Below are 144,179 nucleotides of genomic sequence, written 5' to 3'. Positions count from 1 at the left end.
GGCCAAGTGAGTTTTTTTGGTGCGGGAGCTTGGATTGATATATACATTTAAAAAGAGTAAAGAGCGAAGGTTTCACCACCGATTGATTTTGACTCCTAGAATCCAATCTTCTTTAATTGAAAGGCGTTTAATTGAGCCCTTTAAATTTGTGGATATATAAGTTGATAGGCCTCCTTTTGCATGACCATGGGGGCTATCCCTGAGGGCTGTGTTCCAGAATTCAATAAACCCAATGATGGGGTGGCCATCAGTTGCCCAGGTTTCCTGAAGGGCTATTGTTGTATGCTCACATAGGAAAGAGAGAGTTTCTTGACTCTCGATTTTGTGGTGAAGCCCACTGATGTTCCAGGAACATGATATGAATTTGTCATGACCTTGATGATCATTTTGGAGAATCTGTTGGCCACATTCGCACGTGCAAAGGCTTATTTATTGTGCCCACAAGCCCTGCCGCTGGGGTTCATTCTGAACTTTTGTTCGACAAAATCGCGGGGAGCCACCACCATCCTTGGCTGGGATCAGTGTCAGGAACCTCTGTTAGTGGTGTTTTACAAAGTTCTTGGGGTCCTGATGCGTTTTTTAGGATCGAGTATGGTCTTGCAATGATGGCCGATCTAATGCTCACGACTTGTTGAAGTGGTGGAGATTGGGGTAGCAGGGTAGTGGGGTAGCCGGGCGTGGTGTATGGGTAAACTCTGATGCCCCAGCTTCGCAGGATGGTCCTATAGTCCATAAAGGCACCCACCCAGCTGGCCGACTTAAAGGACACCAAGGTTGCCTCAGATGGTTGGCTGCCTCTGGGGGGAAGAAACTCTATGGATTCGATGTGCTTTGAGGCCAAGCCTTCAAGCCCCGGGATGGCCACCGCTAATTTTAATATATTTGATCTGTTAAGAATGTCTTGGCGGCCCTTAGATTTATATTCTGGGACTAGTAGGAGCTGATGATGGGGCGAGTCGTTTTCGTTCGTTTGATCAATCTTATGTGATTCGTTTGGTGGCTGGCCTGCATCCAATTCTTGCTTCTGTTGCGACTGCCGATATACGGCCTTCGGCGAATGTTGTGTAGGATTGGACCAATTTACATGTTTATTATAAATTGTTTTTTTAAAGGTCATTCTGGGTGTGACATTGGCCGCTCCGAGTGGGACTAAATCCAATACTAGATTAGTTTTTGCTTGATTTGTCGTGGGCTTCGTTGGTTTTACCTTGTTGATTTCGTTGGTTTCCGTCCCTGAAATTTCCGTAGCTGTACTAGGCTCGTCTGTTACTGGTTCCATGGCCGATTCACCCATATCTGGGGCGTTTGTCTTGCCATGTAGGGTGTCAGAGCCTGGTGTTTCTTCTTGAGGGTTCATTAAAGGTGATAAAGCATTCATCTCACCTAGAGACTTGTTGTTCGCCGGTTTTTCAAAAAGGGGGAAGAGCTTCCGGTGAACCGTGTTAAAGCTGGCCCTAATTTTATTTCTGTTTTTGCGTTGGCGTTTACGTTCTCTCTTGCTGCACGGTGGGGGTTGGGCTTGGGGTTCTTCCAGTATGGGCCCAATAAGGGGCGCTGACCCAGCCCTCGGCCCTAAGACTGAATGATTAACTCTAACTGGGCGTTCACTTGTAGCCCCGCCATTTTCTGTCATGAGTTTAGATTGTGCAGCACTCATCGGCAAGGTTTGTGTTTGCCCGCCAGTCGCCTCCCCATTGCATTGAATTGAGCAGGGAGCTGTTCCGTCAGAAGACTCCGTTTCTTCATTGGTCATGAGCCATGTGTTGGCAGGATAGTGAGGCGAAGCGGACTGGTTTTGTTGTTGCAAGCCGGGTTTTGTAAATGGGGAGCCTCCCTTCACACACTTAACTTCCTTTATTATATCTGATCAATCAATCAATCAATCAGGTCATTTATATAGCGCACTACTCACCCGTAGGGTCTCAAGGCGCTGGATTGGGGGGGGGGTGCCGTTACTGCTCGAACAGCCAGGTCTTGAGCTTCTTCCTGAAGGAGAGGTGGTCTTGGGTCAGGCGCAGGTCGGTTGGGAGTGAGTTCCAGGTCTTGGCGGCCAGGTAGGAGAAGGACCTTCCTCCTGTTGTCGCTCTTCGGATGCGGGGGACGGCGGCCAGGGCGTGGCTGGTTGATCTGAGGAGGCGCTTGGGGGTGTAGAAGTTGATCCAGTTGTTGAGGTAGCTCGGGCCTTGGTCGTGTAGGGCTTTGTGTGCGTGGGTGAGGAGACGGAAGGTGATTCTCCTGTTGACCGGGAGCCAGTGCAGATCTCTCAGGTGTCCGGAGATGTGGCTGCGTCGGGGGATGTCGAGGATGAGTCTGGCCGAGGCGTTCTGGATCCGCTGGAGTCTCTTCTGGAGCTTGGCGGTGGTTCCGGCGTAGAGGGCGTTGCCGTAGTCCAGTCGGCTGGTGACGACTGCCTGGGTCACCGTCTTCCTCGTCTCGGTGGGGATCCACCGGAAGATCTTGCGTAGCATGCGCAGGATGTTGAAGCAAGACGAGGAGACGGCGTTGACTTGTCTGGTCATGGAGAGGGAGGAGTCCAGGATGAAGCCCAGGTTGCGTGCGTGGTCCGTCGGTTTGGGTGCGGTGCCCAGGGCGGGGGGCCACCAGGAGTCGTCCCAGGCGGAGGGCGAGGAGCCCAGGATGAGGACCTCCGTCTTGTCCGAGTTCAGTTTCAGGCGGCTGGTCGTCATCCATTCGGCTACCTCTCTCATCCCTTCGTGCAGGTTGGCTCTGGCGGTGGCGGGGTCGTTGGTCAGGGAGAGGATCAGCTGGGTGTCGTCGGCGTAGGAGATTATGTTGAGGTTGTGTTGGCGTGCGATGGCCACGAGGGGGCTCATGTAGACGTTGAAGAGGGTGGGGCTCAGTGAGGATCCTTGAGGGACGCCGCAGATGACTTTGGTGGCCTCTGACTTGTACGGTGGTAGGCGGACTCTCTGTGTTCTTCCGTCGAGGAAGGACTGGATCCATTCCAGTGCCTTGTCCTGGATTCCGATGTTGCCGAGGCGCTGTACTAGGGTGCTGTGGCAGACAGTGTCGAAAGCCGCGGAGAGGTCCAGGAGGATGAGGGCCGCTGTTTCTCCGTTGTCCATCAGAGTTCGTATGTCATCGGTGGCAGCGATGAGGGCGGTCTCGGTGCTGTGGTTCGCTCGGAAGCCAGACTGTGAGGGGTCGAGGGATCCGTTCGTCTCGAGGAAGGCGGCCAGCTGTTTGTTGACGGTCTTCTCGATGACTTTGGCCGGGAACGGGAGGAGCGAGATGGGACGGTAGTTCTTGAGGTCGGTGGGGTCTGCTGTGGGTTTCTTGAGAAGAGCGCTGAGTTCGGCGTGCTTCCAGCTCTCAGGGAAGGTGGCGGTGTCGAAGGAGGTGTTGATGATGTCCCGCAGGTGGGGTGCGATGACAGCGTCGGCCTTGTTGAAGACGTGGTGAGGGCAGGGGTCAGTCGGAGATCCGGAATGGATGGAGTTCATTGTGCGGATGGTGTCTTCGGTGCTGATCGGAGTCCAGGTGCGGAGGGTGGTGGTGGGTGGCGTTGTTGCGGTTGTGGCTTGCGTTGGTTGGTTGCTGAAGCTGTTGTGTATGTCCGCGATCTTGTTGTGGAAGTAGGATGCGAGGGAGTTGCAGAGGTCTTGCGACGGGGTGATGTCATTGTTTCCGGCGTTGGGGTTGGAGAGCTCTTTCACGATGTTGAAGAGTTCCTTGCAGTTGTGTGCGTTGTTGTCCAGCCGGTCCTTGTATGTATTTTTCTTGGTGGCGCGGATCAGTTGGTGGTGTTTCCGGGTGGCGAGCTTGAGGGTGGTCATGTTGTCCGTCGTTGGTTCCCTTCTCCAGACATTCTCGAGGGCTCGACAGTTCTTCTTGGAGCTCTTGAGTTCGTCGGTGAACCATGGTGTTTTTCTGCTGCAGGGTCTGCTGGGCGGGGTTCTCAGAGGGGCGAGTTCGTCCGCGCTGTTGTTGATCCACTTCGTGAGGTTGTCGGCGGCCTGGCTGGGGTTCGCTGAGCTGGCGGGGGGGTGCTGGCTCAAGGAAGCGGTGAGCTGGTCGGCTGTGATCTTGTTCCAGCTTCTTCGGGCAACCTGTTGCTGGTGGTGGTGGATCGTCGTTCTTTTGAAGCTGAAGTGGACGCAGCTGTGGTCCGTCCAGTGGAGTCCGGTGGCGCGGCTGAAGGTGACGTCTTTGCTGGATGAGAAGACGGCGTCGAGTGTGTGTCCGGCGAGGTGGGTGGGGGTGGTCACCAGTTGCTTGAGTCCGAGGTTGGCGAGGTTGTCGAGCAGGCTGATGGTGTTGCGGTCGCTGTTGTTCTCCAGGTGGAAGTTGAGGTCCCCCAGGAGGATGTAGTCGGCGGAGGGGAGGGCATGCGGGCTGACGAAGTCGGCGATGTCCTCGCTGAATCGTGTGCGTGGACCCGGGGGTCGGTAGATCAGGGTGCCTCTGAGGGTGGTCTTCGGGTTGGTGTGGATCTGGAAGTGCAGGTGTTCAGCGGAGGTTAGGGTGTCGTCGGTGTTGGTCGTGATGCGGATGGTGTCTCTGTGGATGATGGCAATGCCTCCTCCCGTCAGGTTGGCGGTGCGGTCCCTCCGGATGATCTTGTAGCCCTCCGGGATGGCGATGGCGATGTCTGGGGCTGAGGAGGCGTTCATCCAGGTCTCGGTGAGGAAGGCAACGTCAGGGGCGGTGGTGTCGAGGAGGTTCCAGAGTTCTACGGCGTGTCTGTGGACGGAGCGGGTGTTGAGCAGGATGCGCTTGAGGTGGTTGCTGCTGATGTTCGGCTTGGTGAGTGCTGGTGCAGGGTGAGTCCGGATGCAGGTGAATTTGCAGGCGTGGCAGCTGAAGGGTCCGTGGGTGTGCTTCGGGGCGGCTCGATGACATCCTGGGATGCGGCCGGTGTTGAGTGCGATGAGATCGGCGGCGTTGTAGGTTCGTCGGGTCGGCTTCCGTCGGTGGGGGCCAGGGGTCCTGGCCCTGGGCGCGGTCCAGGCGCGGACGGGTGCAGACGGGCTTACCTTTGGCGCGCCTTCGGCGCACAATCGGCGCGCCCGCTGCGCGTCAACGCTGCGCGTTCGCACGGTCGCCATTTAAGGCGAAGTGCGCGGGTGGGCGGAGCAGCTGGGAGGCGGGAGCGGGGAGGGAACAGAATGAAAAAAGGGGCGGGGTCGGCGGTGGTGGCGGGAAGCGGGGGGCGGCGAGGAAGGCGGGAAACACGGGGGAGAGCGGGCAGCGACTACGAAGGAGACAAGCACAAATGATGGTCAAAACAACACTTAATACGGGCAAAAACAGCGAGGGAAAAACAAGCACAAATGATGGTCAAAACAACACTTAATACGGGCAAAAACAGCGAGGGAAAAACAAGCACAAATGATGGTCAAAACAACACTTAATACGGGCAAGAACGGCGAGGGAAAAACAAGCACAAATGTTGGTCAAAACAGAGCAGAGCAACGACGGCAGGCAGCGAGGCAGAGGGTACAGCAGGGGGGCACACGCAGCAGCTGGTGGCCGTGCGGTGCGGGGGTGTCCCACAAGCAGTTCAGGAAGCGAGGAAAGAGAGTCGATGATTGGGGAGCAACAGCAAACAGATTGTATTAGCTTTGTGGACGCTTGGGCCCCTATGATTAGGTTATTCAACTTATCGAGTTTGCTGTCAATCCCTGATGTAAATAGGGCTAGAGTATTTAAAAGGTCGACCTGAATCTCTAGCTTTTCTGAGTGGTAGTTTAGAGCAGTGACTGTGTGTTCAAATGTCTGAAGAAGTTGTGGCCAGACACTGCTCCCTGTGTGCTCCATTTTATGAAGATTTTTGGTGGGTATTGGATTGGGAGAATTTTGGGTGTTTTTAAAGAAGAACGATAAGTCCGCTAGAAGCTGCTCGCTGGGGTCGGAGGTTTTTGGCTGTTTTTGAGGTGATATCTTAGTTGCAACAGATGCGGCGTGTGGGGCAAAGTCGGGGCTTTGGGCAATTGACTGCTCCTTTGGAGTAATTGTATTTTGGAGTGGGTCGAGTAATTGACTGCTGTTTGTGCCAGCGATGATGTTTTGACCGTGAATTTGAGCATAAGTCAATTGGCCAAAAGAGGTTTTTGAAGGATCCATTGGCGTCCCCGGGCTATGTTGGATTAGGTGATGTTTAATTTCAGGCAGCTGTATTAAGTCCAGAGATGGTCTTGGCTGTATCAAATCAAGAGGTGATCTTGGCTCGGGCTTAGGGCCCGCCAGCTGAGGTTGTAGTTGGCCGGCTACTTCTGTAGCCACTGTAGAGGGAGAAGGCGGCTGACACAATGGTAATTGGGCTTGTTGATTAAGTTCAAGCTTTTGATTATGAATTGCGTCACCCGAGTAGTCCTTGGGCTGATTCCTAGTTATTCCTCCAAAGATGAAGACTCCTGGAGGTTGGGCCGAATTTTCAAGTTCAGGCACCCATGGTTGGGAGGGTAGCGGACACCAAGAGGAAGCACTTGATTCAGCTGAATCAACCGGCTCTCCAGACCTCATTAGCCCCAGGGGCAGGGGCTGTTGCTGAGGTGACAAGATAATCATTGGTGGGTCTTTTTTAAAGTAGTTGAGCAGACTCGAGGATTTTAGGGCTTTTGATTTTACCGTGGTGCTAACTTTGTATATGTCTCTGCTGGAGATCTGCAAAGGTTTTGCCATTTTTTCTGGAGAAGTTTTGGGCGAGTTTTGACTGCCTTGATGGAGCTCCACTTCTGGGTCAGTTTGTTTGGATCTCCGCCGCTTGGGAACTGCTGCGTTCTTCCTTACTTTCCCTGACCTCATAGTTCCAGCTACTGAGGAAGGGACTGGTTCTGCGTAGGACTCCCAGTGCGGGGAGCTGCCAGATGAGGCAGAGTTTTTTTTTATTATCCTACCTTCAAAGAGAAATCGGGGGATAATCTGTGGTTTAAACAGTGACTGCGGGATTAGCTAGCTAGCTAGCTAGCTGACTGGCTGGGTAGCGGGATGGCTGACTGTCTGCCCAGCTTTCAGTCTAAATGGTGAGCTGGCTGCGTCCCCTCCACAGGAGTGCTGGGCTTCAGAATTTCTGCGGCGTAGCGTATCACGGCTTCACGGCTTCACCACCCGGGAGCCACACCGCAGAGGCACCCCCCACTCCGCTAAACCCGCCCGCCCAGACCACGGACCCGCGGCAGCCCTCACGCACCGGTCCCCACACGCCCTTTCGGGGGGTCGGCTAATGGCCGCGTCGCTGTGTTGGTTGCAGCTCGACGACCAAGGTGACTCACCCGATGGACTATGGGGGCAGTGGGGCTGGCCGCCTGCGGAGCCCGGGTCAAGGCAGCACTAGGAAAGAGAGCGGAGGGAGCAGCCCCAGAGCTGGGAGGACTAACCAGTCGACCAGGTAGGTGCGCGAGGTCGGCGAAGGGGGTGAAGAGGAGGGGCCTGAGCAGGCCCTGGTGGGCCAGAGCAAGCTAGAGCAGCCCTCAGCATGCGCAGGTGAGGTGAGGTGATCGGGGAGCGGTGCAAGTACTCACACGTGCGGCCAACAACAAATGGCAAGCAGTTTGGGGGGGATAGTGATAGGGAGGGAAAGCCCCCCGCAGCAACAACGGCAAAAAGCCGAACTCTGCAGGGACTCTCAGCCACACCTTACACCCCAGCACAGAGTCAGATCGACTCGACAAACTGCTCGACCTCAGCCTGTGCTGACTTACCAGATGATGGTCGCTCTGCACCGTCTCCACCGGCCTCTGCACTCAACACTTCAAGCACCCGAGCCGATAAGCCGATGAACCTCGGGCAGAGCTGGACAGGGCAAAGCGCAGCCCTTATCACCGCTACCTCGGCCTTCAGCTCTCCGGGGTGCCTGGCTTTGACGCCGGCTCTCAGCCCTCTCAGCCCCGGTTCCTGCTCACGGCTCACTTCCTCACCACTCGCTGCCTCCCCGCCTTGCCACGCCTCCCTGACGACACCACGCACAGTCTCCGTTTAGTGGGGCGCGGCCAAGGGTTGATAATATGGCCCTCTCTCGTTTCAGAAATAAAGCTAACACTACAGTTTTACGAGTGCAGTGTACCTGGTACATTTTACTTGTTATAGTGCCGCGTTCAAGTGGTGTCTATATGGAAGTGCCTACTGCGTTACTGACGCCCGTTATGCCAAATTATTTCTAATGCATTCCTATTAAGGATTTGTTGATCTAGGCCTCTGTGCTTACCGTTGTGTAAACTTTGTGCCAAACACATTAGGAAGTGGAGTTGACAACTTAAGATGAGCAGATCTTCTAGACGTCCAAGCGGACAGCAGTGTCTAAGTTTAAGAGAAGAAGAGAAATGATGTCGCAGAGAGTGAGAGAGACAGAAAACAACATTAAAACTGTGCCGCAGAGTCTGGAGTTGAGATTTTTTGTTGAACCAGACGTAGATTTACTAGCTCTTTGCATCATTTTACCCATGTTAAAAGTGACTCAAAAGTGGTGTAATAAAGTTGATGATCTGTTCGTCAGACTGTTGTAACCTATCTGTTGTCACTGCTCAGAGGTAATTATACATTTTATCGAGAAGCTGCTGTACACTACGCACTCTGGGCCATAATATCAAGCTTGGGCGACAACAATTATTGCCACTTTATCGGCAGGAAAGTGTCGCTAAAGTGGCGATAATGGGTTTGATAATATGCTTGATGGAATTCCAGTCGAAGCTCATGTCAGATGTCCTTCACATCTAACATGAGCTTCGATTGGAATTCCATAGTGTATATTATCAAACCCATTATTGCCACTTTCCTGACGATAAAGTGGCGATAATTCTGTTGCCAAGGTTTGATAATATGGCCCTCTCTCGTTTCATAAATAAAAGTTACACTACAGTTTTACGAGTGCAGTGTACCTAGTAAATTTTACTTGTTATAGTGCCACGTTCAAGTGGTGTCTATATGGATGTGTCTAGCGCGTTACTGACGCCCGTTATGGCGACTTATTTGTAATGCATTCCTCTGAAGGATTTGTAGATCTAGGCTGCTGTGCTTACGTTGTATAAAGAGTTCACCACTCGACTTGAAGTCTGCTTCTATTCGTCATAGTTCATTCAATAAGTTGCAGAGAATTCCATTGCTGTTGCTCGATACTCCGTAGTTGCTTCTGAACGATGTTTGGTGAAGGAAACAAAAGGACATTTTGATTAGTCATTGAAACTGAGCTCCAGCAAAGAAAGGAAGATCAATAAGTTAATAAAGGCCTGGGAGGGCCTCGTGACGCAGAAAAAAAAATACTATCATGGACGCACAATTAATAATATTAGATGCCTAAGCACGTGGCGTAGTACAGAAATACGACACAGAAATGCATACACGCACAATTATTAAGATTAGAGGCGTATAGGACCTCGTGACTTATAAAGAAATATTTCAATTATGTATGTACAATTTAAAACTATTGAGGGGTAGGAAAGCCATATGAAGGATAAAAAAATAGTATTATGCATATACAATTTACAGTGGAGGCTGATGTTGTGACGTCTTCTCTTACCTTTGTTTCTGTCGTCTTTTGTCATGTCTTGAAAGGCTGTGGTTTCGCTGAGTCTGGGGTGTTTTCGACAGTCTGTCTGTCATCGCAGCAGAGGCAGGCAAAAGAGAGCGTGCTAACGTCAGTGCCCGCATTATATGGGAACCGCGGGGGCTGACTAAACCAAGCCCAGGGACGTCATTGGTAGCGTTTTCGCGGTCTTTAAGAATGATGGCCCTGGCGGACATCACATTGGCTAATAGTTTGTACTGCTTATCATACTCAGCGTCTACCCGCGCATGCGGTACGAGTATGCTTTGACGTTATCCATCGCATTAACGCTTCAGTGTGACATCATGTACGGCGTTCTGTACGCGAAAGGGGGCAATGTTTCTACTTAGTTTAAACATTTATTCATGTATTTAATGTAGAAACTAAGGACAGACAATTCGGATAACTATGATTTTTTTAAATACTTTGATAATACTATATTTCTTTTAAAAATAATTATATAAATCGTGGTAGAAGATCATGAGTACTCATATTTTAAGAGCTGCGCAAGCGCATCATAAGCGTACGCAAAGCCATGTGACTTTAAAAGTAGAGATTTGATTGTTTCGTAACTTTTCCTTTTGCGAGTGTTGAAAGTTCTGTCTCATTATAATTATTCGACTTTGACTTTTCAAGAAGAAGCATTTGTTGTGAGAATCTTCTCAAATAGAAGGAAGATCACCATAATAAGAGTAATGGAGTCATCTTCCAGCAGTTCTTCAGAGGGAGATTTTGTTCGTGAAGATCCTCCAAAGAAGAGGAAAGAAGCTCTAATTTGGAAGTTTTTACTTTTCCAGAAGGTCAAAAAAAGGTTAATGCTCCAAAAGTAACCTGTAAAATTTGCCAAACAACTCTTTCAAGGGGTGATCCATGTAAAAAATACTCATTTGGCACAGCAAATATGGTGCGACACGTGAAGAACTTGCACCCCAAGAACTTTGCACGAGCTGAAAGACGGAGGTTGCACGAGACCCCACTTGCTGCTATACCAAGAGCATCAACTGCGGCAGCATTTTCAGCAAGCAGTCCACACCCACATATTGATTCTGACTTTGCTAAAGTTAAATTTCTTTGCATTTATTGCGATAAACTTTTGTGTTAAGGGGAGCAAGCTATCGACCTGATAAAACGCAGGATACAGGATCATTGCTGTCCTCGACATTAGTTGTTCTTTTTTTCATTCTTTTGTTCCGCTTGGAATTTGTTGAGAAAACAGAAAAAAAATACAAAACAAAAAAAACTGTTCTTTTTAGAACTACCTTCAATGGTCAAAGAAATCACTATGTTTCTATGTTAGTGTGTAAAAGTTTGTCAGAATGAATGTGTAGTTCATAAATGAATGAATGAATATATTACTAGTGCATGGAGAATGTGAAAGTGCAGAACTATGAGGAAGTGCTACAGCATAAATCTAAAAGGTTTTTACCTATATTATACTGTAGTATGTGCGAAGCAGTTGAATGTAACATATGTGCATGAATATGTTTGAAGTCTATGCTTCAATTTGCGCTGCTGGTGAAACTGACTGGGTGAATTTGTATGTGTTAGGGGTGGATTTACAATCCCCTTGTGATTCTTTCACACAGCTGTTGCGTCACTTTTGTGACACAGTGGTGGTGCAGAAGATGTGCCATGGTGTGTGCTATTAACAATGTGACGCATCTGGAGGGTGCATTACATTGTAAAGCCGTGCGCCAGAAGAGGCTTTCCTGTGCAGAAGGGGGTGCAGCAACGCCTCCTAAAAGTGACTGAGTGAAATGTACAACATTTCATTCAGTCACTTTTGAGCTTATGCTGCGTCAAAACCTTGCACATGCTTGAAGCAGGTGTAAGGATTGATACAGCTTTGTGAGCATAGGGCCCCAGAGCATTGCTGGAGTTGTATTATACTTGCAACCGAAGTCAAGCAATAATTAATCCAAAAATGACTTTGCAATTTAGTTTTGTTCTTATTTTATAATAAGAATATGAAATATAATTTAAAAAATGTAATACAAATAAATATTTATGTTAAAAATATAAGAAATTAGTGTAAAATGAAAGACATAATAATTGATACATTTATAACTTATCATTTACAAAACCTTTGAAATTAACTGAAAAAACCATAGGTTTCACACATGGTATAGTTAGGAATTAGCATTTAAAAAACAATGCAAATTCATTGAAAAAACCCTAGTTTTCACACATTATAGTTAGCTGAACATTTCTCTCATACAAAACCTTTGAAATTCCTCCGTTATAGTTAGCTAACTATATCTTGCGCGCCCTCAATGCACTGCTGATGACGTCACATATAACATCACTCATGACATGGTCAGTGACATCACTCATGACATCACTCATGACATCTCAAATGACATCACTGATTACATCACTGATGATATCATCCTTGTGAAAGAATGGCAGACCTCTTTTTGGTGTAATATAACCTTTGATACACACCTTCAGAAAGAGAAAGTAAAAATAAAAAAAAATGGAGATAACAATACCACTTACCAACAACCTATTCATTAATTCTGCCATCTACATACCCATACACTCATTCACCAACAGTTCTATATAGTCACTCATCATATGTACTTATAAATATTGTTACACACCGACACTCATCCATACAGTTACTCACACACATACACATGGAAATAAACTATCAAACATCCATTTGTTTTTATATACAGCTATACACACACCACTACACTTACTTTTACAAAAACGTACACATACTTAATCTCTCAAACAATCAGTGATAGAAACACATACTTATTTATACAGGAACTTTTTGAATCTGTCACATATCCTTACTTATATATAGTGATAGACACACATGATTAAAACATATGTACTTACTTATAAAGACACTATTGAGACAGTCATTCACTCACTAGCACACCCCTACACACATTCATCCACCCGTGCAGTCCTGCACACATGCTGTCTTCAAAACACATACAAACACATACAAACAGTGAGTCAGTCATTCATGCATCTGTGCCCTAAGTAATACCCGCCACCAAACACATACAAACAGTGAGTCAGTCATTCATGCATCTGTGCCCTAAGTAATACCCGCCACCAAACCATACAGCCATCTGGTACTCAAAAAAACAACTAATAACCCATATAGACCTTCGTGTAGCTACTCACCAGCCACTTATACACAAAGTGAGACACTGATACAGATATTTACATATTTAAACATTACTCGCTAATACATGTATTCATTAAGATACACTTAATAAGTCAGGTATACAATGAAATTTACAAAGAAAACATCCATTTAGACACTTATTTACCCATTTATTCTTCCATCGACCTTTAGATATACATATATAAAAATATGTATTTTTCAGAAAGACACACATTCGGTGGATGATGTCATCAGTGATGTCATGTGAGATGTCATCAGTGATGTCACTGACCATGTCATGAGTGATGTTATATGTGACGTCATCAGCAGTGCATTGCGGGCGCCCAGGTTATAGTTAGCTGAGCTATCTATAATGGAGGAATTTCAAAGGTTTTGTATGAGAGAAATGTTCAGCTATCTATAACGTGTGAAAACTAGGGTTTTTCCAATGAATATATATATATATATTACCTATTGGCGGTCGCCAGTAGGTATATATAGTTAGGATTTTTTCTCTATGGGTTTTTTGAAAATTCTATGTCTAATAACTTTGGCGTTTGTGGACGGAATTGGCTGAAATCTTCAGGAAAATGGCACATTTTGTTTCTGAGCAGCCCCTGGAAATTTGGGGGGGGTTCGTCAAGGGGGGGCCGAGAAAAAAGGGGGGTCCCAAAACGTGTTTTTAACATTGAGTTTTCCATAGGGCGGTTGGCCTCACTTTTAGGCCGAACGGCTGAATGGATTTCCACGAAACTTGGCAAAATTGTAGGGACTGGTAGCCCGATGTGCCTTTGCTAGGTCTCAATATATGTGCTTCAGTGGATTTTGAGAAATTAACGTTCAAAAAAAGATATATATCTGTAACAGCGGACCAGGCAGCGCTCCGGTTCACGGACTTTACGCGTTACGGAGCTTTGTGAAGCGAAGCTGATTGGTTCTCCGCCGTCTGTAAACATTCCAAACAGTCCGTAGCGGACGCCATCTTGTCTCTCGGTAGGATCGAGAGACAAGAGGAGGCCAAAGCGAAGGGGCAAATGACCATAAGGGGGCATAGTAGATCCTCCCTGACCCTCTAGGTTTGATGTGGAGGTTTTAAAAGGGCCCCGCGGGGCAAAAAAAAAAAAAATAATAATAATCGAACGGCTGAATGGATTTGCACGAAACTTGGCAAAATTGTAGGGACTGGTAGCCCGATGTGCCTTTGCTAGGTCTCAATATATGTGCTTCAGTGGATTTTGAGAAATTAACGTTCAAAAATAGATATATATCTGTAACAGCGCTCCGCTTCGCGTACTTTTCGCGTTACGGAGCTTTGCGAAGCTGATTGGTTCTCCGGCGTCTGTAAACATTGCAAACAGTCCGTAGCGGCCGCCATCTTGTCTCTCGGTAGGATCGAGAGACAAGAGGAGGCCAAAGCGAAGGGGCAAATGACCATAAGGGGGCATAGTAGATCCTCCTTGACCTCTTAGGTTTGATGTGGAGGTTTTAAAAGGGCCCCGCGGGGCAAAAAAAATAATAATAATAATAATCGAACGGCTGAATGGATTTGCACGAAACTTGGCAAAATTGTAGGGACTGGTAGCTCGATGTGCCTTTGCTAGGTCTCAATATATGTGCTTCAGTGGATTTTGAGAAATTAACGTTCAAAAAAAGATATATATCTGTAACAGCGCTCCGCTTCGCGGAGATAAAATTATCTCTGTATTACCTAGCTGTTGCTAACACCAGTTAGCGACCGCTAGTAGGAGATAGCGACCATCTTGGGCCCCACTTTGCATGTGAGTGATATTTATCACTAATGACATGCAAAGTGGGCATGCCAAGATGTTAGCGACTGGAAACAGTCGCTAACATCGCTATCTCCTATTACCAACTTTTGGAAATATTCGCGATAAGCGCGAATATCTCCAAAAGCTACCACCTGCCCTGAGCAGTTCTTAGCCATGTTATCCAATGGGAGGTGGATAACATGGCTAAGAGCATTAGCTCGGTAATGCATGAATATCGCTGAGTTTTCAGCGATATTAATGCATTGCGGTCGTTTTTTATCGTATTTGCGATAAACCTTGATAATAGCAAGGTTTATCTGCGATAATTTCTGACGATGCTTAGCGGTAAAAAATTCGTTACTAAGCATCGTTAGGGATAAATATCGCTTAACTTTGGTAATATGCCCCAACGTCTGTTAACGTTCGATTCGAAAGAAATCAGGAAGTGTTGAAAAACATTGTCTGCGCCATCTTGCCTTTTTTCAAATGCCACACTTTTGTCGTGCACGGCAGTCATTTTAGATGCCTTGACCAGACCCACTCTCTGCACGCTGTCGATCCTTAGCATGGCTCCCCACCCTCGCAAGCATCTCCCCCAGGCAGTGGTCACCCCCGCTCTCTGTCTTATGCATGGGTAATAAACCTCCCCCCATCTGCGCTGCTCTTCCCTGAGAATCACACCCTGTGCCCGCCCGACACCTCCCTTTCGCCCTATTCACTACCGCACCCTCTGACACTTCTTTTCCTCTGTGTCCGATTGTCCAGGCCGGTCCTAGGCTATCAGCTAGCCCTGCAGATGTAGTTTATGGCCCCAGCTGTAAAGAATCACCCCTCTTCAAAGGAGTTATAGTAGATCAAGGCCCACACTCGATGAGATCCGTCACAGCAGATGCGTTCCTATTATCTGAAAACCATCCTGTATTGTGATTGGGGAGGGGACCGAGCCTGAAGCGGAAGATTCCAGGGATGACTCTTTGTACATCAAAGTTTTTACAATTATGTGTCACATTAAAAATATATAGCTCTCCAACAAAGTACTAAGATTATAAAACTTTAATAACTTATAAATATATACAACAAAACAAAAACAGTAATAACATATAAACATTTTTAGGGAAAAACAACGAAGTAGCGGTCGGCTGTGCGAATAGTCCCAACGCAGCACAACGTCCAGATTTCTGGACGGCACCCAGGTGATGTTGCCTGGGTGCCGTACTGATTTCGGCATCCGGCGTGGGGCGTCGCGGGGGGTGGGTCATCAGTAGCAAACTGTTGTGCGAATAGTTCCAAGGCAGCAGAACGATGGCACCAAGGTGATGTCCAGTAAGTTGCCGCACTGGTTTTGGTATCCTACAATGCTGCTCCGAATAACGGCGTGGGGCGCCCCGGGGGGGGGGAGGCGGCGTGAACGGGCCTCTCCAGGTGGAGTCTCGTCTGTTGTAGTGGAGTGCCCCTTTACCGTTTCAGTTGCTATTCCGTCCGCTTTTGGTCCACTGTGTCAAAAGCCGCAATTCAGCTGAGTTGCGCCCACTCTTGCGGTGCAGCGATAGGCGGATGACACAGGACTCTCAAAATGGCGGCAGGCTGTTTCCTTTTTGGGCCTGGTCCACTGAAATGGCCCTGGGACACCTTGGAAATCGGACGCTTGTCTGCTAGGTCTTGGACCCCATTCTCGAAAGCGTCCCCTCCGCCTTGAGGATTCATCAAAAGTTTTGGGGGCCCCCGACTCCTGCAGGCTTCTGGTGGGGAGCGGCTGCCATGATTGCTCGCGGAATGACCACGACGGAGCCACGAGATGGTGGTGCTTTCATGGTGACTCCAGCTTCAGTCTGAAACATCCAGAAACAAGGTGGGGCTTTCATCGTTTAGGAAAAAAAAAAGTTTTCATCCAATGAAAAGTGTTATTTTTAGGTCATATGATCAAGCCTTCCATCATTAGGAAACCAAAAGTAAAATGAACCAATGAAAAGTTTTATAAACAAGTCACATGACCTGTTATGCGGCATAGGGTATAAAATGCGGAGAAAATACGTTGGCACGTGAGGCGGCGTCAGTAGCGGACCGATGTGCGAATAGGCCGAAGGCAACACAACGCGCCAAGATCCGGATGGCACCGAGGTGGTGTCCAGCAAGTTGCAGCACTGGTGTGGCCATCCTACAATGCTGAAAGTCGGCGTGGGGCGCCCCGTTGGCCTGTGAGTTCGCATCAGTAGCGGACCGATGTGCGAATAGGCCGAAGGCAGCACAACGCGCCAAGATCCGGATGGCACCGAGGTGGTGTCTAGTAAGTTGCCGCACTGGTGTGGCCATCCTACAATGTTGAAAGTCGGCGTGGGGCGCCCCGTTGACCTGTGAGATGGCGTCAGTAGCGGACCGATGTGCGAATGGGGCCAAAGGCAGCGCAACAATATTTTCTGAATAGAAGACACCACAAGGCGCTGAGATGCCAAGATCCGGATGGCACCGAGGTGGTGTCTAGCAAGTTGTGGCACTGGTGTGGCCATCCTACAATGGTAAAAGTCGGCGTGGGGCGCCCTGTTGGCCTGTGAGATGGTGTCAGTAGCGGACCGATGTGCGAATGGGGCAAAGGCAGCGCAACAATATTTTCTGACTAGAAGACACCACAAGGCGCTGAGATGCCAAGATCCGGATGGCACCGAGGTGATGTCTAGCAAGTTGCTGTACTGGTGTGGCCATCCTACAATGCTGAAACTCGGCATTGCCCCATTAGCCTGTGAGATGGCGTCAGTAGCGGACCGATGTGCGAATGGGGCCAAAGGCAGCGCAACAATATTTTCTGAAGAGAAGACACCACAAGGCGCTGAGATTCGGTTACCACCGAGGTGATGTCTAGCAAGTTGCCGCACTGGTGTGGCCATCCTACAATACTGCTCCGAATAACGGCGTGGGGCGCCCGAAGGGGGGGGGGGAGGCGGCGTGAACGGGCCTTCCTAGGTGGAGGCTCGTCTGCTGTAGTGGGGCGCCCCTTTACCGTTTCAGTTGCCATTCAGCTGAGTTTCGGCTGCTCTTGATGCTACAGCGACAGGCGGCTGCAACAGGACTCTCAAAATGGCGGCCTGTTCTTTGGATTTGGGCCTGGTCCACTAAAATGGCCCTGGGACACCTTAGAACTCGGACGCTCGATTTTTTTTTCCTTTCCTGTACATGCAAAAAAAGGTAAATGCCCGGTACGTTACACGCTTCATCTGCCACGATGTACTCTCCAGAGGAACCGAAAAAAAATATAGTTATGGTAACTATACCATGCATCGTCATATGGAGAGGTGGCACCAATTAATTATAGTGCTGCATAAAAGAGAGATTTGGAGGAGAACCCCCGACCTGCCAGTACATTCATCAAAGAAGTGGCACTGACAGCATCAGAGGCAAGGGAAACGGTCCCAAATATTTAGAAGAACTTTGGAAAGATTAAAATGACATGTTTAGATTGTGGCAAATTAATTTCATGTGGACAGATGAGTGTTACTCTAATAAATACAGCATATGAACATCATCATAGTCGATGGTTGCTAGAGACATTTTGACTATATCCTGGACCTGCCCGTCCTCGCCCAAAATGGCGCCGGAATAAATGGGACTCGTAACTCCTTGTTGTGTACTGGTTGCAGAACCTTGAAATCACGAGATACGTATGCAGTTTTGAAGCACATGGCGGGCGGGGACGAGAATTGATTGAATATTTCGACATCCCTATTGATATTAAGTTCTGATGTGTTATTGATTACTTTACTATTGAAAGTTCGAATTAACGTCACCCATGGTACTTGCCCGCAAATGTATATCTAGATAATTTTATTGTAACTGGCCCTGTCGTATTTTAATTATAAAATGTACGTCCACCAATTCTGCAACTGTTAGACACCTTAGTTCTTGCAACCTAATGGCCCGCCCGTTACGTTCCTCTACAGTGTAAATGTCTACTCATCATATACGATTACAGTTTGCTCCGTGGCCGGCCCACGTGGTTATAGGCTCGTATTTGTATAATGAAATTTTCACAATAAAGGTTTTTAAAAGAAAACATGGTAGTAGTATATACATTGGTAAAGTTTTTAATAATAGTCACTGTTTTAGAATCATTAAAAGGCAAGTGAAATAAAGCAGACCAATTACATGAAGGGTAAAAGGTATAATACGCAGGAACGCAGTAAAGATAAATGGTCAAGGGCTGTTGTGTTTTCTACTCCTGCAACATAAAGTGATCGATAAGAATCTCATATTCAGGCGTATCGGCGACTAAGACAGCAGGTCGACCCTCTTTTGCTCAACGGCTCCGTCATGGGACGAAGAAACGCTCTTTTTCTCGAAAAAAGAATATATTTTACTTGCAGGACAGTTGTAAATTTTTCGGGAAAGTACATTAGCCTGGAACATTATAACATATATTTAAGAAAAAATAATGTTCGGAAGTAATAAAAAGCGTAATTTTTAGGTCATATGACCAAGCCTTTCATCATTAGAATAAGAAAAGTAAAATGAACCAATGAAAAGTTTTATTAACAAGTCACATGACTTGTTATGCTTACGTTACGCGCTGCGCGTCGCGCCCCGGAGGACTTCCGGATGCGCTAACGCGGCGCGTCATATGACGCATTACGCGACAACGCAGGTCCAGAATATAGTCAAAATGTCTCCACCAACCAGCGGTCGGAACACAACCCCTTTCAGCAGGCTAAATAGTTCTGTTAAATGACAACAGAAGGGACAGGCAACAAGAACCATCAGTCAAAGAGGGGAGGGCTAGTTCTTCTCTACCGGGTTACATTGGGGCGCTACCGGAACTGATCGAATTGGTAGTCTACAGTGTTTCTGGATGTTTCAGACTGAAGCTGGGGTTAGCATGAGAGCACCACCATTTCGTAGCTCCGTCGTGGCCATTCCGCAACCAATCATGGCAGCCGCTCTTTATCGTTATTTTGGGCGGGGTGGGTGGCGGAGCCGAGCTGTTTTGCAGCCATCATTGTGTGGAGTTCAGTTCATCTCACTAGTTTCGTATTTGTCATGAGGGGTTGTTCCTAATGTTTCTATTTTAGCGAGGTCAAAAAGAGATCCCATTAGTGGCCTACTGATTTTGCTCGATTCCTTTTGTTTTTACACGATTTTTCGTTATCTGCAAAGACTAAACAGAGTATTGCGACTCTGTGTTTGTTTGTAAATAGAGAATGAACCAAAGAGAACCAATTCTAAAACAGTAAATGCTTGGATAACAATCAATCAAATGGAGAGAGAAGCAGGCACGACGTATTACAACGGGGGCAGAGGCCTGCGTTAACTACCTTTCACTATCTGCAAAGAGAGAGTACTCCTAATAGAAATGAGGGGGGGGCAGCATTCAAAGCAGATCAGTGTGCATAAACACGAAAATGTTTTTACTTACCACGTACTTGACATTCGACAGCTTATGATATTTGCTATTAAAAAACCATTGAAATTCACTGAAAAAACCATAGGTTATAGACCATATATAGTTAGGAATTAGCATTTACAAAACCTTGAAAATTCACTGAAAAAACCATAGGTTATAGACCATATATCGTTAGGAATTAGCATTTACAAAACCTTATTTTACTCACACAAAACCATTGAAATTCCATATATAGTTAGTTGCACTAACTATATATCGCGCACCCGCAATCCACTGCTGATGATGTCACATATTACATCATTCATGACATGGTCAGTGACATCACTGATGACATCACTGATGACATCTCAAATGACATCACTGATGACATCACTGATGACATCTCATTTGACATCAATGACCACATCACTGATGATATCATTCATGTGACAATACAATGCATCTCCTCACATTTTAATATAACCTCTGTTTCACCCAGTGTTAAATACAGAGTATAATTTTTTAAACCATTGACACACCAATACTAGTTACTACATACGCACTCACTGATTCCTACGTCTACACACACCTTCACTCATTCACCCATACAATCATTCATACATACAATCACTCATCTTTACAACACTATCATATGCACTCATACACCTATACAGATACTCACAGTCTGCCACTCATCCATGGAGTTACTCACTCACCTAGTCAGTCATGTAAAGAATCAATGACACTTCCATTTTCTTGTCTATACAGTTAAACATAGAGCACCTTACATTTTCAAACATATACTAACACATACTTACCTTCTTATACAATCATTGATACAAGTACACATTGATCTGCACAGAGTCACACACCTCCCAGCCAGCCACACACACACTCAGTCTCCCATACAAATACTTGGGCAATCAATCAATAACCCATATAGTTACTCATACAGCTACTGATCAACACATGCAGCAGTTTACAGAACAACAGACATAATGATGCACAAATTAAGACAGTTTAGTCACTAACCCATGCACTCAGTGAGACACATTTAATCACTCACTCATACAGTTAGTCATGCACCTACTAAATCCTTCATCTAGACACTTACACATCCACTCAATCTTCAATATGTAAGACATATTTAAACTTTACAGAAACAAAAAATCACTGGATGTTGTTATCAGTCATGTCATCAGTGATGTCATTTGAGATGTCATCAGTGATGTCATCAGTGATGTCACTGACCATGTCATGAATGATGTAATATGTGACATCATCAGCAGTGGATTGCGGGTGCGCGATTTATAGTTAGTGCAACTAACTATATATGGAATTTCAATGGTTTTGTGTGAGTAAAATAAGGTTTTGTAAATGCTAATTCCTAACGATATATGGTCTATAACCTATGGTTTTTTCAGTGAATTTTCAAGGTTTTGTAAATGCTAATTCCTAACTATATATGGTCTATAACCTATGGTTTTTTCAGTGAATATATATATATATATATATATATATATATATATATATATATATATATATATATATATACCACACAAATCCAGCTCCCACAAAAACTTCATGGCAGAAGGCACGGACTCGAGGTGTTAAAATTCAGCATAGATTTATTGATAATGGTTGCCCTCAATCCCAGAGGTAAAAGATACACGTTTCGGCTTTCAGGAAGCCTTCATCAGTCTCTCTCTATATATATATATATGTTTATAGATTGGAGTTGCATTTTTATTGTGGTTTTGTCTTACTTATTTAATGTATTGTAGTATTTAAAAGCTTTACACATGCCTCCTAATGTAAGCCTGACTGCGTGTTGCTAGATGTCAACGGTTGAGCAAGGGCCTCCATGCCAACCCTCCTGATTCAGGCGTGAGACTAATGATTGCAAGGCTTGTCTCCCGCTTCCAGATTTCTGTCTGCAAAAACCAGATTCTTTAACAGGTTTCTACACAGGGAATGGTCTTATGTGGCTTGGCGTATGCACTGCCAGTAATCTGCTCCTGCAGGCCAGTGCACAACATTTTTGTCACACACTATTTGCCTGCCATAGCTTTCTCTGTGCTCCTGACAGGCAAAGAAAAAAACGGGTATTTTCATTTTGCCCTAGTACATGACAATAGATCATATTCAGGCCTAAAATGAAGTCAATGGGAGATATAAAATCTCCTAATTATTTTTTAAAACTCTCACACTTTACTCTTCTAAAATGTTGGCATGTATGTAAGGAATTAATTTATTGAGACTCTAACTGAACTTTTATTGTGTGTGTAGCCTTATTACTAGTGGTATGTCACTACTTATCTCTACTGATACTCAATATTTCAACATTTGGTGTACAGTAATGAGGATACATACTTGTACTTAAACTACACCATACAATAATTAAGTTAAGTTCTTTAAAAATCCTCTAAAATGCCTAAAAAAAAAACAGCTTTTTGATCCATATTTTTGATTTTTCTAAATTTGTTCTAAATCTGATTGATAGTTGGTGTGACCCAAAACTTAGGGACACCATGGAGCTAGATCTGGCAAACCTACCCAAACTCACAGCTGAATAAATTATGGGGTTGTGTAATGCTAGGGAGTTACCGGCTACTAGAACCATGAAGAAGGCAGAATTAAAACAGTCCCTAGGAGCCTGGGCCACGGCCAAGCTAGTTGAGCTCACCTCTGACACAGGGAGATGGCTAGCTGTAGAAGGGAGGAGGATAGCCCTAGCTGAGAAGAGGTGGGAGAGACAAGAGAGAAAAAATGGTATCAGCAACAGTGAAGGTGACAATTATGAGATATCCAGGGGTGGTGGGTTAGATCAAAGGCTCCCCAAGGAAACAGTACCCAAATACCAGAAGGGGAATGACATAGATAAATGTCTAGCAGCATCTGAAAGGACCATTAAGATGAAGAGGGTCCACTTTAGATACTGGGGTTCACTCCAGTTGGACGTGATTCCAGTAGCTGGGAGGAATAGGTTCCTGAACCTAGAGGGGGAAGAGTCTGAATCCTAACCACACATTAGGAAATTCTAAGCGAGGAAATATGGTCTCACCCCAGAAAAGTACAGGGTGAAGTTCAGGGACACCCAGAAGTTAAGCACACAGTCCTAGGTGGACTTTGTGGACATCTCATTGAAGACACTAAAGGGCAAAATTAAGGGTAACCCTGTTACTACATATAAGGGCTGTACAATTTCGTTTTTGAAAAAACACGTCCTAATTCATTGTGTACAGGAAAAGTTATGCCTATACCTAGTACAGTCTAAGCTGACTAGCTCTAGAGATCTGGTGAAGTTAGCTGATTAGTGGTTAAAGACCAGGGTTTCCAATCTTTCTTTAAACGTCCTAGTGAGGTCGTCTCATAAGTTTGAGTTTACTGCTCCCCACTGTGGCAAAACCTACTTCTCTAGACACTCTTTTTTTGTTTATCAATATATGACCGGGGATTAAGAGTCTCACATGACTCTCCCTATCTCTCTTCTTGTTGAACCAGGGTTTCCAATTGCCACCAGGGAGGTCCCCCACAGCAAGGAGTACAAAGGCAAAAAAACATAAGGAGTCCTCAAAAGAGCCATAGAAACCTGAGCAGGTGGTCAAGTCAATCCAAATTAAAGGGGAGGGGGTCTCAGGAAAAGCCGAGTCGGTCCTTCAAAGGTGGAGAAGTGTTATTACTGTAATCAGCCAGCGCACAAGAAAGGAGATGCTGTCTGCAGCAAGAAGCAACCCAATGGTGGCCAGTCCCAGGGGATTGCTAGTGTAGGTGTGGGAGTGCAGATGGTCCTAGAGATGGGTCGGGGATTGACAGAGGCAACCTTAGTGTCCCTGGGTTAAGTGGATATTGCAAAACTGGCCGCCTTACCTCCAAGCATGGATAAGTACAGACTGAGGCCTACCATCAATGGAATTTAGCTTGAAGCTCTGAGAGACACAGGAGCTAATGTGACTATGGTCATGGACACCCTGGTGTCTAAAGAGCAGATCCAACCTTGTGAGTTTTACCAGGTGGCCTATGCAGACAGCAGAATCAAACTCCATCCAATGGCTATGGTGGATTTGGAATTGGGAGGTGTGACAGGCCATGTGAAGGTAGTTGTGTCTCCTGCACTTCCAGTACAGTGTTTTACTGGGAAATGATCATAAAGCATTTGAGTGGTCGGGGGGGATGTTCCATATGAGAATATTGGAGCTTCTTGTGTGGGTATGCACCAGGTCACGGAATATCCAGAAGGATAACAATGGACACTTGGACTGTGGAACAATGGGCCAAGCATGCAAGTACAAGGGTATGGGATCCAGTTAGCCAGCATCTGACCCTGAGGTGGAGGATCTGACCTCTGAGGAAGAGATTCCATCCCTGGTAGATCTGTAAGACTTGGCAAAACTGACAGGAGCCGGTGGACCCTCCATAGAGGAGTTTTGTGAGGGACAGAGAGACAGTTCTACCCTTGAGAACTTGAGGTGACAGTCTCAAAGGAAGTGGCAGGGGATGCCAGTCAATTTCACAGAGTCTACTGGGTGGATGGACTGCTCTATACTGAGGCCAGAAACCTCAAGGAAGAGGTCACTAGGAGGTTGGTGGTGCCCCAGATGTACAGAGTTCATCCTGAGCTTAAGTCATGATATACCCTTGGCAAGTCACTTGGGAAATAACAAGACTTGGAAGCTGTTGGTGCCCCATTTCTACTGGCCCCTTATGTCTGAGAAGGTAAAGGAATTCTGTAGCTCCTCTGTTTCCTGTCAGCTCAGTTGCAAGACAAAGGCTCCCTTGATATCACTGCCAGGATAGACAACAGCCAGAGGTTGGGGCTCCCTTTGAGAAGGTGGAGGTGGCCATTGTTGATCCTCTAGAACCAGCAACAGCATCAGAGAACAAGTATATGTTGGTGGTAGAGGACCATGCCACCAGATACCCTTGGTGTGTTCACCAGAGAGAGTTTCCCTAAGGAGGTGGTTTCAGATAGAGGTACAAACTTGATGTCCAGCTATCTAAAGGCAATGTGGGAGGTACATGGTGTTCTTACAAGCTCACCACTCCATATCATCTCCACACTAATGGTATGGTGGAAAGGTTCAATACGACCCTGAAGGGCTTGATCAATGTATTCTCTGACAAACTCAGGAGGAGATGGGATGTTCTCTTCCCATGCCTAGCATTTGCCTGTAGGGAGGTCCCACAGAAAGGGGTTGACTTTAGCCCCTGTGAGTTGCTGTTTGGGCACCCTTTAATAGGGCAATTCTGCCTACTGAGAGAGTCTTTGGAAAAACCTCTCAAGAAAGAATTTCCATGAAGCTATAAAAGAATTTGGCATTCCGCCTCATTCCTCCATATAGCCACAGAACTACTCCAAGAATTGCAGTAATCTAATAATGTAGATCAGGTGGTGCTTTATCCAATAATTAAAGTCCAGTGCTAGTCTAAAGTAATACCTTTCTCTGACGCTAGATTTAGCTTCCGCTGCGGCTCTAGATTTAGCTTCCTGCTGCGGCTCTCCACCTCTTTTGCAATCTCGTGGGATCATGCCAGATGTTTAAGGGTGGTGGGTCCTTCGGAATCTCAGACCAGGCATTACTTAAAGACCGATATTAAAATGAGTCCCTATCAGGCCCTATATTCATGTTCTTAACTTTAACAATGATCAACTTCTAAACAATGACTGTAAAAATCATTAAGATAATTCATGGAGGCAATGTAGTTCATGGTTCCATTTCACATTTTACTTAATCTTGCATTCCCATCGAGCATATAAAGTTCCCTAATTGGGAGCTCTGGCGTTGGGGATGGCGACAGTGTGACTTTGAGATAGTGCGCACATTCACTTTGAGCGCATCCCTGTATGTGGGCACACCATAGGTTCTTAAACAAAGTCTCTTGTGAAAATTTGATATGTAATGTTCATTTTATTCATAACAGTAAGTATCTTGATTAGATATTTGCATTCATATCCAATGTTATCCTTTTTTTGTCCCAAAGGTGGATTTTCTTTACATTCGAGTGCACTTTTAGATTCATTTTAACACACTCCAATGCATTTCGGGCATCTTGGCCCTTTATCCAGGAGCACTACAAACATGAATAAAGAAGATATCCCATATCACTTATACTTTCATAATTTGCAAACAAATGTTTATATGCATTGGTTAGATGGTAACGTATCTGTGTGCTTCATGCAAATGGTGAATTTTTCAAAACGATATGCGGTGTACAAAAAAGTGGACGCAAAAAAGTGAAGCCGACGTGGCACATGTGACTCGATTTCATGAAAGGAGTGTGGGTCGTAATACTTACAGGCACTCGGTTACAGCGAGCACTCGAGTCCTAAGGTGTAAATATCCACGGCATGATTAGGACAAAATAGTTGAAACTGACGATCGAGTTAGCTTGATAAACAAGCTTTTAGGCATGGTTCTACTTACTTGAGGGACGCGACGCGTTTCTTCGCGAGTGTTTACTAAAGTTGCCAGCCGTGTCAGTAAGGGTCTGTGCAGACGCTGTTAGTTCGGCGTTCACGGAAGTTTGAGTTTGTATCACGTGATGCTAGTCACGTGGGGGTCTGAATGGAGACCCGTACAGAAAACATAAAAAACGGGCTATCACAACTGGACGCCATGATGTGTGTGGACGTGTAACCGAGTGTTGATGTTATGTAACAAAGAATTATTACATGAATGTGAATGTGCACACATTACATTTCGAATCAATATATAAACAGTAAGCAGTAAAGGCACAATGAGCCAGTATACCATATGAATGGCTAAATGAAGAAACTAAATTTAGCCGGATCATTGAGCCCATAGGGCTTCATTGCCTGGAGTCGATATATCCAGGCTGTTTCTCGTTGAAGTAGAGTTATATTATTATCTCTTCCTTCACGTTTCTCAATAATTTCTAGAACCAAATATTTAAGTTGCGCAATGTTATGTTTTTCTTCCTGAAAATGTACTGCAATGTTAGATTTCATATTTCTGGTACGTATGTTTGATTTGTGTTCTTTGAGACGTACTTTTATTTTCCTTTCCGTTTTCCCAACGTAAATTTTCCCGCAGGGGCATTTGAGCAGGTATATTAGGTTTGAAGAATCACATGTGGCATTCACGTGCAGTTTAATTGTCTGGCCTTTCATAGGATGTGAGATGGAATTGCCTTTGATGACGTTATTCCAAATGTTGCAGTTTATGCATGGGACCGTTCCTTTTGTGTTTTCATGGGTAATGGTTTCTTTGCATAGGATCTCCTTGATGTTATTACTTCGTGTATACGCAAAGATCGGAGGTTGGCTGAAAATGTTATTGAATTCAGTTTCAGATGAAAGGATTGCCCAATGACGCATAATGATTTTCCTATATGTAGAACTGACTGTAGAAAATTTAGATACAACGAGCATCCTTGTGTCTTTTAGTTTCATTGATCTTTTCAGAGCTTGCTCTCTAGTGATCGTTGACACTCTATTCTCAGCTTTTTGTATTACTTCATTTGGGTATCCTCTTTCTGCAAATCTGTTGCCCATCTCTTTGATGCGTTTTTTACTCAATTCTGTATTAGAAGTGATTCGTTTAGCTCTTAACATCTGAGAATATGGCAGGTGATTTTTTAAAGCACCCTGATGAAAACTTGTAAAGTGCAATGTGTTGTTGTGATCAGTTTTTTTCCTGAAGATATCAGTTTCAAACCCTGTTGGTGTTTTCGAGATGGAAACATACAAAAATGTGATTGTGTCATCAATTGTTGACCATGTTAATTCAATCCTGTCGTCTTTAGTGTTAAGTTCAGTGAGTGATGTGATCAGATTTTCTTTGGTGTCCTTCCAGATGAAAAACAAGTCATCTATGTATCTTACATACATTTTCAAGTTGTTAGACCAGGTAGCATTACTGTAAATATGTGTGTCCTCAAACTCTTTCATATACAGGTTAGCATACGTGGGTGCTGCGCAGTTGCCCAACTTAACACTAAAGACGACAGGATTGAATTAACATGGTCAATAAATGATGACACAATCACATTTTTGGATGTTTCCATCTCGAAAACACCAACAGGGTTTGAAACTGATATCTCCAGGAAAAAAACTGATCGCAACAACACATTGCACTTTACAAGTTTTCATCACGGTGCTTTAAAAAATCACCTGCCATATTCTCAGATGTTAAGAGCTAAACAAATCACTTCTAATACAGAATTGAGTAAAATACGGATCAAAGAGATGGGCAACAGATTTGCAGAAAGAGGATACCCAAATGAAGTCATACAAAAAGCTGAGAATAGAGTGTCAATGATCACTAGAGAGCAAGCTCTGAAAAGATCAATGAAACCAAAAGACACAAGTATGGTCGTAAATTTTCTACAGTCAGTTCTACATATAGGAAAATCATTATGCGTCATTGGGCAATCCTTTCATCTGAAACTGAATTCAATAACATTTTCAGCCAACCTCCGATCTTTGCGAATGAACACAAATCAAACATACGTACCAGAAATATGAAATCTAACATTGCAGTACATTTTCAGGAAGAAAAACATAACATTGCGCAACTTAAATATTTGGTTCTAGAAATTATTGAGAAACGTGAAGGAAGAGATAATAATAGAACTCTACTTCAACGAGAAACAGCCTGGATATATCGACTCCAGGCAATGAAGCCCTATGGGCTCAATGATCGGACTGAATTTAGTTGCTTCATTTAGCCATACATATGGTATACTGACTCATTGTGCATTTACTGCTTACTGTTTATATATTGATTCGAAATGTAATGTGTGCATATTCACATTCATGTAATAATTTTTTGTTACATAACATCAACACTCGGTTACACGTCCACACACATCATGGCGTCCAGTTGTGATAGCCCGTTTTTTATGTTTTCAGTACGGGTCTCCATTCAGACCCCCACGTGACTAGCATTACGTGATACAAACTCAAACTTGCGTGAACGCCGAACTAACAGCGTCTGCACAGACCCTTACAGACACGGCTGGCAACTTTAGTAAACACTCGCGATGAAACGCGTCGCATCCCTCAAGTAAGTAGAACCATGCCTAAAAGCTTGTTTATCAAGCTAACTCGATCGTCAGTTTCAACTATTTTGTCCTAATCATGCTGTTGATATTTACACCTAAGGACTCGAGTGCTCGCTGCGACCGAGTGCCTGTAAGTATTACGACCCACACTCCTTTCACGAAATCGAGTCACATGTGCCACGTCGGCCTCACTTTTTTGCGTCCACTTTTTTGTACACCGCATATCGTTTTAAAAAATTCACCATTTGCATGAAGCACACAGATACGTTACCACCTAACCAGTGCATATAAACATTTGTTTGCAAATTATGAAAGTATAAGTGATATGGGATATCTTGTTTATTTATGTTTTTAGTGCTCCTGGATAAAGGGCCAAGATGCCGAAAATGCATTGGAGCGTGTTAAAATGAATCTAAAAGTGCACTCGAACGTAAAGATAAACCACCTTTTGGACAAAAAAAGGATAAAATTGGATATGAATGCAAATATCTAATCAAGATACTTACTGTTATGAATAAAATGAACATTACATATCAAATTTTCACAAGAGTCTTGGTTTAAGAACCTATGGTGTGCCCACATACAGGGATGCGCTCACAGTGAATGTGCGCACTATCTCAAAGTTTACTAAGGACGCAGTAGGACGGCTTCGTCACCTGTTGGAGCACCTGACCCACATTTTGAACATTTGAACTTAAAAACAACACAATAAACACACATCGTTTGAAAATTTTAGGCTGTGCACCTTACCCACATCACCAGACAGTGTGACTTTCTCATAGTGACTGTCAGTGGGTCATCATAAACGTGTTTAGACTACATACTTATCTAGTCATTGGCCTGTCTGAAGATCTCACTGCGCAATGGTCATTGTGATTTTATTCATGTGTGAGTGAGCTATTTTGAAATAATGACAGGAGAAAAGTCAAATAAACTTCAGAGCTTACAAGTGAGTAGGTTTGTTGTGTGTGTAAGGATGGTGAAGCGAACAAGATGCAAAGAATTTCCTGCAAGAGAGAGTAAAATCTGGGTGCAGAAGAGGGAAGAGATGAGCTGTGAGATTTCAAAATGAAGATTTTTTTAATATGCCGGAAAAAAGGGTATATGTTTGTAACACCGAGACTGTAGAGGAAAGTGGTAGGCACGCGAGAATGGAAGTGACTGAGAGACTCCAAGGACTACTACCTCACGTTTTCAGAATTAAAACATTTTAAATTCTGATTATTAACAACAAAATCAGTGATATTTATAACAAACATTGGAAATCCAATAGCATTGACTTGTTTTAGATGCATGTCTGTAACTGTGTGATATTTCTGGATGCAATAAGAGGAAGGCATCAAAATACTGCTTGGGTGTTACTCTATGGGAAGCAAAGGATTTTAGCTTACATGTTCATGTCACATTCTTAATTATATATGCAACGCCTGTTGGAAAGGATTTCCAATTACTCTTTTTAAGCCACGGCCTTTTCAGAGATGTCCACCCTCTTTTATCATCTGGCATAAAGCCCTGGGTTATGCAATATGTGGCATGCTCTTTGAGCAGGCACCAACTATCCATTAGCTTTTAAATCTGATATGTTGTAAAATGTGACAATCTGGATGCAGTTATTATTTATTCCCTACTGCTTTCAGCACTTGCACCCAGTGAGTAATTGAGGCTTTGTTTGTGGCATACATTAACAATTGTAGAATCACGACAGATTTGTGTCAATCCTTTTTATTATGATTGTTTATTTGAAGAGAGATGCATGATTATGAACTCTCAGACTTGTTGTTTGTCTCTAGGAGTTCTGAAAAATACTATATGAAGTTCATAAAGTTGCAGTACTGCTTTGAACTTGAGATTTTCATACTAGGAAATGCACATTATAAAACTTATAATTTCTAGTGCAATATAGCATCCTTTAGACAGCTGGTTCTATATTTTGTAATTGAATGAGTACAGATAATAAGGAACATATTCATTGTTGTTTCAGGAAGGAGACAGCCAGGAAATACTCAGAAGCTAGATGGTGTAAATATCTTCTTGGAGAAAGTAATTTATTTCCCATGCACAGACAAAAGACAAGAAGATATCCAACGGATGCCTCTAATGTCAGATTAGCTGCAACTGTCAGGTAAAATGCAAAGACGACAAGGTGATGGATGGAATGCTTGAATTAATCTCAGCCACTGGCCATCGCTTGGGTCTGCATCCAAATCTATTGTTTTTTGCCCACCATGCCACTTCAGTTAGGACCCAGCCATATGCTCCTTGAGCCAGTGCAGGTCCTTCCTGAACCGGAACGCAAGCAACCAAAGACTGGTTTCAACCTTGTTATGGGTATCTTCAGCCAGGTATAGATTGAATATAGTGGCACCCACATCTGGGCATACCCAGTGAACTTAGGGTAGCAAATGCAAAAACAACAAAGTGATGGATGGAATGCTTGAATTAATCTCAGCCACTGGCAATCACTCAGCCCGCATCCCAATCCATCCATCAATCATCAGGGTGATGGGATGGGACATCCACAAAGTGGTTGTGAGGGGTCACTGCATCGCCAGGGTTTCAGGGTATGGCAGATGCTGAGAGGGAACTGAGACAGCTCAAATTGAAGCTGTCAGTATGGGCTGCAGATTCTGACCAGCTGCGCCGGTTAAGGGAGGATCATTGGGATCAGGAAGCACAGCTAGGGTAATTGGATTACAAGCAATGCCTAGACCACCTCCACTGTGAAGGAGACAGCTGCTGGCATGGCTGTGTTGCAAGGATTGTGTTCTAGAACAGGACTATGATTGGAACTATAGAATGTTAGTATGTACGGACTTTGTCACCTTACCACCTCAGTATCTATGAGTACGAGTAAACTAGCTGTACTGCCTCACTTGCTCTCGTTGACACACCAGAACAAAACATTCTCGATCCTCTCAGGGATTGTGGTAACAGGACATACCCTTTCACTCTCTCACTCGCACTTCCACAATAAAATAACCAAGAGACATGAAGGAATTTTAGAATATTTATTTAAAATATTGTGCTCTGAAATGCAGTATACGTGCCACAATTAGAAAACAAATGCATACCAAAAATATTGTTAGCTTGATTAATAATCCATAGACTATAAAAAGCACTGCCATTTTATAGGGTAGAGGAAACTAAACACCCCTCCCTTGCTACTGAAGATAAATGATTATATAACAAAGATCTCTGGGATTTCTGGCAGATCTAAAACTTGCATGTTTTTGGCTCATGTGCCGCTCATCTATATGATAGCAAGAATGGGCTCAAAAATGTCAGCTGCATCTATTATAATGTTGGAAAAAAACCATTAGGTTTTTAAAAATAACCACCAACATAGGTGGTGGAAATCTTCATTATTGGGTTCCCATCTACGGTGCCGAGGGCAGCCTAGGTGTGCTTCAATGCCTGACTACAGCTGAGCAGGATCTTTTGTTAGTGACAATATGTGAAAAAAGTAGATTCAAACTGCCTTCAGGAAACCCCTCCTAGCTGGGAAAATTTTAATAATGGGAACCTGGGGCAGGATTAAAAATGAGATACGGTTTTTAGTTAGATATGATTGTTCTCATACATCCTATGAAGGGTCTACATGTTTCAGCCAATTAGAGTGGATTTTAAAGGCTTTCTTCAGAACCGACAGTGGAAAGGCCAAAGGAAACTGGGCCTTTGGTCATATGAAAGCACACATGCTAAGGTGTGCTAAAAAGTGGAGAATATTATCTCTGTTTCCAATGTAAAACAGTAACATACAGTTTACACCCAACAAGCAGTACCTGTAAGAAAAGAGTGCAACACACTAATCGATAGTCATCACTATACAGTAGTTTTTTTTAATTCAGTATACAGTATAGTGCATCCATGTCAAAATTACCTTAGGTGCTGTGCATGCGTGAAGACCCATCATGTCTCTAGTGTTGGACTATTAGTCAGTGTTTTTGGGATAGTACAGCGAAAGCTCCACAATTATCAATCAGTGCAAATGCACTTCAATCATTCATTTGCATACAAGCATTTCTTGTAGTGCATGCATTGGGAAAATGTGTGTGGAAACTCATAGCTGGTGCTGACACTCAGAAATCTCCATTGCATGCATTCTGAGGTCAACATTCCATTCAGAGACCATGACCTCTTTTTCCAAATGTCGTCAGTATGCAGTTACTTGATTAATTGTGGAAAAAGAACCTTTCACAGGCAGAGATTTATAGTGAGTGAGTTATCTGAGTTGTCCATGATGTGCCATATCAACTTTAGAGTGTTCCCCTGGCTCAAAGAAAAGAATATAATGTGTGCTAGTGGTACCCCAGTGCTTCAGGACCTTCCCACTGGGTCTAGCTCACAACATGCCTTTGGCAGGATATTTGCGGCAGGACAAGACCTGTGACAGGCTTGTCACCCATGTCTTTTTGCCCCAATACAGAGGCAGTCATTTGGACATTGCTGGTCTTGCCAAACTTGCCAGGCAAGTGGTAAGAGTGGGAAGAAGTGTAAGGTTCTACAGAGGGCAGGCCTCCCGGTCAAGGCCAATAAGTGCAAGATCGGTCAGGACTCTGTGGTGTTCTTGGGATACAAAGTAGGAAGTGGGCAGGTGGCACCCCTACAGCCCAAGATTGATACTATTCTGGCTTTGGAGCCCCCAAGACCCAGACCCAGGTCAGTAGGTCTTTGTTTTCCGTTTCCCATTATCAGCAGTGAGGGTGATATCCAAGAAGGTGATGGTATTCCTGTCCATACAGTGTGTAAATCTCAGGTTCTTGTAACAATTGTTGATCAACTCAAGTAATTTGAACAGGGTATCGTCCCTTACCTTAGTACCATATACTAGGGACTTACTAGGGTACACATCATGCCCAATCAAGGTCCTTGTCCAACAAACAGAGGGACCAAAATCACCTTGACAAAACAATAAGAACCTCCCTAAAATGAGCATGTAACCAAAGGAGAGACGCCATGCTGGAAGAACTTCCAAGAGCAGAGACAGCTATACCTCTCACTTGTGTCACAACCTACAGGACTATCCCTCTGACCAAAGTAACCAACAAACACTGACAAGTTCTGCTAACGTGTAAACTTAAATGAGAGAAAACTCTCTTTTCATTCAATAAAGCAAGAAGCATAAAAGACTGACTGGTATCCACTCGCCCCAAAAAACATCTTGAACACCCCACCAATATGTTACTCAATGCATGGGGCCTGCCAAATCTGACAGGATATTATCCCTGGAGTAACTGCAACATATGTGTAGGAGGCTGGTTTGGTATATGGTGCACACGTATTCAAGTGTAGCACCCTGCACCAACCCAGATGACCCTTACGGTGTTTTTAGTGGTTTAGACAACCTTAGAAAGCTCACTAAGTGGTAGCTGTGGAAAGCAGCCTTCAGGCCTAGTCCAGGAGAAGTGTAAGGCAGCTTGTTTCACCAGCATCTAATCTTATAGTGCAGATTAAGAGAAAAAGAATCACACAGTTTACTTATAAACATAGTTATTTATTACAGACACTCACTAACCCAATGCAATATCTCCAGGATATACATAATACTGTGATCATATGACAGGTAAGTAGCATGAAAATAGAGTGGGCTCCAGGGGGAGACCAAACCATATACAAAAATAGTGGAATGTGACCAATGCATCGAGAGTGGACCCGTAAGACTTAGAAGTGCTGGGGGACCATGGAACCACCCTAGGTAAGGACCCAGGAACCCCATGGAGGCCGTGTGCAAAGTGAATACACAATTGTGTACTCAGGGTAAGTCAATGGGGAAGTCGCGGTTACAGTTCTTAGGAAAAAGGACCTTTCCTAGAGGATTTGAAAGATACCCCATGGAAGATGAATGGTTTCAGAGTCACCCTAACCGTGTATACTCAGGAGATCAGGTTACCTGCCACAGGGACATTGGAAATGGAAATGGAAATGGATGTGAATTTATAGAGCGCAAATTGCTGCCCGGAGGCGTCCAAGCACTAGAAAATAACAAGGCAACCTCTAAGAGAGACTAGCTAAGAATTAGTAAGGAAGATTGAAAAGGAATGTCTTTAACTGCTTGCGGAATGAAGAGAAATTAGGGTTGGCTCTAAGCTGTAGGGGGAGGGTATTCCAGGTCTTGGATGCATTGTAGGCGAACGTCCTGCCGCCCGACCTGGTCTTTCTTATTCTTGGGGGTGTAGCCATAAAGGACTGGCTAGAGCGGAGGTTTCTACTGGGGTGGTAATGGGTGACTAAGTCACGAGTAATCATGGGACCTGTGTCCCAAAAGGCCTGATGGGAAATGCACATGGCCTTGAAGAGGATTCTCTGGCGCACAGGCAACCAATGAAGGCTGACCAGACCGGCCCTCACTGATTGTCTGCGAGGAAGCTCGAGCAATGAGCGAGCCGCGCAATTCTGACTGTCTGGAGTCTGTGCAAGGTGTAGTCTGGAGCGCCGAGGTATAGCACGTTGTTAAAATCTAGGCGAGACTGAATTAGACCCTGTATGGACACCTGCCTGGCTTCCATGGGTAAAAGAGGAAGGATTTTCTTTAACATCCTAAGGAGGCCAAAACAGGTGGCTGAGAGCTTTGTGGCTTGAGTATTGAAGGAGAGGGATCTATCCAGCCATACCCCAAGGCTCTTGATGTTGTCCTTTGGCGCTAGAGTGGGGCCTAGACACGGGGGCCACAGAGAGTTAAGAAAGCAGGGTTCGGAAGGGCCCAGGAGCATCAGCTCCGTTTTGTCTCCATTCAGTTTGAGAGATGATGAGGACATCCAACTCTTTACTTCCTGTAGGCACTCTCTAAGTCCGCCTGACGCAGGCGTGCTGGCCTCCTACGCCAGTGAGACCACCAGCTGCGTGTCGTCCGCGTAAGAAATAATCTTAACCCCAAAAGGGCGGACGATCTCAGCCAGTGGCCTCATATAGATGTTGAAAAGTGTGGGGCTTAAAGAGGAACCCTGGGGGACTCCGCACATTAGTGGTCTACTGGTGGACACAGACTCACCATCGAAAACTCGAAAGGATCTGTCCTCCAGGAAGGATTTGAGCCAGAGCCAAGCTTTATCCTTGATTCCGGCACTAGACAGACGGTACAGCAAGGTGTCATGGCTGACCGTGTCAAATGCCGCGCTGAGGTCAAGGAGGATCACTGCCACTGATCCTCCTTGATCCAGGATTTTTCTGGATTCCTCAGTGACCATAAGGAGGGCGGCTTCGGTCCCGTGTTTGGGTCTGAAGGTCTGGGTGGGGTCTAACAATTGGTGGTCTTCTAGAAATTTTACCAGATGGAAATTGATGTGTCTTTCCAGGATTTTGCTCACCCACGGGAGCAGTGAGATGGGCCGGTAGTTGCTGAAATCTGACGGGTCCAGATTGGGTTTCTTTAACAGTGATCGGACCATGGCCCGTTTCCAGACAGGAGGGACAGAGCCGGAGATGATAGAGGCGTTCAAGACATCCCTAATAGTTGGCAGTGTAAACTGGGATGCTGACATTATAATGTCTGGCGGGGCTGGATCGTCAGGGGAGCCAGATTTTACCTACCGAGCTACGGAATCAAGGGTTGCAAGATCCATGGGAGGGAAGTGAGTCAGAGTAGGTTGAGGCTGAAGGGGGGGGGGGTTGGTATAATTTTATTGGTCCGAGCTAAGGAGGTGGAGCCGTTGGGGGGGAAAGCTGAGTATATTTTATTGATTTTTTGATGAAAAAATTCAGCTACGTTGCTGCAGTGAATTGTGGATTTTGTATCGTGCAGGCTGGGTGGGGGTTTTGTTAGTTTTTTCACAATTTGAAAAATTTCTTTAGGTTTTGATCTGGCTAGGAGGATTCTGTTGGAAAAATATGTAGCCTGGGCAGCTTTGACTTCTGTTTTGTATTCACTTATTGACTCTCGGTAACTAATTTTATTTCCTGGAGAGTAATCTAAACGCCAACGTCTTTCGATTTTTCTGCATAGGCGTTTCTTATCCCTGAGAGCCTCCGTGTACCAGGGGGCAGTTTTGTGGGAGCGTTTCAGCGTGATTTTATTTTTAGGGAGGATGTTTTCAAGGGTTTGTGTGATCCAGTCAACATAGGCCTGGTTGGCTAGACCTGGATCCTCATTATAGCGGGGTTGGTTGCTGGCGAGCTTGATAGACCAGTCGTCGACTGAGAGGCGAGACCAGGCTCAAGTGACTCTAGTGGTGGATTCAGTCGGCGGGGGCTTGAGTGTGGTCCAGGTGAAGGGCACCAGTAGGTGGTCTGTCCAAGGGAGCGGAATTGGCGGACAAGCTACAAGGTCTGCACAGTTGCTGAACACCGGGTCCAGCAAGTGGCCCTTGACGTGAGTAGGGGTTTTGACGTGTTGGGTGAGTTGCAGAGCAGCTAAGTCATCTACCAACGTGGTGACTATATGGTCCAATACTGAATCAAAATGAAGGGTCGAGAACACCTAGCAGCGTGAAATTAGACGTAGTGCTGACGCGTTCCGCCACAATCGATGGAAGAAGATTGTGGAATTGCTTAGGGGGGCCTGGGGGGTGGTAAATGAGTATTCCTGAAAAGCAGTTATTAGGGGACAGTTCGATACTGAAGGCGAGGCTCTCACAGTCGGGGATGGTTTCAGGAGTTGCTCTGCAATGAAACTGTTCTTTATAAATAATAGCTAGGGCTCCTCCTCTCCCCTTAGGTCGGTCCTGCCGAGAGATTTGGAAGCCAGGGGGAAGGGCGGTGACTAGAGCAGGGTCGGAATCTGTGCTGAGCCATGTTTCCGTCAGGAATACTATGTCCGGCGAGCATTCCTCTATTAGTAGGGCAATTTCTGCACTGTGTTTCGGCAGGGATCGGCAATTTAACATAATCATGCGGTAATCGTGGGTTAATTCAGCGGCAGGCTTCGGTTTGAGGGATGATTTGCATTTTGGGCAGGATTGTGGTAAGTTTTCAGCGGGGTAGAGATGCCGTGGGCAGTTTGAAACAGGGGGCCTAAGGCTGTGAAGGATTTCAGCGCTGTAATGTCTGGGCTCTCGTGATTGAGATACAGGGGGTATAGCCCTAGGCCCGGACTCGGCGCGGACGAGCGCAGACGAGCTTGCCTTAAGCGCGCCTTTGGCGCGCAATCGTCACGCCCGCTGCGCTCGTCCGCTGCGCTTCCAGTAAATACACATGTTTATAGGGCAGGGGTAGTGGCAGGGGGCGTGGCCTCAAAGTGGGCGTGTCCCTATGCTCGGCGTGGGGAATGGCGGCTGAAAATGTACCAAGTATTCTCCCTCTCCAGCGCTAGTTCCGCTGTGAAGGGGTGCCTGCACACAGTGAATTCGGTGTCAGGAAGCTAGGTGAGTAAGTTTAAAAACAGTTCTGATACAAGTAAAAACGAGCAAATTAACAGTTATGCCTACTCCCGGCTGAGCCTCAGGAGGTTCCGAAATTATCGGCAGCGCTTGTGATTCAGCGCGCTTTGTACTAGTGGCAGGGGGCGTGGCCTCAAAGTGGGCGTGTCCCTATGCTCGGCGTGGGGAATGGCGGCTGAAAATGTACCAAGTATTCTCCCTCTCCAGCGCTAGTTCCGCTGTGAAGGGGTGCCTGCACACAGTGAATTCGGTGTCAGGAAGCTAGGTAAGTAAGTTTAAAAACAGTTCTGACACAAGTAAAAACGAGCAAATTAACAGTTATGCCTACTCCCGGCTGAGCCTCAGGAGGTTCCGAAATTATCTGCAGCGCTTGTGATTCAGCGCGCTTTGTACTAGTGGCAGGGGGCGTGGCCTCAAAGTGGGCGTGTCCCTATGCTCGGCGTGGGGAATGGCGGCTGAAAATGTACCAAGTATTCTCCCTCTCCAGCGCTAGTTCCGCTGTGAAGGGGTGCCTGCACACAGTGAATTCGGTGTCAGGAAGCTAGGTGAGTAAGTTTAAACACAGTTCTGACACAAGTAAAAACGAGCAAATTAACAGTTATGCCTACTCCCGGCTGAGCCTCAGGAGGTTCCGAAATTATCTGCAGCGCTTGTGATTCAGCGCGCTTTGTACTAGTGGCAGGGGGCGTGGCCTCAAAGTGGGCGTGTCCCTATGCTCGGCGTGGGGAATGGCGGCTGAAAATGTACCAAGTATTCTCCCTCTCCAGCGCTAGTTCCGCTGTGAAGGGGTGCCTGCACACAGTGAATTCGGTGTCAGGAAGCTAGTTGAGTACGTTTAAAAACAGTTCTGACACAAGTAAAAACGAGCAAATTAACAGTTATGCCTACTCCCGGCTGAGCCTCAGGAGGTTCCGAAATTGGGGCATAGGTATGAAGTGAAACTGGAAACCGCTGCAGACCCCAATAGAAGACTTCAAGCAAGATGTTGCTGGCGAAGAAGCTGGAAGAGTCCGGTGGAATCCAAGGCTGGATTCAATAGGAGTAGTACCTGCAAGCAGAGGGGACAGAGTTTATGTTGCTCAGGAGTGACCAGGAGGCACGGCAGTCGAGTGCCCACCAATGTCGACTGTTGCAGGAGAGTTGGCGGTGCCATTGTCTCTGCAGCTACGTGAACCAGGTGACGTCGAGGACAACCAGGAAAAGTGTACGGGCTGTCCCACGTCAGATGTTGATATCTAGGGGGTTGATATCCGGCACCGGCACCAACAAGCTTTGGCAACGGCTACACGTGGAAGAAGACAAAAAGGTGCAGTGTCGGGACCAGCTAGGTCCAAGAGACTCACCACGTTCAAGCAAGTCAGGGTATGCCTGAGCAAGCAAGGGAGCCTACTGGAATCATAGAAGACCCTCAACAGGGCCCGAAAGATCTCTGAAGAAGAGAGTCGCCCAGCATTAGGGACAGCCAGCCAACGCAGTGCACAGGGACTCGCTTCCGGTGTTGTCGTTAAGGGATCCTGACCTCAGACTCGGTCTAAAGACAACGCAGGCCTGGAAGAAGTTGGAGAACCACCTCCTGTGTTGTCAGACCTATTGGAGTCTGTAGGAGCACAGGATCAGCACATCAGTAGCTAGATTGCGGTGCCTGCGGATGCAGGGAAGTGACTCCTTCACTCCAAGGGAGATTCCTTTGTGTGTTTGGATGTCCTGATGGGACCTGTATGGAGCACAGACACGAATGGTGCAGTGGGCTTGCAGAACGAAGAGATCAGGAGCAGACAGCGTCTTCCCAGTGGCATTATCGGTTCCCAAAGTGAAGTGCAATGCGGTCAGTCCATCACGGTCAGTACGGCTCAGCCAGAATGTCAAGATGGTTGAAGAGGATGCAGAGTGACATCTGAATCAAATCCCACAACAAATCTAGGGACCCATCCTCAGGTAAGCCCTTAACTACCCTAAGGAAAGGGTTGAAATGATTCAGAGGTCCCTTTCAGAGGAGTATACTCCCATGTCCTTTATCCAGTTTTGGGCCAGAGAGGGAGCCACTGGTTTTAGCTGGAGTATGCAAGGAGGGCACCAAATGTGCCACTCAAGCAGTCGGAGTGGCGCTGCCAAGCACCCCACCCTGTCCCAATACACTAAAACCTTTTTGGGATTTGGTCACACCTCCTTGTGACAGAATACCTAGTGTTTTGGCTTCCCCTGCTCAAGTTTGGCTCAGCAGCAAGAGGGCAGAATCGTGTCTCACGTTAGCAGCAGCTCTAGCTTGCTGTCCAGTTCTGGAGGACTGGTACCGGGAGCACTGGGAGCCTCCCTAAGGACATTTACAGAGCATGGATTCATACCTCCCACACCGTTTATAGTGTGGGTTTATGATTCCAACATGTTTGATATCAAACATGACACGGTTCATTACAGCCAGTTTCGAGATGGTCATCACCTAATGATGCATGGCTACTATAGAGATCGTAATAGCTGATGCACTGACAACCCAGGAGAATGGACTCTGAAAGTTGCAGGGGTGTCCTGCTCATGCAGATGCACCCTCACACTAAGAAATGTGCACCCTGCCTTTACGACTGAAGGCCTACTATAGGAGTAACGTAGAGGTTTTAAGTGCAGTGATGTCAGATATAAGGCAACATTAATCTTTCGTGAGAGGTGCAAGCACCAATTCACACAGGCTGAAATGGCAGGCCTGTAGTCAGAGTTTGGAGGGTCCCTTATGGGTGGCATAATACATGCTGCAGTCCATGGGGGTCCCCAGGTGTACCTAAGCCCTAGGTACCTTAGTACCATATACTAGGGACTTACTAGGGTACACCAGCAGCCAATTAGCAATGTACAAAGGTATTCACCATATCCAATTTAGGTAGGAAGCACAGTGACTGGGGCCCTCATTAGCAGGATCCCAGTTGACACCAGCAAGAAGTTTGGGTAACCAGGGCCGGCCTGGGAACACAAACCAGTCCTGACATATCAGCTGGACTGGCACTGGGGACGAGGACAATGCTAATGAGAAGCACTGCTGCTGCTTTTGTTAGATGGGGCCAACATTGCAGCACTGCTGCAAAACCGGGCCCCTGCAACAAAAGCGCCCCCCTCCACTCCAAAAGCGGCACCCCACCCTTCCAGCCCACCGGGAAAATACCCTGTGCCCGCTATGGCCAATCACACTAAGACTCTGAATTTGGAACCAGGAAAAACCTGGGGGCAGATTTACAAACCCCTTGCGACACATTTACGCTGCTGTTGCGTCACTTCTGTGAAGCAGCAGCGGCGTAAATTATGCGCCCTGTTGCGCTGTATTTACAACGTGACGCATCTAGGGAAATGCGTCACGTTGTACACCCCTGCGGCACATAAAACCTGCATCAGGTTTCATGTGGGCTTTCCAGCGCAGGGTGGGCGTTCCCTCGCAGATACGCCTTGTAAAAATGATGCAGTGGTATCTACAAGATTTCACTGAGTCACTTTTACGGCCATGCTGAGTCAAAACCCTGTGCCTGCTTGAAGCAGGCGTAAGGATTGACGTAGCATGGTAGGCATAGGGCACCCCGAGTCTTGCTGGAGCCAATTTCCGCTGAGATGCGACAGGCATCTGCCCGTCCGTGCGGCACATCAGTCGTGGCGCAAGGGTGGTTTTGCGGGTCGCAAGTTTCCTTGCGCATCCCTGATGATTTGCAGGGATGTGCCAGGAAAAGTAAATCTGCCCCAAAGTACCTAAGAAAACATACCAACTGCAAATCAATCAGTATCATTTATATGATCACTGGTCCTTGTGATCTACAATACCATGACAAGTAGAAAGATCAAGGTGAGACTCTGCGAACACGGCAGTAACATAATATGTACTCAAAACACCACAATAATGACCAACCACTTCTTATAAGCAGGACACACAAATTATCCAAAATGGGTGGTCTTTGGGCAAATGAAACAAAATCTAGAGAAGCGACAGCGTCTACTTTTAAAAAAAGAACAAAAATGGATTTGTCGTTTGTCCACACACAAAAAGGGATCAATTGACAATATTCAATGGAATGCTCTTAATAGTGGTTGCTTGGCCCAATCACTCAGTTGCCACAGCCAAATGCTATACCAAAGGGGATGATGGACGGAGCGTTTGAGCAAATCAAACACTCACCCCCAGTCAACTGATCTGGGTTTAATCCACCACCATTCTTTAGCTCACTACACCACCCCAGTTTTGACATGGCCATATGCAAATCAGTCTGACCCTGTGCCTCATGGGAACAGTCCAGCCTGAACTGCCAAGCCATGGGACCCACGTCTGGACCTACCCTGCCAACTTAGGGCGAACAAAGCGATACCAAAGGGGATGATGGACGGAGCGTTTGAGCGAATCAAACACTCACCCCCAGTCAACTGATCTGGGTTTAATCCATCACCATTCTTTAGCTCACTCCACCACCCCAGTTCAGACATGGCCATATGCAAATCAGTCTGACCCTGTGCCTCATGGGAACAGTCCAGCCCTAACTGCCATATGTCACACTTGAGATTAAATATCCTGAAAATGGCTATATCCCTGTGTCCAAATCATGAGACAATACATAGTAAGGATTAAATGACAATATTCGATGGAATGCTCTGAATAATGAATGATGGGCCTAATCACATATTTGCCACAGCCATATGTCACACTTGACATTAAATATCCTGAAAAATGGCTATGCTCCCATGTTCCAACCAGGAGAGAATACAGAGTATTGATATCACTAATAGGTCCCACATTCTGATATAGCAAAAATCTTCATAACATTATGTTTTCTGCCTGTCATGAATAAATTGATCTGTCGGTATAACCCTGTACATATGAACTCGTGACATGGTCAGGTAATGACTACACCACATATGCCGTCCCTCAATACTTTCAGAAAACATTATCTCATCTAATTAACACGTAAAATCAGATTGAAGGTGAACCTCTCTATGAAGAATCATTCGCACTGGAAGGATTAACAAAACTGGAGGCCGGCACTGTGACGACCTTGCGCTTACTTGCACACGCGCCGATGGCACCGGGCTTGGCTTGCTACAATCATTTAGACAGAAGACGCAAACACTGGAACATCTCCTGTCTCATGTCAGGGCCGCAATAGGTATCTGACACTGGCGGTGGGAACGGGGGAGCACTGTTTAGCCTATAATCCACTGGAGGAGATTTATCTTACCCAGAAAGCTTTCTTATATCCCCTCTCTAGAGTGTGACCACGTGCACCGAGCCCGACTGGGATACATGTCACTTGAGTTTAAAGTAACTTAAGTAAGCCATCCATTGTTTTACTAAACAATTATTTTCTTTTCATTCTGAGCCGGGGGAATACTCTAAAGTTTTTTTGTTTTTTTTTTAACTGTATTTACCAATTTTAGTTATAACACCTCACCAATTGCAGCTTCAATCCAATACAGACCGTTCTTGTTATATTACAGTTGCACTTAACTATTTGAACCCATGACAATCAGAGTTTTATGGACATACTTTCATCGCCAAATCCCAATGCAGAAAACATGCACAACCTATATGATAACATCTAAATGTCAAACACCTAAGTCATTGTTGCAGAAGTCAGCCAATACCTGCAGGTTCTTGCTCATTGTTGGATCGTGGATTGGGTTGTGAAGGTGTGGTAGTTGTGAATCATTTAAAAGGGCCCCAAATATCCTGCGGAAGGGATGCACTGGGTAGCGTGGTAGCGTATAAGTCATAGATGAGGTTGCAATATGCCAGACTGTTTCACCAGTCTTTGCATTGCGGCACTGCTCTCTGCCCCCATTTTAGTGCAATCTCCCTTTATGCCAACAATAACCCTAAGGCCGTAAATTTTCGGACTGATTTGGGGATGTTACTCACGCACCCCAACAGGGCTACGGCAGGTGTAGGGTCTATGTCGAATCCAATCATGTCCCCCAGTGTTTGAAAAATGTCAGACCAAAACCTGCCAATCTTGTGACAATTCCGAGCTAAATGTGCAAAATCCGCAGGTGGAGCCTTACATTTGGAGCAGCAATGCGGTCTATCGGGGTCTAGTTTGTGTGACATCTCTCCTGTAATCAAAACTCTATGTAAGAATTTGAAGTGTAGAAGCTTATGGCGGTTGTTCAATGAAACCTCCTTAGTCTGTAAACAACATGCATTCCACTCGTCATCGGTTATTGGATGACCTAGATCTGCCTCCCAAGCGGCCTGTACCTTGGCGTCCTGGACTGGAATTATCTCCACACAAGCCTTGTGTAACTTTGAGACAAGGTGGAACCCCGTGCTGCTATCTATAAACGTGGACAGAGGGATGAGAGGATCCAGTTCAATGGGAAATCCAGGAACCTTAGCTCGTAACGCCGCTCGCAAACGGGTAAGTACAAATTTGTCCATAAAGGACGCCCCCTGAAACTTGTCCCCGCCTGTGACAGAGAAGGCCTGATCTTCTGTATAGAGGTCCCCTATTTTGGTTACGCCACACCGAGTAAGAGTGCGCTGCACTATTCTTTCCCCAGTTATTGGTATCCAGGGCGGATTCGGAAGTGGTAAACTCGGGGAATACATAATCGGCGATCCCAGCACCCTGACCAGTTTCTGCCAGGCCCAGCTCGTAGTGGAGACTGTTTGGATATCCAGAGGGTCGCGTGGGAAGCCCAACGGCAACACAGTACTCAATTTGTCCGGCAGGACGTCTGCCTCAGGTCTTAAATAGTAGATTCTAGCATTGGGATGAAAACAGGAGTCAGCATAGCTGCACTGTGCGATTAAATAATATAACTGAAAATTAGGAACTCCTAGGTCCCCTCCATGATATGGGAGGGTCATGACCTCCCAGTGGACCCATAGGCGTTTTCCCCCCAAGTCAGCCAAATAAGGTGGGTTTGTAAGGTCTTGAAGAAGCGGTTAGTAAGCGGAATAGGAATATTGTTAAACAGGTACAAGAATTTGGGCAGAACGATCATCGTTATCAGAGCAAAACGACCCGCAATCAAGAGTGGCAGCCTCAGCCACCTGTCCACTTGTTGTCCCAAATTATGTATTGCTGTGCTATAGTTTAATAATAAAATGTCTGTGGAAATTATATGTACGTGTATCCCCAGGTACTTGACGGGGTCAGTACACCAGGTCAATGGATATTCGCAGTCCCATCTAGTCATGCCCGTAGCAAGGGGAAAGATCACAGATTTATTCCAATTCATACCCAGCCCAGAGATTTATTTATTTTATTTATTTTTTCAACTTGTAAGGTGCAACAGCTACCCAAAAAGGGTTTCCCGGCGCCGAGACACAGCACAAAAGATGGCGTGGGTTTGCAGGGTTGTTCAGTTATTGCTCGAACAACCAGGTTTTGATGTTCTTTCTGAACCTAGCGTGGTTTTCCTCCTTACGAATGTAAAAAGGGAGTGCATTCCAAAGGGTTGCACCTAGATGAGCAAAGGATCTGCCTCCCATTCTTGCAAGTTTGAACCCGGGCACGCAGTAATTGGCCGCTGATTGTGACCTTAGGCTGCATTTGGGAGTGTAGGGATGGGCTAATGCAAGTAGGTATCTGGGATGCAGTACCCACTTTTATTTTGAACATATAGTTCAGGGCTTTAAATCGGATTCGGTTTTCTACCCTGAGCCAATGCAGTTCGCGTCGGTAGTTCGAGACCCTGGTGTTTTTGGGAATTCTACACAGCAGCCTGACAGCTGAGTTCTGTACAAGCGGCAGCCGCCGAACTACGGCTTTGTTAGAGCCTAGGTACAGGATGTTACCGTAGTCAAGCCGGGATGTGATGAGGGCACTGACTACGGTTTTTTGGGTGGAGATGGGCAACATCCAGAGGATTTTTCTCAACCACTTTATAATGGTAAAACACAGGCCTACAACTTTGTTGGCCTGTTGTTTCATGGAGAGGGAGCTGTCCACGATGACCCCCAGATTGCGTACTTGGGTGGCCGGAGTTGGAATTTTTCCCAACTGGGAAGGCCAGTGGGAGGAGTTCTACAATTCGTGTTGTTTCCCCAGAAGGAGAATCTCTGTTTTATCACCATTGAGTTTCAGCTGGTTTCTAGTCATCCACCTGAAGATGTTACTCAGACATGAGTCCCTTGCTCATTGCACCATCAGGATTCAAGCAAGCCGGGCCGAAGACGGCTGTAATGCCAGAAACCGGTCCCCGGAAGCTTGTTTCCTTCCCAGTGTAAGAATTGGCTTTTGTAGTTTGGTTTGCCCTGTTCCCATCATGCACTGGGACAGGAACAGACTAATTTGCATACAGCCAGGTTCTGAAACTGGGATGGTGCAATGAGCTAAAAAACGGTGTTGGATCTAGCCCTGATCTCTTGACTGGGTGAGAGTATTCTGCTTAATTCAGAGACTCTGTCCCTCACCACCCCTTGTTGTAAATAATTTTGTCCACCCTAAGTGTGGAAGGGTATACTCAGACATGAGTCCCTTGCTCATTGCACCATCAGGATTCAAGCAAGCCGGGCCGAAGATGGCTGTAATGCCAGAAACCGGTCCCCGGAAGCTTGTTTCCTTCCCAGTGTAAGAATTGGCTTTTGTAGTTCGGTTTGCCCTGTTCCCATCATGCACTGGGACAGGAACAGACTAATTTGCATACAGCCAGGTTCTGAAACTGGGATGGTGCAATGAGCTAAAAAACGGTGTTGGATCTAGCCCTGATCTCTTGACTGGGTGAGAGTATTCTGCTTAATTCAGAGACTCTGTCCCTCACCACCGCTTGTTGTAAGTAATGAAGATGTTATTGAGACCCTGTTTGAGGAGAGACGGGGATGAAGGACTAGATTCAGACAGGGAGAAGATGATCTGAGAGTCATCGGCGTAGGTCATGAGGGTGAGTCCTGATTTGTCTGCGAGATCGGCCAGTGGTCTGAGGTAGAGATTAAAAAACAGAGGGCTCAGAATGGATCCCTGGGGCACTCCATGTGGGGCATTAAATGTTTCGGAGCATGCTGCGGAGGATGTAATTTGGAACGTCCGTTGTGTCAAAAAGGACCTGATCCAATCAAGACCCATGCCACAGATTCCATTTTTTCTCAACGTGGATATGAGTTTTTCATGTGATGTGGTGTCAAAGGCCGCGCTCAAGTCTAAGAGAATGAGCGCGACCGTTTGACCATCATCAAGGAGTTTCAGGATGATTTCCGTAACTCCCAGTAGAGCAGTTTCTGTGGAGAAACCTGCACGGAATCCAGATTGGGACGGATGAAGGAGGGAATTGTCTTCAGAAAAGTGAGTTAAAACCAAGTGGATGTGTCTTTCCAGTAATTTCGAAAAGACAGGGAGCAGGGATATAGGTCGGTAGTTTGCCAATACATCCGGGTCAGCTGTGGGCTTCTTCAGCAATGGACTTATCATGGCATGTTTCCAGAGTGCGGGAACTGTGGACAATTCCAAGGAGGAATTTAACGTATCAGCAATGACTTCAAGGGAGGGGACATCCAGTTGTTTAAGAACTTTGATGGGGATGGGGTCACGGGGAGAGCCTGATTTTATGGTCTTAAAGATGGCCTTCAGTGTGTCTATCGTAATGAGAGGCCAGTATTCCAGGCTATATTTGACTGTGGGGACATAGTCTATGTCTATGTCAGCCTGCGGGGTGGTGTCCTTGTTGTTGCTGTTAATGTCAATGATTGGTTTGTCGATTTTGTCCGAGAAAAATACGGCGAGATCATGGCATTGTCGTTCGTTAAGCGGAGAAACGGTCGCAGTAGTTTGTGCACCAGCAAGTTCCTTGACCGTGTTAAACAGAGTTTTAGGTCTGTTTGTTGCTTCCATGATGGTATTGGAAACATACAAGGCTCGCGCTTTCATGCAGGCTGTGTGGTATTTGTTTCTGGCGTGATGGTACCTCTCTTTTTTATCGGGTGCATAGTCTTTACACCACTGACGCTCCAATGCCTTACATTTGGATTTTTCAGTTTTTAATGAGTCGTTGTACCATGGGGCTGGGGGTCGGAGGTTATTACCCTTTGTATAAGGGTTGTATAGGCAGGAGTCTGCGGCGTCCCTAAGCCACAGTTGTGTAGCTTTTGCTATGCTTTCCATATTTCGTCCTTTAGTGGGGGGGTTTTACCAAGTATCCTGTTTAGTTGTGCCATGTCAATTGATTTCCAGTTTTTCCGGGACGCAGCAGGAAAAGCGGGCTGCACAAAAGTGCGGGTTGGTAGTGAAAGGCTGAGTTTTATTAGATGGTGGACTGACCAACATACGGGAGTAGTATCGTGCCATTGTAGTTCGATAAGATTGGTAATAATAGGGTCGAGCAGGTGGCCCGCCTTATGTGTGGGGCCGGAATTTAGTAATCTCAAGTTTAAAGCCGTAAGGTCTTCGAGCAAGTTGGAGCAAGTGGGGTTTAATGGGTCCTTCAGATGTATGTTGAGGTCTCCAATTAGTGAGAAGTTTTTAGAGGCTACAAAAAGAGGTGAGATATAGTTAGCTAAATTGGAAGCCCATTGGGTGGAGTTTCCGGGGGGCCGATATATCAACAGGCTTGATAACGTGAAGTTGGGGTTCATGGATATTTTAAAAATGGCAGCTTCACAGTCTGGGATGTCAGCTGAAACGAGGCTACATTTCAGCTCTCTATTAAAAATGATAGCAGTACCTCCACCAGTTTAGTTCACTCTATCTTTCCTAACTATAGCATAGTTGGAGGGGAGAGCGGTAGCAATTTCGGGGCCTGCTCCATCGTGGAGCCAGGTTTCAGTCAAGAAAAGTACGCTAGGTTTATCTTCCAGTAATAAGTTAAAGATGTCTAGTTTGTGTTTCGGCAAAGAGCGACAGTTGGTACTGTAAAGCAGAAAATCTTGCGCCCTAGCATTTGGTTGCCGTTTCCGCTTCCTATATCTGTTCCTAAGATCCGGGTAAGGTTGAGAATTAATGAATGTGAGGTTACAGTTGGGACATGAAGTATTTCCTAACTGGTGTGACTCAAGTTTGGAGCACGAGACGTTTGCGGTTGGGCATAGCGCTTTTAACTGACTGGAGGGCCTTACCAGCCTGTTTTGAGTCTCCGGGGCATGGCCCTCAGCCCCGTGCCCCGTCCTGGCCCAGACAGGCACAGACGGGCTAGTCTTTGGCGTGTCTTCGGCGTGTGGACGGCACGGACGCTGCGCGCATCCGCTGCGCGTATTCGGAGGCATCAGGTTTATGTAGAGGACGGGCTAGCATCCAGCTCCGCCTCCACACACTCGCCCAATCAGTGCCAGCACCGGGAGGGAAACCCGGAAGAAGGTACCGCCCTACACCCTCCACAACAAACAAGCCTAACGCTTGCAGTGGACCGGTGTTGCAGGGGCGACAGAGTGTAGCGATGTTAGGCGTGAGCAGAACAGTGTGTAATACAGTTTAATTTAAAAGAGAGCAATTGCTTCAATGAAATTCTAAAATCAATCCCACACGAAGCGCTAAGAGATTGCAGGTCGTGCTACAACAGGAAAATATATCAGTGCAATTTTTCAGTCAATCACACGATATTGGTTTAAAAACATTCAGGATTATAATACCAGCAAACGCGCTGCAGTCTTTCGTGCGCGTGTCATCAGCCACCAAACCAAATTATTTCTCTGATCAAGGGAGCTAAGTTGTTTCGAGGGTCCCTGACATACAGTATATCGTCAACTGCATTATCATGACACCAGCCAGGGCCCCGTGTTAAATTGGATCCCCATGTGTAGGTGCCATTCCTGAAAGTGTCTTATGAGTGGGTCCATTGCTAGAATGAATAGCAATAGAGACAAGGGGCAGCCCTGTCTCTTGCCTCGGGATAATGTAAACGAGCAGGAAAGTGTACCGTTTAAACGCAGTCTTGCAGCAGGGGCTGAATACAACAGCGCAGTGAGATTGACGAACCCAACAGGCATGCCTAACCGCCGCATAACCATCCATATAAATGGCCACTCCAACGAATCAAACGCTTTTTCTACGTATAGTAGCACTGCCGGTGCTGGCGTGGCCGGGTCAATTCAGTGCAAGACTGAGAAGAGAGGAGGCAGGTTTAGAGCGGTAGATCTGTGGGGCACAAATCCCGACTGGGCTGGGGATATTATTTTATCTTGTAGCAGGGCAAGGCGAGCCGAGATCGTTTTCGCTAATATTTTATCATCAAAATTTAACGGTGATAGCGGTCTAAACTTCACACAGTGTCTCTAAGTTAAGCCTGACTGCTTTTGTGCCAAGCTATCAGAGGGTTAAGAATAGCTTAATCTGGGGTTGCTTGTGTTTCATCCTGCTAGAGATTTTAATTGCGGCTTGAGTTGGATTTCACCCCCCTCAACCAGTACTCCAATTTCCAGCATTCTTTAAATATCTTACTTCTTCATTTTCAATTTTTATTTCTCTACCTCTAACCTGTTATCTCTATCACCAGCTTCGCTCTCTCTCAGTCTCTCTTCTCACACTCAAACAATATTTCCCACTGAATCTTCTTCTTCATTTCACCTCACCCCCTCCACTTCAACTCTCGCTCTCAACGTCTTTCTTTATTGACCTCTACAGAACCATGTTTTAATCTCACAACTCCCTACCTCTGTATAGACATCACTTCTTTATATATTTCTATATTTCATGTATTTCTTTCATCTTCCTCTTTTCACCCTACACCACAATTAAATTTCTACTCCTAACCTCTCTCTCTACCTTTTTCTCTTCCTCACTAATCTCTTTACATGACCAGTTTTCCATACATCATCTCATTTTCATCTCTCAGTCTAGCTTGCATCTGTTTTTTTCATCAAAATCCCTCTGTCCCTCTGTCTACTGATACCTTTTGCTGCACTTACCTCTGTCTGATGCATCTTTTTTCTACATTATTACCCTCTTTACCTCACCCTTTGGAGTATTGCACTCATCTGCTTCTCTCTACACTTCCCTTTCCTATCTCTAGTTCTCTCTCAATCTCATTAACATACCAATTTTCTACCTCTTTTAACCTACCCACATCTCCCTCTTTCTACCTTGTTCTACCTCTGTTTCTACCCCTTCTTCTTCTTCCTACCGTTTGTAGCTACACTGTTCTTCTAATGTTTCTGTTTAGGTCATGTATATGTATAAGTTCACACCATAAACATAGGAGAAAAAGGACATCGCAGGAGAATAGAAATTAGAAAAACGTTATTAGAGTATAAGCAATGGAATGCCAAAGATTGTCATTGCAGTGCTTTGATTTTCATGTTTGCAGGAGAAAATGGCAGTAGTGACAGAGATACATTTGTGATTACAAATATTCAGCAACTAAAGCTGTACATTCAACATATGCCTTGTTTTCATTTTAAACAAAGACTAATCCACCAACAGTCATACTTCGCATGTTTTTCCTCCAATCAGAATAGCAGACTGATTAGACAATGAATTTGAAATAAAATATAATTGTTGCAAGTAAAAAATTAAACTCCCCCCCCCAAAAAAAGTCGTTTATCAGTACTTGCTGAAGCTTTCTTTTGTTTCTATTTGGCTTGCAGACACCAGAAAGCTTGACTTTTCAGCAGTTTTTGTTTTCCCCCATTTCTGAAGGTCTAAAAAATAATTCAGTGCTGAGCAGCAAAGAGGAAATATTTTCAAAGTTGTTCCAAAAAGTGGCCTAATATATATCTAATCAGGGGCGTCACAAATATTTAATATGTCAGTGGTATTGAGTTACCACTGCTGGGCCCAGCCACACATCTGGGGTACAGTTTATATCAGATTTATCTGCAGTTTGGTCTTTCATATTTAAGCCATTGTGCAAGAAAGAATACATTTTGCAAATTAACCTCTGAACCACATGAAGGTATGGGCAACCCAATATTCAGAGGTGTGCAAATACCCAGTGCTCCTAATGTGCTCCTAATCTCAGCATCGTATGCACATTTAAAAAATACTTACGTTTCCTTCATATCCATTATTCATTGATTCTGTAGACATTGAAAAATCATTATAGGCTGCAGCTCTGTTTTTGTCTCTAGGTATTGGGTATTTCTTGAGAATCTACAAACCCTTTATATCCTTGCAACCAGGAGGGTATATTGAACGTAATAGTATATTGCTTTTGTTACTCAGCCATTCTATCAAAAATATACACATGAAAACATTGTCACCAGTGGTAATTGTTTACCCACTCATTTTCATTATACGTTTCTTTCAAATATTAGTCTCTATTGGAAACCCTTGAAGGATGTACACAAACAACCCCTTGCTGAATTCAGTTTGTCTACTTTTTAGAAATTAATAGTTTTCCAGGACCACCCATGAGTTACACAGCTGTTTCCACTACAAACTGCAAAGAGGTTGAAACCAAAAATAGCTGTGGTAAAAAAAGTTTTTGATAAATTCTGCTTGTTCATTAAACCTAGATAGATGGTGATCCTAACACAGCAAACCTTTCCTTGATCCCATTTTTAGAATAAGGCATACATTTGGCAGTCTAAAACTGCCACACAGGCTGCAGTGACAGGCCTGAGACATTTATTAAAGTGCTACTGAAGTGAGTGGCACAATAAATTCTACAGGTCACTGTTAGCATTTAATTTACAGGCCCTGGGTACAAGTAGCGCTGTATAATCGGGAATCATAAGTAAAATAAATATGCCATTCTGTTGTAAACCAATTTTTCCATGATTTATGGAGAGAGCACAAGCACTTTAGCACTGGTTAGCAATGGTAAAGGGCCAACAACATTCAGCAAATAGGAGGCAAGAAGGCACATTTTGGGGGGAAGACCACACAAGGAAGTCAGGTCTAAACATCCCAAAGCAGGATTTTGTTTCTAAAAATTAAAAAAATATGATTCTAGCAATATGGGATTTGTCTCTCAAGGTCTGAGGGAATTGTTCACTGCCTTTTACAACATAGTTTTACATGATGGTGATGTGAAGTGAACACTGGCTATTTGACCGTCCACTCTACATAGGTTGGGCATCGTGTGACCAAACCTCCTTCAGCCCTTACTCCGTCAAACCACTGGAGGTGTATGTCAGTGGCAGAGACTGAATAGTCTCCATCACTGACTTACTGGAGCTCAGCCTGTCTCTAAATCAGTGGGCCGGAATTTGAGCGTGCTGGAAAGGGTACTCCGTCACCTTTGTGAAGGAGTACACTGTCCACAACTCTCTAAATCATTGCCTAAACCAGAATGTTAAGAACTCAATCCAGCCCGTTCATGTTGGACTCTTACTGCACTTTCACAGGTGCTACCATTGACAGTTTGAAATTTTCTCCCTACAGCCTAGGCCCCACCAGGGTTAGAGAGTTTGCCCTGCTGCTACATGGACAGATAAAGCCTGACTGCAGGTTTTCACCCAGTTTTCTTGCATGTTCCAGAACAATCCAAAATGTAACAAACCTACAGTGTGACAGTGGCTACACTTGACATTGCTTATCCTTTGCAGAGCCATTGTAGTAATGCTGAGATCCTGATGCTAATATGTTGTGGACAATACAAGTTGGTGCACACCCACAAATGCCCTTTCCATATTTCTGAACTTACACAGACATAAAGTAGGCGTAAGAGTTCTACATATATTGTGTAGGACATTACATTGATCCCACCCCTGTAAAGAGGATATAAAGCAAGAAATGATGCTACAAGCAAAATGCTTTTCAGGTTGAAAAAGGGAAATCAAAAACATGTCATGAATTTACTAAGCTTATATACGTGGATTGTCCACATTGTTCTAATCTTGGGTGGTCTGTAAGCATAATGTAGGGCAATGCATCCATATGCAGTAACATCACGGAAATCATGAAACCACCCTCCCCCGTTTTAGCAGCTTGTAGAGTGAGATGAATGTTTGCCACTAGGACCTCTATGTGAAATGAAGCTGTTAAATTGCTGTTTATGGTTCCTATGACATTGATGGAAAGCTCGTGAATACCACTCTTGCAGTTGACGGAATGGAGGGATGGAGAAAAGGGCTGATGGTGAAGAGGAAGGGCAGAGAGAAGAATAAAGAAATAATGGATGAATGGAGAATGAAAAAATATTGAAATCATGATGAAGAGAGGTAAAGGGAACATTTCAGAATTTCAGAATTCTCTTAGGGGGAGCAATTCTCACTCAATGCCAATGCAATTGAACTATGGCTGAAAGTGGGGATATTTTAGTTTTCTGACTACTCCATTGAGTGACATCTAAGTAAATCATGGATTGTTTTGACATACACACAGGAATTTGGCGAAAAGAGGAAAATTAATTACATTCCACAACAATCATGCTAAGTTGACACATCTTTTATTTTATTACTTTTTCTGTGAATTGGGTCCTACATTTATGACACACCAATTTCTAAAGACGAATTTAGACTCAAGTATTAAAACCTAGAAGCTTACTACTGTCTAGCTGATAGTGGGTTTATGCTACTGCTGCTGAGTCTTCTTAAAAACTAAAATCCATGGGAAAGACAAACACCATACGAGAGAAAAATAATATAATATTCAAGGACACCACATCCGTCCACCTGCTCTTCAGTAGTGTCAATCTTAACTGAGAAGGAGCTTTTTAAAATGTAGGTTTGTGTAATCAACTATCGTATGCGGTTTTTGCTCAAGATTCTAAAATGTGGGGAACTATCACTTAAAGCATTACCGGCAATGTCTCATTTGTAGGTCTCATGAAGGTGATATATTTTTCATTTGAAGTCTAATAAGGAGGCAAACATTAGTGTATTTTAGAACAATTTTAGAACGTTCTTTTCCAGTCTCCCGATTTTTAGTTAAGCATTACTTGGATTTAGGTTACAGAATGAGGGTCCTACACAGCCAAAAAGAAACAGTAAAAGGAAAGTGTGCTTGACATTTAACCGTATGTATTTGAACATAGATGACATTCTGTAAGTAAAAATAAACCCTTTTAAAGCGTCCTCTTTGTATCCCATTATTCTGCTGACCTTTCTTTGGATGCTGCATCAGGTGCTGCACCCCTAGCTCCAGGGCAAAATAATTCAACCAATCCTAATTCTTTGGAGAAAAGATCAAATTATTTTTTGCAAATTAATGACCTACTAACTGAAATTAAAACATGACTCCTGTACTTCTTTTTGAATGAAATCATTGTTTATTTGGAAATAATATATTTATATGGAATTTGACATTTTATAGTTGGAATGGCAAGTCATGGTTTGATTTAAATTTAGAATCATTTAAAATGACACTCTGGTGAAAGGTTGATGCGAAAATCTCATCCTCTGAGTGGTTGTTCTGCGGAGTGCTTTGTAGTTCTACAGATCAGCATTATGATGTGTCACTAAAATGTTCACTCCTTGCCCGGCTTAGGCTGTCAGCATGGATCAGAGTAGAATCTGTACAGAAATAGTGAAGGTTATTAACATGGAACATCCGGGTTGATGTTGAGGCCCTTACAGTGTTTACCGTAGGAGGCCTCAATAAATGCACAAAAAATGCAGATACATTTATTGTTAGTAGTAAACATATATGAGTATATGTTGTATTTTTAGCAGTAAGCTCCCAGATTATTGGTAGAATATGTTCAGATATTCCGAAGGGTGTCATTACACATATCTGATTATTTGGTAACTTAATAACATATCCAATCGCACAGGATGTAATTTTTACCGGATGCCATATAATCTTCCCAAGCTACGTTCCTCCACTACAAGCTGTGAAACTAAGAGGTAGTGCTTTTTCTCACATCATTTACACCTGAGTTTACCTTGCAAAATTTGTGTGGGGAAAAAGTGTGCTATTTCAAAACAAGATGTCTTGTAAATATGGTATTATAAGAGGGCCAGTTATCCTTCTTAAGATGTAGACCTTTATTTCTATAAAATCCATTGTAATCTAAATTATTATGAGTAAACCCCACTTTATGGTCAATAATGGCTACATTTGCAAGATTATATTTTCCAAAAGCACAACTTCTTTCAGAGTATAAACCAAAGATGACCAGAGTTTCATTTGCACCTCCACTCTCCTGTCTACTCAGTTGCAGGATTGGTGAATAACAACCAGAAAAATATGTAAGTGCCTAGGTCCATTGACATTGTACAAAGGGCATAATTCCATTCATGCGTCATACAGCATATAAGCCATACCTGGGTAGTCCCTTTGCTTGACCAATACATGGGTCCACTTTACCACTCTCTGCCTTGGGGAACATATCAGCTCCCTGGGATCACCTGGGCCTAACTAATATAATGTCACCAAGAGGGGACTCAAGTTACACCTCTGAGATAAAGCCCAAAGACGTTGACAACCTTGTAAGGTCACTAGCTACTCTGTGTTATGGCATAATTTGTTCTCTGTTTCATTGGGTGTGATACGGGTCTCAGTTTGAAATCACAAATTTTGTGCCCAGTAAGTACTTTTCTGAACTGACTTATGTATCATTAGGTCTAGTTGGAAAACTCAGGCTCAGAGTGTGTCGCAATTCAACCTACCTCATTAATATTCATCAGGTACGTCGCAAATTGCGACTCCTTCCACTTGGAGGCCATCACAAGGATGGTGGCCTGATGGTGTCAATGTCAACAGATCTCCCTGTTATTGACTTTAAAAAAATCATTTTTTTTTATACAGCTGTTTTCCCTAAAGAAAATGGCGATGCATTTAAAAAGATGAGTTTCATTTATTTGCTTGATTTTTTTAATTCACAAACTTTTGGAGGTCCGAAAGGGAATACTTCGCTTTTGATAATGGCTACCACGGCAATGCGGGGTTGGCAAAATTTCTATGTTTTCAATCTGGATTTGGTTGCAAAGTATTGACAAACATGATACCAAACTGGCATTGAAGGGGCGCCCTCAACACACTAGTTCCATATACTGAACTGGTATCCATTCAGAATCCCGTATGGCAAATGTTGAATCTGAGGAAATATGACTGTTAAATGCTTTGTACTTCACAGGCATTACCATCTAATTGTTTAGAAAATAAAAATATTTTGGAACCACTTTTAGTGTCATATTTCATTCCTTTAGCAAACAGAAGATGTAGTTATTTATGTGTCTGTGTGTAGGTGTAGTAACTGAGTAGGTGTAGTAACATTTGTGCATGGTGTGTGCGTGTTTAATTTGAAATTCACAATACTGTTTGTAACTGGAGATGAAATCAAATGTGCTAACATACCATGGTATTTTATTCAATAATGACTTAGAAGATACAAGGAAATTAAGGGGCATATTATCAACACAGGCGATATAATTATCGCTGCTTTTATCGGCAGAAAACTGCCGCAAAAACGGATTTAGCGGCAGAAAACTGCCGCAAAAGCGGCTTTAGCGGCAGTTTTCTGCCGATAAAAGCAGCGATAATTTTATCGCCTGTGTTGATAATATGCCCCTAAATGTGGGAAAACTACTTGAGTTGGGAGATGTACTATTGGATAAATGGGTCTCTCTGCCATTCTGTATTGTAGATTTGGTTCCAATAAAATGATGGCCACTCAGCTAGACTTATTGAACTATTCCAATTAATCAGTTTTGTCAACTCACCAGTTTTGAACCTTTCATCGCTATTGAACAGAACATGATTCTTCTGTAATCCAAGATTTCACAAAACTCTCCTCATCTTTAGCAACAAATCCATCTGGCATCTGATATTCCTGTTCCCGCTCATCATCATGATGGCCACAAACTCCACATGTCTTGCCCTTCATCCACAAAGCTGGTCTAACCTTTATGATGAAAAAAGGAAAGAGACCTCTGATGTAAATCTATGTAATCTTGTCAGTATGGACAACCACGCAGTGAGCGGAATGCACCAGAATACCTGGCATGTGACTCCATTGTAGTGAAGTTTCTCAATGCCAAAGTCAGGTGCGAGCAGGATCAGCCCATCAGCCTCCTTTTCAATCTTCAAATGCGGTTCTGAAATCAAAAGAAATGTAGTGTTGTTCAATTTCAAATGAACTAGGAACTACATAATATATTGTGGAACATGCGCAGCAGAGATCAAAAAAGTGCTAGAGATAAAAGCAAGAGGAGATAGAGATTTATCTTTTAATAAATAGGAGATATACATATAGTTTTGATTTGAAACATCTATTTAGAATGCAACAAGTCTGCAAATAAACATGCTTACCATGTAGGAGGGGTCATTTAATTGATTTGAAAGGCATGTGCAATTTCTATCCAAATAAATACAGGCCTATGTTATGCCTATTTTATTCCTAATCGCTCTTTATTGACTAACAGTAAAGGCTTATCAATTCCACGTTAGGTCTGACTCAATAATGAAGGGAAAATGCATTTGTGCTTGTGTGTCAGAATATTGAATACAGAAATATTGACATGGTCAAATTTTGTGGATAAAATATTGACAACCAGAATATTGTGTAAGGAGGTCTATAATAGTAAGTGTAGAGTTACATTTCTTAACTTTACGTCTCTGTATCTTAGGGATATATATTGTCGTGGTATTACCAGTGGAGTTAAGTATAGTAAATCTGAGCATACCTAGGCCTACTTATCTTCAATATATTCAGGTCGTTCATACTCTTGTCACCTTACTTTTTCATGTCAGTTTTCAAAAATGTAATAATCTGGTACCATAACCACATGTGTATTTGATTTCACTCCTTCTGATATTTCTGATTCACAATTTAGCAAACCTACAACATTGCAAAGAAACATGATTCACATGTCATCAAGGCAGAAGATGGTATCTATGTATCCTCAAGGCAATATACATACAGATTTTAGGATCAAACTCTCTGCTGTAGATCAACTGGAGTAGCCACAAAAAGTCAGCGTTGAAAATCTTTGAAATGTGAGAATTAACTTTATGTGGTCAAAACAAAGTAAGATTTTCAATGTTTGTAGAAAAGACTGAAATAAATACATTTCAGATGTGAAAATAATGATTTCTTTACTTAAACATAGTTACTTTGGGAAACCTGTGTTGTTGCAATTGTTTTGATTTATGACAGCACAAAGTACGATGAACATTTTGAAATTAGCTTCCCACCCTGGAAATATCATAACTACTCCTGTCACATATATGAGCAAGTACCTTTTAAGCATAAGAGAACAAAAGGAACACTCCCATGTTTATTGCAAGCATAAGGGGTAGGACTAAGGGCATCTACAAAGGGGAAAAATCTACTCTCCATAGAAAAATGTTAGAAATACACATTTGCTAATGTTTACTCATGCACATTTTTTATGAGTGGTGAAAACTCAAATGAGTACAGATTTGGAATTAAGGATGCTCTTGGAATAGTATGACTGTCATGGATTCCCATGATGCTGCCTTATAATGGTCAGGCAATCCTAAAAATTCAAACATCTGCTTCAAATATAAGAGTAGATTCCTATCTTTTTAAAGGTATCTTTGTGAATCGATCCAAGAGAAGGACAGGAATGTACATGATTTACTTATTGTAGGTACAGCAACTACTCACATCTGCACCACAAATCTTACACTTTTTATGTATTTTAGAGACTAGAGAGCCATTTTCCATCACTTTATACCATTTGAAGTCATAGAGAGAGTTGGTGACAAGAAAGGAAAGAATGCAGAGTCAAAAGAAAGGACAGGGAGAGCAGGATAGAGCAAGAGAACGGGCCAGAAACGAGTCGGAATTCATTTACATGTAGAAGCACAATGGAAAAGTACAGCACTCTTAAATACCCTTAGCTGAGCAGAATTCCCCGATGCTGATATTGATGATACATCCGCATCAACTGCTAGCTTAATCTCATAATAGAAGCAAATGAGTCATACCAACTTATCAGCTGTGAAGGGGTAGGCCCCTGCCACTGACCCTTAAATGGGTTCTCATTTTAGTTGGGGAGGAATTGATTGTTTGATTATTGATGCATCCAATAAAACTCTGTCACCTACCAGAATGTGATTCATATGGCAGTCTGTTCACTTCAATACCATTTATCATCAGCTTAATGGAGTCAGCAGATGGATACATGTCAATATCGCTGAAGAAGAAGAACAGATTATATGTATGTTTTTATTATCTTTTACTTCCAGAGCAAAATCACATGCTTTGTTATGGTAAGTGTGTGGCCCAATGCTTATGCTCTGTGTGATGATTGGCTCGCACTTTAAAATTAATGAAGGCCCTTTCTGTAAAACCATACATGTGGTCACTGCATAAACACTACGTGGTCAAGTGATGGCATTCGAGGATTTCCTTGACATATACCCAAGAATGAACATTGCACCTTCTGATTCGACTCCAGAGAATCATATTTCTAATTTTTCAACCAGAAAGTGGATTTTACACACCACCCATACCACATGCCCCTTCTCTTGTTAGGGGTAGGAGGAAGCCTGGGTCTGCTTGATGGACCACTTTTCTTCTTATAGCCTGTATTTGGATTGCTATCTCATTGCTTTTCATTTGACGTACGTCGCATTTTGGGCTAGGACTGGTCTTGGTCAGTAAGCAGGTGTTAGTGTTTTACCATGCTTTTAATTACTACAGAAATCCATGATTCTTGATACATATGAAAGATCCCTCAGTTAATGAATATGTTGTCATACTATTAGTGTTTAAATGGCCACATTTTGAATATGGATGCTTCTATTACAAGACTGCGAACTTCAGGAGGCATACCAATCAGTGTATAGCTCACTCTTAACATTATTGGCAAAATAAGCATTTATCACTAACTGGGGCAAACAAGTAGCAACGTGAACAACTACTCTTGGAGTCTACACAAGTGGTTGGAAATTGACTGAGAAAAATCATTCTGCAGGTAAAAAGTAATATAGACCTTTGCTGCCCACTGCACCAAGCCCCTTCACACTATGTCCTACATAGCAAATGTTACTGCATATGAGCATTATACAAAGTAACTTTAGTGATCAATAAAAATGGTGTTTTAAATGGCAACTGGTCATAGCAATACATGAATCTGAAACTGTTCCCAATAGAGTCAAGCTGATCACATGTTGCCTGTTTTTGCATCACCTCTGTAGTAATAACCCAATACAGAGCACTCAGGTTACAGAAAGCTCAGATGAGAGCCAAAGGGCATTTTGGAATGAATATACACAAATATTCTAATACAATCAATCCAAGTACCCACATGTGTGATAGGACAGGCTTTAAAACATGTGTAATCATTAGGTAAACATTCTGTCCTTCACTCTCCCCGTATGACCATAATTTTTATTAAATCTGATCATTGTTCCCTGAGGAAATACAGACTTCCTATACTATTAGGATCCCTTACTGTGAATAGAGCAGTATTACCTGCTATTGCCAAGTCCTTTAATGAGAATAGTTTTAAAAAGAATTCAGCTGAGCCTCAATGTCTGCTTTGTGGTTTATAAACGATACAGAAAAGGGGGTGGTGATGAACAGAGTGTCTGAATTAAGCAGACCACTCTTACCCAGTCCAAAGATCAGGGCTTGATCCATCACCGTTATTTAGCTCACTGCCCACTCCCAGCTCAGAACCTAGCTATATGCAAATTAGTCTGTCCCTGGCCCAGTGCATCATGGGAACAGGGCGGACCAAACTACCCAGCCAATTCTTCACCAGAAAGGAGACAAGCTTCCGGGGACCGGTTTAAGCCATTTCAGGCGTCGTCGGCCCGGCTTGCTTGAATCCTGATGGAGCAGTGAGCAAGGGACTCATGTCTGAGTATACCCTGCCACACCTATAGTGGCCAAAAACGATACAGAAAAGGGGGTGGTGATGAACAGAGTGTCTGAATTAAGCAGACCACTCTTACCCAGTCCAAAGATCAGGGCTTGATCCATCACCGTTATTTAGAATTGGCTTGGTAGTTTGGTTTGCCCTGTTCCCATCATGCACTGGGACAGGAACAGACTAATTTGCATATAGCCAAGTTCTGAGCTGGGATGGTGCAGTGAGCTAAAAAACGGTGATGAATCAAGCCCTGACCTTTGGACTGGGTAAGAGTGGTCTGCTTAATTCAGGCACTCTGTTCATCACCACCCCCTTTTCTGAATCAATTTGTCCACCATAAGTGTGGAAGGGTATACTCAGATGTGAGTCCCTTGCTCATTGCACCATCAGGATTCAAGCAAGCCGGGCCGACGACGCCTGAAATGGCAGAAACCGTCCCCGGAAGCATGTTTCCTTCCCAGTATAAGAATTGGCTTGGTAGTTTGGTTTGCCCTGTTCCCATCATGCACTGGGACAGGAACAGACTAATTTGCATATAGCCAAGTTCTGAGCTGGGATGGTGCAGTGAGCTAAAAAACGGTGATGGATCAAGCCCTGATCTTTGGACTGGGTAAGAGTGGTCTGCTTAATTCAGGCACTCTGTTCATCACCACCCCCTTTTCTGAATCATTTTGTCCACCATAAGCGTGGAAGGGTATACTCAGATGTGAGTCCCTTGCTCATTGCACCATCAGGATTCAAGCAAGCCGGGCCGACGACGCCTGAAATGGCAGAAACCGGTCCCCGGAAGCTTGTTTCCTTCCCAGTATAAGAATTGGCTTGGTAGTTTGGTTTGCCCTGTTCCCATCATGCACTGGGACAGGAACAGACTAATTTGCATATAGCCAAGTTCTGAGCTGGGATGGTGCAGTGAGCTAAAAAACGGTGATGGATCAAGCCCTGATCTTTGGACTGGGTAAGAGTGGTCTGCTTAATTCAGGCACTCTGTTCATCACCATCCCCTTTTCTGAATCATTTTGTCCACCATAAGCGTGGAAGGGTATACTCAGATGTGAGTCCCTTGCTCATTGCACCATCAGGATTCAAGCAAGCCGGGCCGACGACGGCTGAAATGGCAGAAACCGGTCCCCGGAAGCTTGTTTCCTTCTCAGTATAAGAATTGGCTTGGTAGTTTGGTTTGCCCTGTTCCCATCATGCACTGGGACAGGAACAGACTAATTTGCATATAGCCAAGTTCTGAGCTGGGATGGTGCAGTGAGCAAAAAAACGGTGATGGATCAAGCCCTGATCTTTGGACTGGGTAAGAGTGGTCTGCTTAATTCAGGAACTCTGTTCATCACCACCCCCTTTTCTGAATCATTTTGTCCACCATAAGCGTGGAAGGGTATACTCAGATGTGAGTCTCTTGCTCATTGCACCATCAGGATTCAAGCAAGCCGGGCCGACGACGCCTGAAATGGCAGAAACCGGTCCCCGGAAGCTTGTTTCCTTCCCAGTATAAGAATTGGCTTGGTAGTTTGGTTTGCCCTGTTCCCATCATGCACTGGGACAGGAACAGACTAATTTGCACATAGCCAAGTTCTGAGCTGGGATGGTGCAGTGAGCTAAGAAACGGTGATGGATCAAGCCCTGATCTTTGGACTGGGTAAGAGTGGTCTGCTTAATTCAGGCACTCTGTTCATCACCACCCCCTTTTCTGAATCAATTTGACCACCATAAGCGTGGAAGGGTGAACTCAGATGTGAGTCCCTTGCTCATTGCACCATCAGGATTCAAGCAAGCCGGGCCGACGACGCCTGAAATGGCAGAAACCGGTCCCCGGAAGCTTGTTTCCTTCCCAGTATAAGAATTGGCTTGGTAGTTTGGTTTGCCCTGTTCCCATCATGCACTGTGACAGGAACAGACTAATTTGCATATAGCCAAGTTCTGAGCTGGGATGGTGCAGTGAGCTAAAAAACGGTGATGGATCAAGCTCTGATCTTTGGACTGGGTAAGAGTGGTCTGCTTAATTCAGGCACTCTGTTCATCACCACCCCCTTTTCTGAATCATTTTGTCCACCATAAGCATGGAAGGGTATACTCAGATGTGAGTCCCTTGCTCATTGCACCATCAGGATTCAAGCAATCCGGGCCGACGACGCCTGAAATGGCAGAAACCGTCCCCGGAAGCATGTTTCCTTCCCAGTATAAGAATTGGCTTGGTAGTTTGGTTTGCCCTGTTCCCATCATACACTGGGACAGGAACAGACTAATTTGCATATAGCCAAGTTCTGAGCTGGGATGGTGCAGTGAGCTAAAAAACGGTGATGGATCAAGCCCTGATCTTTGGACTGGGTAAGAGTGGTCTGCTTAATTCAGGCACTCTGTTCATCACCACCCCCTTTTCTGAATCATTTTGTCCACCATAAGCGTGGAAGGGTATACTCAGATGTGAGTCCCTTGCTCATTGCACCATCAGGATTCAAGCAAGCCGGGCCGACGACGCCTGAAATGGCAGAAACCGGTCCCCGGAAGCTTGTTTCCTTCCCAGTATAAGAATTGGCTTGGTAGTTTGGTTTGCCCTGTTCCCATCATGCACTGGGACAGGAACAGACTAATTTGCATATAGCCAAGTTCTGAGCTGGGATGGTGCAGTGAGCTAAAAAATGGTGATGGATCAAGCCCTGATCTTTGGACTGGGTAAGAGTGGTCTGCTTAATTCAGGCACTCTGTTCATCACCACCCCCTTTTCTGAATCATTTTGTCCACCATAAGCGTGGAAGGGTATACTCAGATGTGAGTCCCTTGCTCATTGCACCATCAGGATTCAAGCAAGCCGGGCCGACGACGCCTGAAATGGCAGAAACCGGTCCCCGGAAGCTTGTTTCCTTCCCAATATAAGAATTAGCTTGGTAGTTTGGTTTGCCCTGTTCCCATCATGCACTGGGACAGGAACAGACTAATTTGCAGATAGCCAAGTACTGAGCTGGGATGGTGCAGTGAGCTAAAAAACGGTGATGGATCAAGCCCTGATCTTTGGACTGGGTAAGAGTGGTCTGCTTAATTCAGGCACTCTGTTCATCACCACCCCCTTTTCTGAATCATTTTGTCCACCATAAGCGTGGAAGGGTATACCCAGATGTGAGTCCCTTGCTCATTGCACCATCAGGATTCAAGCAAGCCGGGCCGACGACGCCTGAAATGGCAGAAACCGGTCCCCAGAAGCTTGTTTCCTTCCCAGTATAAGAATTGGCTTGGTAGTTTGGTTTGCCCTGTTCCCATCATGCACTGGGACAGGAACAGACTAATTTGCATATAGCCAAGTTCTGAGCTGGGATGGTGCAGTGAGCTAAAAAACGGTGATGGATCAAGCCCTGATCTTTGGACTGGGTAAGAGTGGTCTGCTTAATTCAGGCACTCTGTTCATCACCACCCCCTTTTCTGAATCATTTTGTCCACCATAAGCGTGGAAGGGTATACTCAGATGTGAGTCTCTTGCTCATTGCACCATCAGGATTCAAGCAAGCCGGGCCGACGACGCCTGAAATGGCAGAAACCGGTCCCCGGAAGCTTGTTTCCTTCCCAGTATAAGAATTGGCTTGGTAGTTTGGTTTGCCCTGTTCCCATCATGCACTGGGACAGGAACAGACTAATTTGCACATAGCCAAGTTCTGAGCTGGGATGGTGCAGTGAGCTAAAAAACGGTGATGGATCAAGCCCTGATCTTTGGACTGGGTAAGAGTGGTCTGCTTAATTCAGGCACTCTGTTCATCACCACCCCCTTTTCTGAATCAATTTGACCACCATAAGCGTGGAAGGGTGAACTCAGATGTGAGTCCCTTGCTCATTGCACCATCAGGATTCAAGCAAGCCGGGCCGACGACGCCTGAAATGGCAGAAACCGGTCCCCGGAAGCTTGTTTCCTTCCCAGTATAAGAATTGGCTTGGTAGTTTGGTTTGCCCTGTTCCCATCATGCACTGTGACAGGAACAGACTAATTTGCATATAGCCAAGTTCTGAGCTGGGATGGTGCAGTGAGCTAAAAAACGGTGATGGATCAAGCTCTGATCTTTGGACTGGGTAAGAGTGGTCTGCTTAATTCAGGCACTCTGTTCATCACCACCCCCTTTTCTGAATCATTTTGTCCACCATAAGCATGGAAGGGTATACTCAGATGTGAGTCCCTTGCTCATTGCACCATCAGGATTCAAGCAATCCGGGCCGACGACGCCTGAAATGGCAGAAACCGTCCCCGGAAGCATGTTTCCTTCCCAGTATAAGAATTGGCTTGGTAGTTTGGTTTGCCCTGTTCCCATCATACACTGGGACAGGAACAGACTAATTTGCATATAGCCAAGTTCTGAGCTGGGATGGTGCAGTGAGCTAAAAAACGGTGATGGATCAAGCCCTGATCTTTGGACTGGGTAAGAGTGGTCTGCTTAATTCAGGCACTCTGTTCATCACCACCCCCTTTTCTGAATCATTTTGTCCACCATAAGCGTGGAAGGGTATACTCAGATGTGAGTCCCTTGCTCATTGCACCATCAGGATTCAAGCAAGCCGGGCCGACGACGCCTGAAATGGCAGAAACCGGTCCCCGGAAGCTTGTTTCCTTCCCAGTATAAGAATTGGCTTGGTAGTTTGGTTTGCCCTGTTCCCATCATGCACTGGGACAGGAACAGACTAATTTGCATATAGCCAAGTTCTGAGCTGGGATGGTGCAGTGAGCTAAAAAATGGTGATGGATCAAGCCCTGATCTTTGGACTGGGTAAGAGTGGTCTGCTTAATTCAGGCACTCTGTTCATCACCACCCCCTTTTCTGAATCATTTTGTCCACCATAAGCGTGGAAGGGTATACTCAGATGTGAGTCCCTTGCTCATTGCACCATCAGGATTCAAGCAAGCCGGGCCGACGACGCCTGAAATGGCAGAAACCGGTCCCCGGAAGCTTGTTTCCTTCCCAATATAAGAATTAGCTTGGTAGTTTGGTTTGCCCTGTTCCCATCATGCACTGGGACAGGAACAGACTAATTTGCAGATAGCCAAGTACTGAGCTGGGATGGTGCAGTGAGCTAAAAAACGGTGATGGATCAAGCCCTGATCTTTGGACTGGGTAAGAGTGGTCTGCTTAATTCAGGCACTCTGTTCATCACCACCCCCTTTTCTGAATCATTTTGTCCACCATAAGCGTGGAAGGGTATACTCAGATGTGAGTCCCTTGCTCATTGCACCATCAGGATTCAAGCAAGCCGGGCCGACGACGCCTGAAATGGCAGAAACCGGTCCCCAGAAGCTTGTTTCCTTCCCAGTATAAGAATTGGCTTGGTAGTTTGGTTTGCCCTGTTCCCATCATGCACTGGGACAGGAACAGACTAATTTGCATATAGCCAAGTTCTGAGCTGGGATGGTGCAGTGAGCTAAAAAACGGTGATGAATCAAGCCCTGACCTTTGGACTGGGTAAGAGTGGTCTGCTTAATTCAGGCACTCTGTTCATCACCACCCCCTTTTCTGAATCAATTTGTCCACCATAAGTGTGGAAGGGTATACTCAGATGTGAGTCCCTTGCTCATTGCACCATCAGGATTCAAGCAAGCCGGGCCGACGACGCCTGAAATGGCAGAAACCGTCCCCGGAAGCATGTTTCCTTCCCAGTATAAGAATTGGCTTGGTAGTTTGGTTTGCCCTGTTCCCATCATGCACTGGGACAGGAACAGACTAATTTGCATATAGCCAAGTTCTGAGCTGGGATGGTGCAGTGAGCTAAAAAACGGTGATGGATCAAGCCCTGATCTTTGGACTGGGTAAGAGTGGTCTGCTTAATTCAGGCACTCTGTTCATCACCACCCCCTTTTCTGAATCATTTTGTCCACCATAAGCGTGGAAGGGTATACTCAGATGTGAGTCCCTTGCTCATTGCACCATCAGGATTCAAGCAAGCCGGGCCGACGACGCCTGAAATGGCAGAAACCGGTCCCCGGAAGCTTGTTTCCTTCCCAGTATAAGAATTGGCTTGGTAGTTTGGTTTGCCCTGTTCCCATCATGTACTGGGACAGGAACAGACTAATTTGCATATAGCCAAGTTCTGAGCTGGGATGGTGCAGTGAGCTAAAAAACGGTGATGGATCAAGCCCTGATCTTTGGACTGGGTAAGAGTGGTCTGCTTAATTCAGGCACTCTGTTCATCACCATCCCCTTTTCTGAATCATTTTGTCCACCATAAGCGTGGAAGGGTATACTCAGATGTGAGTCCCTTGCTCATTGCACCATCAGGATTCAAGCAAGCCGGGCCGACGACGCCTGAAATGGCAGAAACCGGTCCCCGGAAGCTTGTTTCCTTCTCAGTATAAGAATTGGCTTGGTAGTTTGGTTTGCCCTGTTCCCATCATGCACTGGGACAGGAACAGACTAATTTGCATATAGCCAAGTTCTGAGCTGGGATGGTGCAGTGAGCAAAAAAACGGTGATGGATCAAGCCCTGATCTTTGGACTGGGTAAGAGTGGTCTGCTTAATTCAGGAACTCTGTTCATCACCACCCCCTTTTCTGAATCATTTTGTCCACCATAAGCGTGGAAGGGTATACTCAGATGTGAGTCTCTTGCTCATTGCACCATCAGGATTCAAGCAAGCCGGGCCGACGACGCCTGAAATGGCAGAAACCGGTCCCCGGAAGCTTGTTTCCTTCCCAGTATAAGAATTGGCTTGGTAGTTTGGTTTGCCCTGTTCCCATCATGCACTGGGACAGGAACAGACTAATTTGCACATAGCCAAGTTCTGAGCTGGGATGGTGCAGTGAGCTAAAAAACGGTGATGGATCAAGCCCTGATCTTTGGACTGGGTAAGAGTGGTCTGCTTAATTCAGGCACTCTGTTCATCACCACCCCCTTTTCTGAATCAATTTGACCACCATAAGCGTGGAAGGGTGAACTCAGATGTGAGTCCCTTGCTCATTGCACCATCAGGATTCAAGCAAGCCGGGCCGACGACGCCTGAAATGGCAGAAACCGGTCCCCGGAAGCTTGTTTCCTTCCCAGTATAAGAATTGGCTTGGTAGTTTGGTTTGCCCTGTTCCCATCATGCACTGTGACAGGAACAGACTAATTTGCATATAGCCAAGTTCTGAGCTGGGATGGTGCAGTGAGCTAAAAAACGGTGATGGATCAAGCTCTGATCTTTGGACTGGGTAAGAGTGGTCTGCTTAATTCAGGCACTCTGTTCATCACCACCCCCTTTTCTGAATCATTTTGTCCACCATAAGCATGGAAGGGTATACTCAGATGTGAGTCCCTTGCTCATTGCACCATCAGGATTCAAGCAATCCGGGCCGACGACGCCTGAAATGGCAGAAACCGTCCCCGGAAGCATGTTTCCTTCCCAGTATAAGAATTGGCTTGGTAGTTTGGTTTGCCCTGTTCTCATCATACACTGGGACAGGAACAGACTAATTTGCATATAGCCAAGTTCTGAGCTGGGATGGTGCAGTGAGCTAAAAAACGGTGATGGATCAAGCCCTGATCTTTGGACTGGGTAAGAGTGGTCTGCTTAATTCAGGCACTCTGTTCATCACCACCCCCTTTTCTGAATCATTTTGTCCACCATAAGCGTGGAAGGGTATACTCAGATGTGAGTCCCTTGCTCATTGCACCATCAGGATTCAAGCAAGCCGGGCCGACGACGCCTGAAATGGCAGAAACCGGTCCCCGGAAGCTTGTTTCCTTCCCAGTATAAGAATTGGCTTGGTAGTTTGGTTTGCCCCGTTCCCATCATGCACTGGGACAGGAACAGACTAATTTGCATATAGCCAAGTTCTGAGCTGGGATGGTGCAGTGAGCTAAAAAATGGTGATGGATCAAGCCCTGATCTTTGGACTGGGTAAGAGTGGTCTGCTTAATTCAGGCACTCTGTTCATCACCACCCCCTTTTCTGAATCAATTTGTCCACCATAAGCGTGGAAGGGTATACTCAGATGTGAGTCCCTTGCTCATTGCACCATCAGGATTCAAGCAAGCCGGGCCGACGACGCCTGAAATGGCAGAAACCGGTCCCCGGAAGCTTCTTTCCTTCCCAGTATAAGAATTGGCTTGGTAGTTTGGTTTGCCCTGTTCCCATCATGCACTGGGACAGGAACAGACTAATTTGCATATAGCCAAGTTCTGAGCTGGGATGGTGCAGTGAGCAAAAAAACGGTGATGGATCAAGCCCTGATCTTTGGACTGGGTAAGAGTGGTCTGCTTAATTCAGGCACTCTGTTCATCACCACCCCCTTTTCTGAATCATTGTGGTTTATAAAGGCATTTGATAACCATGCCCCTTTGACAACCATGCCCCTTTGACTTCTAAATGTGTTACTGCTCCATAGTACTCCTATGATTTAGCACAGGACGAAGTCAGACCCCACAAGCTACAACGCAAATGGAGGGGATTATTCTATGATCACGATAAGGAAGAGTTTAGAAAAGGGTTAGCTCCATACAAAAGAAATATTTTTGGGGGTCAGACAAAATAAAATAAAAATTAATCAGTGACTCTTCAAATAAGCAGAAAGGAACCTTTTTGATTGTGTAGGAGCACTTTGACATTTCTAAAACATCCTCTTGCATAATTCCAGCACAAGTCTTTTGAAAGCAACTTACTTCATATTTGTGGAAAACATTGCCAGCTTCAGTCTAGATATTTACAGAGGTTTTTTCCCTTCCTCCCCAACCTAGAATTCTGTTCTGAGAATGTATCTTTCTTCAGTCCAGATGACTAGGGAAGACCTACTCTCTATAACTGCCAAAGCAAAACCAGGCACCCCATTGGAACCTTGTTGATCAATTACCCAGCACTAAACCTGGGCCTTTGTCTGTTTAATTAAATTCTCCACTTGAACAAGGATTAGTTCCTATCACCCTTAAAGAAGGAATTTTTGTTGCAAAGTAAAAAAATACAGTCAGTGACTCATCAGACACAAAGCGTATCATCCAATTTCACTTTACACAATTATTGCCAAAACCACAAAAAATATGTGGAAAGTATTCTATGTACTCATTTACAAGAGACACAACTCTTAGATGATTCACAAGCTGGCTTTCACCTACCACATATTACTGAATATGTTCTGTTATCTATTTTAGATGACCTACAAAGGGACTTGGATCAGAGACACTTCAATGCCTCAATCTTCCTGGACCTATTTGCAGCATTTCATATAGCTGATCATATTATCGTACTCAACCATATCATTAGAGAAGGCTCAGAGGGGAGTGAAATTAATTGGATCTAGTTTTTTCTTACTAGGCAATATCAAACAGTAACATTGGCATGGGGTACCACAGGGATCAACATTATCCCCTCACTTGTTCAATATAGAATTTACTCTTCTTGCTTTACCCAGAATGGGCTTAGAAATGTATATGTTTACAGGCCACTTAACATTTCCTCCTAGATTAGGTAATTGTTATTCTTCCCACAAGGCCTTTAAAGCCTTTTTATTTAGAATTAGATAGGAAACATAGGCTTAAACGGAATACTAAAATAACTGAGGTTTTAGTAATTGATGGGAAATCTTACCTGTAGCTGGACTCTTTTTGGCCTCTTTAAGTGCGAGATCTCTTCACTCCTTTCCCAGTAGTGGAAAGTCTGGGAGTCAAAACTGATAGCTCATTAACTCTGTTCAGTTTTTATTACATCGGTGGTCTCTTCATTTTTTAAAATTTAAGAATCTTTACTTGAAGAGACTGCAAGTTGTGCAAAATGCAGCTGCAAGTCTGATTTTGAGGATTTGCACCCACCGACCGTCTGCTTTAAGGGCTGCACTGGTTTATCGTTAGCTAAAGGATCCACTGTAAGATACTCTACATCACTTTTAAATCTTTTATAGCTATTTTCATACATGTGTAGCTCAGCGAGTGGTAAGATATTGCCCTGACCGCAAGCAAAGCTCCTCCTCAGATAACAGGCTAAGTATTCCTAAACTGTTTAAAGCCAGAACTGGAGGGCACAATTTTTCTTTATGTCCTTCAAGGTTTTTGAATCCTGTGTCCCTCAGTCTTTGAGCAGAAACTAATCTTGTCATGTGAATTGCAGACCTGACATTGTAAAACTGAATTTTTCACTTAGCGTTCAGCAAGCATAATTTCTCTCATTTCACAGCAAAAAATTATTTGGTGAATCTGTTCTCTACAAATAAAATCAATATAACTCAGCGTGACATAACTAGCCATAACATTTTAATCCCTTAGCACCAAAAGTTTTAGCACTGCATAATAAGGTGCATTTCTGAATAAAGCAGAGTATACACAAAAGTGTCATAGAGGTTGATTACAATGGTGGACAGACTTCAGTCCATCTGCCATCGTATCGGGGATGTGTACCGCCCGCCTACAATGCGGCTGTCCCACAGGGCTAATTATAATGCGACTGCCACTGAGGTAGCCGCATTGACAATTTTTGTATTGCAGCGTGCTCTGGATCTGCAGCACTCGCCACAGTATAAAACAGAGACCCCACACATATCCCTGCACTATGTGGCAGGCACCATGCAGTGCAAGCCACATGGTGCAAAGATATATAGGGGGCACCATAGGAGCCTGTGTCCATGGATTGAGGGGAAGGGACCCACCACCCTCCGCAGCCCCCTGCCCCCCACAGTCCATGCCAGAAACCTGAGACCTCCACACAGCTGCCCGCCATCAAAATGTGGCGGGCGGTAAACTTGATTAATGATTAAAATAGCTGAGAGACCGCCACCGACAGCCGGTCTGTGGTGGTGGTCTCCCATCCGTTGTAATCAGCCCCTTCGTTGGGCTTTCAAGATAAGAGTTTGCTAACTTCCAGGGGTCAATTCCCCTGGAATGCCACAAATGACCATGACCATTGGCTTTCATTCTGAGTAGGTAAATGAATAATATTCCTTCTGCAACACTAGTCAGTTGATCTTTGTTGCTCACTGGCTGAGAGGAATTCTGGTTTACATATCTTTAGGTTCTCATCCCGAGCTATTTGTCCTCAGACTGAAAGATAGTGTCAGAAGCTTGTAACTGAAAGTTGTTCACAAGACTTGTAACTGAATGGTGCCTTATTTTCCCTTAAATAGCGATTTGGTTATTCTTATTTTTAATTGCTAATCCTAGTTCAATATTAAGGTGGGAATGGTTCTACATTGACAGTGTGACATGATTGACCTATGATCTCTGCAAGTTGATTTTTTTGCATTCTCACCTACAAGACTTGCTACATATGTAAGGGTCTTCTGTTTATGAAGCTATTTCGATTACTTGAGCTTGCAGTAAAAAGGCACATCTAGGAATTTCTGAGATTACATTTCTGCGAATTCCTGCATGTTATACTATTAAAATGTAGTGCTTGAAAGGTCATCCTGCATAAATATCATGGACAACATATCAACTAACAAAATATTGTGAAGAAAAGTAAATGAAAGAAAGTATTGATTTACTATACCATTATATATATTAACGGATATTAACGGTTCAAGGATGAGGAAGTGGGATTTTGATTTTTTATATTGATTTGATTTTGATTGTCAATATTTAGGAAAGAAAATGTTTGTATGATGGGAATTTTTTCTGTGATATTGTGGAATACAACCTTACTAAGTACACTTATGTCATAGCACATTTCCCCACACTGATACCTATGTAACTTCACTTGCACTAGCTATCTTGCGTGTGAGATTGATGAACAAATGCATCATGGAGTGCAAAATGAGAGCTGCCATTTTTATGAAGTAAACACGTTCATTTCAGTGCTAGATTTAAAGCATCATCGAAGTCCACAGAGGCCATCAATTGTGTAAAGAAGAAATGGATGTTTGAATAGCTCAGCACAATAATCTAAGTATAAATCTATATAGCATACAACGTGATGGTAACCATAGAGTCAACCACTTCTGCAATCTGTTTAATCATAAATATCATTAGATGATCATGTCACACACAAGGAACACATTTCTACTTATTTTTAGAGATGAAAATCACATATACACACTTTTCAACAATCAGCTTGTAAGAATGAAAATACTCACTAGCTGCCAAGTTTGACATTGATGGCCTTTTGCTCGGAAGACTCTTCCACTTTCTTCACCATCACCAGGAAGTTCAGATCAGGGCTACAGTCTTGGACCAGGACATGGTAGCAGCTTCTGGGCATCGAGTAGTTAAAAGCGACATCATTGAAGGTGGTGATTGTGTCTTTGGAAACCGTGCAGCGACCTAAGAAAAATTAAACAAAAACTCAAATAATTATATTTGGATACCTTATCATACCTTATCATAAGAAAAACCTTAAACTCTAAAAGCAGGGCATTGATTAACAATAATATACTGGGTACTGGAAGTGATAGGACACTTTTTTTAAAGCTTGATGTTGCTGAATAGACCCCCTTCTCAGACTTAGCTCCTCAACAGCCTCCTATTTGCTGATGAGAAAATTCAAGGAACGGAAATGTCAGAACTTAGCCTATGTGATATTCCTGCCTCTGACTTCACGATGCCTGAGATCAAGGTTACCAAAGGTAAAGCCAAGGGTAACTGCTGGCACTACTAACTGGCATCCATGTTTAAACAATTGCCCCATCATCAACACCAAGTGCATCTTTGTGCAAACCTTATTTTATTAATGCTCACGTCAGCAAAATGAGTGCACATTTCCTTCTTCATGCTACACAATTATTTTGCAAATGTAAAGTCATGGTTGCATGGATTAGAACAGGCCTTATTAAAATCCTGTATCTATTGCCAATTTCAAAACTCATGCCTGGGGGAGGAGCTACGACAGCAAGCAGGATGGCCGCATAGCCTCCCGGCTCCGCCGACCCCCGTCTTTCGCTCGAAGATCCTGTCATATGTCCTGATTTCTCGCTCCATATCCGGGTGCATGAACTATTCTGCGGACTGATGGTGCAATCCCGAGAATTTTCCAACATGGTGGAGAGGAGTTATGTCGAGGTTTAATTTGAGGCCTAGCCCAGACTGGAAGCCGGGGTCTCCAGTGTTGGTCTAGCCGGGTCCGAGTTGAACAACAGCGGACCGGAGAGAGCGGCTGGGTCCGGTCCATGGAACTTCCGACATCTTTCTGATTGCTTTGCTGCCGGTCTGCTGCCTGGAACTGTACCGGAGGTGAGGTGACGAGTGACGCCCGAGGTGGTGTGTGTGGGGGTCCGAGACCCGGGGGCCTGGCGTACGTAGCGCCAGTGCCGTCGGATCGGAGACTTGGTTCGCACTAACGCCTATTGATGATCGGTCCCTCACGGTTCATTCCTGCTCCGCCTAATCTTACCCCGGGGAAGGCGCCTCTCCGTGGGGGTCAATATGCTTGATGCTATGCAATGCCCGGCGGAGCGGGCTCAGTGCGGCCCGTCCTTGCGGTCAGTGATGGGGGCCCTTGAGGCACTTCAGGCGACTGTGAAGACCCAGGCCTGGAATCTGATGTCGGCGGCGGACAGAATCAGAGGATCGGGACCGGACTCTGATGTGCTGCCCAAGACCCGGTGGCCAGTTCCTTCCCCTATTGCTACCCCAGCGGTGCAATTTGACCCGGTGCTTGTAGTTTTCCATGCTCCTACAGAAGCGGAACGGTTCGAACATGTGGAGATCGGCGATACACCTTCAAAGTTGAAATCTTTGGAACTGCAATTGGCGGAACTTTTCACTGCTTTTCCCGATTTGGAGACGCTTGCTCGTAATTGTGATCTGTGTGGGACTGTGTCGCATCCCCTTCCCTGCGGGTCCATCAAGATGGCGGATGGGATAGTGCCTGGTCTTAGAGTCGGGAAGAGGCTTCATTGGACTCGAGCGTCTACTTTGGGACTTGCCATCCTTACTTCGACTTATAGACTATGGTTCGACAACTTCTGTTTGACCTTTGACAATTTTACGGTGGGGCTCTCTTTATCGGAGGGGATCAGCGAATTTGCTCGACGGGGCCAAGGTTGAGACTGTTGTTTGAGGTTTCACAATTTTGATCTGTTGGTAACGGGACTGCTTTCTTTGGTTACCGGAGTCCGGGGCGGGATTTCTAGTTTCCTCTGATGTACTGTTTCATTGTGGTCTGCTTGATCGTGTTATCATGGCGGGGGATTTTTCGTTGAGACGGGGGGGAGAGTCCGGGAGTGCGTTTGACATAGTCCTCCTCCATTTCTCCCCTTTTGGGTAGGGTCTTAGTCCCTTCTTTCATTCTCTTTTCCTTTTTCCCTTTTGTTCTTCTATATTTCGGGTTCATTTACGGGGCGACAGGCACGCTGCTAGGGGGGTAGGCCGTAGTCAACTGCAGGGGTGCAGGGTGGGGGGTTGGAGGGGGGGAGTTTGTTTTTATTCTTTGTTTCAATGGCCTTTTTTTTCTTCTTATCTTTCTTCGCCTATTCTTTTGTTTCCTCTTTTTCGGGTCAGCGTAGTGGGTCTATTCTTTTGTCAATTGTCGACTTTTTATCTGTGCCTACACTTTCACGGTACTTCAGTACCATTGGGCGGGCGCTCCACTGGCGCGAACATTGATTGTATGCTTGTTTATCCTGATTCGTATGCCTAAGCGCCATGGTTTTGAATAATATCGAATTAACTGTGGACCTCCTACTGTTTTGCCTGCCCTTTATGCACCTTTGTGATATTGTACGGCACCTGATCCTTCTATCTTTATATTATAAAATGGAACCTTTATTATCCTGTTACTCGTATAGTATGCCATGCTGCCAGTTTTAATTGTAGTCATACTGTGTTCGCCTCCCGGGAGGCCATGTTTGGTTCTAATTGCTTGGTTGAAATGAAATTGATTAGCGGCCAGCCCTGGTGGTTGTAGGCCCATGCCTGTAACTGGTAGATTAATAAAGGTTTTCCAAAAAAAAAAAAAAACTCATGCCTGGACCGTGGTATGAGTATATATTATTGGAGTGCTGGATATTTGAGTGTTTATAAGATTAGAAACCTATATGTTTAAATAATTATACTTAAAGTATGAAGCTGCAGCAGGTTTTATTGGGATTTGTGCTAAGTCATTTATAAATAGGAGAAAATGCATATATTCTACATTTTGCAATTTTATATTTTAAGGTTTTTAACATAAATGTGTATTATGTTCCGATGTGAATTAAATTCCAGACAAACAGCAAGTGTGTCCTTAAAATATTTGTGCATTTGAGTTCAAAGGAATATTTCGATAAAAGTACTGGCAATTGTTTACCTCTTAGGTTGTCCAGCAGGTACTCAGGGGCTTCAGTGAAAATATTCCAGCTGGGGGACTGAAGGGCTGAGATCTGTGTAGGGTGAGCAGCAGGGATCGCAACTGGAAGCTGAATGGATCTGTAATAAAGTGTGAGCTGCAGAGAAATTATAAAAAGGCATTAAAAATCGATGGATCCACCCTTTACATGGTTAGAAATGTGTTACTGTCAGTGTCTGTAATATTTACCTTTGGAACCTGCATAACTGCATCAATGGTTCTTGGAGAGCTTAGTGAGAGGACCACTGTTGCTTTCTTAGAAGGATTTTTCTGCAACTTTTCTGAGAACCCAGCCACAAGTGCAGCTCCTGGGACAAACTGTGCAGCCCTGCAAAGATGATAACACATTCATTTTTTATGCTGATTTACTCATTTAGATTAAGCATACATTGAGGAGGTAAAGTTTCCATTAATATACTGCTCTGTGTTGTAGTAGCATTTTAAAAAGCTAATCATGCTCCTTAATGGCTGAGTTTGGCTTGGGTTGGGAATGAAAAAATAGTTGATCTATTTGTAGGGAGTAATTTATGATAATTTGAGATTTTGCAGCCTGTATATTTCAACTTGGAGTCTTTCCTTCAATCATTCAAGAGCATGTTCTGTACTATTATAGCTAATGGCAATCATTTCATCAGCCCTTCAGCACGGCTCACATATTCAGTGCCCTCACTGGTGAGTTAGATCATTCCTGAGGATTCCTTTAGAGTGTAGTGTGTGGCCTGCCAACCCCCCCAGGTCATCAGAGGCTCTGGCCTTCACACTCCTAGCAGAGGACATTCCAGCAGATGCAGCAATCACTCCCTGCCAGGCATGAATTTTTGCGCTGTGCAGAGGCTTCATTAAAGGTTCTGAATATATGATGGTCCACTATGCGACTTTACATAAGCGTAGCAGTCGCACCACCCTACTAGCTTGTTATGACTGCCCACTATGGACCTGCGGTCCCATGATTCCCGGACCACCATTCAGTGGTTTTCAGCAGAAGAGCCACCTGAGGTACACCTTCCTGCACATAAACAATCTTAACAGGCGATTTGCTCTAGCCATGTGTTTTGCAGAATGCAGCACATGTGGAAAGAGCAAAATACAAGGAGAAATGAAACAATTTTACTCGTACCACCTGCTTAAGACCAGGTATTTCCTGGTCTTATTTTTGGCGCTGCCCCATACCTTGTAAATATTGGGCAACGTCAAAAAGCAATGGGTGTTGCGCCGGAATGGCGGCTGCAACACCCATTGCATGTTCATTTCACGCTAAGTGCTGCATGAATAGCGGCATTATTTACAAGGTGGCGTTAAGCTACGTTAAGTGGCTTAACTTCACCCTGTAAATAAGGTGGATTTAACACCACCAGCAATTTGCAAAAAGGGATGTTCCTATAGCGTTAACTCCTTGTAAATATGCCCCCTGTTCTCCTAAAGCTTCACCTCGATTTATTTAGATAATTGAAAAAATGCTCAAGAGAAAAATTTCTAAATAAGCTCGAAGAGAACCTATAGGTAAAGCTGCAGTGCTAGTACAGTTAGTGGGGACTAACGTCATGGACCAAATGGCTAGGCATCTGGTTTATTTGTGTTTTAATTTGGGTACATATTGAACCTTTGTACTGAATATCATGTACAATGTGTTGGTCTATTTTGCAGGACTGCAACAGATACCATTTTGAATTCCCAGTTTTATTTTGTGTATTCTTAAGACCTACCCTCTTGTGTCACACTTTTTAAAATACAAGTTGAATTGAGAACTACTATAGTGATAATGTGTAAGTCACAAGGGAAATCACTTGTCAGTGTCTACTTCAGAATATAGCATTTCTTGCATTCTATGAATATATACAATTAGTAAATTGCTACATAATGTAGAAGTGTTACCATTTTCCAGCCGACTTTAGTTTTGATGGGATTCTGGGCCACTCCACCTTCAGCCTCAAGCCCGGTTGGCTGCCAAAGTGACCAGTTTGAGCCTTTGCAGCAATTTTGTAGTCCTGGCAATTCTGACCCCATTTCAGATAGGCCTAATCATAATGTAACAAATGTCATATATTAAATCCGATGTATTAAATATAGAGGAGATGTTACTTTCCCTGTATCGTTAGCTCCCCCCATACCACCACCCCCCCGCCCCCCCGGGCTACATACGGCTGCCTCACCTGTGCTTCATGAGAGTTGACAACGACTGCATTTGCACAAGCGCGCCATCTGCTGGAGCCTGCGATTTCCACTGCATAGGCCTGGATCTGGGGCTTGGAGGCGTGGTAGTCAGCGTATACGATCACCTGGTATCCTTGTTTCTTGTTGTCATTTCTCACTGCTTGAGCAGTAACTGCCAGCACTGGGGGCTTGTTGTCTCCCATAAATGCAGGCTAGAGGCATGTGAAAAAAGTGCAAAACTGCTATTAAAATGAGGGCCTGAAAACTCTGCATTAGTTTGTTAGTCAGGGCTGATGGACAAACACTTTCCAAAATGGATCTTTGCTCAGACAACACCTTTGTTCTGTTGAACGTCGGACAATCTGCTCGAAGGAAAAGCCATGTGCAAACATATTTGATTTCCATAGTTGGGACTTGCAATGTGTTTCATCAACTTGTGTACACTTTGCAATGCAAATGCAACTGAATGCACATATGATGTACAGCAGAATACTGAGAATCCATGAAGCTAAGGACTGCTACAATCCATCAAAGCAAACATATTGGCTTCTTTCCAAACAGCTATTACACAATTTTTACAAAAGTTGTCACCTTCTGTGGGAAGCCCTGGCTTCTAAGCCTTCGCCACTAATTATTACAAGGTTTCTTGGCCTACACCCGTCATGAAGAATGAAGGGTGATGCAAATGTTGTTTGTCAACAATCATTAAACGGTCATCTGTTGTACAGGAAACTGATGTATCAACTTGTCACTCATGATTTTGTGTTTGTTTAAGAATTACTTAGAGAGCTCCAGTGCATAATCTGGAGTATGTATAGAATGCTGATGCATTATCTGCATTAAGAACAAAATAGTAACGCAGCATCTAGAACACAGATTACATACAGAACATTAGCATATTGTCTGGAATACCTCCGAAACAGTAATCCATGGTCTGGATAACAAGCGGGCGGCATCCAGTGTTTCTATGACCCACCTAAGACTCCTACATCTTGTGAACTGTGTATAGAACACTAATAATGCAACATCGGGTATCCTTTTATTTGCTTTACACAACGCTTATGCCTAGTTCACTTTTTTAGATGGTTTTCTATGGCTGTACAGCCAGAGCGCCGAAGCGCTTTGTAGGAGATATGAATATAATGTATAAGTATAAACATGTCTCTGTTAAACAAAAGGCAGGAGAACGGCTATGCCGCAATGCATTCGAGTGAAAACTGATTAACAATCAGGGGCACAATAAAGACAAGTGTCCAACAGTATTGCTCTTTCAGAAAAACGAGATTATGCATTTTGTAAATCATAATATGAAAAAGGCAACATGGCCTTATTAAATGTAGGCTGACAACTTGCAGATTCATCTATATACAGAGTAAAATGTATGTAATAAGTAAGATGTGCCAGACAGCGGATGCTGAACAGAAGCAAGTCCAAATGTGATATTTTTCAAGACAAAATAGAGATAAACTAAAATCTTTTTTGCAAAGCTCACATTAGAATATGGCAACCAAACAAACAGATCGGTTTTCGTGTCACACAAGGTAGTTTGACCATGGCAGGAAGCAATTCAACTTATTGAAAGTTCATTTTTTGTCAAAACCCTTTTGAATATATCATTAACATGTTTGAAAGCAGGTGTTTATCAGAGGTGGAGTGGTACAATGTCCATAATTGCAGGGTTACTGCATAGAAAACCTGTTTCAAAGTAAGGTGTTTTAGAGTTGTAGGTATTTTTAATTATAAAATGTGTTTGCTTATAGAAATGTGGCCACCCCAGAAATACAGATTGTAATTGTTTGGATGACACCCAGAGTCCTGATACTGTGACCCACCCCTTACAGAAGTAAGTGAGTGTTCCATCTCCACTTCCTCAGTGTTGGCTTAACGTAATTTGTTAATTTGCAGAATCTGAAAAGGAGTCCTCCCAAGATGCCCGACATGGGGGGAATAATGTAATACTGATCTATATTCATGCGGCACCTACCCTCTGAGATCTTCTGGCATTGGAGGCGCTGCTACTGCTGCTGCTTGAAGAGCTGGAGCTGGACTGGGAAGATGCTCTGTGTCCTGAGGCTCTCTTTTTAGGATTCTGGATTATTACAAAGTAGTTTATGACAATGCACAGTTTAAATGCAGTTTCATACATAAGAGTTATATCAATAACTTTAAAAAAACAACTTTAAAATATAATTGCAGGCCTGACTGCTACTTAGAGATTGTAGGACTAACTAAACCCTTACCAGTGAGTGTGGTAGCCATGTATTTCGGCGTTTATGTTAAACACAATTTTAGTCATCTTTCTGTCCTCCTGCTAATGATGGATTAGATTGAGGTATGGCAGGAATAAATGTGGGTCACAAATTGACTTACCTCATTAATATTCATGAGGTAGGTCGCATTGCGCAACCCATTGGGAATCGCTAAAACACTGGGATGGTGGCCTGATGGGGCCAGCAGACCACCATATCTGTGTTTGCTTTTAAATAAAGTAATATATTTTTTTAAATGCAGTCCATTTTCCTTAAAGAAAAATGGGTTGCATTTCAAAAACAGAAATGACAAGTTTTCTTTTACCTTGGGACCACTGCTGCTCTTAAAAAACGTTTTTGCATACATTCAAAAAGGGGAAGGGATCCCAAATGTTTTGCAACCGCATTTCCATTACAAAATATTCACACACACCTCTGAGTGTCGCTATTAGGAAGGGAACCTTTAACACGCCCCTTCTTTATACCAAATCGCAAACCAATTTTGAGATTCGTTACCAGGTTTATCCAATCGCAAAATAGGGTTTGGTACATGTTAAAGGATTTTTGTGGTCGAATGGCCCGATTCGTTCTGGGAATCGGCCCATTCGTTACATCAAAAAACCTACATACATCTGACCCTCAGTGCTCAACTTAGAGAAATGGCTTTGATTCCCACATGAAAACTGTAAAACCCAACATTCAGTTTTTTTATGACGTATTAAACATGGTGCTAACATTACAGAAATATCACTGTACATTACACATAATTCGAGAAAATCAAACAAGTATTATATATCATAAATATTAACTCCACATTATGTTGAATACAACTTACTGAGCTTCTGTATGCTGGGGTGAAACGTAGGTCATAAATGTCAGGGTTCGACTACAGGAGAAAAAAATGAGAAAATACATGTTTGGTGGGAACAATGAAGTGTCGGCCCTTTCTCTAAACATTCGATTCATGTAGCTCAAACAAGTGATTATCAAGCCTGATGCATCATGTTCAACACTAGCTGCATCGTTTACAAGACTGTCATTGCCAACATCTTTCCATACATCTGCAACCAAGAACAGAACCTCTAGCAAAACATAAACAACATGCAGCGGAAAAGTCTCCAAGCTGCAAATGAGGAATTGCAAGAAGAAAGAGTAGGGATGAAAAGCCTACACTTATTCTGCGTCCAAAGGTTGAAACTATATCCCAAATAAAATCCAGTAGGTCACTGCTCCAGTTCTGGAAGGAGCTGCAGAATCATCTTTCCAAGAAGCACTCCATCACTTCACTATTACCACTGCCATTTAATCTAAGGTGCCCCCACTCCATCAGTCCCCCATCTCTCATGCTTACCGTTCATTCTACTATTAGCTTCATAAACCTATTTACTTTGTTCCCCATCCCCGTCTTCACCTTATTCCAACAAGCACTATTATTTCTCACCTATATATATTGAAACTTGTCTCCTGTACATCGTTTTGTTGCATTGCAGTTAGATTCACACTTTATGAATTACATTAAAATGTACTTGATCATCACTTGAAATACCACTAATATGTCACATTACCAAACATATTTCACATGAAATGAAATACTTGTAAATTAATGTTTAAACTCAACTTTACTGCTAGCTTAAACCTAAATGGTGCACATCCATTCTTTCATTCTTCAGATAGGATGCCATGATCTTCTATATTAGAGGTGAGGGAGCGATCAAGTCGAATGAGTGACAGTCTGTATTCATTTATTTTACCTGGACAGCCTCTATTGAATGAGTTTCTAGTTCATCTAAAAGGCTTAAAGGGGGAGTCTTTATCATGATTTCATATATATTGTCACATCCAAGTATGCACTGTGTTTACACACCTTTTGCGACAGCGTACGGTATTTGGTATTGTGCAATTGTACCTACACTCTAACGGAGGGTCGCTGTCTTAAAAAAAAATGATATCTTTTAAACATGTTCTCACAATACAGTGATTTTTTTTGCATATTGCTGCTACCGTATTGCTGTAAAAAATGTGGTTTGTGTGTGGCATTACTATTGTATAATTAAAAACCTTACTCAAGTCAGTATACATTATCAGCAATGTAATCAGCTGGAATCACTGCTGAGCACATACAGATTGTTTAAAAGCAGGAAGGAAAGGAGGTAAAATCACACATGTGCCCCCCTGAAGATGAACACACAGACAGATCTAAAGAACATGAAGAAGAAGACGGAAAGTACATAGGCAACACTAATGAGAGCTCTTGGGAGGAGCCATCGATGTACCTAAGCAAAGTATTACTGAGGTCACATTTTCGAATAATTGAATTGAAGATTCTCCACTGAGTATACTACATGAGGCTTCAGGTAAAAAGAAAGAATTGCAGGTCATCCACTGCTCATCACCTGAGAGGATGCTGGTCAGGAGGCGCCTTCATACACATGCTATTGAGCTGCACAATCATATATATATATTGGAGAAGGGTGAGTGTGAAACTGAAAGCAGCATTCAGATTTTATCTGGACCTAAAAGCACCTACTATATTTTAGGGCATATGGGAAATTAATGATGTCACTAGGAATAAAAAATCTTTAATCAGAAAAGTGTTACTGTAGTAACTAAAGCAAGTGTACAGAAATAGTGTAGTCGCCCCACACCCATTATTGGAGCAGTAGCATTAACTGGTGAACAATGGCTGAGAACGCAATGTAAGACACAATACTCTGCCCAAGGATTTTGATATGATTGTTGGGGTGTGTTTGGAACATAGTGGGCTGAAGTTAGAGCTAGGAACAAAAGCATTACAATGCACACCTCTAATTAACAAGTGTAGAATGCCTAGGAATCAAAATGAATTAACCGTATGAAGAATGATGATACAGTGCAGTCTTTGTGCTCTGCTCTATCCAATTAGGTGAACTAGATTTTTTCTCTGACTATACTCCTGTATGACTATTGGGTGTTTATTCAAGGTTAACCCCATAGGGACTGCACATGAAGTCAGCTTAGGTGCAGATAAATAGACTCATCCTTGAAAATTACTACTTTATTATATCTTTTCAAAAGTTTATCATTCATATCACAATGAAACCAGTACATTACCCGTTTCCTGTGGGACTCGTTGCTACTGCTGCTGCTGCTGCTGCTGCTTACACTGCTAATGCTCCATTGATTCCTGCGATTATGTTGATGCTGTTGTTGGCTTCCATGGTGAGAAGTTTGATGGCGCCTGAGACTTTTTCTTCTGTTGCTCCTGCTGCTACTGCTGCTACTGCTGCTGCTGCTGCTGCTGCTGCTGCTGCTACTGCTGTTTTGTCTCTTTTTGTTTCTGTTCCTACTGGCACTGTTGATGCTGCTGCTGCTGCTGCTGCTACTGCTACTGCTGCTACTTTGACCTTTGTTCTTTCTAGCATTTCTGCTATCTTTTTGCTGAATGCTTCTTGAGGGGCTGCTGGATGATGATGATGATGATGATGATGATGATGATGATGATGAGGAGGAGGAGGAGGAGGAGGAGGAGGAGGAAGAGGAGGTAGAAGAGGAACTAGATGAACTTGATAAACTGTTCTTCTTTCCAGCCTTTGCAACCTCAGCAACATTCGGATTATGCTCCTTAGAATGTTTGTTTTTCCTCTGGTTTTTCTTGTTTTTTTTAAGCAAGCTTCCATTTCGAACCTGCAAAAAGAATAAGAATAGGAATACAAGATCTTGTAGTTGCTTTGCAAAATAGCATCAGTTTTTATTAGTCTAACAACACTCTCTTGGACAGTTACATATTGTCAAAAGGTGTTTGGTGTGACCAAAGTCATTTTGCACAGTGCACCATGCACTGTCATTTCAAATGATGTTCTGATTATTAAATAAAGTGTGTAACAGATATACACACTATAAATTAATACAAATTTAAAATAAAGAAGTATGCAAACATATTTGTCCGATATTGGCAAAACTTTCCTCAAAATAGTTATAGTTATAGTGAAATTAATATTTTTAGAAAAGCATTTAACATCATTTATCATGTCTAAAAACAACTACTTTATTTGGCTAGTATAATATTATGCCAGCTACCGTATATTCTTCATCAATTCCTAGAATCTTCTTCAGCTTCATTTGAACCACAGAGTCTTCAAGCTCTTCACCTTCGTTCTCCTCCACAGTTACCATGGTGATTATTTTTGATGCTGCTTTTGGTCCTGCCTGTACCTCTAGCATCAGTTTCTCGATAGCTGCATCTGTATGAGCTGTAACCAACAAGGGTAATTACATTATTTCATACAACCTATAATATATCTTCAGATATCAATTATGTTCAACAGTCTGCACCCGAACACTAAAAAGAAATTGCTCAACTGTTGTGAAGGGGTACCTGGTTTTATGATAAGCTTGGCTTCATTCTCTCCAATTAATTTGTACAGAGGTGAATTTCTGAGGAAGGCAGCATTTTGTGATTTGTACTCGAGGCAGACTTGGAAGCCAAAGGTTTTAGCCTTCGCACAAGCCTGATATGCATTAGTACTTCTGGCAGCAGAGTGGTGATCTCTATCTTCTGCGGAGTAGGCGTACCTCTTTGACAAAAGTTCAGACGATACTTCCTGATTTAAACATAGAAAAATTATTATTAATAAATGTGTTTTTAGTGTTTGTATATGTAGTGCACATTGTGATTATCTTGCTAGGTCTGTGCATTGTGTGACTATGTAGGAAATAATGGTTAATTACTTTCTTTCTCTGTTTGTCTGTCTTCCTGTACATATAGCTAGCTAGTGATCGTTGAGTCTGTCTTTTGTGCCTGTCTGTTTATCTGTTGCTCTCCGTCACAGGCAGGAAAATAGAACTCCTTAAGAAGTAGACCCTATTTTGTGAACATGAAGTCAAAAGAAATACAATACCACTTTTGCAACTAATTTTCATCTTATTCTTTGACTTAGATTTGTTTTAAAATCCAACCCATTTATTGAATTAGGTGAAGTTTGGCATTTTAGCCATATTCATTTCTAAGTAAGTTTCACATCTGGTCACACATTATTCTGCTTTGCCCTGATCTGACATGTACGTATTTGATTCAAAGTTAGCACTAAGTTTGAAACCTTGCTTATTTATTATTCTTTTACATCAACCAACATTTGAACTATAAACAGAATTAAATTATATTTACTGAAATGACCAATTGATTCTCTTTTCAATGTGAAATAAAAAATGTCACATTACCATCATGCTCGCAGCCTCTGCTGATGACTTTCCTGTTGTCTCAAAATGTTTCTTAAGAATGTTTGGCACAGCTCCTTGTGTCAGTAATGGGGTTCTCTTGGCTGTATCCAGGTCTTCTACATTTCTTGTAACAGCAAACACCTGAGCTCTGGGGACACAATTGAAATACTGTGAATCTGTCAGATGGACTGGGACTGGGGCTGTACAAGAAGTTTCAGGGGTGAGGTTTACATTATGCATTTAGGGACAGATTTATCATTGACTTGCGTAACCCTTGCGCCACGCAAGATGGCTCAAGGGCGATGCAACTACTAAGACAGATTTATCACGCCACTTAAGGCCACCTTGCGAGGCTCTGCCTGGCTTGATAAATCTAGAGTAGCACGAAATGCAGAGCAGATCGCTGCGTTGCTTTACTCTACCCCCGGAAGGAGTTCCATGGGTGGATAGTGGGTGTTCCCAGATTTACCATTACTGGTAGACCTGGGAATGCATCAAAATCCTACACCTCGCCAGGTGAAGCGTAACAAGGAGAAATGTCCTTATTTCTCCTCATTGTTTCTTCTGCCTATATGTGCTGCATTCTGCCACATGAGGTTTGTTTCTGTGCACGAAGGTGTCCCTTCCTGCACAAAATCAATCCTGTCTGCAATGCAGGAACCCTTGCACCGTGGTGTAAGGGTGCCTGCATTGGTGCTATGCAGCACATTGTGCACTAGCCCAAAAAAAGGACTGGAAAGCACGGTATAATGTTAACCACTTGGATGCTAATGACAAGGGTAACTCGTCATGGAGTTTCCATTGATTTCAATGGAAATTACATTAAAAGCCATAAAACACCTTAGCATCCAAGGTTAAATATGGCATATTTCTGCCCTTTCACGCAACACAGTGCAGTGAGGTGGTTTGCTGCGTTGCGCTGCTTGAACGCTTGATAAATGTACCCCATAGGCTTTACACAATGTGATACACTTGTAAGTTTCAGGAATAGAGGGAGAAGTGTGCTCAAAAAGGTGTTCACATGGCAGATGTTCTGATGAGCATATCTTTTGTTTTGTTAACATTTCCACGGATGGCTCGGATTCCCATGTATAATAGCAATATTAAATTCACATACTAACGTGCATCTGGCATGCCCTAGAAGATTGTCCCAGTACTGAAGCCACAGAGTTGACCTCTAATTAATTGACCCTTCTCAAGGATAAAAAATGCTACTCTGTGGCTCATATATTGCATCACCTTATGAGCGTTCTGATGTAGTTCTTGCTTCAGATTCTATCACAAAACGGGTCAGATTAATTATATAACCAAGTGTACTGGTAGTCGCTAAATACATAGCTTATGTTCTCTTAAACTAGTTGATTATCCATGAAGGGTTCTTTTTGAAGAGTTTGCTGTTTATGATCATTCTAACTAAAAGCCACACATTTAATTGTGGCTTAAAAAAATGCATAACAACACTGGGGTTACAACAGGAAGTGTGGTACCATAATATCATTGTCGGATTATCATCCAATTGAAACAGTTTGCCTTACAAATTCCTTATAACAATATTGCCTCTTGGAGTTAGTAATAAAAAACCTGCAAGAAATTGACATTTTTGTAAATAATATGCAGGACACAATGTTTATGTTAGACCATATATTCTCATGTGCAGCCTTAAAGCTATACTCCTACTTGCCATTATGAAACCGATGAAGGTTTAAGAGAGGAAGGTTAGAAAATGTAGAAACTGGTGAAATGAATCAACCTCACCCTAAGGATGATTTTTGGAGATGTGGGATAATGTTATGGAGAGTTTTTGCTTACTGTAAAGAAGTGACAGGCTAAAAATCACAGTTTCAATTGAACCCTTGACTGTGATTTCCTGTGGCAATGTATCCCTCAAGATTGCTGCATTTAACTTTATCTGAGCCTTAAATGGTAGCTATTTAGGCTGTCTTTGAATTGGTGATGGCTGCAAATATTTTAGGGCTTATCTCATAGCTCTTACATCTGTTTCATGGTTTGCTAATAAAATCCTTATGGCCTTTCGACACACTCATGGTGAAGGACATTGCCCCATACCATCTCATCACTACAGTTTGCTTTTTGTATACCAGATACTGCCTTGTATTTGCATAAATAGTAGCTTTTCAAATTTATTTTGAAAGCGACAAGTGGCATATATTTTATAAATACCTCATCAATTAGACACAGTACTCGTTAGGGTGAAGTTGAGTCTAATATGTAAGTTCCAGCCAGAAGGTAGGTAAAGCTAGGTTTTATTATCCATGGCCAGCTCCAGGCAGTTCTCTGAAACTCAGCTGACAATATATGTGATTAATGGCTCACTGTAATGTTTAGTTATCAAGGTCTAATCTGACCGTGTAATTTTAGTTTTAGTTGTACAGCTGCTAAGCAAAAGCCAATCAGGTCCATTTTCTGTGGAGTGGGTGGGTGGGGGAAACAATATGGATGACACTTCCTACAAAACCCAATACTCCAGTGCACTATACTTATTGTAACTCTTTATATTTTCCTTCTCCATTCCAATAAACTCAGATACGTTGTTTTCTGTAGCAACAAAACTTTTATTCTTGACATATATATGCCTAAATATAATGGTAAATGGGGATGTTTGGTATGTAAAAACACAACAGAGATTGTGGAGTGTTTGCTGGAGTATTTGCTGTGGGAGGATTAGGGTAATAGAGTGAAAGGCTATCATTGAATACTACACCAACTCTCTGTACCTTTCCGTAGGAAGAATGGTTGTCTGCTTATTAGGAATGATTCTGCATTTTCAGTTAAGAGCATTCACACCTAGTACAATTGGCCTCATGGATTCTCATTGAAGCCAAGACTTCATGCCCAGGCCTTCAAAAAATGAAATTGTAGCTGGGTGGTGTTTTTTCATTTATCATTGAAACGAAGGGAGCATTTCATGAGACACAGCAACTGGTTAGACCATTTTGTCCCAAAGATGTTTTTACTGTATGTTAGTCCTTTTGTCTTACTAAAAAGGGATGCCCAGAACTTTGATAATTTACCAGATGGGCAATGCAACACAATGTTCTTGAAAGTTTGTGTCATAAGGGGTTTCCAGTTCATGAAGTTAGCCTAAGGTCAGCTGTGGTTATTGATCAACCGAAATATGTTGAGAAGTGGACAAGATTGTGACCTATGTATCTAAAGAGATAACATTGAGGACTAAATGACTGGAATCTGTTCTTTATTAACACTACTTAAATGCCCTCTTGTTAGAGAATTGTTTAAGTTATGTCTGACCTCAGCAATCTTGCTAGGCGAAGCTACAGCAACTTTGAAAATAAATAACCCTTACTTTAACATATCACAATACCAAAGAAAATATTAAGGGCCAGATGTATTATGCATTTTACCGGTCGCAAATGGCCCATTTCAGATTGGTGGAATGCTATTCACAAACGGGAAGGGGGCCCCAAGGCACAACTTCCCCTTTATGAATTGGGACGCCAATATTTTTTCGGAGCAGGCAGTGATTCCACAGCATACTGCCCACTCTGAAACGATGAAAAGAAATCTTTTAATTTTCTTTTCTGAAATGCATCCCATTTTCCTTTAAGGAAAATGGGCTACATAAAAAAAACTGCTTTATTTAACAAGCATTCACAGACAAGATGGTCTGCTGACCCCAGCAGACCACCATCCCTCTGAGTGTCGGCCTTTCCCAATGGATAACAAATTGCGACCTGCCTCATGAATATTAATGAAGCAGGTCCCTTGTGACCCATTTGGGAATCGCAAACAGTGTCTGAGACGCTGTTGTACGTCAGGTTTTGTGGCTCGCATATTGCGAGTTGCTAAAAATTGCACTGTGCGAGTCACAAACCATGACAGTCGTATACGTGAACCATGAATCCATTAGTTATAGAATGCAGTCAAATCAATTTCTCAGGAAATATAATTACAAAAGAACTTTTAATGATGAGGAAACAAAAACTGTTCATTTTCAACAAATCCATGTTAATAATATGTACATATTTTAAATAATAAACAGATGGAATACCTGGTTATTAGGAGTTCATTCTCCTGCTGGCATGGTGCTGTCTCAAACTTGATATTTTTGGCTTTCATGTCAATCTTGGCTGTGAATTTCATTGGAGCATTTGCACGAACCTTGGCGTGAAACTCAATTCCAGCCTGGATGAGGTGGGTGTTGATACCCATAGTTGCCACAGTGTGCTTGGACACACTGAAAGAGAAATCAAAAGTACAATATTTGGTCATGATCTCACAATCAAGACAAAAGTGACATTGTGGACCTGCAGCAGAAGGTGGCCATTGTAGGTATGCATTCATAGAGTAGGAAACACTCATCTACCACCTATGTGGTGAGTATTTGTTAACACAATATGTTTGACACTGGAATTGTAGAGGATAGCCAGAAGACTGAGGTAATATGAATCTAATTTTAAAGTAGTGTACAAATTCATGTAGGTACTGACCTAAGCTAATGTCAGTCACTATCACTTTGTGGCACATGAATCAAGCTAATTAACAATGGCAAACAGGCCGATTCGACGAATCGCCACCTTTGCGACCGGTAATTAACCTTTTGGGATGCATCAAGCCCAAAGCCATTCACGAAATAGGTTATCGCAAAATTTGTGATTACCCATTTTGCAAATGCAGTTAGGTAATCACAATGTGCGATTCCCTAAATGCAGTGCAAGATGCATTCTCAGAATGTGACTTTGCATTAAGGAATCGCAAATTACCATCAACTTCAAATTGATGGTAATTTACAATTCCTTAGAAAAATTCACCAAATTGAATTTTTCTAAGTGCCATGTGGCGCACACACATGCCCTTAGGGCATGTGTGACTACCACATTTTCACACATGCCAATTTGGGGGGTGCATCAGGGTGGCCTTGTGGCCCCCTTCAAACGTTGAAATTCCATTCGCAATTTGTGATTACCTATTTGGTGATCGCAAATTGCGAATGGTTTCTTTTTCATTCCTGTAATCCTTTAGGCCCAGAGGAATGAATGGGAAAGCATTCCCTAATAAAGACTCGCAATTTGTGATTCGCTATTAGGAAATATTTAGGAATCGCATTTTTTGGGCGAAACCCACATGCACAGGCAATTGCGATTCCTTAATAGTGATTCCTTAATAATAACTATTAAGGAATCGCAATTGCTTAGCTTGATGCATGTGCCCCTTTATTCGTTGATTATAACGATAAAAGGACACTACGAAAATCATAATTTAAAGACAACAAAAGCACAAAGAGAAAATTAATTTCAAATATTCCAAAACACCCTACAATATGTGAATAAAAACACCCCCATCCTTATAACATAGAAAACATTTCTTGTGCCAATTCCTTTCAAAGTAAACCTTATACACCCAGGACATCAATTAAGCATTCATCCCCTGATAATTATAAAAAAGTAAAAAATATTTCATATCTTGAGGCTTCGTTTTTTTCTTTCTCTAACCGCTGAAACTAAAAAACTAACAATGTTAAAAGTTTCCCATACATTATTCAACATCTGTACATATAGTAAGGCAGGCCTTACCTGCAAAAAATCCCCACTCTTTAAAAATCGGTACAAAAAAATGTTTACAGATATGCAGATAGTAGTCGAAATACATGGTAAAGTGCAAAGGGTCATGGGTGGAGAAAATATCACAGGAGCAGGGACCAAAATCTTCCACCCTTCACCACCCTGTGGTTCTGCCAGTAAAAAATGCAAATAAATAAATCTAAACCTTATTAAAAGAAAGCGGTGGTACGGCTTTGTTACTTCATTTAAATAAGGTTCTATTGCTGGGTTTGTTTTCAGGAGTGAATGGGCTCGTACCATAGGTTTCATCAACTCTCTGATATCTCTTTAGGTTTGTATCATACATAAGAAGTGTTTCTTGACCCAAGATAGATCCTTATCTGATAGCTCATGTGGTGAAGTTGTTTGCCCGATCCAGGGATAAACAGTCACAAACAATCTCACGGTTCATCTCTAAATCGGGATTGGTCCAGATCATCATCCATTTGAGCAACGGGGCCATACCAATCAGATCTGACACAAAACCAATACCCAATTCCTGATGGATAATATAAGAAGGTGTTGATTGAGGGATTGCTAACAAATTTCTAAGGAATGTATTCTCCACTATTTGGAGGTCCTCCGCCTCCTCACAGCCCTTTATAGCAGATCCATAATTAGCAATAGCAATACATTTTGCTCTATATATATTTAACATGGCTTGAACCGGCTTAGCCCCAAACCTGTGTGCAAATTCAAGAACCGCTACTGTTGATGTTACTAAAGCGTTTCTTTTGGCTTTCTTTTGCGGTGCCCATTTGCCGTTGTCATCAAACAAGACCCCTAAGTATGGAAAAGTAGTCACCCTAGATATTTTGTTTCCTTTACAATAATTAGTTTTTAATTTTTGCGGTCTGGAGCCCATAATCATAGTGTGAGATTTAGTCAAATTAACACTTCAATCCAGCGAGCTCATGAAATCTGCAAAGGAACTTACAGGAGCACAATCGCTGTGCCCGCTAATAGAAAAGCATCATCTGCATATAAAAGTGCTGGGATTAACCGCTCCCCCACTCGAGGGATATCTTTACAGGCTATACACAAAGCGGAGTCTAGATTATTAATATATAAAGTAAACAATAAGATAATGTGTTCTGCCACAGTATATAGAGAGAAAGGTAAAGGCTGACCCACATTTAGGAATATTATGCTGGCTTATTCTTGGATCATTGGCTTGGGTAGCAATAGAACAACAACGTTTTACTTCTGAGATCCTTCGAATTAAAGGCACTCGGAGAAAAGGAGAAACATATACTAGGGGCCTAATGAAGAGTTTGGTGGATTGGTTACTCCTTCACTGCCCACCTTATTACAAGTCGGTTATATCCACTGCATTTTAATTAAGGTGGATGGGATATCAGTCACATTTGTAACACAGCAAAGCATCCGCCAAACACTAAATCAGACCCTAAGTCATACTTAGGGTCTGATCAAAAATTGTAGATGATTGAAATCAAAGTCTGTCTGTCTATATGTCCTCTGATTGTCATAAATGAACAATTTCCTTTGTAGAGTAACTTTAGCACACCTCACACAGTGAGTGTGGGCAGCTCCCTCCAAAATGTGTGGTGGGTCATTCAGAAGTCTGTATAATATATGACAAACAGATGACTTTGTAAACTTTGATACTTTACAACAATGCGCATTTTGCTTGTTTATTTAACCAAAACAAAGTGCAGCCTGCCCATTTAGATGAGACAAATGTGTAGCATTTCTTATGTCAGAAATCAGTATTAAAACATTACCTAAAATTATTTATAGCATTTGGTTACTTTGAAACTAATTTGTAACTAGCAAGTAAAGAACCATCACAGAATTATGTTTTTAGAGTACTTTACAATAAACAACAGATATATTGTAATTCACAGTGGGGATTTCATGCACAATGGAAGAGCAGTGTAGTATAGTCACGTAAATCCAACTCACAATTAAGCAAGTGTACAGAGTAGTTCAGCATAGACCTTAAAAGCAAGAATTGTAAAATTGTGTTTCAGGTACTGCAGTACTATTTTGCTGTCAGATAAATTCGCTCCCTCTCTGCATTCCAATCTCATTTCAGAACACCAGATACTGCATTACCAAGCCCAACACTCAATCTACAGGTTCTTTATCTGCACCAATATTTTCAAGCAATAAATCACTCCTCACCCCCATTCCTTCCAACACTGCCATTTGCATTGACACATCACCTCTCATACATTTTTTGGATAATCAATTTTATTGGGTTTTGAGTACAATCACAACCAATAAGTTAAAAAACAGGCAAGAGGCCAGCTACCCGAGCCATGTACATTCCTTTTACAAACATCAGTGCTAGGCTTCAGGAAACAATTTCTAGGTCCAATCCACAGTATTTCCACAATTTAGTCCTGATCTTGGTGTGTTTTTGTGGACATCCCCTTGCTGCATAGATGGGGGTCTTGTTGGGTGCACCAGCCCAACCCTTTGCGCCACTATCTAGTGTAGATGGATGTGGATACTTCTATAATCGGGCTAAATCTCTTTTTGCCACTAAAGTGGCTATGCCCATCATCTTTTTGTTTTCTCTGGTGACACTCAGGTCGCCCAGGACTCTTAGTAAAGCACTCTTTGATGTAATGGTAGTGTGATATTCTAGGATTCAGGACATGGTATTGCCCACCCTTCACCAACAACGAGTAATAAGGATCCACAAAGCCAAGTCATGTGATCAAAATGTGTGCCAGTTTGGCTGCAGAGGGTGCAGGCAGAGGTTGGTGTCTGGCCCACTACCCCGCTAGCCATAAGCGTTGCAGCATGAGGTATGTGATGTGAATGTATTTAATTTGGATCATCTGGAGCTGGCAGGAGATCCATAATTCATGGAGGGGCATTCAGACATTGTACCAATCTATGTCTTCAATAGGGTCCACCGGATATTGCCACGTGCATCTAAGGACGTTTACCTCAGTAGATTGGGAGCATTGAGTAATAAGGTTCCGTATATATTGGGAAAACCCCCTTCTTTTCAAGAGCCCCCTTCAGGAGATTGGTCTAGTGGGCCATGCTCAGGTCGGTTCATCAACTCCGTTTTGCATTCTGTGCGTGTCAGAGCTAAAGGTCTTTATGTAACTGGGTTTTTGAGAGGTTGAACTGTGTCTGTAATTCCTGAAAGGAGCTTAGACCCCACTTTCTCCATATGTACCCATGAGTAAATATCCTGATACTGTCCCATTTGGTGAACCCCTCCAAGTGTAAGGTTTGCTGGATGAGGCACTCCTGTCATAGGGCAGTCTAGAGGGCCAGTCTACTCGACCATTCTGTGGAGTGTAATGTTGTTCTCCAGGTAAGAAACACCAGTTGTGGCATGTCAGGGAGGGTTTGGGGAATCAGGTACCCATGTAGCAGTCCCATCACCTTATATGATGGGTCGTTCCAGCGCCCGCGTATCCAGTCATTGATCACTAATAGGTGGGTGACTAGGTGGTATAGTTATATGACTGCCATCCCCATTCATTGGTCACATGTTGAGAATCGGCATTTGGCCATGAACATGCAGGGGGCCCATAGATTGGAACGCATATCGGCAGTCAGTTTCATGAATTAGCTGTTCGGAATTTTAAAGTGAAGTTCTGAAGGGAGTAGAGAAAATGAGAGGATAATTATTTTAAATAGGGCAATACATTTTAGTATATTGAGTGAAAAGAAAGCCAGCATATGACGCCTGTTTTCATGTTGTTGGCTAAAGGACTGAGGTCAGGCCCCATGTGAGGTTTAGTTTCAAGAGCCAGCATATCCCCCAAGTATTTAAATTGGTGTCTTTGGATCGATAGCTTTTCCTTTCAGGAATTTTCTATTGGGTAAGGAGGAATTATGTTTTATTGAGTTAAAGTCCTGATGCTTGTCCTTAAAGGGTTAGCATGAACATGCAACGGGGTCCCTATTAGTGGGGTTTGTTAAATAGAGCAGGACATCATTGGTGTATAGGGCAATCCTGTCTTCAAACCCCTCCCCCAGTCCCAGCCTGTAATCTGGGTGTCCCATCGAATCAGTCTAGCTAGTGGTTCAATGGTGAGGGTGAAAAGCAGTAGAGAGAGCAGGTTCCCGTGTGGGTTCCTCGTCAGATCAGGAACTGGTCATACAGGACTCAGTTAGCCTGCACTACTGAAGTCGGGTGGACAAAATGGAGCTACACAAATGAGCAGAAGCAAAAGCCAAAGCCCATGCTGTTAAGGGCCTTGTCTTAGAAGGTCCAGTCTAGAGAATAAAATGCCTTTACGAAGTCAAGAGCAGCAGGGCACATGGGCTTCCCAGGCACATATGAGTGCCAGATGTGTCCATATAATACAGTGTCAGGTACTGTGCTCCGACATCAAGCTGCAATTGCCAGGGTGAATGAGTGTGTCCAGAAAATAATTAAGTCTGAGGGCAAGGAGCTTTGCAAAGATTTTGAGTGCTATATTTACCAGGGAGATGGGGCAGAAGGCTTCACCTTTGGATTTAGGATTGTTAGATTTCGGGATGACCACGATGATCAAAGAGTCCAACTTTTCAGGGAAGACCCCAGTATCTACAGTCTCTTGATATTCCTCCAAGACATGTGGGTCCAGCATATCTCGATACTTCTGATAATATTTGGAAGGGAATCAGTCTGGTCCCAGGATCTTTGCAGTATTTTGTGCTAGTATTACCTCTAAATAATCATTAGTGACAGCAGCTCTAGAGCTGCTATCAACGCCTTAGTAATAAGGATGGGTATGCCTGCCACCAATGGGGCATGTAGTTCCTCTGGGGAACCGAGATGGTGGTCATATAAGTCTCGTTAATAGGATGCAAAAGTGTGCACTATTTCCATTGAGGTGCAGACCAGTCTACATTGGGTCACTTGCATTGTGGTAACCACCCGGGACGCTAGTCCCTGGTGGCCATCCAGTAGAGTAGTTTCCCATTTTTGCTGCCATACTCGTGTACACTCTGTGTTTTTGCCCTCCAGCACTGGCAGGCTTCCTACTGGGTCAATTGTCATAATGAGTCTCTCATATGTGCTAGTTACCAATGAGACATATCTGAGTCCTCAGTCATGGCACGTCTCTCCATTCGTAGGATTTGGTTTTCCAGCTCTGTGATCACTTGTCTTTTGGCACCATCGCAACGTCTGACAGGATTTCATTGTCCTCATATGGTGGTCTTAACCGCCTCCCGGCGTATGGCGGGAGAATACACAGAATTCTGTTAAGTGTCAAAGTAAGCAGTAATCTCTGTAGCCAGGAAGTCCGCACATTATAAGTTTGTGCCCATTTAGGTGTCATAGAGGTATGGAGCCTGAGTATGGTAGGCAATACTGAAGAGTGAGTAGCCAGATATGCAACGTCAGCGAATTTTGGTGGCTAGAACCTGTAGATAGTTTTCTGCAGGGAGTAAGAGTAGATCAATATCAATGCGAGATTGGGCGGCTGACATTTGGGTATAGCCTGTCTCTACTGGGTGTCTAATCGTTCAAATATCATAAAACCCTAGTGCGTCTATCCAGGTCTTCAATTGAATTGGTTGGTGGCTGCATGCATATTTGGGTGGGTCCTGAAGCATCCCTGTTATGGTCTGGGGGCATTAAAGTCCCCTTCAACGATAGTCCTACCCATTGGGTATGCAAGGAGAACTGTCATGGAGGGCAGCTGAGGCCAGGGAGGGCAGCATGTACATGCTGAGGAGTTTGTAGTGGTCTATGAGGCATCATCTATCCCCACAAAGCGGCCTAGGTTGTCATTAATGCAGTTAGTCACTTTCATAGGAAAGGATTAATGGAGAAGAATAGCCACACCCTGTATTCCCTCACCAAACAAGAGTTGTAGACTCTGCCATAGCCAATCTACATAGGAAAGGACAGGCAATGCCCATTAGGTGTGTCTCTTGTAATATTAGGATCAAGGTTTAAAATCGTTTGACTGTGCTTCACCACTGCTGATTGTTTTATGCAGCCAAGGAGACAGATGATCTGGGGACATCCAGGACATGAGCCAGGATTCCAGAAACAATTCCTTAATCTCCGTCCTATTGTGGATTCCACCCTTTCCTGGGAGGACCGAATAGCCGGCAGGATGGTAGCGAGATCTCCATTTTCCATGGGGAACTGCGGGAGAGAGGTGCTCTTGGGGGTCCAGTCACACCAGAGGAAGGAATAGCGTATCTGTCCATTTTAGATTGGGTACCCATACCCTTGTCTTTTCCCATGATGCAGGACCCACTTAATATTGTTACAGGTTGCAGGGGTGGAGGCTAGGTTGAACAAGGACTACACGTATTTCTGGGGACTGGTTGATGGTATCTTCCGACATGTGGTATGTCCAGGACTCAACCAGCATCCCCCATGGCCCAGGCAAGAGCGACCGACTCAGGGGAGGTCTAATGAGCCTCACCCTGGAGATCTGTAGGGATGTGGCCTCTGTGTCACTGAGTGTTTTTGCTGAAGACCAGATGTACTGGTGTCCTGCTACTGGCCTACTTACTCCCGGAGGGTATTTGACGGGGAGGGTCACCACGAGCATCTGGCAGCCTACCCATGCGTACTCTCTGTTGGGGAAGGGAAGGCCTTTCCTCCCAGGATTTGTGGCCTCCACTGCAGCCTGCTTTTTTGGGCCCAGCATAGGCCGTCACAGAAGTCCCCCACCTTGCTATGTGCAGGGGACATAAGGGCCACTGGAGAATGCATCCGGTGCCCCAGCCATGTCGGTCTAGTGCGGGCTGGCATAGGAATGTCAGGTGTGGCTGGGGGTGAAGGGTGGGATTAGATCCATCTTGCTGGTGCCCCATCGACAACCCGCTTGCCAACTAAGGCGATTTTTGAGGAGGGTGGGTCAGCAGAACCAACTGGTGCCTGACTGCACGTGTCTCCCTATGTGGGAGGGAAAGGCCTATCCTCTTATATGCTAAATGTTTCCCAGGCTGAAGTGGGCCCTGACAAATCGGATGCCTCCCACAGGGTTGCAGTCCCACTTTATCGGGGACGTGAGGCTACCAAATAGTGTGGCCTCGGTCTATCACCCACCTTATGACTGCAGATAATGCAGGTTGGTGCAGGCAAACTCCGTAGGGTCAGGAGTCCCCCAATTGTCGGGATGTGGTCTCTCTCAGCTGCAGCACTCTCTCCTTTAATTACTGCAGCTGTTTTGACATTGGTCCTGTCCTACAGAATATAGCAGGCAGTGCCTCTGACCTAGGCTCAAACAGCGTCTTGGATCCCCCTTGGTACGTTGATAGACTCTCCCCGGGGCCTCTTGTGGGGGACGCAAGTTATTGGTGTTGACCGATTTGGCTGGGAAAGGAGGCTGGTGGTGGATTTGGGAGGTGGTTGTGAAGTGCAATCTACATCTTGGCTCTCCTGGCCAGGCCCCCCCTCTTATTCTTTTTATGTAACACTCACCCTACAGTTTTTGTACCTTTCACTAGCTTATAATATTTATGGTATAATGTGCACCCAACTGTATATTACACATGATCGATCAAGCTTTTAGGCAGTCAATTTATTTACACACATGCAGCGAGTCACTATGTAGTTTTGTGGCCATATAAAGGGAGCAATTACATTCTGGGAATAGTAGTTTTACTTTTTCCTTTGCAGAAATAGGAAAATGATGACTGTGTGCACAGCTCCTGCTCCACCAGGACAAACTGAAAGCGTCCGAACTAGGAGGACCTTTTTGCTCCTAGAACGTGTTTCATGAGTCGTGAATAGGCTTCCAATAGCAGCTATAGGAGATTATGGTGCTGTGAACATAAACACAATGTCACAAGGAATTGGAAAATAGAAAGAGGATTGCATGATAAGGACCACAGCTTCCACAACTGTTAAGGGATAGCAGGGGGTGATAAGGCAGGTGCCAGCAGGAGAATTCATCACTGCTCACAAGAATCCATCTCCTTTAGCTGAGATCATGGAGGGGCACGAGAGGGTCCCTCACACACAGTGGTATGTAGGGAAAATGGTGCAGTGACACCACTACTCACTTGTAATATATTATTACAAGCTAATAATGAAACAGTTCTTATTGCAGTCATATTCTGAGGTACAAAAGTTCCTGTAATGAGAAAAACTAATCACAGGATATATGTGTCGATAAAAGGCTTCCACCTATTATTATAAGTAATTAATTCACATAAATAAAAATCAAACATTAAAATACAAGTGAATCTGTGAAGTGGCTATAGCACATTGTTGGGGCAATTTTATAAAAGGCTTGGCAGACGCATCCAATGTACATTGCTAAAGTTATGGCCTAACCCGAATGTTCTGCAACGTTTTTTATCAACTACTTGAAGAAACCCATTTATAAAAAGCAATTGACTTTTAGAATTGATGGACTAGAATATGACATTCAGTTTTTACTTATCTAAATCGATCAAGCTTTTAAGCAGTAAATTTGGTTTTAGGAAGGGACGGTTGATCATATTGTGGTTTTTCTTTTGTATCTGTATTGCAATAGTTTTTATTTGCCTATAAATAAATGATTACCAAATGTAGCATATTGTGCCTCCCCTGACTGTGAGACAATCATTTTTCCTAACTGTGTTTATGTGTCAGTGAATGGTTGTGCTTTGTTTTATAGAAAACCGATTTCATGGAATACTATTACTGAGAACCCACTTCAACTAAACTATTTAATGGAAATTTGTAGGATGAATGGCATTTACCATTTCATAGAAATCAATTCATAGAAAGTCCTTTTTTTCGAAATTGGCTTTTACATCCTTATTTCTTAAGGTATAAATGCAATGGTTGCATTCAGAAACATTTTTTCTGAGGTATTTATTTCAGTGCTTTTCATCAGGGGACTTCAGATTTATATCTTCTACATTTTCAAACAATTACTTTCAAAGTTTTAATTCGCTGACCCCTCACTGCGCCTGACTAAGCACCATATATCATTGACTCCTTCACAGTTCTGACCCCTAAAACCTACCACCCCAAATAACACTCAAGCCAGATCTTTAAAAATCCCTCACCACCCCTAAATACCTTTCATTCCAGACTCCTAAAAACCACTTATCACCCATAAAGTCAACTCATCTCTGATCCCTAAAGGCACTTTTTTCACCCCCTGTGTTGGTAAGAACTGTATACCATAGTTAACTTTTTCATAGCATGGACTGCAACCATTTATCCATTATTATTTTATTATACCTTCTTTTTCAATTGCTTTTGTTGTACCTTCCTCATTCCCTTAGAGTAGGCTTTCAACATGGCTCATAGAACTCACGGGAAAAAGAAAGATACTTTTAAGAGGTTTTTCGTTTGCATCAATGACATCCACGGAACCTATTTTTGTGGTACTTTGGTATAGCATGCATCAAATGTCTGTGGCCACTTACTCATCAGCCTGCCCTAGTGGCCCCACTGGCTAGGTGGACTACGCTAATATAATACTATTCCTCTTTAAAGAATGTCTCAAATTAGCACTGCTTACTGCCTAAAACTTTCCTATTGCCCAAGACCCACAGTTGTAAAGATTATTGATCAGGCAGTTGGTAAATAAAGGGGCTACCAACTTAATTTTCTATACCCTTTTCTCTGCCTGTCCGTTTCAGCACACGGAGTAATTGATAATACCCCTAAACTATCATCAGTATCACTCCTAATATCCCTAAGCTATCATCGTTATCATTGGTTTTAATATTAAAAGACAGATGTTGTAAATTAATTCAAATATGTACAATTTATGGAAATCAGAGGAAAGTGGGACGCAGAGATAGTATGTTTCTAGTTTCAAAACTCTTTTGCCATTTCACTAGGCCGTTTAAATGCTTTTTAGAAAACCCTGTGAGTTTGGAAAACACTTTGAAAGAGCTTTTGTGCAGGCATGGGATACACTGCACACATGAAAAAGGAATAATAATTACAGCTTGTGGGACATTACCTTGAACACATCCCTGTCTTTCTTGTAATCTTGAACAGGTACTTGTGTTTTTTTCTGTGCTCATGAGGTTTGTAGGTTCTCATACCAAAAAGACCTTTCTCTTTAAAATTCCCTCTTATTTAATAACTGTAACACTCAGCTGATAAAGTGTTGTGTCTACAGTTGAAAAGGGGTAGGGTTGAACCACTCTCTTTCTAAGTGACACACACTCTATGAAGTCATTCAGTTTAACCAGCTCTTCTTTTATGAAACATTGGCCCACATGCATCATTGAGACATTTTGCACTTCTTAATTTGCGAAAAATAAGGAATCGCAAATTAAGAAGTGCAAAATGATATGCATCAATATTTTCGGTATTCATTTGTGATTCGGTACAAATCGCAATTTTTACGGAATTCCAAATAAATACCGAATTCTTAAGTTAATTTTCGCAATTCCCATTGATTCCTATGGGCCAAAAGGCCCATAGGAGTCAATGGGAAGGCATTAGCAAATTGCGAGTGGCACTTTGAAAATTTCATGGGTGCAGGGGGGGTCCAAAGGACCCCCCCATGCACCCCTGAAATGTATTTTTCGCATCATGTTTCACACACACATGTCCTAAGGACATGTGTGTGTGAAACATGAATGTTGAAAAAAAAACATTTTCAGCATTTTAAACACTTTTTCCAAATTTACCGAGTGGTTCAAACACTCGGTAAATTTGACACCCTAATTGCGATTTTGCACTTTTAAAAGTAATGATGCATTGCTTTTAAGAAATCGCACATCTGCGACTTCTTAAAAGCAATCGCAATTTTAGAACTCGCAAAAATGTTACGAATTCTAAAATTGCTTCATGCATCCCAAAAAGCACTTTTGGAATCGCAAACGGCCGATTTTAAGGAATCGCACCGTTTGCGACTCCAAAAAAGCTTGATGCATGTGGGCCATTGCCTCTCCTACTTTTTACTGAATTCAAACATTAAACAATAAATGTGTTTCTCCACTTTCAAGTATGCCAATTACATCTTAATGTTCTGAGAATCATGTGTCTTCTCTTTAATTTCCTACCATTGAAAAAATGGCTGTATTTTTCTGTTATAAATATGCAACCTTGTCCAAAGGTCACTAGGAACAAGATGCCTGGTGTTTATAAATGTGATTCTTGTAAATGGGATTACATTTAAATGATGAGTTTTATGGGATCCCTATAAAAAGATAGTTAACTCTTTAGTTCAGTTTCCCCCCCATTTCAAAGAGTCAAATTTAAACACAGCAGGCATCTTGCTCTCAGTGACTGGTAGACATATTTATAACTGAAAAAACAGCCATTATTTTTAAATGGGAGAAATTTAAGGTGACGAAAAACGTTCCATATCATGAACGTTTTTGCAGAACATTTTCTGCGCTTTCAAGTTCTTCCATTTAAAAAAATGGTTAAATGTTTGCATTATACATGTAACAATACCATATATGAAGAAAGGCATTCCAGTGCCTCATGTATAAACGTGAAGGCTCTCAGTTAGCCATACACATTTATCCCATTCATACGTACATATGTTCATGCATGCCAAAAGACTACACTCTCACTGACACACATGGCAGTCCTGTCATGGTGCCTCTAGTCAAAGTATTCTGTTCAAACCATAGTATAAGGTTCTATGGACATTAGGCTTAAAGTCGATGGAGCTGGGCGTGATGGTTTCTGGCAACAATGCCCAAGTTGCTTAGCCTTCACTATCTCATGATGATTTTCACTGATCAGAAGAAGCTCTCACCACAGGAAAGGTCGGAGACGCCTGACCTAGACACACCTGGCTAGTATTTGGAGCCTAACTGTAATATTTGACTTTTTGTTATTTAAAAATAAATCACTAGGATTATGGCAGTTTTTTTTAAATGCAGGTGGAGAAGTTTAAAAAACAGTCACCCTGGAAATTAACAATGATCATTTTTCCCACTTAAATTTCTGTCAGTTTTCATTGAAGAAATGATTGTATATTTATTTTACCTTGGCGCTACATCAGCGTGAACCTGGATGTTAGACTCAAGAAGCTGAGAAAGGCTGAAATCTGAGGATGGAGAGGGAGACACCTTCACATCAGCTGTAAAAGAAAAAATAGTTTTGAAACAGAAATACAAAAACATTCAAAGCAGGCACATATGTCTGTGAGGCACTAGTTCAACATTAAACTGTTGTTCTCATCACCCTTTCTTAAAATAGGTGTTCAATACATTTATTTTAGAAACGTACTGTTAATAGCAGCATTCGCTACAGCAGCAGAATATATGCTCAATTCCATGGGCAGGCCGACACAGGTGGGAACGATCTGTCGAACCTCAGCTGCCAACACTGGTTGGGCATATTGCCCAGCAACACCATTAAGAAGTTTGTTGATAACAGTCTTCACCATACTGTGCCTTGCTGCTGGTTCATTGAGAGCCTGTGGTAAATGAAAGAAACCAGAGAATCGTTGAATGAGAGGTACTGCTGCTGTCGAGAGCTATGAGAATGCAGACTAGAGCTGTGGTTACCTTAATGGCAGTCTGAATAAATTCCTTGTTAATGTCAAGGAAGGCCATCTCCTGACCAAACAGCTTGATGTAAGATGAGATTAATGGGGCATCTGCAGGCAGTGCCTTAAAGCCCAGCAGCTGTGGAGACAGAAAACACAAGTAGTAAGAAATAGAAACTGCTTTATAAAATCAAATTGCTTAGTAAAACTAAGTTCACTAAGAAATTAGCGTATGAGGTAAAGCTCTTGAAGGTGGGTACCATTTGGGTTGGCACTTCATAAGCTTCAGCCAGTAACTGGTTCCAGCGCTGACTCTACTGGGCCTCTCATTTTAACTAAAATCCTAGCCAGTAGAAGAGGTGCACAGAATCAGTGTGCACGTGGGCTTCAGGAAACCTGTTGAAAACTAGGATGAAGTGACACTCTCAGCTGCTTCTCTCAGGATATTTGCTTGAGGACCCTCTGTCTTTGCTGCAACAAGAGAGACATGTCATCTCTCTGAGAGAGAGTGCTATAGGTTCTCATACCAGCTGTCTAATATGTGTTGATTGATATAGTCTTCCCATGGAGAAGTTCGGTCTCTGGATGCTGCTACATTAGAAAGGTTTCTTAGGATACTTATTGCAGTCCCTCACAAGACCTAATGCAATTGTCCTATATGCAATGTGACCTTTTGCTGTGGAATTTGTCACCGCAGTAGTCACACATTAAATAACTGGGTGGCAAGATCACCTATGTTTGAATTGTCTCCCCACTATTGCCAGAGAATCCTTCCACCAGTTTATATAATGGAAACTATGGAGACCATTTAGAGTCTGGCAGAACAATTATCCTACTGCAATACAGCAGTGCTCCAGTGCCACAAAAACTGAAGTTTTTATTTAGGTAGCGTTTCTGACCGTAGAACCTCAGCAGGCTCTGGCAAGGGAGACTCCTGATCCGGTCACTCACCTTCTACACCCACCTTCAACACCCTATGTATGGTGCTAACCGAAGTATAGACTAAGTATTAGCCACCTGGTCAATCAATCAATCAATCAGGGTTTTGTAGAGCACACTACTCACCCGTTAGGGTCTCAAGGCGCTAAAAAACCCTAAGATAGAGTGCATATACCTTGCATGCCAAGTGCATTGATTTGCTATTGACCTACTTTAAGGGCTTGTTTCAACATGTTATGCTGACTGGCAAGGATGCATGGTGGTTGGTTGGTAGTTAAGCTTTCCCAAAGTGCTCATAACATGTTATCAGAAGCACTTTCATCAATATGCGGTTCACCAACAAGGCAGAAATCTCTACCTATGATGGGTTGTGCTCTGCCTGGGAGGTACGAACAAGGACCTCAGGTGCAAAGTGAGCTCTAAATTAGCTAGATTATGTGTAACTGTCTTAAACTCAGATTTCGAACAGGAATTGCACCTACATGCTTGTTCATATTGCAACACTGTAAAATGGAGTGACCCAGTCCATTTAATGCCTTAGCACATTCTAGTCAGACAAAATGAAATTTCAGGCACAGAGCAAGAAATACCTTTTCCAAAAGGCTTGTTATCAATAGAAAAACCCATTCCAGTATCCCTTCTTCATGACTCCAGAAGCAAAGTTTAGTACCCTTGTTCTGTTTTTATCCACTTTTATTGTAATTATGGTTTGTGCTTTGAGTCGGTCTCACTAATGTAACTTGTCAGAAAATGAATAAATGGTACATAAAAAAGGAGATGCGTGTCTATGAAAGATTGATTTAATATACATTGTTAGGATCAATTTAGTTTTATTGAAAATTGTTAAATGAAATTGTAGTGTTTACTAATATAAGGCTTCAGAGGTTCGCGTTTTTTGAAAAATCTTCCGATTTCTGGCATATGCAGCAAATCCTGACAGCATTACCACATCTGCATCCAGCAATAAGCCACCTATCGGTAGATTTACATTTGACTGAAATCAGTGGGCTTTATATTGCTGCTCACCTCTTAATCAGAACCAACATTAATTGCGCAATTTTTGCAAAAGAAACTGTGCTAGCATTACTTCTGTGAGATTCAATAACTACCTGAAATGGTTAATGTTATCATTAGTGCACATAGTGTGAACTTGTGAGAAGCATTTGGTGGGAGTCTGTTCTATGCTTGACATGCATTTACCAACTAAAGTAGACATGGAAGTGTCATGGTATTTATGGAAATCTTGCCATTAAATAGTAAATTCAACAGATGTGAATGAATGCCTTACCGTTTTTACAATCTGCTGGATTTTCTTGTGCATTGGATATTCAGCAAATGGAATATTCTGTTTCCTGAGAGTTTGTTCCAGACCTTCTGCCCGGACAGCAATCTAGTAACAAATAATCAATTGTAAGTTTCTGTATGAAGGGAGTGATGTATCAATTAGGAACACGTTGAGCCCTGATTTGGTATGTTAAGAATGCAATAAGTATTCACTTAAAGAGTCAAGCGCAGAGGCGGAGGCATGTGCTTGTAAGTTTGAGTTTGGAAAGTAATGCCTTTAGTTCACAAGGTTCCTCCTATCGCCTGATACTCTGATACACGCTTTTAACTATATCTGCCTTTGCTTCAGTTAAAACGATAATCCATCCATTCTTTATTTACTGGTCTAGAAGTCTATTTTTTTTACCGGAACAGTCTAACAGTCTTTACCTCTAGAATATCAGCCTCTGCACCAGTTATGTACCCTCGGGTTTTGGCAAGCAGAAACACAGGGAACATTGTGTTAGCGCTGTTCATGAACATGACATCTGCAGTTGCTCCAGCCATAAGTGCATCTATAGTGAAAGAATAAATACATGTTCTTTTTAAAAAATGGCATAGATGGTTCATCTTCCTGCTGCTTTATTGTCACACTCCAATATGGCCATGACAACTCAAGATGCTGTACAAGATACCACGTTTCCAGGGCACTTGCACTTAATAATAACACTTCACGCCATCAGGATACAATAGGTTGAACTTACATTATGCAAATAATTCAGAGAATGCTGTCAGAATATATATGCTCAGAAAGACCATATTTCACTTCTATATACCACCTAAAGATGCTGATCATCAATGTTGATGTATGAGGAATGTGTTATTGGCCAACTGAGGCACACATCACTGAGTGGTGTCTCAATCTGATCCAATGGCTTTCACCTTAGCACTGTGTGCAAGTAAGTGCACCCCATACTGATTGATTGTCACTGTCTAGGCATTTTATATCCTACAAATTTTAGTTTGAATGGCTCCTTTCTGTCACCATCAAATATGTGATGTACACTCAATAGCTCAAAGAGTCCCCAAACACTACTTTCAATGTGTGTTCTAAAGCTAGGAGTTTAAATTTTTTCAATTTGGGTTACTCCAGATTTTCATATCAGCGATCCTTGGAGTACTCCTGGTGTCAACAGGAAACTGTCTACAGCCTGTCCATGTGGAAGGTAGGTATTTAACAAAATACTTTGTATTTTGTTGAACTGTGTATGTGTCAGAGCATTGATAATTGGTACTAAAGGCAATCATGACAGTGAATGAAGGTTGGAAGCTAGTATAGTTTGGGAGAGTTGAAGACTGAGCCTCAAAACAACTCAAAAAGTGAGTGATCATGTATCTTGTGTGCATGTTATGTACTTACATTGGAATGAACCGAAGTGTAAAGCTTTGCTGTAACGATAGCTCATTCTGTCGAGCAGGGGGTTCAACAACTTTACAGCAACACTGGAAGCAGCAGCCCTAAAAGAAATAATGTTAACTCTCAGTGAGGTCTTGTTAAATATGAGCTGGCATATATGATCACATTTTATGATATGTTTCTATCCATAACATAACTTTGATGCTTACACTTGATGGAGCGATGGGACTTTGTTTCTGGACAAGGACTTCATCTGTGAATAGACGAAACTTGCGAGTTGCAGGTTCACTTTGCTCTCCTTTGATGCAATGTTGGCTATGGTTGTTACTAAGGCGAGACCAGGCTTGGTTTCAAATAGAACCACGGAGGCCATCATCCGGACTTCGGTTCGAACCCGGCGGTCCATGAAGATCTGTAAAAGAATTTCCTGAACCTACAGAAAGAAACATAATATATGTATTTAAATATCCAGGGCGACTGACTCCGGAATCTGGGGATCACGGTTCAATACCCAATGCCGGCGGCAGATTAGCCAAACACCATGTGACTCTGGGCAATAGCTTGCTTAATCATCCTAACGGCCCCCAGCGCCTAGAGACCCTTACAGGTGATTGTTCGCGCTTTACAAATGTGGATTATTATTATTATATATGTTACCTTGAAATAATTTATGTTACCATAAAACACAGTTTGTTCCCTCTAATTTCATATTTTGGTCATTCTTACAAACCTTATTTTTAGTAAAGGAGAGCTTTGTATAAAAAGGTCATACACCCTGTATGTGAAACTGTCAGGTATTTGGAACACTATTTTCACATACAAAAGTGTAAGTTATTACAAGATAAGGATGAGGATTTTCTTAAATTAAATTTAGAGACTCAATATATGTAGGATTAAGAAAACAAGAGCTTGTAAGAAAATGTATATAAATTAGAATGTTCTGTTGAGAATTACCATGTTTTCCCTGAGACAAAATCACGTTTCTGCCCCCATCGATATTCACATATGCATCAGAGCATTTTTCCTATATTATGTATGCAATTATTGATGAATTATTGAAGTAAGGGAACTAGTGGGAGTTCTGGTGTTACTTTAGTGGCTCTCTGCTCTTATTTAATTATTTACTTAAAGTATTTTAATGAAAGAGTGTTAATCGCTACTGAAGAAAAGAGTAAAAATGTATAATAAACACAAAAATGTCATTTAGAATCAGTTATCTATTGTGTGTCTTTACAATGGTGAAAAGCCTATTACTAAATAAGCTGCTGTCTGTAAAATGTTGTCAGAGCTATGACACACTCTATTGTATTATATTGGATCTTCAGTGAATTGCTCGTAGGAGGCTTTGTTTGTGATATTTTATATCAGAAAACATCACTGAAGTAAAAATTGCCCGCTTCTTGGAAAGTCTTCCAGAAACCCTGACAGAGAGAATGACAGTATTTGTAACCACCCATCCAGTGTACTATGTGAGTATATTGAATTACATCAAGAATGAATAAATGCCACAGTTTTGAACCTGCGGATGCAGGACTGGGCGACACTGGGGATGACGAGCGCAAACGGAACATAGCCCGAAACTGGGGTTCGGGGGTGCTCCCAACATACCTACAATGGAGAAATTACATGGATGGAGCAATGGTGGCGGAGAGAGCGGTGTATGCACACAGAGGATGCCCTAAGAAATGGTCTAGGATATGGGGTAAATGGAATGCGTTCAGGGGAAATATATGTGAACCCCCACAGGTAGAGTCAACCTCGGATGCCAGCTGATGGGGGGTACCTTGTCTACTGTAGCTCCGTTTGGCCATGTTGCAAATGTGCTAAGATGGAAATGACATTGACTCAAATGTTTTTTATGTATATGTATGAGCAACAAATATGGATATTGTACTGTATAAAAAGAAACACATATGATTTAAGTAATGCTGTAACCATAAAACACCTGGACTATGTTCGATTTTGGTTCAAAAATGCAGTAAAAAATATTATTAAAAAAGAGAAAAAAGAATAAATAAATGTATACTTTAACTCATACTATGTTTAACATATGTGATCTATTTTATATATGTTGTGTTGCTTTAAAAGAAGGCATACCTAATGTAAAATTACTACCAACGTGCCTGAACAATAAACATATTTTTTAGTAGAATCGTCATACTAATACTGATAAGTATGGTGTGCATATAGAATGCCACTACATTGGACCTACACAGACGTTCCATGCAAGGGTAAATTGAATGTTATTGCTTGGGGAACACAGTAAATCAGAGAATGTTTTGTTGGCTAATTAGAAAGGGTTTATGTTAAATCTGAGATGTATTGAAGCCACTCTGTAAGTGGGATATTTACTGACACCAAAATGAGATATAGGAAAACTTTACGAAAACGTCCAGAGATGAAAGTAAGGCACACAAGCACGTATGAACACACACACACTCAGATGTCCTGTCTAGTATCATTCTATTTGAACAACATTTGGAAAGACATCTATGAGAGACATCGCCACTTGTGCATGACGTGTAGCCAAGATCTGAAGATCTGAAGGATAAATGGCCCTTTAATGACCCAACAGACCATCAATCAGTGCACATAGCCACAAATAACTACATTATTCATTGTATTTTGTGTAAAGATGAAGCTTCTGAGCTATTCTAGGTTTTGTATGGTGCTGGTATGTAGGCAAACCAACCCAGTGAAAGGAATATTGAATCAAACATTGTGCTTACAGTAAATTGGACAATTATGTTTTTTGAAGTTGGTATGCATCATTGTATGATGGTTGCTTTGACGAATCTTGCTCCTTCTCTCTTACCCTTCTCGGATCCTCCTTCACAATGTTTCTCAAAGCCATCACTGCATCAGTCTGGATCCTGACAGGGAGCTGATAAGCACTGGAGGAGAATCCTGGCAGGAACTTCTGGATGCGCTTGATACTGGCTGGCTGTCCTGCATTCCCGAGAGCCTTAAGAGCCAGCGCCATGTCCTCTTCATGGGCATTGTTGGCTGCCTCAGCTGCCAAGTCATGGAGGGGCTACAAAAGAAATACATCTAATGCTCATTATTTTGCCTCTCTTTCACTGTCACGCTCTCCTGCCAAATCTTTATTTGTACTTTCTTTCATATATTAATTTCATAAAGAATGATAGAAGGACATCAGTCAACAACATAGCTGTTTTCCACCCAGACATGGGGGCCTATTTATGAGCACCTGCGTCACTTTTGTGCCACCGCAATCTAGGTAGATGCGTCACTTTGTAAACCCTGCGCTACGTTATACCTGCGCCATGTATATTGTATGCAGGGTGGGCGTTCTCCCATAAGAAAGGGTCATAGGAGTGGCGCAGCGAAATCTATGAGATTTCGGTGCGCCACTTCTAGGATGCCAATGCGTCAAAACCTCACACCTGTCTCATGGCAGGCGTAAGGGTGATGCAGGCCCTTTCACATGGGGTTTGCCCCATGTGAAAGGAACATTGCTGGAGTTGCATCAGGCTTCCAACACAATTCCAGAAATGCACCACTTTTTGCGCCGGCAGATACGTCAGTTATACTGACGTATCTGTGATTCCTTGCGACATGATGCGTCATACTGTAAATATGATGCATCATTGTTGTCCCAAGGAGGGCGCACTGAGAAGTGGCGCATCGCTGCTTTCACGCAGTGATGCGCCACTTTTTGTAACTGAGGCCCATGATGTTTTACACAATGAAAGTGAAGCTTGAGATATCAATGATGTAACTTGGCAATCAGATATGAAAATCCCATTCTACTGACGTATTCATCCATCATTTTATATCATGTAAGCTCCCCCATGAAAACCACCCAATATATCCCATAAATGGGCAATGCAGAGGAAGTAGAGTCATGGGGAAAATTGTACAAATATACCCATTCCTCACCTCCTAAAGCCCTCCACAGTCATCTTATGTATAAACATTTTTTATTGCCTCTTTTTTCCTTAATCTAATATGATAAATAAGTTGTTTTCATACTACCATTTCTCACAATAGTCTTCAAGAGCATTAAATAGAAGGAGTTACTATTAGCTAAATAAATTATGCTCAATTTGACAACCTCTGAAAAATGGAAAGCTGATTTGGCCTTTTTGAGATTTGTCTTAAGATGTCCAGATAGCTCACAGAAGTCAGAGGTAAGCATTTACCTCACTGAGTTGCCAAACTGCATCCTTTAAAGAAGTGGTGAATAACATTTTGACTTTTGTGGTCCAACACTTAATCGTTACTGGAATCCGGAGAATCCAACTGAATCGTCATTGGAATCTGGGGACCCCCCATTGAGTCATTATTGGAAACCGGTGACTCCAGCCTACCCATTGGAGATGATTTGAACCGCAAAACAATACACTACAAATACAGAAACAAGCCCTAATCAAACACATTTGATGCACTTGCTGTGCTCCCATGAATCAATATGAAGATACTAACTTAGTTTGTAGCCTTCAATGTCAAATGTATTCACATTTACAGATTTTTTAAATTTTGTCACGTTTACATTTTGTGTCTTTATTTACATACACTTTAATATTCTATTTATTATTTAATTTTCTCAGCAGTTGTAGAACCCCCCCGCCCCCGAGGAGTCCCCAGACCACAGGTTTAGATAAGAACCACTGCTTTAAACTATGTGGTAAGATAAAATACCCAGCATGTTGCCACCTTCTCTAAAGACCTCTGAGTCTTACATTCCACCCCTTCCCAGATTCCCATTGGAAGATGGGTTGCGCTTCTGTAGTTTTTAGCTACAGTGCCATAGTAGCGTAGCTCTAGTGCCATATAAGTGAATAACTGGGTTTCAAATTGTGTGTTCAATATAAGGGCTCCCAACAAAAGCCACCAACAACACCTAACCATGCATGTAGGGAACCTAAGTTAATACCGCTCTACATAAACTACACTTATCCATTAAAGGTTTTGATTTTTAGCACTAATTAAAATTAAAAAAGTAATCTGTCATAGAGACATCCATTTTCCACATGAGCCATGGTCTACTGGATATGCTCCATGCACGCAAGAAAATTATTTCCACCTGGTACATTTATTTAAGTATGAGGGTGTGCAAATAAAGTTAGGAACTGTTTTAGTATTGGTGCTTATTAGGAGGTGAGGACATAACATGCTTAATTCTGGATTTGATTCAGCACTTTCTACTGGTGGTACAAAGGGACATAAAATGGTCACAGATGCTGTTTTTGTATGTTAATGCATATACATTAGCGCATAGGTTGAATAAGGAAAACTAATGGTGTAAAAAAGAATCCTTTTCATGGTCAATACTGAAAAGCTACTCACGGATAGAGCTTCCTCAGGACAGGAAGAGTGTGCACCACAGTACTTGTTCACCATGGACCCGTACGCCAGGATCGCTGCCTTGTAGACAACAGGGGATTTCTGATGTTGCGCCACTTTCATTAAATCCTGTAGGGTTAGGTAAAGAGGTAAACCATTGGCATGTAGATCAGGTTTATTTTATACACCACTCATGTTGTGGATATTTTCATATTTTTGCAATTATGTACAATGTGGATCAAAATAAGAGATGGGAAACACATTGCAAAAACTAACATCATCTGATTATAGTATATAGGGCTGCACTCTAGAGAACAACCTTTTAACAACTGATTTTTAAAGATGGGACTAGGTTGACATGAGATTTTGTGCTCCTTGTTGCACTTCATACACTGGTAGAACAGAAGCTAAGCAGCTAAGAATATATTGGTGAGCCCAATTAATTATAGGTGTGTAATAGCACCGACATGGTGAATTTAAAAGTCATTGGTGGCATGGAGTTATGGGCAAAGCAGTTCTAATACAGTCAAAATTAGAATTTCACTTGTTGCCAACAGTATGAAATGCAGAAAATTTGGAAAAAATATCTATGCTGAATTCTTCCTAAAAGTCCTCTTTAGGAATGACAATTATAATTGCATCCTAAGTGAGACATTTTTTACAAACTGCCTCTAGCAGCAAAGTGATAGATGGAATGCTAGAATTCATTTTAGCACTCAAGATCACTCTGGATCTGCATTCCAGTCATTGGTGTTTACCCAATATCTAGCAGAGATCAGTCAAATGAAAATCTGTGATTAGCCTGTTCTAATGGGAACAGTGCAGCCCAAACTACCAGACAGGCCATCAAGGAGAGAAGCAACCCGCACCAGTTGAGTGGCACAGTGGCCGAAAGCATGGTTTGGGTTGCTTGTGTTCTCATTCAGAGGGGATGTGGCCTGGCAATTCAAGCTGGACGATTTATTCTGAAGCAGGACCAAAGCTGACTTGCATAAGGCTGGTCTCTGTCTGAAGTGGATTGAAAGTAAAACATGGGGACTGGAATGGAACCCTAGTGCTTATCAGTGGCTAAGGTTTTTTGCAAGCATTCCACACATCACATTTATGGTTTCCTTCATACATTGCTGTACATACTACAGAAACATCCAGTCTTGGTCCTGTGCTCATTTTTCCCCAGGATTGAAGTAATTTCTTATTCAGAAGGTGTAAAAAGGGCAATCAATTGTGTTCTCGTTCAGACCAGCCCTGGTAGGTTGGTATTTATTGTTCCTACCGAAACAGGACCAAGGCTGATTTGTACGTCTGAAGTGAGTAGGATTAAAATCTTGAACTGGAATGCAGCCTGAGTGATTAGTAGTTGCTGAAACATTTTGCAAGGACTCCAACCGTCTTCTTTGTTTTTTTCAGTTTTACAAATTGGGCACTAAAGTAATTCAACTTCAGACTGGGAGTAAGTGATTACTAAGATACATTACATTTTTAACACTGCATTTCCAATGACCCCACAGTTTATCCTGCTAATATGCCCTGTCCCAAACTGCAAATCATTCTTGACCAAGAAATCAAAAGATCCAGGTTCTCCTCACAGACAATCAAAGTTTAGCAGTCCATTAAGGAAGGGAAGTCACATGAACCACAGATGGGTGGGTAAATTAACTTACCCTTGCAATAGAAAATATATCTTTAGCTCAAGAGGTAATTTTGAAATCAACTGTGGATGAGTACCCCTAGGTAGTCATGTGTCCTGACTATTGTTCCAGTTGTATTACAGTAAATAGGATCCAAGTCAATGGTACTGATTACAATAATGCACTTCAGCAGAGGTACCTGTTCTGTAACACTGATTAGATAGTATTGCATATATGTTGACCCAGGCTCCAGTTTGGAGTGCCATTAAGTGAGGGTGCTTGGGTGTTTTATCATCCATTTGCCCTAAGTGATACAACATTGTCCTCCTCACGTGATTTATACAGAATATGTCCTTGATTATGAAATTACAAACATCTGAGCTGACTCACTTGAGCGACTTGTAATGTCTGGTGATCTGCTTTGGTGAACTGGACAGCTAGGGTGACAGCCTGGGCTGCCTCCCTGGGACTCAGCTCCTGGTCGTGGATCTTCTGCTTGATAACCTTCAGTGCATCAATGGTTCCCACTGCTGGGATGGCATTCAGCAGCCAGCGTCTGCATATAACATACAAATGCCATGAGTTAAACAGAAGAGATCCCAGTATTATAAGTCATAGCTGTGACATTATGACAACAAATCACCTGTACTGAGGTCTTTCTGCAAACTGCTTCCATATGGCTTGGATATTTTCATAGTTTGCAGCGCGAAGAATCTGGGCAAGCTGTAGGAATTTGGCAGGAGCATCAGCATGTACCTGTTGTTGGTTATTTTGCACTAAATGCTGGAGGGTTTCTGCAACCTGTACCAAAAAGGAAAATAGATGGAATTCATTTAAAATAATGCATTGCATTTGTAACTTTGAAGATTTTAAATTGCTAATGGTAGTTATTACTGTCCCTTCTTTTGCACTGACTCTCTAAGGACATTGGTCCATGTTGCATTAGTTACTGGGTAAGTTATGGTTTCCTAGAATTGTCCAGAGAGGGATGCTCTAGAGGTGCAGCATGCATCAGAGTGACAAACAACAGATGACATTTATCATTTAAAAAACAGAGGTGAAAACAGAAGACAGAAAACCTTCAGTGTAATAACACAATAATTGTATGGCTCCTATTGCATAACTTTTATACGAGTACTGCACTCTGACACCTCTTTAGGGCTGGTTGCTGCTAGCGAAATCTTTTTAAAAAGTAATAAATAGGTGAGAGGGTTTTTTTCCTAAGTATATCTGTGAATTGTTTCTCAAATGTAAGCACGGCCTGTGCCATAGAAGCTCTGTAAATAGTGAGACCACTAAAGGAAACAACTATTTGATTGACTGACCGCTAATGGAGCCTGGGTTGCATCCTATTGATGTATCGCTAGCAATACATCAATGGTTAAGTCCTTTGTGTGTGGAGTGACTGACTGAGGATTAGATATAGGGGTTGATCCCCACTTTTGCTACATCACAAAAGGAATTCCAGACTGCTGTTCCAGGAATCACTGAGTGCCTGTCAGCTTGAGAACCTAAGGAACTGGCTCTAGCACAGTTTTGGGAGGGTAGGGTGTGGCCGGGTAGTCGGGTTTGGTTCAAGGTGGCCAGGGATTTTATTTTATTTTTACATTTGACCATTTGGGACGGGAAGGAGAGCCATGTTATGTATGGCTCCCCAATTACTTCTGTGCCTCTGCAAATTAGTTGAAATTAGGGGCACGTGTGTTTGGGGGCCATACTTAACATAAAACTACAGATGGGTATAATGTGAATAGCAGGAATATTTTTCACCTTGTGGTTCTGAGTGACAAACGACACAGCTCAAGCTTGGGCTTTCATTGTATAGTTGATGACACTCAGAACCCCCCCAGTAAAAACATCCCAGATATTCAATGTTATACAATATAATTCTATGTGTATATTCACAAATGGCCCTCCAAAATGTTAGTATCAAGTGTGAAAAAACAGATCTCTTTGGTAAATATTCACAAATCAGATATTATGACTCTGTTGTATTTTCCACTGTGCACGTATGGGGAGATGGACTGATCGTGCAAGGAAAACGGCTCACTGGAATACGATCTCGCTGCTGAACATATATTCGGATGTGTGTGTTGAAAGTTTCAATTCCAGTGTGTCTGGCACTCCATTCATACTTTGAAGGTTGTACAAGTAATATTGACAGTTATTTACAATGGTTTAAAATAATAGATTAATAATGAATGTATCCTTTAATTGACTTGTTCAATAAAATCTATTTATGTTTATTTCTTTATTGCTGAGTACATTGTTGAAATCCAAAGTAAGTGTATGTGTGAAGATGTGAGGTTCACATGCACACTGATGCATAGAGATGTACATACTTGTGTCTCAGGACTCCTTGTCTTTACTAACTGAATTGGCATCTGGAAAACTTCAGAAGCAAACTGGTATTGAAGACCCCCACGGTTCTGCAGTTCAGTCTGAGGAGAGTCAACTCGATTGCTTTTAGTTTCCACAAAAGTGAGCACTTGCCTGAAAGACAGGTAAACAGAAAATGTTTGTATTCCCCATTTGCGTTGTCAAGGCCTAGAGCTTGCATATGGAGGTCACGTAAGAAGAAGTCCTACAGTGCCACCTATTAGTTTGCCAAATTGCAGACGACCTAAGACATGGCCATTTTCAAGCCTTCAAGAAATGCTCCAATAGTCAAAATGCTATTTTCCTTTGAGTGCCGAATGCTTTGGATGGTTCACTATGAAAGTGAGATTGTCAAACCCCATTCTCACCTCATTATTCCATAGAGCATTGTCAATGTGTTTGTTGATCATCTGAATTATACACAATGGTATATCTATGTGGTAGCATTTAGTAACCAAGCTAATTCATTTGATCTTGATGTCTGTGTTGGCAAGCAGCAAACTACGTTGCTCAAAAATTAGTGTAATTCAAGTCCTCACAGCTCCTAACAGCTACTCCCTTATATATGTATGTCTTAGGTATTAGTTAAGGTATGAAAGCATCTATAAATATATGTTGTTTCAATATTCAAAACAGAAGGCAATAAAGATGGCGGTGTCATTTGTCCTTTCACTTATAAGCAGAAAAGGAAGCATTTTCCATATTTGTTTTATTATGGAGACAAAACTGCTTCTAAGAGATGGACGCTGGGTAGCTGACTCTCCAATGGGAAAGACTTAAACTTTACATTATTTATTGAATACGCTGTATTTCATGTATAAACGTCTTAGTCTTTCTATTATTAGGAACATGTCTTTGCTTAGTAGCAAATCACATTATTATGTAAGGTATTTTTAAAATATGGAGCAGCTGTTTAACTGAAAAATAGATTCTCTAAATTAAGTTGAAATTGCTAAATTCATCATTAACACAGGTATGACATTTGGGCACAGGATATCTACTTTCATGATGGTCTTGTACATGCCAGCACACAATGAGACTGATGATTATATGAAAGACACACACCTGGCTTCCATTACAGCTGCACCATACAGTTCATAAAATGGGGAAAACTGATACACCTGCCGCGCAGTCACTTCAGTGATTAGAGCACCGCCATCTCTGGGCTTCATCTTATAGGTATATGTTGCCGCCCTTCTTAAATTCCGTGCAGCCTGTGGTAAAAAGCACATCCAGTTATCATGAAGAGTAAGAGCCTTAGGAGTAAGTTTTGATTTAAGTACAGTATATGTGACATGATCAAACCTTCTGACAAGAAGAGCATTTCTCCACATACGCCATGCCGATGTTCTTCTCCACTTTATCCTGGCAGTTGTTCAGGTCCCTGGATTTCACAACAATGATTCTATCAGTTCTCTTGTCTTCTTGTATAACGTACCTTGTGTGGCAGACCCCAGTGACTCCAGACTATGGAAATTAGCAGAAAAAGTGTAAAAGGATGGGCTACTTTCTGGGTATTGGTTTTTCCTTTTATCAACATACTCAGAGATAGTGAGATCAGCCAATAATTACATTTTTCTGCTGCAAGTGGTCCATCATGTGATTTAACCTATTGATCCTCAGGCCATGACACCACAAAGAGAGTTCTTATGATTGACTACCTGCTGGATGTTCTATGAAAGATCGCTATAAGTCACTTACTGAGATATAAGGAGGACACCATGTCTCTGTCAGACGTGTGAGTGCTCTAAATATTTGTGATTACATCACACCCATTCTCTGAAGTCTGCACTGGTTAACACTGGATGCAAGGTATAAATGAAAATTCAACTGCAAAGATGTCACCTATGGGCTAAAGGCTAGACTATGGAACCGAAGAACCAGGTTCAAATCTTGGGGTCAGCTCAACATTATATGATTCTTGTCAAATTGCTTATCTTAAAAAAGTGTAATGTCTAGCTCTCTTGAAAAGTACTCTGATGCCCTTGGACACGTTTGAGCTATATATAAAAAATCTCTCTAATTTTTAAATTGAAAAAGGTTAGCAAAGACATCAACACTGTTGCTCAAACTCTGGAGTCTAGATATATCCAGGTCAACCTGAGTCATGCATTCTGGAGATTAGAAACACCTAACAATATGAAGCACACAACTCAAAAATAGTTTTGCACCTTTGTCTGTGTCTGCAGGAAGCCAAGTTCCTGCTGGTTTTCTGCTGGAAGTAAATATTCTCAGGTGCATTAATCCTACTTGTTCCATCAAAGCAAACAAAGACTACAAAACCTGGAACACACTAGGTTAACAAATAGAAGTCTGGATTCAGAGCATGTTCTGCCATCGTGGAATAAGATGGTAACCACACTTTAGGACAGTCTCTGCTGCTGTCTCCACAAATCCATGACCACACACCTCTGAATGTATGAACTCAATTGCATGGATACAATGTGAAATAAATCCAGTACATTGCTCAACAGGTGCCTATGGACACTAGTCTGGGTGGAGAGACTTAATCTTATGGGCGCGTGTAAAGTTGCGCAAAGCTACTGTCTGTAATTTTGGAAGGATACAGGATTTAGTGAAACTAATTGATATTACAAGGCCCTCGCTACTTCCAATGGGCATGTACCTCTCAGATCCCACTTCCCTAAGTCCATGATATTTTTTTATCTGTGAGGCAGGCAGCCTTTAAGTTACTAGTAATGAATTTTGCAGAATGCTCCATTATTTTGGCGAAGCCATTTAAATATATTTTTAAGAAAGTATTTTCGTATGCAGTTGCTAAAGGATTTCAATGTTTTGTTTACAATTGTTTTCAAATTATTTGAAACCAACCTCTTGCAAGTCATAGACATTCTGTGTTTTCTTGATGGTGACCTGCAGCATGTTCACGATCCCTCTGTAAATGTTGAGTATAGTTTCAGAAACACCATCTGGGGCGTACATGTTTCCAACACGTCCATTGCTGTACTCAAACTTTACAGGTCTGCTGAGTTGAACAGCTAGAGCCTGGGTCAGCTTTGAGGAGCGAGTGAATGGATCCTTGGGCCATATACCATTGTACTCTTTGATTTCAGGAGATGTGATCTAAAAAATAAAATAGTTATATTTAGGATATGTCTAATGACTTACTATGTATTGTGAAGACAATATAGTTGTAAAGTTAGGCGCCTTGTGCAACCTGCAGAAGTTTGATGTTCCACAAATGAACACTATGCACTCGCCTACGTATAACACTGTGATCTTCTGTTTGTGATACTGGAGATATTGATAGGATTATCCACATGTGTATATCATAACTTAAATATTATGTAGAAACATACTTTCTTCAGGATTATACTTTTAAGATCAAATCAAACTTGTGATTATCCTTTTGTAAACAATGTCTTTCAGGGTATTGTGTCCTAGGCCTTGTGTCTCATATCACAATTGTAATTCATGTAACTATGTAACAATTAGGAATACTTTATAATTATAATTTTTGTACAGCATTTCTGTGCTTGAGACACCTTTGCTACAATTCAAATGTTCAATGGAATTAGAAAGGCCAATATCCTGTCTATCAGCATGCAGAGTTAGGTTTTAAAATCATTCAAGGCAACAAAGCAAACCATATAGAATTATAGCTGGATGACTGTAAGTAACTATGATGGTTTTACCCAAGGTCTTTTGAAGGAAATCAAACAAGAAAATAGAGCAAAACCTGAGTAGTTTACTATATCATTCAGAATCAAAAGTGAAATGCATCCCCTTAAATGTCAATTACCTGGCTACAATGTTATGTTATACATGTTGCGAATATCTCATCCCCTGTTTAGATCATAGACCAGTGGGTGAGGATCCATGGAAAAGGTATGCACAACATGGCTTTAGCTGCCTCATCCCCCTGTCCCCATGTTATATGTAGATAAATAATACCTACATCGGATCCCCTGCCATTCATACCGAAACTATTCTGCTATCTTTCCCCACAGCCACATCAATTGAAAACAAAATATCTGTCATCCTGTAAACCTTCCACTTCACCCTCAGCATTACCTAGCGTTTCCGCTCCCAAATATAAAAAATTAAGTACTTGTGCCCTGTTATGTATTTCCATACCCCCTATTGGTTGTCCCTCTCACCTTCACCCAACTACAAAAAATGTACTATCTGGTGTTCTGCAACCCTGTTCCACAACCATTTCTGCCTTCCCCACCGTCACATGAAGCAGTGCTTTGGAGTGGGTACAGTGCCTGCAGTGGTTCTGTGATAGACACATTAGCATTGCATAGAATCCCATGCCAGCTGTGGGTTTCTGCAGACCAGTGGCTGAGAGCAAATCTGTTCCCTGGGGAGCCACAGAGAACGACCCATATTCACCAACTTCCTCAGGTTTGTGGAAATCCAACACAAGTTGAATAATGCTCAAGAGGTAGAAGAGCATTATGTGCTATTCTGCTACTTCGATATATCTCTGGTGACCTGAGTATGGTGGAGGAACACCAGCAAAACAAGCACTATCACTGGTGACATAGCAGAGGAAAAACGTATCATAGCAGTCAAAAACTGGAGTTTGAATTTAGTATATAGAATATCTGCTGTATGAATAGACTATTTTCATCTGAAATATCTCTTTTCCTGGCAAAACACCTTACTTACCAATGATATTGATTGATTGATAGTATGTTCCCTTTAACACATACTTAAAATTAGGTCATTGCCAACTTTTGCTCTGCTCGAAAAGATCTCAGAGAGCTATCTTTATTATCGCATTGTGACCAATATATCACATTTACGTTAGCATTTATACTTCTATTTTGCCTTGTATCCAGTAGGCCGTGTTATCAATACTAAAGATATACTGTTGGAACAATTCAATTTTACAATATACAAGATTAAAACTAATTTTAGCATATACAATTACTATTAACTGACAAATGATGCAACTGTTAACATTGACTCTATACATTAGTTTTACTTTTATCCCTTATACTGTGATTGTAGGAGAGACTCTTCTCATTGCGCCCCTGTGCCATGTCATCACTGTGCGCTTCACACTGTGTTTGTTCTTACCCTGAGGAGATAGGCCTTCTGTGCAAATCCACTGATCTCCACCTTGCAGTTCAGTTTTATTCCAGATCTGGCCAGGCCAGCCTCCGGTAATCCATTCAGGATAATGGCCTCGTACTGGAAGACGTAGGTCTTACTTTCACTGAAGACGGGTTCTGGAAGAAGACACAGAGATGAGAGCTTAGGTGGCCACTTTACCAGGCATTAATCATTATAAAAAGCTGCAGTGAGGTGAAACAGGTGAACACACCACTTATAACCAAAGAAAACATACATACCATAGTTGTACTGCTCACTGCCTGTGGGGAGGAATATTAAACAGAATGGTAAGAAACCGCTTAGACCCATATTCATAAAACATTAACTCTATTTTGAAACACTTTACATTATATGAAAATGGATTATCTTCATTGTCCCTCTACCTCCTTTTCCATTAGTGTTGTAAACTTGTAAAAAAAATCTAACTAATACCCTCTGAAAACATCAAAAAATAAAATTAAGAATCAGAAAGATTTTCTACCCAGCCCCAAATCTTCACAATGAAAGGAGCAGAAGACCATCTTACCCACAAGGGCGACCAGAAGGGCTAGGATGATTCCCCTCATGGTGGCGGTGAATGGAGGTGACCAGGGGCACTGCTGCTTTTATAGCAGAAAAAGGGGAATGTGTGGCTACCTACCAGTTTATCTTGGCAGACAGGTATATTTTTTTATCAAGCTAGGCAAACATTTGCTTTCATTCACAATGACATCAAGCTTTAGCCAAAAATCGGCATGTAGAAAGAATTGAAATAATTGTTAGTTTGTACAAGAAGGGACAAACTAAAATAGATTAAATTTGTTTTTGCAAAGATTTGTAAAATGTAGTTGATTCACAATGGTGAAAGGAATGCATATGTGGGTATGTTGATGATATTCACTGGAGGTTTTTGGCAGGCCCCATGTACACCTATAAAAGGTTGTGATAACCTGGGTCTGGTCGTTCTGACTCGGCCAGACAGGAGTTATCGAAATGATAGTGAATCTAACGTATTGTGTCAACGACATGACGGCATCACCGTAGACATTATTCCCTTAACATATTTTATTTCACACTATTTTTGTGAAAGCATTGACGTTTTTTGAGAAATGTCTTTGTTTTTTTAATATATATATATATGTGTAGATTAATGCTGCTTGCTCTTGAATCTGTAACATTGCTATTGTAATAATGCATTATTGTTCAATTGTGGTGTGACAATACCTGCTGCAACAGTAGGAACGCCACTGCCTTACCACATCAACAAGTGTCATTTAAACAATTAACATTAACAGCCTTTATATGTTAAGGAGGTAACAATGTCAGTACATTTCTTTAATAGTCTGTTTGCGTTCAGAATAGGAGGGCAGTATTCAATCTGCATACTGGCACACATGTTACACAACAAAATTCACTTGCTGTAAACTGTTTTCAACAAATTTTTATTTATTTATTTATTTATTTTACCATTTGTAAAGCGCGACACGAAGGCCCATGGGCATCTCGGCGCTAAGTAACTGCAATGTTTGACCATCGAGGGGGCCAGAAGATCACTGATTAAAAAGCCAAGTTTTGAGGTTTTTTCGGAAAGACCATAATGAAGTGCTGGACTTGATCGAGTGGGGCAGAGAGTTCCACAGTTTTGGAGCAGCAACGAGGAATCTTCTGTCACCCCAGTTGACAGATTTAGTTCGGGGGATCACCAAGTCCAGGGAGCTGGAAGAACGCAGTGCTCTAGATGGACAGTAGAGGGTGAGGTTCTGAGTGAAGAACGATGGAGCAGCGTTATGTAGAGCCTTATATACCAGGCATAAGGTTTTAAACGTAATCCTCTTCCTCACCGGAAGCCAGTGAAGTTGTTTTATGTGGGGTGACACCGGGTGGAATTTAGGGATTCGTCCTAAGAGCCTGGCGGCCGCGTTCTGTATAGACTGCATTTTTGTTAACACTCTCTCCTGGGCCCCTAGAAACAAAGCGTTACAATAATCTAGGGTGGAGAGCACCAGGGAGCTTACCAGCGTTTTCGCCATGTTTTCAGGTATGAAGGGCAACATTTTTTTGATGAGCCTAAGTTTATGAAAGGCTGAGGAGGATATCTGGTTGGCGTGTGGAAGGAAGTTCAGGCGGTTGTCGAACATGACTCCCAGGTTCCTCACTTTGTCGACCGGGACTGGAGCCTGGCCCATGGATGATGGCCACCAAAAGGGGCACCACTCCGGAGAGAGATTACCAAAAAGTACCACCTCCGATTTATCGCAATTTAACTTCAGACAATTGTGTGACATCCAGTTCCCGATAGCCGACATACCCTGGTTAAACATATTGGCTTTCTGAAGCCCATCATTTTTGACGGCTAGGACCAATTGAGTGTCATCGGCGTATGAAGTGAGGCTCATCCCGTGTGCCCTGATGACATTGGCAAGGTCCGACACATAAATGTTAAATAGTGTCGGACTGAGGGATGAGCCTTGGGGCACTCCACACGGTAGTGACAGGGGAGAAGATTCAAAAGGTCCCACAGTAACGACCTGGGTCCTATTGGCCAAAAAAGAGGCCAAAAGATTTTTGGCGTTACCTTGAATGCCTATGCTCTCGACACGGTCGACCAAGGTGGTGTGGTCGACCGTGTCAAAGGCAGCCGACAAGTCTAATAATATCAGGACGGCAGTGCCTCCTGCATCCCGGATGGATCTGATGTCGTCCGCCGCTTTGACCAAGGCCGTCTCGGTTCCGTGGAAGCGACGGAAGCCAAACTGAGATTCATCTAGGCATTTATTATCCTCAATGAAGGAGGAAAGTTGAGCATTCATAATTTTTTCCACTATTTTAGCTAGTAGTGGGAGACTGGCGATTGGGCGGTAGCTTTTGATTTCATCTCTATCGAGGGTGGGTTTTTTGAGCAGCGGTTTTATTAGGGTTTTCTTTAGTGACTCAGGGTAGATGCCGGTGTTGAACATGGAGTTGCAGATGTTGGTTATGGAGGGTAAGACTGCATCCATGATAGGTCTCAAGACCTTCAAGGGACATGGGTCGAGAGCCGATCCCGATTTGATGGTGGAGATTGTTTTTAGCACCTCCGGACACGTGACCTCGCAAAACTGCGAGAGAATGGGTCCTTCAGGTTGAATGGATGGCCTGTGGGGGAGAGTGACATTATTGGCGAAAACCCTGTAAATATCATCAACTTTGCTGAAGAAGAATTCCGATAAAGCGTCGCAAAGGGTTTGAGACGGGGGAGGTGTGAGATCCACAGAGAAACCCGCTAGTTGTTTGGTGGTCTCATATAGGCATTTATTGGAATTTTGGGCGGTCTCAATTTTATTGCAGTAGTACTTTTTTTTTGCGTCCAGGATAAGCTGTTTGTATATAGCTACCGACCCTTTATATAAGAGTTTGGCTTCGGGTGCGTAGTCCTTCCGCCAGTGTCTCTCTCTATTTCGGCACTGTTGCTTTTGGGTACGCAGTGCCTCTGAGTACCATGGGGCCGAGGGGGTAGATCTATTGCGTGACCGTTGTTTAACTGGGACCAGATCTTTGGCTGCTGAGCTCACCCAGTTGTAAAATTGGGACGTGGCATTGTTAGGGTTCGGAGATAGCGTTGGGAGGGTGTCATTAAGCAAGGTTTCCAGCCTGCAAACATCTAGATCATCCCATCCCAAGTAGGGGAGACAGGGGTTAGAGTGGGGTTTGTCGACCAGAGGGTCGATTACTGGAAGTGAGGCCAGGATGAGATGGTGATCCGACCAAATTAATGGGAGTATTGCTGTGAGTTTAAGGCCCGGGGCATTAGAAAAGATGCCGTCCAATGTGTGACCTCCTTCATGCGTAGGGGAATGAACCAAAGGGGATAAACCAAAAGTAGACATGTCAGCTAAAAACGTAGCAGTGTCGGGATTGTCGGGCACATCAAAATGAATATTAAAATCACCTAAAATGGTGAAGGAGTTCTCCAGCGCGGATGTTTCCAGCAGGGATCTGTGAGCCCCCAGGAAATAACCCCTGGGTCCTGGTGGTCGGTAAAGAAGGATCCCTTTAAAGGTGTAGGAGGGGGTCAATTTTATTGCGAATTCTAGTGCTTCGCAGGAGGTCAGGGGAATTAACATATGCCTTACGATATAGGTGTCACGGGCAATGATTGCAATGCCGCCGCCTTTTTTCTTGGTTTGCCTGTCCAATCTGTAGGTGGTGAACCCCGCTGGGACGGCTATGACAAGATCCGGGTCAGATGCTTGTCCCATCCACGTTTCCGTCATGAACAGGATATCTATTTTATGGTCCTGTATTAAATCATGAATGTCCTGGCTGTGTTTGCCAAGCGAGCGGACATTTGTAAATTGCAATCTGCATTTTACTGTGTCTTTTCCACAATACATCATCTAAATGTATTCTACAAATCTGCAAAAAGAAATTCTCTTGCATATAAGAGAACAAGTTCCTAAGCGTTGCATGGAAAGTAGATTGAGGAAGAATGAGAGGTATTACCAGAGGTGAAAAAAACCTTTGCAGAACTGTGCAAATCATATCAGAGTTCTCTGGACATGTAATTGAATTATTTATTTAACTTTATTTCTCTGTGAAGTCACATAATTCCTCTGCAACCCGAAATAGGCATAGTCTCACTCCTATGAATCACCTCTAATTAGAAAAAATACCCATGCTTTATAATACCAAGAAAGTACAAGTAATAGTCAACCACTATATATGAGCAACAGATGAAAAATGCTGTTGAGCTAAAGGTTTCTTGTAGAAGTATGTTCCTGTTAATGTGAGTCCCTGAGACTATCCCTACAATTCTCAGCAAATGGCATCAAGCAATGCATTACCAAGCCTTTAGTTACATTACAGAAATAGCAGATATAATAAAGAAATTCTGCTAAGAGAGCAATCAGCAACAGAAGCAAGTGTGTACATAAAGATGTATGCCCTAGCTGGGGATCAATGGAATGCTGAATAGCAGGTAAAGGCCAGGACTATGTTTGAAGATTGCTCACATTAAGGCAGGAAGGTTCATATCATGTAGCGCAAGTATCCTCTTTTAAGAGATGCCTCATTAATTTGTTTCTGAATTGCAAGAAGGCAGGGGTATTTTAATGTCAACGTGCATTGCTCATCTAGATCCTAGGGCCTTATGTGGAGAAGGCTAGTCTTCTGGTTGCTTCATTGTTGTATTTCATCATCTTCTGTGCATCCATGTCTTGTATCCTGGTGAGGCATTCTTTGCCAAGATGAATACTTTCTGAGCCAAGTAATCAAGAATATTATTTCTGATGGATTGTAAGTAATGTCGCTGGCCTGGATACATTCATTGTATTCCTTTAGCGTTCAGGGCATATGGTCAAACTTCTTCAAGCACGTGGCGAGATGAAGAGTAGTATGGAGGATACATTTCTGGTGTTTCAGTGTGGTTTTGTGGAAATCACCGTCCGGAGTGTTGCCTACATCCAGATGTGAGAGGGCCAAAGTTCGCACTGTTGTTCAGAAGTCAAAGGAGACATTACGTTACTAAAAAGAATGGACATGTAATATAACGCTGAAAGCAATTGAGTTGCATTGTAAATTAAATGGTAGATATAAGTACCAGGCTAAAATAATAGATATGGAGTAAACCTGGGAAACCATTGTCAGTCTTATGATAGTTTAAACATAGGAGCAAATTTATGAAGCTTTTGCATCACCCTTGCACCACAATGTGTACAGGAATTTATATAGCGCAAATCACCAAGCGGTTTCTAAGCGCTTGCTTAGGGAACCCGTCCTGGTATTCCACTGTGAGATAACCCCGGCAGGGTATCCCCAAGGTGAAAGCTAGGCATCCCGCCGCGAGGGGCCGTTGTGGAGATTAAGCAAGCTATTGCCCAGAGTTGCAGAGTGTGAACCCCTGAATCGAGTAGGCACCAGAGCGAGAATTGTCGAGTCCATGGACATTTTAGGACTCAAGACCCCGCCGAGCCGGGAATTGAACCCTGGTCCCGGGCTGACGTCTGCTTCCAGGTCTGCCTCCTCTAACCAGTGAGCCACACTTCTCACCACAAAGGGGTTGCAAGTGTGTGGCAAAACCGAAGTCAGATTTATCAATCCAAGCAAGTCCATCTTGTGTGGGCCTGCAGGGCTTGATAAATCCAGAGCCCAACGTAACGCTGCCCCAGGGAGCCATTCCATGGGTGGAGTGTTGGTGTTCCCACACATCCACCCATGGATATTGGTGCATTCGCAGATTTACCAACTATGGTAAACCTGAGAATGCATCAAAATGCTATGCCTCTGCAGGGGAGGCCTAACAAGGACAATGATGTGTTTATTTCTCCTCGTTTTTCTCTCTTTGTAGGTGTACTGCATTCTGATAGAGGAAAATGCCTCTGAGCATTGTTTTTGTTCGAGAAGATGTCCTTTCCTGCACAAAAACCCTCCTGCTTACAACACAGGCGCCTTCTGTGTTGGCGCTATGCAGCACATTGTGTGTCAGTGCTTGGAAATGAGAGGAATGTGCTGTATATTCCTGCCCTGTCCCTATGACGCAGCACAGTGCAGCAAGATGACTTGCTGCGCCGCCCTGAGTGATTTCATAACAAATATGCCATAGAGTTTCTAAAAAAATGAGGTGCAGACTTTCAGAATTGAGTCTATTGGACTGTTTGCCAGATTACATTCCATGGAAGCTTGTTCGTGTGCATAAGGCAGAGGTCCTTATTGAGAGTGGCTATTCACTTCAATTTGAAGATAATGTTAGGGACTGAATTCTGGATTTAAACCTTGGCAGAATGACCCAGTAGAATTCCTCTTCTAAGGTACTGCGATTCAGTTACCAATTCCAAAGCCATGATGGCGGTGGAGATAGCATTAATCATATAGAGGTATTCTTGTCTCTGCCATTAAAAGTAAACCACCCTCTTGCCACATAAGGAACCTATTGCCGTACTCAACACTTGATTATCACATGTTCTGTCAAGGTGGTTTGGGAGGTGGTGAGAGAATGTGATGACATATGTTTCAAATCATACGCGATCTATCCACAGATGTGTGATAGAAATACTAAACATTACACAGCAGCAACAGTGAAGGCCAAAGTCTTCCGTTAATGTACATTACAAGTTTATGTCAATCGGAGAGCCCAGGCATGGTAATACTTCACACATTCTGTGAGGTAAAGTTCTCCGTGCCAAAGTTCCACACCATTTCATCCTCTGAATCTAATGTCAGTTGTATGTGTTGCACAGTAATATGAGTTCTAAGGTAGGCATGTTTTGTGAAATGAAATTAAACAACAATTTATGCATCCAAACCACTCACTACAGCGTAGCAGATCAGAAGCGAAAGAGCAAGTTCACAGGTGGCAATTTCAAAATATTGGTTGATGGGTTTGCTGATGTATTACCACAGTTGTTTTGGTTGTGAGCATTTTGCAGACTATCTGGAGGTAAGCCGCAATGTATTTATAATAGAATATAAACCAAGAGAACACCTTGCCAACTATGGAAGATGGTTTATTTGAGGGAATCATTAGTGCTGACCCTGACCCTGACTGTGTGATGTACTGCCCTCCAGCACACACTTCACTCATCGCATAGGGTAGTGAACGAATACTGCGATACACAGCAAATTGCTACTAGTTAAAAGAAGGCAAAGCAGTCCGTAAAGGAACATATAAACATGATTTGTCTCTGGGCAACACAGATGTGTCAGTTTTGCAGCAGCTTCAAATCAAGTCCTTTCTGCGGTGAAGCATGTATTATCTCTCTTGTCCCATCTATATTGCTTGGTATGTGGGTTTGTACCCCTCAGAGAAGTTGTAGACCCATTTTAACCCACAGGAGCAACCTTTACTTCTGGGCTGATTAGTCTCCTTGAAATGAACTATATAACAGTCATTGAAGTTTTGAGCAAGACTGAAAGGAAACATCCCACGGAATCAGCGAAGCAAGCAAAAGACCCAATCATATTTATTTGCAACTCACACTAATAAGAATCACGGTGTGAAGTTCTCATATCTTCCCTTCATCAGGATGCAACGCCTATTATGTATTTATAGAGGTGAAGGTCCAAACAAGGTATTAAGGCTAAGGACCTTGCTAATGCATGCTTTTTTCAATGTATCATCTGGCATATCATCCTCATGAACATCTTTAAAATTACCAAATGCATTTGATTTCTGGTATTTGACTATCAAACATCATAACATAATGTAGGAACCCTACATGGTCAGCTCTTAACCAAGGCCGGACAGGACTATTAGTTTCATGTTAGGTAGCACATTTAATTTTTGTTTTCAACAAAGAAGCCCATCAATCACCAGATGCATATGTTGTGTGGGCAATGCAAAGGAGGCTTTTAGTTTCATTCTGATATTGGCGAACCCCACGAGTTTTGCTAATAAATGAGGCACATACATTCATCACTTTGAGCTGCAAGGGGCCATTATTCTTTATTACTTTAAAATGCACTCTGAACTCTCCCAGGGAGAAAATCTATGGTCCGTGATTAAAGAACAAATGGTATATATTAGAACAGGCCCAATGTACCCACAACAAGGTGGAGTACAGTAAACAAATTTCAATGTTGCTGGATTCAGTATTTTAATTTCAAAATATTCGGGCTTACTTTTTCACCAACTAATAGTTTGAAAAGCTTCCTCTAATGCTGTGTTTGATTGCCTGAATATTTCCATTGAATATCAGATTCGTTTATGATAGGTCTGGTGTTAGCCAGGACCTTTTGATTTTACTAAAATATTATATATGATATAATACCTTGAAGGTGCTTTCAGTCACCTCTCTTCACCCATTGGTCTGTTGTTGTGTCAACCCCATTTTACTTCCGCTCACTACATTATACAGCATGGGACAATGGGTCAGCTTACTTAAGCTTCTGGTTAACACTACTTGAGTGGCTGCATTTTTCTCTTTCACAAGGTAATTCCCTTTGGAGCCAATGTGACGGTAAAACACATTTCAAGTCAGTACAGGGCAAATTCCAGCTTTAAACGTCTCCTTCCATTGCTGCTGTAAATTCCTTTTGAAGTGGACTGCTGCTATTTTACAGAATACCATATTGTGCTCCTGGACTAGGTTTAAGCAATGGATCTTTAATGAACCAAACTTTATCATGTTTAATTTGCAGCACACTTGTAACTGTTTTATTTAAACATAGGGACCGATTACGATGTCGTTCGGAAACTGTTCCGAACTAATCGGGTCCTGCGAGTCCAAACGACTGATTACGATATTTTCCAACATCGTTCAGTCGGACTCTCATTGACTTTAATGGGAGCCTGTGTTCGGAACGAGAACACAGGTTCCCATTGAAAAAAGGTGTGGTTGGGGAAAACATTGCACCCTGTGCATGGGTGGGAAGAGGGGTCTCTTAGGTACCCCCACGGACTCCAATCAGATGCCTCAGGGTGAAGGGGGGCCATCAAAGGGCCCCCAAATACAGATTTCTGCAGACATTTCGTGACGGGCAGACCGACTCAGAATGGCTGTCTGAATTTGTCATTGTAATCGCTCGTTTGAAAACCGTGTCCATAGAGCTGTACTATTCGGCTCCGACTTCGGGCTTTCCAAATGCCTTTCAGTACTGATTCGAACTGCCTGAACGGTTTCTGGGCATCGTAGTTGGTCGTTGGGAAATGTGTACGATTCCTATGGAAACAAGGTTTCCAAATCAGATTCTGCAATACCGAATCCCATTCAGAGCCTTTCTGAAGGACATCGTAATCAGCCCCATAGTTGGAGTTTACTTTGGGTTTTAGTATCCAATATTTTATATTGTGAGCCCTCTTTCCTTCCTTCTCTCCATCTTCTTTCTTTTTTCTTTCCTTTCTTTTTTGCCTTCTTTTTCCTTTTTCCTTCTTTCTTTTTTGAATTCCTTTGTTTCTTCTGTCATTCCTTCTTTCTTTTCTTTTTTTGCCTTTCCTTTATTCTGTCCTTATTTCTTTCATTCCTTCTTTAATTTTGTCATTTCTTTCTTTTTTCCCCTCTTTCCTTGTTTCATTCCTTCTTTTCTATCTTTTTTGCATTCTTTTCTATTTCTTACCTTCTTTCCTTTTCTTCTTTCTTTCTTTCTTTCTTTCTTTCTTTCTTTCTTTCTTTCCATCCTTTTTTCTTTCCTTCATTTCTTCTTTCTTCTTTTGACGTTCCTTCTTTCTTTCTTTCTTGTCTGCTGTCTTTCAGTCCTTCTTTCTTTCTCTTTTGTCTCTTTCATTCTTTTATTCCTTCTTTTTTTACTACTTTCCTTTTTTATTTCCTTTTATCCTTCATACTATATTTCTTTTATGCCTTCTTTCCTTTTTCTTTCCTTCTTTTCTTTCTTCTCCTATTTCTTTCCCTTTGTGCATCTTTATTTATTGAGTCTTCACTTTTTCCTTCTTTCTTTCTTGTTGCCTTCTTTCCTTCTATCTTTCCTTTTTGCATTCTTTCAAGTCAAAAATTCTTTATTTGGTTTATACAACCATAAAAGTAGAATACAAATCACGTTTAAATTACTAAAAGTTAAAATGTAATTCCAGTGTGTAATCAAAAAAGACAATCTTAATTGCATCTCACATTTCCATAAGTCTCAATTAATATGTATAGAAAGGTAAAATTCATGTAAATTACAAAAAAATGAATACAATATTTAATGCAAGACAAATAAAAAGAAATCATTATATGCGAAGAGAATCATATTAAGATATTAAACATTTCAAATAAAAATGCGGAAATACAGCCGAAAAAAACATCCTTAATATCCTCTTCACATATTTTCATCTTACCAAATATATCTTACATTTAATCAATTTTAAATGGGCTTATCCATATGAGTCAATATCATAGAATGCCATACAATGTAATAATTTCCCTGTTATATTCCTTATTCTCACTGCAGTGGAAATTAATGTATATATCATTTGACATATATATTCTGTTTTAAGAAGCTGGAGGTAATATAGTGCCGGCCTGCATTTTCTAATATTGAAAACCCTTAATAGTGGAATAATACATTATTTACATGGTTTAGAACATAGCTGACAAAAAAAGAGAAAATGTAGCATATTCTTGGTAGATTTAGAGTCACATGGATAAGGAGCCAGGAGGGAGTCATAATATACTTTACTGGGCTAGGAAACCAAGAAATATGCAATACTAATCCTAAAATTAACAAGACAAAACCTTTTGGAATGATTGCAAGGAAACCAAAGGTAAGGTTCTACAAGTTCAGTGGTGACCAGAGGCAAATATTCAACCACTGTCTTCTTGCCCGGCTCCATACATTCCCTATGTTCCCTTAAGACAGTTAAGAAGTTCTGCTTTAGCTTAGTTTTCAGGTCAGTTGCAAAAAGTTATGGGTTAGAAAAACAGTCAGCTCCCCCTATAAGTTCAAGCTGCTTTCTAATACGGGTAAGCCATGGATTTTTATGCATGTGATCAAGATTTAAAAAATCCTGCATTATTGCTCAATTAAGTGCATGTTCAGCTTTTGGCCAAATAGACCGCCATAACATAATTAGGGCAATTTGCATACAATGCATTAAAGGGACCAAACCTAACTCCATGCGGCATAATATAATTGCCAAGCTAGGAGGAACTCCCAGGAGCCTTTTAAGAGCATTTTTTTTATTATCTGCAAAGGTGAAGCATTACAAAAGCCCCACACTCCTACCCTGTGCATAATAACAGAGCAGCAGTGTGCAACATAGATGTTGGTGAGTGTGCCAAATGGTTTGGAACCCAATTTCTTTACAAACCTAAACAAGACCTCAAGAGTTTGGTGAAAGCACCTTATACTAACTCCTATAAGATGGTGCCTCTTTGATCAAACTGAACTCCTAAATAGAAGTATATTTGTACATGAAGCAGCTTAACATTATCAATAAAACAGGAATTTAAAGTCAAGCAAGTTTTCCCACCCACCATGACATGTGACTTAGCTGTATATGTCTTTAAGCCCAAATCACTCAAAAATCTTTAAATCTATTTAAAAGTATTTGCAGGCCAATACCGGTTCTGGATATCAATACCCAATCATCCGCATAAAGCAGAGCTGGGAAATTTCTAGAACCCATCCTTGGTACATCAGCACCCTCCTGATTTAAAGCTCTCAAGGTCATTAATGTATAAACAGAACAAAAAGGGGGCTAATAGGCACCCTTGTCTTACTACAATCCTCAATTTAATAGGTACATTAAGTTCCCCATCTGCCCCATACTTCACTCTCCAAGTCAGATCTTAATGCCGCTGTGCTAGGAGGTGCACCAGGGATGTATCAATGCCCATTCCCAGCATTTTTTGCTAGAGTTTCCCTGTCTTCTCCCAGTCAAATGCAGATGTTAAATCCAAAAATTCTACGTAAATATTGCCATTCTTTCCCAGCCTTTACTTGCTTATGACCAGGTGTAGATTGAGACAATGCTCAACAGTGCCCCAGCCTCTCCTGAGACCATTTGGATGTATGATAATGTCACCCTGTCTGTTACCCAAGATTTGAGATGATCAAGTAAAACCCTGCCAATTAATTTACATGTAAAATCATTCAGAGAAATCAGGCAATAGCCTTTAGGGTTTGGACTGTCTCCCTTTTTGAAAAAACGTGCTATCGTCACACTGGACCAAGATTTCTACAGACCTGACTTTGCTACACAACTTAAAAAATATTTTAGCACTGGGAGCCACAGATCGGAGTTTGTCAGGAAAAGATGAGCACAGACACCATCTGGTCCAGAAGCTTTATTCCTAGTGGACTGATTTAAGGCTTTTTCAACCTTCTGATTGGTGGAGGGTGCCAACTTTGGGTCACTCTTGCCTATGCAATTATCGTCAAGCTCTGTCAGAAAGTGGAGCAAATATGCTCCCTGTGGCTCCCATATAACCCAGAGAAGTGTTCAACCCATCTATTGGGAGGGATTGTGACATCAATGCAGGTATTGTGACTATCTGGAAAAATAGAAGCATTAACAGTCTTCCAGCAGAGGTGAGGGTACAAGCTAACAGTAGCCTTATATAATTTGCCCCAAGCCTCCCGGTTAGGAGTGAATAATTATAAAGCAAAATGATGCCTTGGATTTGATTCGAACCAAAATTGTTTCAAGAATGGGATCACTTAATTATCTCATTCTTTACCTGATGTATTGTATTTGTATGAATCTAGTTTCATTTCACAGATGAACCCACCCTGCACAAAGAACACCAAAATATTTTTCTTTTGATTTTCAAATAAATTGAAAATCAAAAGAAAAATATTTTGGTGTTCTTTGTGCAGGGTGGGTTCATCTGTGAAATGAAACTAGATTCATACAAATACAATACATCAGGTAAAGAATGAGATAATTAAGTGATCCCATTCTTGAAACAATTTTGGTTTGAATCAAATCCAAGGCATCATTTTGCTTTATAATTATTTGTACGTACCCAGATGCCATAGGTTTACCGGGTCACCCCTGTTATTTAAGGAGTCCTGTTTAATAGTGAGCCTGTAGGCCATAAGAGCATGCTTGTAATGGTACCTACATAATATCACCAACCCTTTGTCCCTAAATTTCATTTTCACAGCCATAATGAGATTGCTATCTGTTCGCGAACAATCACTACTAAACCATCCATGTGGTCTTTGAAGTTTTGGCTTTTTATCATCCTACAATAACTCGTTTATTGTTTGGGTTATATCCTAAAAAGCTTCCAACTTACTTTCTGAATTTATTTTGCTCTGTAACCAAACTAAAATGTGTGCCTTGTTTACTTTCATTAGTTTCTCTGGTAAAATATCAGGATTAACAGAGGCCCAGTTACACATGAGGCCCATGTTTTTAGTATAGCTCATTGACTGGATTTGACTCTATAGGACGTTTTTGGATCTGTGTATGAAATAAAATAGACAAAGAGAAATGATGACTAAAACATTTATTTTTTAAATAGAAAAGCTCACTGCCTTTGTTTTGTAGTACTCTGAAAGAGCAATAAAATCAATGAGACTACCTTGATCTCTACCTATATATATAATCGGGTCCTGTGCCAAATGCATAATAAGATCCATTGTCAAAAAAGGGAAACTTTAGATAAAATATAATTTGAAATATCACCATGGGGGTTACGATCAAAATGGCATTGTTCCTCTGTATCCTCTGCCATCAAGCTACAGGCCGATGTTTGTGATAGCGTACATAATCTACAATTGAAGTCTCCACCCCATAAGACAATATAGTTTGTATTAAGATCCATTAAATGGGAGTGTTCGTGCTTTGCGGCATTATCATTGTTAGCAGGGACAAAATTGTTATGATTGAAATTAACGATGACCAGAGTTACATTGGGCTTATATATGATAATGAATTGAAAATGTGGTGAATCACATTATGTACTGCAGACTTTGTCACCCAGAGTGGTAGTTAATAAAGTAAGCAAACCACCTATGTGATATCCCCCCAGTGAGCTACCAGCTGGGGTAAGAATTGATATAAACCCATCAATGTGAACTATTTCCCGTACCCAGGTTTCTTGCAAGCCAACAATATTATAGCCCATTTTAAGGTCAAGCCAATACTCATTTGTCACCTTACTTAGAAGACCTGCCACATTCCAAAATAAACAGCTGAATGCATTTTGCACATTTTTGGGAGTCCGGGCAGATATGTCCGCAACACCATTATTGCCACAAACAATGTCAGAGTCAGAGATTGTATTTACAGGAACAATGCCTGCCTCCATTTCTTTCCCAAGTTCCATTGTGACATTAGTTACCACTTCGATATGTGCAAGGGCTGTGGTCACATTTTCCCCAGTGTCTATTACTGAATCTGCACATACTATTTCCGAGGCAGCAAATGATCTCCAAAATTGCAGTCAATCAATTTGTTCAAGGGGAGAGAATTGAGTAAAGGACACTGTATGTGTGAGGGAAACAACGATCAATGGGAAAAAGCATAGAGGATGCTTGGAAACCTGGTTTGTAAAAATAGCCCAAAGGTACTGCCATGATACTGTCTCTTGAAGGTCCAAGCCCAGAAAGCCTTTCCAGTTTAGAACCCACCTAGTGCATATTTCGAAAATGAACAACAACATAGTCTCCAGGGTCATCCTTTGTTTGTGAGCCGACCCAGGATACTCTTTATACAGTGTTTATACTCCTAAATAGACTCTAACAGTTGTACCAATTTGCCGCTCTTCCCAGCCAGCGTGCCACCTTACTTTTTAGTTGCTGAGTGTTTTCTTCCCTCCCATGAAATATAGGTGAAACATTCTTCAAAACTATTACCAGTGGGGTTGCTTCCAGTGGGACCCGAAGGACTCTTTTAGAGCTGGGTCTCTCTGCATGGTGCTCAATACTAGTAATCTTGTCAGTTCCTAAGGTATTAAGCCCATGTTTGTTCCAGGAATGTCCTTTGCTTTGAGCGGGCTCGGACGGCACAGGTAAGAGTGGTGGGGTGGTGGTGTGGGGTGGGGTGGGGTGGGGCAGGGTGGGAGGGAAGTCAACGGATTACAGCATAGTTAGAATTAAATAAAAATAATTATAATATTTTAAAAACCTTTACCTTGCACTCACCGCATCGCTGAGCCGGCGATGCAGCGAGTGCTGGGTAAGTGGTTTTATTTCTTTTTTTATTTCATTTTACCTAACCCATCATCTGCAGACTTCTCTCACCCCCAACCTGCCCCCCCACACCACGCCTTCCCACCACTCTTACATGTGCCAGCTGCACCTGGCTTTGAGCCTCACTCAAGTCCATGGCGGCTCTATTTTGAAATGGAGAGTTGGCTGCCAAGTTGTTATCCCACTGACTACTCTCTAGCGAGGAGTGTAATCTTTCATGATTTTGAATGATGGATGTTTTTGGCAACCCAAATATTTGGCTCCATAGCCGTTATGGACCCACTAATTGAACTTGAACCAATTAGAGTCTTCAATGAGATATAAATACTGTTGAGAGTGGCCAGAAGTGGATCAAAATATATTTTAGAGTTTTTCCAAGTATATTTGCAAACAGGGCATGTGTTAGTATCTTTCCTGTTACTTCTTTTTCTGGTTCAATAATAGGTGGCATCAAAACATTCCCCTGAGTAGAGGTTGTTATTTCCTAGCTGGCGGCAACTTCCATTGGACAGAAGGTTTCTTGGGACCTTTGGCCTTTTTTGAGGGTGGTGAACAAGAAGTATCAGTCTGGGCACCTCAATCATCATTAAAAATAACCTCTAAATCGCCCCTAAACACACAAGAATTTGGCCTTCCAAGGAGTTCTTATCATTTACTTCTGGGCAAGATGGTTGTGAAACTCTAACTCCCCCACCTGAGGGGCTAGCTTGCAAAGCTTTCTTCCTGACCCCTAGCCTTTCCTCCACACACTCAATTTCGCCGTTGATTGCCACCCATTTCTGTAGTGAGAAAGCTAGTAATTGTAGCTGTTGGAGGACATTCTTTGGAGGCAGTGATTGCAGGTTTCCACTTCCCCATTTTCTTACCTTAACCTGTTTACCGCGGCGGAATGGACGTTCTACAGAGTGGGCGTGTCTGCATCGGCCAACGGTCGTGCGCAGCACCCAGAAGGTAGTGCTCGCATCGCACGGAACGGGTTAATCAAGGTTAAGGATAAGTTACACAGAAGTAATGTCCCTAGCTGCAATCAACCAGCCAAGAGCGGCGGCCTGGCCCAGCCTCGTTCAGCCGTGGACAGATGCTCATGGGTCATCTCTTGGCCTGGTCTTCGCCCCGGTATGTGCCCGAGCACATCCTGCATCCGTCTTGCTCTGCAGGTTATGAGGCAGCACTGTCTAGCCTGATGTCAGGTGCCTACCCTAGCCAGTGAGCCCTGGGACAGGTAGTACCACCAGGACAACAGGCAGAGCATCCCGTGCAAAGGGGTATGAGGCAGCGCTTTCTAGCACATTGTCAGACGCCTCCCCCAGTCAGCAGGTGGGGAAGTGATGCAGTGAGCCCTGGGCAACAGGCAAAGGGCCTTTTTCATTTGTTTTCCTTCTTAGTTTTTATTTTCCTTTTTTACTTTGTCCTTTCTTTTTCTTTTCTTTTCTTTTCTTTTTCTTTTCTTTTTTTCCTTCTTTCTTGCCTTCTTTCTTTCTTTCCTTCTTTCTTTCATTCTTTCCTTCTTTCATCCTTTTTCATTATTTCTTTCTTTTTTCCTTCTTTCCTTCTTTCTTCCTTTGTTTTAATTCTTTCCTTCTTTCCTTCCTTCTTTTTGCCTCTGTTTTTCCTCTCTTTCTCTTTGTTTGTTTCTTCCTTCCTTCCTTCCTTTCCTTCTTTCTTTCTTTCTTTCCTGCTTTCTTTCTTTCTTGCTTTCTTTCTTTCTTTCTTTCCTTCTTCTCTTTTTTCCTCTTTCCTCTTACCTTCTTCCCTCTTTTTTCTTCATTCTTTCCTTCCCCTGGTGCCGACCTCCCTTTACCTTCCTCCCGTCCTTCCTTTTTTGACCTCTTTCTTCTGTTTGCCTTGCTTCTTCCGTATTCTGTTACTTTCTCTTGTGCCTTCTTTCTCAAAGGCAAAGCTAGCTACCAACGACAGACTGATTTTAGTTCTGTTTTAGGCCAGCCTTTTTGGTTTTACTAGATGTATGCATAACATAGTCACTTATTGAGGTTTTCTACAAAACTTCATCCATTAGTGTGTGATTGTGTCATTCACTTTTTTCTGCCACAGGGCAATGTTAACCAACTTCAGCCATTGACTGACATCACTTTGAGTTGCAAAATGCGTTTCTTTTACAAGGAGCACATCCACAGACAAGGTAGTTCCCTTTAGATCTACCATGGTAATGAGTTTCTTTTTGAGACCAAAAAAACACATTTGCTTTTAGCCCAATTTTAGTTTCAGATTTAATGAGGGCTTTCAAAACAATGTAGTTTTGCAAACACCATGACAGAACAAAACCAGAAGTGCCAAAAGGCTGGCAGCCAACACTGACATATTGGTTTTGCCAATGCTTCTTGTCAATGAAATGAGTATCCAGTTGTGTACTGATTGATCTTCACTGGATTTTGTACTTATTTAGTGTAATGCTTTCTCTGTCTCCTGGTTTGTTTTGTGAATGTACACTAAATTTCAAGAGCATACCACTACATATCAATACATTCATGCCTCTCAATCTTTCTGTGTTTTTTTATTACCAGTATATTAAATGCAGTTGTCATGTCTTGATTGGACATATTGCTCTTTGATTGAGCCCTGGCCAAATCTTTTACAACAGTCCTTTGGTTTTTAAAAGCAAAAATTACAATTGTTCCTAAAAAGTATTATATTCTCTGGTGCATATGCACAACACGTGGTAGTGCATATCAAATACGTTTTGCCCGTTTTGTGTTTTGATGAGAGCAACATCTCTCTGTCATTGTATCACACTCTTTTCTTGGTGTTACATTGCTGTTTGCTGTGTCCTCAGTCTTTAATGTTCCTCCTAAATCTTCTGCATGTAACAGATAATGTTCCTCTCTTCTGTACTTTCTTCATAACTGCAACTGTTAACCTAATGAAAGATTTGTCTTAAAGTGATGTGACTGATGTCTGCTGAAGTGCAGGAGGATGTCTCTGTCAGTAGGTTTGGGATAGGTGGATGATAATATTTTGTATTTCTCTTGTTTAATGATTATCTCAAGAAATTAAGGAGCATTTTTACAAAGGTATGGCGGAGCGTGGCGTTAAGCACAAAATGCTAACACCACGCTCCGAAAATGCAGGGATGAGCCATTTTAACAAAGATACAGCACATTCCTGCGCTTTCCCTAGCTCTGGCATTAAATTTGGCTGCCTAGCGCTTATGCAGGTACTATTGCCTCATAGTACAAGGTTGCCTGCATTGAGGTAATGATTGATTATGTGCAGGAAGGTGTCGTTTCCTGCACATAAACAATCACAAATGGCAATTTGAAACTTCTATGTGTGCTGCATTGTGGAAATACAAAAACAAGAAAAGAGAGGTCAGATCAAACACTTGATCAAACTAAGCGTAAACTATACAGACCACAGTTCAAGGAGTCAACACAAGGTTAGATTATCACATCCGATTTGGGTGACAAAGAAAGCCCTCACACACTGACCTAGTCAGTGTCATGCTTCATCATCGGGCCCCACCGACAGAAGCCGAATGCCTCTGCGGTGTGCTACGACGCCAGAAAGACTGCGGAGCAGGTTTTTTTGTGTGTGGAGGGCGTGCTCTTGTTTACAGTGAAATATTAAAAGTGCCAAAAAAGGGTATCGAAAAAATATATTTAATAAATGATCCCTGAGGCACAAAATAAAGAGTATTACGTGTCTGTATTTATATGCCAAGGTTCAAGGTTGGTAAAATACAGAATATACTCAATTTCTTCCAGTCAACATGTTTCAGCCATAAGGGTGGTAAATTACCGTGGCATTCTTCAGGACTATACCCCGGCGGTATGGGCTCTCTAATCACCCACCCTGACCTGGGGACGTGAAAGTGAAAATAAAGAGTGAAAAAAGTGCATAAAAATTAGTGGAAGAGTAAAATACTCGATTCCAAAAAATACTCCGTAAATTTGGAGTGTCACTGCACCTGTAAAGTGAAAAAAACACACAGACAAACAGAAGACAAACATGAACATTGTTAATATGAGCCTTCCTGAGTAGTCATAGTGCTTCATGAAGTGTGGCTCAAGTGGTATTCCCAAAGTAAACATCGATTTTATGCACCATCCAAATAGCCCCTAGAGGATGATAGCAGATATCTCTGGGAAGTGATGTGCTAGAGGTGTGCTATTTACAAGAAAAACGATTAAAATGGGGGATTAAAAACGCGAATGCGTGTACTCCTTATGAAGGGATCAATGGACCTGAACGGTCTGTGCCCCTTCAAATAGGTAATAAAGGTACATGTCTCACTTTCAAAAGGGGCGCTACTCGCACCATGGGTCTCGGGAGGGGGTCGGAGCGACCTGGCACATCCTAAGAACAAAAGAAATGGTACAATGGCAAAGCCTAAACATAATCAGATACTTAGCTCTGTTGACAGAAGGAGCAGCGGATTGTGTATCGTCGTTACTCACGCCCTCAGCGCTCTCGACCCGCTGGTCAACCTGGTTATGGCCTCCAAACCGGACCCCGAAGATAGAAAAACGGGGCCGGTAGACTTGTTTTTAAGCAGAGCGGTCGCGTATGCGCCCTGTTTCCGGGTGGGCGTGTCAAGCCGATAGGGAGGCTAGGAACGCACACGCCCACCTCGGAGAGCCACGTCTTGCTCAAAGCGAGGCTTGAGGACGGCCACGCCCACAAATTCGTGTGAAACCGAGGCTTGGAAGTTGGCTTGGTCACTAAAGACGGGTAGCGCAGTAGCGCTGATGCTGATTATGAAAGCATTGGAACACGCAGTGCAAATACTGCTTTACATTATTTCTGTGTAAATTAACTTACCGCGCCAGGATACTATTTTTTAGTAATAGAGCGCGTTATAAAAGCCTTTAATAATAATAATAATAATAACTTAATAGAAAATAATCTATATTGGAGGCAATAGATTGCACATGGGAGCGCCAATGCTCATTAAACCAATAGAGCACGCAGTGCAAGTACTGCCTTTCAGTGTTTCTGTATAAATAAACTTAATAGAATTTAATCTATATTGGAGGCAATAGATTGTACATGGGAGCATACCCTGTAGGTAGGGACTAATCTGTATGTGCAAGGCTAGTCATTTGAGTGAATCATAGGAAAAAGGATGACTATTCACAAGTAGGCAGGAAAGACCGGTTTTGGTTGAGACAGGTGTTCAAGGGATACTTGTTTCAACATAATACTGAGCTCCATGGAATGTCATCGTTGAGCCCATTCACATTGGTGCCCAGACGATACACCAACGTTGCTCCTTTTCAAAAAGTCTGCTGGTGATGTTGGTAGTACCCTTCACTTCCTCGATTACCGTCCACCTCATGTCATTTGTAGTATGGTTGCTGTCCAAAAAGTGGCGGCTCAGTTTGGTAGTTAGTTTTTTGCATCGGACGTTGCTCCGATGCTCGCAGATGCGTTGTTTTATTCTGCGCGTTGTCATGCCAACATACCGTAGCTGGCACGGGCACGTGATCAAATACACCACATTCATGGTGTTGCAGTTAGTATGTTCCCTTTGGGTCCATACCTTGCCTGCTTCAAGTGAAAGGGTTTTGGTTGCCTCTGTCAAGTGACAGACACTGCAATTGGAGCACGGAAAATGCCCCACAACTTTGGGCATACCCCAAGCGCTGGTGACTGTCGGTGTGGGTTCAGAGACTTTCTCTTTAGGACGGGTGTGCACCAGAGAGTCCTTTAGACTGCGACCCCTTTTGAAAGAAAAAAGCGGTTTTTCCCAATTCTCTCTGTAAGAGGTCAGAATATTCCAATGTTTGTTGATGGTTTTTTTCATCATGTTAGACAAACTGCTGTATGTTGTCACACACGTGAGGGGTATTGTATTCTGGTTAATGGCTTTCTCCTCTAGTAGTGCCTCTCTTGGTTGGTTCCTCGCTCTCTTGAAACCTTTGCTCAGGATAGGTGCCGGATACCCTTGGTCTTTTAATTTCTCAGTGAGGCTCAAGGACTGTTCTTTGAAGTCCGAGAGGGAGGTACAATTGCGCCTAAGTCTCAAAAATTGCCCATAGGGGAGGTTTTCCTTCAAAGGGCGTGGGTGGAAGCTACTGAACTCGAGGAGGTTGTTTTTTGCGGTAGGCTTATGATGTGTCTTAGTCATAAGGCTAGTACCTTGCACCGAGATCTCAACATCCAGGAAGACAATCTCAGACCTACTCTTCGTGTTTGTGAACCGCAGATTCCGGTCTAGTGTGTTGATCCAGTTGAGAAATAGATCGAGATCAGTGTCATTCC

The 144,179-nt window shown here is 42.8% G+C and overlaps 1 protein-coding gene across 1 annotated transcript; it reads right to left on the bottom strand.

Moving 5' to 3' along the window:
- Positions 1-55,121: 55,121 nt before the first annotated feature.
- On the bottom strand, positions 55,122-123,072 carry LOC144756140 (vitellogenin-A2-like). The gene is made up of 34 exons (XM_078645711.1): positions 122,950-123,072; positions 122,663-122,683; positions 122,388-122,539; positions 120,168-120,419; positions 118,641-118,802; positions 118,401-118,549; positions 117,299-117,449; positions 115,600-115,757; positions 115,347-115,512; positions 113,332-113,457; positions 110,834-111,052; positions 108,228-108,451; positions 108,022-108,119; positions 107,052-107,176; positions 106,627-106,728; positions 104,419-104,538; positions 104,138-104,327; positions 103,895-103,988; positions 90,486-90,671; positions 86,456-86,603; positions 85,614-85,839; positions 85,316-85,488; positions 84,350-84,922; positions 82,095-82,145; positions 80,995-81,099; positions 79,010-79,222; positions 78,732-78,874; positions 77,049-77,187; positions 76,821-76,956; positions 73,672-73,858; positions 59,893-59,981; positions 57,817-57,914; positions 57,540-57,721; positions 55,122-55,388 (listed from the first exon to the last, which is right to left on the bottom strand). Exons 1-33 carry the CDS (start codon positions 122,987-122,989, stop codon positions 57,560-57,562), a joined length of 5,178 nt encoding a protein of 1,725 aa, XP_078501837.1. The 5' UTR covers positions 122,990-123,072; the 3' UTR covers positions 55,122-55,388; positions 57,540-57,559.
- Positions 123,073-144,179: the final 21,107 nt, after the last annotated feature.

This window comes from Lissotriton helveticus, chromosome 1_1 (genome assembly GCF_964261635.1).
Source record: "Lissotriton helveticus chromosome 1_1, aLisHel1.1, whole genome shotgun sequence".
Classification (NCBI taxonomy): Eukaryota; Metazoa; Chordata; class Amphibia; order Caudata; family Salamandridae; genus Lissotriton; species Lissotriton helveticus.
This window is presented reverse-complemented; position numbering and strand designations above follow the sequence as displayed.

What these genes read in the sequence shown, in the direction of transcription:
- LOC144756140 (XM_078645711.1), bottom strand. Translation starts at nt 122,989, where the DNA reads ATGAGGGGAATCATCCTAGCCCTTCTGGTCGCCCTTGTGG. An exon ending in AGAAGGCCTATCTCCTCAGG is followed by an intron (nt 120,420 to 122,387) that starts GTAAGAACAAAC and finishes TTTATTTTTTAG; the next exon opens with ATCACATCTCCTGAAATCAA. An exon ending in AATGAACTCCTAATAACCAG is followed by an intron (nt 86,604 to 90,485) that starts GTATTCCATCTG and finishes TTGTGTCCCCAG; the next exon opens with AGCTCAGGTGTTTGCTGTTA.